Source organism: Canis lupus, chromosome 33 (assembly GCF_011100685.1).
Source record: "Canis lupus familiaris isolate Mischka breed German Shepherd chromosome 33, alternate assembly UU_Cfam_GSD_1.0, whole genome shotgun sequence".
In the NCBI taxonomy this organism is placed as follows: Eukaryota; Metazoa; Chordata; class Mammalia; order Carnivora; family Canidae; genus Canis; species Canis lupus.
The window spans coordinates 15418504-15562682 of NC_049254.1; positions in this window are offsets into that span (position 1 = coordinate 15418504).

Consider the following 144179-nt stretch of genomic DNA (forward strand, 5'->3'; position numbering starts at 1 on the left):
AGGGCTAGTTTCCAAGATCTATAAAGAACTTATTAAACTCAACACCAAAGAAACAAACAATCCAATCATGAAATGGGCAAAAGACATGAACAGAAATCTCACAGAGGAAGACATAGACATGGCCAACATGCATATGAGAAAATGCTCTGCATCACTTGCCATCAGGGAAATACAAATCAAAACTACAATGAGATACCACCTCACACCAGTGAGAATGGGGCAAATTAACAAGGCAGGAAACAACAAATGTTGGAGAGGATGCGGAGAAAAGGGAACCCTCTTACACTGTTGGTGGGAATGTGAACTGGTGCAGCCACTCTGGAAAACTGTGTGGAGGTTCCTCAAACAGTTAAAAATATACCTGCCCTATGACCCAGCAATTGCACTGTTGGGGATTTACCCCAAAGATACAAATGCAATGAAACGCCGGGACACCTGCACCCCGATGTTTCTAGCAGCAATGGCCACTATAGCCAAACTGTGGAAGGAGCCTCGGTGTCCAACGAAAGATGAATGGATAAAGAAGATGTGGTTTATGTATACAATGGAATATTACTCAGCTATTAGAAATGACAAATACCCACCATTTGCTTCAACGTGGATGGAACTGGAGGGTATTATGCTGAGTGAAGTAAGTCAGTCGGAGAAGGACAAACATTATATGTTCTCATTCATTTGGGGAATATAAATAATAGTGAAAGGGAAAATAAGGGAAGGGAGAAGAAATGTGTGGGAAATATCAGAAAGGGAGACAGAACGTAAAGACTGCTAACTCTGGGAAACGAACTAGGGGTGGTAGAAGGGGAGGAGGGCGGGGGGTGGGAGTGAATGGGTGACGGGCACTGGGTATTATTCTGTATGTTAGTAAATTGAACACCAATAAAAAAAAAACAAAAAACAAAAAAAAAACAAAAAAAAAAAATAAAATCAAGAGCAGTGCAGAGATAGGAAGTGGGAGTGTCCAGAATGCCAGAATCAAAGTAGGCATCAACAGAGGTAATTGTATAGGTGATTGGAGAACACACCAGGACTTTAGAAATGATGTTTTATTTAATTAAAGGTTTTTTTTTTTCTTCTTTTTTTTCTTTTTTGAGAGAGAGAAAGAGAAGTGGGGAGGGGCAGAGGAAGAGGCAGAGAGAGAATCTTACACTGGGTGTGGAGACTGATATGGGACTCAATTTTATAACCCTGAGATCATGACCTGAGCCAGAAATCAAGAGCTGGACATTTAACCAACTGAGTCACCCGGGCACTCTAGAAATGGCAATGTCACTTAAAGTAGGTCTTCAGAAAGTTCCAGAACCATGAAATATGAAAATATGAACATTGTTAGTAACAGTTAAAATAAAGAGGATTATTCTTAGTAATGATTATGAACTATATCTGGTGGGAAAGAGAAATAAGAGGTGGGATTGTCTGTAAGTTCCATAGATTCATCTATTAATGTGGAAGGCAATCAAATAAGGGGACCCTCCGTGATTTCCAGTGTGGCTCTGTAACAATGTGTGTTCACACATGCCAGGACACAGTTAATGGTTAAAATTTTGAAAATGTGAAGATTGTAGCTCATAAAAGTGATCACTCACAGTTGGGATGTATGTACTTTTGGCAACATATAACAGGAACATATTTGTTAGAAATTAGATTCAGGTGGGATTGTTGAAAGGTACGCTGTAGGGTGGCACTACCTTATATAAAAGGAGACTACTGCTTTAGCTTATGGCTTTAATGATATGTTTTCTTATGAACAGGTTGCCAGTGATTCTGGACCATGCGAGATGTTCGCAGAAGTCTCTTGGCATTCCTCCTCTCTTTTTCCAGCTTTGAAGCTAAAAACAGTTATGTTAGAATTACAATGGAAAGGCCAAAATAATTTTTGACTTAATCTTGATATTGCTGAACTACTGAGCTAATAAGCAGTGTCTTACTTTCCGGGTTTTTATAATGTGATAAAAACACTCTTTATTGTTTAAATTATTCCTAGTTAGGTATTTTATTATATTGCAACTTACAGCATTTCTAACTGAATCCTGAATTCCTTTCTTGTTTTCTCTCTTTTAGCTTTCTATTGGTCTCTCTGTTGTGGAGATTTTTTAGGTTTTTGGCTGCCTGGTGCTTAAATCCTCATCCTGTGTGAGATGAGTCTTCATGAGAGAGCCAACTCTAAACTACAGAAATTAAAAATGCTAGATACCCACCTTCTGAACCTCATTTGAAGCTAGGGCTTAGGCAAATAAGGCTCTCTCAGTTGGATGTTCCAGGTGTGAGTGTGGACCTAGTGACACAACGATACATGAAAAGGGGATAATTTTCTTTCTTCTTTTCGGTTCTTGTTCTGTGGAGGGAGGGGAGGGGAGGGAGGGGAGGGGGAGGGGAGGGGAGGGGAGGGAGGGGAGGGAGGGAGGGAGGAGGGAGGAGGGAGGAGGGGGAGGAGGGAGGGAGGGAGGGAGGGAGGGAGGGAGGGAGGGAGGGAGGGAGGGAGGGAGGAGGGAGGGAGGGAGGGAGGGAGGGAAGGAAGGAAGGAAGGCAGGAAGGAAGTATTCCTGTCATTCTTAAGTACCGTACTTACATTTTTGTTTATGTCTCGTTCTTTCCTTCTATTCCTTCCTTCCTTCTCTTCCTTCCTTCCTTCCTTCCTTCCTTCCTTCCTTCCTTCCTTCCTTCCTTCCTTCCTTCTTCTTTTTTCAGATTTTGTTTATTTATTTGAGAGAGAGAGAGAATATGAGCAGAGGCAGAGGGAGAAGCAGACTCATAGCTGAGCAGGGAGCCTGACATGGGGCTCGATCCCAGAACCCCAATATCATGACTCAAGCGGAAGGCCAATGCTTAACTGACTGAGCCACCCAGTGCCCCAAGGGGATCATTTTCTGGTAAAGGAAGTGCTTATAGCAAAATTGTACTCTTGGTGAATCAGTGACTACAGTAGCTAAGACATTGGATATTATCACCCTTGCACAGGCAAAAGTTTCCTTGTCAGCCCAGTTCTACAGCCTAATTTGTAGCATTGTTTCAAGATGCGTGGTTCTGTGCAGAATGGTCCAGCCTTCCTGGTGATTTAGAGAGCTATCCAATAGAGTTTTAAAATAAATTGATCCACCCTCAGTTTAATCAGTTATGGCTAGTTTATCTTGCTTGTAACCAAAATCCCTGCGTGGATCTTCTGTCTCCTCAGCCAATAGAGTAGAGGTCAAAGGAGAGACAGCCTAGCTAGGAAAAAATAACTCACCTTTTTTTACTTGAGTACAGCAGTCGCCTTCTACAAATGAATTAGCATGTTAAGTTGGCTATAGGAGAAAGAGAAGAGGAAGGAAAGAAGCCCATACACACTTTTTTTTTTTTAATTAAACATCATGAAATTTGTGACTTTAAGAGTTTGTATTAAATCTTTTGATAATGTTTCCAGGATAACTTTTAAGATATTAATCTGTTTTTCTGATTGTGTCCTCATTCAAATAGGTAGCCAGGCCCTCTGCTTCTTTGTCTCAAGGAAAATCTGGGTATGAAAAAATGAAAGTTTTACATGCACCCGGATTTTCATTTTCTAACAATCTAGGCCTTTTGATGAGATTATGCTAGAGGCCCTTAAGGGAGAGGAAAGAGAGAATGACTCCTGAGAGAGACGAATTAATGTTCCTCATGTTGAAGAGTTTCTTCTTGACAACTCCCCTGTTAAGAGGGGAGTCATTGTAAGATACCTCAGAAGTTAGAGTAGGGACCCTGCTCACTGTCAGTGTTGTGGTGGAGAAGTCAGAATATTGTAGTTCCCAGGCTTGCCCAAGATCTTTACATCTCCAGTGTGCCACACACAAGCAGCAAGCAAGAAGAAGGCTGAATTCTGAGGGTATGTCTAGGTGGTAATAACCACCGGGCAGATGGACAATGACCAGAGAGGTCATCTCTGTCATTGTGCTATGTAACACCCTCACATATCTTCATTACCCTAATAATAATGAGGGGGGGTCACCAGGAATTACCAAGATTGCATTTGGACTATTTTGGCAAGGGGTGAGCAAGAAATCATTAAGTACATTTATATAAAATAAAGAAATGCACTGTTGTGTTAGTATGCTAGGCTGCCATAACAAGGACCTGGCCTGTGTAGCTTAAACAACAGAAATTTATCTCTTTACAGTTCTAGAGTCTGAAGTCTAAGATCAGTGTGTCAGCATGGTTAGTTTTTTCCTGAGGCTTCCCTCCTTATGTTTTAGGTGACTATCTTCTCCATGTCTTCACATGGTCTTCCCTCTGTGTGTGTCTTGTCTTAATCTCCTTTTGTTATAACAATACTAGTCATGGATTAGGGCCCACCCATATGACTTTGCCAAATTACTTTTTTAATGACCCTATCTCTAGATATAGTCACATTTTGAGGTACTGGGAGTTCAGACTTCAGAATAAGAATTTTGGGAAGACACAGTTCAGTCTACAACAACTCTTTTGCCTGAAGTTATGGGAAACAGATTTCCTTATATGATAATGTTACTAACGATGATGTTACTAATAGTGATATTATTACTAGTACTAAATAATAATAGCAAATATTTCCCAGAAATTAGGCATTTTCTAAACACTTCATGTGATCACTCATTTAATCCTTACAGTAGACTAACATAAGAGATATTATTATTCCCATTTTATTAATAAGGAAATTGAAGCATAAGACACTTCTGTAGCACTTATAAGCATTATGTTATGCTGCTTGTCAATAATAAAAATAATATAATAATTATTAAGCATGGAAACCATGGCATAATTGATCCTCCAGTTGAGCCAAGACCAGGATTTTTGCTTACAGTGTTCATCCCCATATTGTCCTTGGTTCATGAAGGGTAGTTCTAACGTTTAACATAGGTAGCAGTCAGAAGTTCCAGAATTGGCTGGAGAGGAACCAGTGGAGGTAAAATGGTAAAACCCTCAGAATTACCTCCATTTTTATTCTAGGGTATAGATATGTGGCTCTCTGCTATCAAGGTTATAGATAAAATAACAATGAAATGCCATGAGTCCATAACATTAGTTTTTATCTAATAGGTCCAGATTGGTTTTGTAATAAAAATGTCCCCTGACTTAGATCAGTAAGATCTAAGATTTCTTTTGAAGTTTTTTTGAGGTCTTATCCCTTGGCTCTAGGATCCCATTTTCCTTGTTCAGTTGGTTTGGTTTGTTCTTGTACTCTCTAGGTGTTAGGATACTTTGCTGGGATTGTGTGAATCAGAGTCTATAAGAGATTGATTTAGGATTAATTTTCTTCTCTAGTCACTACAGGAAAAAGCTCCATCCTTTTTGGCCCCTGCAGAGAAAGTACTGGACTATGTCAGCTTATTTTAGAACTTGGGACAAACCACAGAATTGAGCATAATAGTAAGTCATTTTGATCAGAGACCTAACCAAGGATGAGCTTTCATCAAAGTGCAAAGTAGAAAAGCAATCAAACCTTTCCTAATAGCATTTGTTGTTATATGAAAATAGAGTAAGGTATAAATAATAGGCAAATAGTGTTTATTGTTTCTATTATTATTATTTTATTACTCTGCTTTTTTGGTGTAATCCAGTAGTGGCAGATTAAGAGTCACTGAAACCAAATATAAAACTAAGACTAAAGGGGAAAATTATGTCTTTGCAATAATGATACAAAAACATTTAGCAAAAAAGGTTAGACCAATTCAGCTTTATGTTGGCTAAATGGTAGTATTACCAGGAGGCTTCTAAGAAATAGTGTCTGGCTCTACCAGTATCAATCAAATCAGTAGTTTTGGAGGTAAGACCCAAGTATTAGTAGTTTTTGAAAGCTTTTCAGGTGGTGCTAACAAAATTTAGGGTTGAAAACCAATGAGCTATAGGAAGGGATATCAGGATTAGTCAACTACTAGATTATATAAGTAAAATGTCTGAATAGCAGTGGATTAAATAAGATAGAAGTTTATTTCTCTCGCTTAAAAAAAATTCTATAGGTAGGCAATCCAGGGCAGGTATGGTGGCACTGTGGTATTATCAGGTACCTAGGATCATATCACCTCTTTTTCAGTACATGAATTCCATTCACAATATCACCTAATAGCAAGATATATTATTTATTTATTTATTCACCCAGTATTTATGGGGCATCTACCCTGTGGCAGCAACTGTTAGGTTCTGGTGGCATTTTAGATTGAGTGGCTACAAAAAATTATCTGGCAGAGACGATGATATTTGAGTAAAATTCTGAACATCAAGGGGGTAAGGCATGCAGATATCTGAAGCAAAGGAAAGAAGCAGCAAAATCCCTAAGGTAGGAATGGGCCTGATGTATTTGAAGAAAAGCCAACAGGCAATATGAGTAGAGTTGAATAAGTGCAGGGTTAGGCAGGATATGAGAGGGATTGGAGGTAGGGCTATGAAAACTTCCAGGTTAGACTGTGGGTAGGGTGGGTGAGAGGCATTGAATGGAGAATTAACATGATATGGTTTATACTTTAGTTTCATCAGAATTACTTCTCATTCCTATGTTGGAGAAGAGATTTGCTAATTGGCCAGGTGGAGATAAGGAGACTAGTCAGAAGAGAGGATGTGGCTTGGACCAAGATGGTAGCTGTGAATTTGATAAGGAGTAGACCGATTACAGATTTAGTTTGAAGATAGAGCCAACATTGTTAACATAATGAGGATGGAATGGAAAAAAAATAAAAAAAAATAAATAAATAAAAAAAAAAAAAAAGAAAAGAAAAATGAGGATGGAATGGGAACAAAAGAGAGGAGTCAGGATGGCACCAGAGGCTTTAGACTGATGAACTAGAAGAGTGGGAGTTGTTATTTATTGAGATGGAGAAGACCAAAAAAGGCAAAGGTTGGGTTCAAAATGAAGAGTTTAGTTTGGACATGTCAAATTAAAATGCCCATTAGAAAAAAAAAAATGCCCATTAGATATTTGCATCAGTTATCAATTCACTGCTTTTTAGCTCTAAAAATGCATTGTGATAACAGCAGGATTCCTTTAAGCATTTCTTCTTTAGAGTGAGAATAATGTTAAACTTTTTAAATAAAGAGGGACATTGGAGAAGGGAAGAGTCTTTTCTTCTTGCCATTTCTGGTAGAGACTGGATTACAGAGGCATGAGTATGAGGATATCTAGTGGAGCTCTTTTAGCACTGGAACCAGAATTTGGCCTCTTTATAACATTGCATTTTCAGTCTGCCAGTTAACTATTTTGCAGTCATCTTTGTTGTGGAAACCAGAGCCCCCATACTCTTCTTCTGTTCATGCCCTGACTCTCTGCAAGTCGTTGCCTGCTGATTATCTGCTCCCACCTGTCCTCCAAAGAGTAGCTTATTGCTTGTTTAGCAACTCCAGACTAGTTATGGTCCTCTTTACCATCTGGTAGCCTTAACCACACTTTCTCCAACAAGGTCTGAGAAGGTCTCAGTTTGGTCTCAGTTGGTCTCAGTTCCAAGTTTGCCTTTTGTTGGGTACGCTCTTTAGGACACCAGAGATACCTTGTCCTGAGATACTATATGTGTCTCAGTTGCTCTTTTATAAAAGCTCATGATTCTTTATTTGAAACTTCCCTTTTTAACTTACTGCATGATTTCTGTCTCCTGGTTGGACATAAACTACTATATTCTCCAATTGGAGATGTGTATAAACAATTGGTTATATAAGTTTGGAGTTCACAGGAGAGGTCCAAGATGGGAATACACATTCAGGACCATAAATACATAGATTATGGTGAAAGTCATGAGACTAGATTAGCTGTCAATGGAAATGAATTTAGGAATGACACAAGACTGAACCTTGGCCCAAAATTTAGAGGAAGAAGAAATAAGGAGGGAGTAGCAAAGAAGACTGAGGAGGAGTTCTGAGAGACAGAGAGATTTTTGAGGAGGGGAATGTAATCATCTGTGTTCAGTGCAACTAACTGGTCAGTTAGAAAATTGGTGGGGAATTGGCCATTGAATCAGGCAGTGTGAAAGTCTTTGGTGATAATAGTAGTTTAAGTAGAATGGAAGGAGTTAAATTCTAATTGGAGAAGATTTACCAAGAATGGGGTAATGAAATCATAGAGAATGAGTATAGAAATTCTCTTAATGACTTTTTCTATGAAACAAAAAATAAATGTGGATTAATGGATAGTGGGAGAGGGTGGGGGCAAAGGGGAGGAGGGTCCTCTTCTTTTAAGTGATAAAAGAAAAAAATCAACATTTTTTATGCTAATAGGAAAGTTCTAGTAGAAAGAAAAAAATGATGGTAGAAGAGAGGGGAAAAAAAACTCCTGGATTCCGGGAGCAATGTCTGAAAAGAGGAGGGAGGTGGAATCTCGGGTTGTGAAGTGGTGGGCTCATCTGTAGTCACAGGAGAGAAGACAAAATGTCTTGGCGCAAATGCTTTTGTGTAAGTGGTGAGAGCATGCAGAAATGTTCTTTTGATTAAATCTATTTTGTCAGTCAAAAAATAAGATGACAACCTTATTAAATATGGGGGAGGGGGTGCCATAGGCTTGAGAAGAAAGAACACATAACTTAGTGTATACATGAGTGGAAGAATGCATTAACTAAAGAAATATACAACTCGTGCATAAATTTAAGAATGAGTAGTCATGGAGGAGTCGGATGGAAGCTGGTAGAGTAGGAAGCGCCAGAAATCTATCTCCCTGCATAGACCATTCTGTGCCAGAATCTATTTGATGTAATTATTTTGGAACTCTGGTGTCTACTGAAATCTTGAACTTTGGGGTAATGGCTTAGACAGTAAATTGTGGTTGACTTCAGTCAAATTCAGCTCTTAGTTCAATGGTGGCTACCATCCGTCATCCCCCGCCCCATGGCAGGTGACAGTGCACACATTCCAGAAGCAACTTGCATTCTATTTGCAGGAGCCACTGTGAACAATAAGAATCCTGTCTGTCAAGATACCAAGGGTTTGAGCTCTGACTGCTAATTGCTGCATCTGATTGTAGAGGTGCAGACATAGAGCCAGGTAGCCATTGTTGCACACCTCTCCTCCCATTGTTATAGGTACTACCTCTGACAGCTGAACTGACTTCCACGGGATTTAAGAGAATTCCCTGCCTCATTTTGCTCTCTTTACCCTTTGGGAGCCATATATTTAAGGACCATGATATCAACTTAGAAGCAACTACATATATACAGGAATTTAGAGTCACCATGTCTGCCCCAGAAAAGACTTGAGAAGACCTTCAATTTATACTCCAAACTGATCTCTGTCTTAAGGACACTGTACAACAAGCAAAGCAAAACAAAACAAAACAAAACAAAAAACCTAGCAAGCCCAAGAGGAGAGAGAATCTGTTTTCTACAGTTACCACATAAGATTCAAATGTACAGTTTTCAGCAAAGAACCAAAGGACATACAAAGAAATAGGAAAGTATGACCAATTCAAAGGAGAAATATAAATCAATAGGAACTGCCCTTGAGAAAGAGTAGATGGCAGACTCACTAGGCAAAAAACCAACTGTCTTAAAGCTACTCAAAGAGCTAAACAATGTGAACAAAGTCAAGAAAGCAATATATGAACAAAATCTCAATAAAGAGATAAAAAAGGAACTAAAATTCTGGAGCTGAAAATTATGGTAACTGAAATCAAAACTTCATTAGAAGGATTCAAAAGGAGATTTGAGCATCCAGAAGAATTGGTGAACTTGATGATAAGATGGGCAAGTGAAATAATTAAATCAGGTACAGAAAGTAAAAAGATTGAAGAAAGTGAATAGAACCTAAAAGACTTTTGGGACATCATCAAGTGAGCCAATGTGTACATTGTTGGAATCCCAGAAGGAGAAAGAGAGAGAAAGGAGAAGAGATTGTTTGAAGAAATGATGTCCAGAAACATCCAAAATTTGATGAAAGACATAAATAGAAACATTCAAGAAATTCAGCAACTCTAAACAATAGATTCAGAGATACCGGCAATGAAGCACTTTGTAATAAAAATAGAAAAACATTGAAAGTCAAAGCCAGAGAGAATCTGGAAATCAGTAAGAGAGATGTGACTCATCATATACAAGAGGATCCCCAAGATGATAATCAGCATATTTTTGTTAGAAAACTTGGAGGTCAGATGACAGTGCACTGATATATTCAAATTACTGAAGGATAAAAACTGTTAACCAAGAGTCCTGGCAAAACTGTCCTTTAAAAAGTGAGGGAGAAATTAAGACATTTCTGGATAAACAAAAGTTTATGCTAAAGGGAAGCCTTTAACTGAAATGGAAAGACACTGGATAGTAACTCAAAATCGCGTGAAAAAAATAAAGATCTTTGGTAAAGGTATTACATGAACAATTATATAAGCTGTATTACTGTAACTTCAGTTTGTAACTACACTTTTTGTTTTCTATAATATTTAAGAAACTAATGATAAAATGAATAATTACTATCTATGTTTTCGGACACACAGTGCATCAAGATGTAGTTTATAACACCCGGGAGTAAAAGGTAGTAGGGATGGAGCCGTATAAGAGCAGACTTTTTGTATATTACTGAAGTTAAACTGTTGTAAATTCAAATTATAATATTATGCCTTTAGGATGTTAAATATAATCCCCATTGTAACCACAAAGATAGAAAGTAGAATAGTGGTGGTCAGGCCTGGGGTGAGGAGTGTAGGGAGTTATTGCTTAGTAGGTAGAGAGTTTCAATTTTGCAGGTTAAAAAAAGTTCTGGAGATGGATGGTGGTGATGGTTGTACAACAGTGTGAATGTACTTAGTGCTACTTAACTATACACTGAAAAATGGCAAATTAGTGAATTTAAATTATTAAAAAATTAAATTTAAATTAGTAAAAATGGTAAATTTTGTTACATGTATTCTAGCACAATTTTAAAAATTTATTTATTTTAGGGAGAGAGAGAACATGCACACATGCTCTCTAGCACATGAGCAGGGGGAGGGGCAGAGAGAGAGAATCTTGAAGCAGACTCCTTGCTGAGCATGGAGCCTGACTTGGGGCTCTTTCCTCCAATCCATGAGTTGGATGCTCAACTGACTGAGCCATCCAGGCACCCTGTAGCACAATTTTAAAAAAATAAGTATTTTGAAATAGAGACTGTAGGCATCATTTAAGATGCCTGCATTTTCGTTTTGTATCTTTTCTGCACTTCAGTTTAGTTGTGTGGATGCAAGTGCAGAGCCAGTGAAGATGTGAGTTTCTCAAGGTTATAAGACAATAAGGTGTGTGAGAAAGGGGTCAAGGAATAAGAAGTAAATGAAGGATGATTTTAATGACTGTGGAATAAAAGCTGATGGCTAAAACTTTAGCCATTAAGGTCAGGCTAGTAGCAGAAGTAATAGGAGACAACAAAGTAGCCCCTTCCCTTTTGGCAGCCTTCCTGGAAGTCCCAGACACTTAAGGTTTATTGACCAGACATAATCATGGACTATACATAGCTGTTAAGGGATTCTAGAAAGTCTGTCCTTTAATTCTGAGGAGCAGTGTGCCATGCTAAAAACAAAACAAAAAAACAAATAACCATGCTATTTACTAGGGAAAAAGGGGAGAATGCATGTGGAAAGCAACTACCCTTCTCTATCACAGTATGAAACAATATCCTGTATAATGAGTCTCTTTGGAGAAGGACTATAGATGAAGTTGTTTTAGCTGGGGAAAGGCAGTATTCTGCTTTAATCAGAGCTAGGCACAAGGCCATTTTGGCAAAAAATGCGGGTGAGACAACAGCATTTTTTTTTCTTCTCATCCATTCATCTTCTTTCTCAGGCATGCTTATCTATCAGGTCGTAAGAATCTTCATATATTTCTCATCGCTTTACTTACAGAAGCCTTTTTTGAGGAAAGGACCTGATAACTCAATTTCATTGTGGTTTAAATGACTGATAAAGTTTAGAGTCATTCATTTGAACAGGGTAAACATTTTGGAAGGGGATGAAACCTTAAACTAAAAGGTATGACATCTCATTGGAGTGGATTCCTAGCTAAAGAAGCAGAAATAATTTAAGGGGTATGGGGAGCTTCCTGTAGCCTCTGTTAATAACGCTGTCTTGGCCCTCCCTATCTGAATATTCCTAAGGATATCACTGGCCAGAGCTACATGGGTCAATCTTTCAGACTGTCAGTCTGGCAACAGTTATTAAATTCAGTTTGAGACCAAATAAAAAAGGAGCATTTTGCAATTGGATTGAATAAAGGTTAATAGCGTAAAAGATGCAGAAATCACGATCAGATAGCCATGGGATTCAGACATCTCACAACTCAATCAGAGAATGCTAGGAAGTTGAGTTAACCTCATGGCATCCAGCAGAATTGGCCCAGGACATGGTTTTGCTTATGACAGAGCACATTTCCTTTTATGCTCATTGAATAGCCAAATAGAATTGACTGATGGTTTGCCACATGCCACCAAGAGATATCTTAGCACATCTGATAGACTACAGAATAGGAATGCTGCTTAACATGAATTTTATTGCATCTCAGCACCTGCTCCAGCCAACAGTCATTACTATCTAGGAGAGGCTGTGGTCAGATTATCATTATTCCTGTATCTTTGCATTTGTATTCTATTCTGCCGACTACTGTGCAAGGTAAAATTGATAAATGGAGAGACTGATTGTGAGTGGCAGAAACCTGTGGCTGCATGTCCTTTGCAAGCCTGGAATATTAGGAAAGGTTGAGGAGGGGGTTGTTGATGTAATTGGAATCATTGTCTAAATATACCAGCCTCCCCGTCTCTTTCTTGTTCAGTCTCCTTCCTTCCCACCCTCTCTACCACATCTCTCTTTGTCTCTCTTGCCCATTAATTTTTGTGAGGATTTTAAAAATCTTAATAAGAGGGAATAATGCCATATATAACCAAGATAAAAATTATCAGGCAAAAAAATCCAAATATCTGGTCAATCAGATCAATGATAGAATTGTAGAATCCCAGGTATTCGAGTTAAGGATAATATCCACTCAGGAGAGCCAGACCAGTCACTGAGATATTGAAATATCTCTGTACCAAATGTTATGTATCAACCCATGTCCTCTGGATATATCCTTGCCACAAAGTCCCTTGGTGGGTCCTTAAGGTTAATTGCCTCCCTATTTAGAAACTAAAGAGGTAGACCTTGGAATGGCAGAGGGTAGGAGGAAGCAGCTCCTTGTTTAATCTGATTGTTCTAAACCCCTGTCCCATCAGTTGTTAAGTGCTAGAATTTCTAACTGCTAGAATGCCCTTTAAAGACTCCAATGGAAAAGGTTGCTGTAGGATAGGAAAAATAAAATGAGCTGCTCCTATGTAATGTACCTGCTGTTTGTTCTTAGGTACAAAACTGGGCGCCCAGCCTTCTTGGGCCTTTGGTGAAGAGCCAAATCAGTATTCTTTTGCTTATCAAACTGTCAGTTTTTAGGCATAGTATAGTGACTTTATCGGAGTAGATGAGAAAAAGCAAAAGGACATGTTCAATCCACTGGTCAAGGACCCCTACAGATCTAAGTGATGATTCAACTCATTATATGTGGCCTATTGTAACCCTTGTAGCCTTTGCTCATTAACCTGTAAAATGGATTTACTACTGCATATCATTATTTGTAGGTGTCCTTTTATTGAGAAGGTCTCTGGAACTCCCAGAGGGATTCAAATTTTACCTTTTGGATATTTCTTCCCTCCAGAATTCAATAGGCATAAAAATGTTTCATATCTTTAGCAGGATTCATGTCTTTTCAGTCATAGTTAACAATGGTATTCTTGACAGAAACTGCATCCTCTGCCACTTTATTATGTGCATTTCTTTGAACCATTTGTACGCTGTGTGTGATTGGGTCTGTACAGATTAAAATAGCACCGAGAGAGCCAATTTAAGGCTTGGGATGAGTGAGCCTGAGCATTAGAGACATTCTGGCACACATACACATCGTAAATCCTGTTGTTAAGTTTGCAGTGGGTGTGATGGAATGTGCAGCTCAGGCACTTTACCCTCGTTAGTGCAAAAGTAAATTGTAAGGGCTCTCACAGAGCTCCACGGGGAATAAACGAGGAGAGGGAATGGAAAAGATATTCTGAAGTCTGATAACTTTCCCCCTTGGCATCCCAAGATTCAATACACTAGTCAGAAAGGCTAACATCTTTGCTGATTTTAGCTTTGTATGCTAATTAAATACATGGTATTGTGTAGTAAAAGAAAATCTGAATGGCTTTCAGCACATTCAGAATGGAATAGGAAATGAAAACAGGGCTTCTGTAAGCAGTTCATTGATGAGATATGGTAAATGGTGGGAAATTGCTATACAGATTAGGCTCATGATGGCATGTTTAGGAATTAAATACCTATTTTCCCCTAAAATTCATATTGTTAAATAACAAACTTACTAACCTTATATGCTCATCTGTTACAGCCATATTTCTCAACTTCACAGGGACATTAGACTCTCCTGGGGGAGGCTGAAAAAATACTGATTCCTTGGTCCTACCCAAAGAGGTTCTGATTTATTTGGTCTGAGCATCAGAGTTTAAGTCTCCTTGATGAATTAAAAAAAAGTTTTCCCCCATCTTTATTGAAGTATATTTGGTGAATAAAATTGTAATGTATGTATAGTACACAATGTGATGGTTTGATATGTGTATACATTATGAAAAGGTTCACCCAATCATCATTACTTACTACATCCATTGTCTCATGTAGTTATTTTTTCTGAAGTGGGGAGAACACTTGAAATCCAACTCTCTTAGCAAATTCCAGTTCTACAACACGTCACCATGATATGTGTTAGATCCTTGGAACTAACTCATCCAAAAAAAATATTAAAAAAATAAAAGAACTAAGTCATCTCATGACTGACAGTTTATGTCATTTTACCAGAGGTTTCATCCAACGTCTAGTCCCTGGCAACTACCATCCTTCTACTCTGTTTCTGTGAGTTCAACTTTTATTTTTTTAGATTGCACGTGTGATACCATGCAGTATGTCTTTGTTCTGTCTGGCTCATTTCACATAGCATAGTGCCCTCTAGGTTCATCTGTGTTCTGAAGTTCAGGTTGAGAACCATCAGATGAGAACCACTTTGAACCATTTGGTTTAGAGTAAGGTACCTTACTGACACAAATGCTTTAAGTAAGACATCATTCATTTATAGCCTGTATATTTTTAATATACATACATTCAGGAAATCATTGTTTAAAACTTTTAAGGCCTAGAAACATTTTAATTAATGCATTAAGTTTTTAATGCAATGTATCTAGAAATATTGTTTCATAGTGTAGTTTAAAATTACAGTGCATAGAGTGTATAAAAATTCAGAATTGTTTTTGGATTTTATACTGTCTTTAAGAAAGCAAAACTTCTGAGTACATACAGTTAAGAGTTTTAATAGGAAATATCTTTCTTCAGGTACTTGGCAAGATTAAAGGTATTTCTGTGTAACAAAATAGTATTTGTTTCTTTTTGGGAGAGAGATAAAAAAATCTCTAGCTAGAAGATAATAGCAGTTGAATGCTGATGAAGGTTTGACTGATTTGATTGCAGTTAATTAAGAACCTGGGAGTTTCTCAGAATCAAACCTGCTTTATATCAGAGGTGATGGAGATCATTTTGACACTTCAAACAGTCTCTGAGTTGAGTGAAGTCTTGGATTTTTGAGGTCAGAGAAAGGCTTTAATGCAATTATTTATCATTGCGTGGCTACTAGCATGAAGAATAAATTCAATTCATTAGTAACTTAAAACATTATTAGTGGGGCCTATTTAAGGTGTCCATTAAAAGCATTTTGGGACGTTTTTTTCTTTTTTTTTTTTAAGGGTTTTATTTATTTATTCATAAAAGATATATAGAGAGAGGGAGGCAGAGACACAGGCAGAGGGAGAAACAGGATCCATGCAGGGAGCCTGACATGGGACTCCATCCCAGGTCTCCAGGATCACACCCTGGGCCGAAGGTGGCGCTAAACCGCTGAGCCACCCGGACTGCCCAGGGACATTTTTTCTTCCATAAATACATCAGCTTTCTTCTCTGCTTTGTTAAATCTGAGTAGGAAAAAAAAAATTGTAAATAATTAAACTGATTTCTTCATTCCTTAATAAGATAGTAGTTTCCAAGGCTAGACATTCTGAGGTGGCCTTCATCTGACAGGGATCTACTTCCATTGTAGCATTTTGTGGAAAAAACTCATTAAGAGAAAATTATATACCAGTTTACACTGGGGAATAGCCTGATGGTTGATGGACAACTCTGTTTCCATGTTCCCAGTAATGTTTTTTAGAACTAAAAATAGCAGTGTTTTGTGTTTGTTTTTCGTTGTTTTCCGTTTTTTTTTCTTTTTTAAAATTGAATTAAAATTGACATACAGTTATTGTATTGGTTTCAGGCATACAAGATGGTGATTTGATTCTTTTTTAAAAATATTTTATTTATTTATTCATGAGAGACCAAGAGAGAGGCAGAGACATAGGCAGATGGAGGAGAAGCAGGCTCCAAACAAGGAGCCTGATGTGGGACTCGATCCTGGAACTCCAGGATCGTGCCCTCGCTGAAGGCAGACGCTCAACCACTGAGCCACTCTGGCGTCCCGGTGATTTGATGTTTTTACATATTTGGAAATGATCATTATGATAGGCCTAGTTATCATATGGCACATGTAAAGTTGTTGCAATATTATTGACTATATTGCTTACACTGTACATTTTATTTCTGTGACTTATTTTATGCCTGTAAGTTTGTACTTCTTAATCTTCTTTACCTATTTCACTTGTTCCCTTTCTCTGTTACTCTCAGGCAGCCACTAATTCATTCTTTGTTTCTAGGAGTCTGTTTTGTTTCTTCATTTATTTTGTATTTTTAGATTCCACATATAAATGAAATCATACAATATTTATCCTGATTTATTTCACTTAGAATAATACCTTTCTAGGTCCATACATGTTGTTTCAAATGACAGGATTTCATTCCTTTTTAATGATCTGAGTAATGGTTTCATGGTATGTATGTGTGTATGTATACATACACACACACACACACACACACACACATATGTCCTTTATCCATTCATCGATTGATGGATATTTAGGTTTCTTCTATATCTTTGCTATAGTAAGTAATGCTGCAGTGAGCAAAGTGGTACATATATCTTTTTGAATTGTGTATTTTTTTCTTTGTTTTCTTTGGATGGCTACTCAGAAGTGGAATTGCTGGATTGTATGGGAGTTCTGTTTCTGATTTTTTTGTGGAACTCCATGCAATTTTCCATGGTAGCAGCACAAATTTACCTTCTCACTAAGAGTGCAAGAGTGTTGCCTTTTCCTCACATTCTCACCAACACTTGTTATTTCTTGTCTTCTTGATGCCTCCCATCCTGATGTATTACATAGATGTGATTTTCATTTCCCTGATTATGAGTGATATTGAGCATCTTTTCATATGTCTATTGGCCACCTGTATATCTTCTTGGAAAAATATGTTTTTTGGATTTTTTTGGAGCTCATTTTTAATTGGGTTGTTTTCTTGATATTAAGTTGTATAAGTTCTTTAGATATTAGCCCCTTATTGGATTTATTATTTGCAAATATCTTCTCCCATTCAGTAGGTTGCCTTTTCATTTTGTTGATAGTTTCCTTCATTGTGTAAAAGCTTTTTAATTTGATATTGTCCCATTTGTTTATTTCTGCTTTTGTTGCCCTTGTCTGAAGAGACATATCAAAAAAAATTATTATCAAGACCTATGTCAAAGAGCTTACTGTCTGTGTTTTCTTCTAGGCATTCTGTTTTCAGGTCTTACATTCAAGTATTTTAAACCATTTTGAGTTTATTTTTGTAAGTAGTGTAAGAAAGTGGTCCAGTGTCATTCTTTTGCATGTAGCTGTCCAGTTTTCCTAACACCATTTGTCAAAGAGACTGCCTTTTCCCATTGTACATTCTTGCCTCCTTTGTCAAAGATTAATTGACCATGTAGGTATGGGTTTATTTCTGGACTCTGTATTCAGTCCCTTTGATCTACATGTTTATTTTGTGTCAGTACTGTACTGTTTTGAGTAGTATAGCTTAATAGCATTGTTTGAAACCAGTGAGTGATGAATAGCCACAGATCTTGAGAATGCAGTTCTCTAATACAAGAAGCTTTTGATTTATGAATAGTCATGAAACAAACTCTATTCACTTTACAACAGTCTCAGTAAAAGCTATTGCAAGGCATTTTTTGTACAGCTGATGTTATCGTCCCCAAAGTCAATTTCTAAAGGCAATGATAATTATATGTGTCAGCCTGACTGGGCTAAAGGATAGCTGATAAAACAGGATGTTTTTGAAAGAGATTAGCATTTGGATTGGTAGACTAAGTAAAGAAGATTGCCTGTACTGTTGCAAGTAGGTATTATTTAATCCATTGAGGATCTTAATAGGGAAAAAGGAAAAAAAGGAAGAATAAGGAAAAATTTGCTTGAGGTGGAACATCCATCTTCTCCCACCCATAGACATCAGTGCCATTGATTCAGACTTTAGGACTAGAATTGGGACTTAACAATCTCAGCTTCTCTGGTTCTCAGGTCTTCAAATTCAGCTGAATGACACCACTAGTTTCTTGGTTCTCTGACTTGTAGATGGTAGATTGTGTAACTTCTTGGTCTCCATAATTTGATTACTATATAATGAACTTTCTTTTTGTATATATCTATATATATCCTATCTGTTCTCTTTCTCTGGAGAACCCTTATGAATATAGTTTATATGTCAAAGAGATTAGGAACCTTGAAAATCATCCTGAAGTTTCTTGTTTCTAATCAAATGACATGTAAGGATTGTATGTTGTAGATGCCCAATAGAGAATTTTTTTTTCAGTGAAGAGAAGGAAGAGTAAGCCAGGACTTAGAGAAATAAAGAGGGAAAAATGGTGATTTTCAACAAGGGGCTTTCATCAATTTACTATCATTTCTTTTTTGTCTAGTGAGATCTAGTCTTTCCCATTCTTAACCAGACCATTCCTGATATCTAACATGTGCTAATTCTCTGTTTCCTTGTGCTTGTAAGCACTGTTCAACATTGATTTCTTTTATTCTTTCTTATAGTCTGATATCATGATTTTATTTTATTTTATTTTTTTAATAATTAATTTATTTTTATTGGTGTTCAATTTGCCAACATACAGAATAACACCCAGTGCTCATCCTGTCAAGTGCCCCCCTCAGTGCCCGTCACCCATTCACCCCCACCCCCCGCCCTCCTCCCATTCCAACACCCCTAGTTCGTTTCCCAGACTTAGGAGTCTTTATGTTCTGTCTCCCTTTCTGATATTTCTTACCCATTGCTTCTCCCTTCCCTTCTATTCCCTTTCACTATTATTTATATTCCCCAAATGAATGAGAATATATAATACTTGTCCTTCTCCGATTGACTCATTTCACTTAGCATAATACCCTCCAGTTCCATCCACGTTGAAGCAAATGGTGGGTATTTGTCATTTCTAATGGCTGAGTAATATTCCATTGTATACATAAACCACATCTTCTTTATCCATTCATCTTTCGATGGACACCGAGGCTCCTTCCACAGTTTGACTATTGTGGACATTGCTGCTATAAACATCGGGGTGCAGGTGTCCTGGCGTTTCATTGCATTTGTATCTTTGGGGTAAATCCCCAACAGTGCAATTGCTGGGTCGTAGGACAGGTCTATTTTTAACTCTTTGAGGAACCTCCACACAGTTTTCTAGAGTGGCTGCACCAGTTCACATTCCCACCAACAGTGTAAGAGGGTTCCCTTTTCTCCGCATCCTCTCCAACATTTGTGGTTTCCTGCCTTGTTAATTTTCCCCATTCTCACTGGTGTGAGGTGGGATCTCATTGTGGTTTTGATTTGTATTTCCCTGATGGCAAGTGATGCAGAGCATTTTCTCATGTGCATGTTGGCCATGTCTATGTCTTCCTCTGTGAGATTTCTGTTCATGTCTTTTGCCCATTTCATGACTAGATTGTTTGTTTCTTTGGTGTTGAGTTTAATTAGTTCTTTATAGATCTTGGAAACTAGCCCTTTATCTGATAGATCATTTGCAAATATCTTCTCCCATTCTGTAGGTTGTCTTTTAGTTTTGTGGACTGTATCCTTTGCTGTGCAAAAGCTTCTTATCTTGATGTCAAGATTTTAAATTGCCTTTCCTCCTTAGCATTACAGAATTTTAAAAGTTAAGCTTAGGATGTCATGAGATGAGGATTTAAAGAATGTAGCACAGCACAACGCACCTGGCAAACATTCGGTAAATAGCTATTATTATTGTATACAATACCATAGTGATCAAATCTTACCTATTTCTTGTTTCGCATTCAAGTAAACTGCAGTCCTGTGAGTTAAGAGATTTGGCTAAAATAAAATTAAGAACTATACCACAAGTGGGATCAGACACAGGTTCTTCTGAAACTTGACCTAACACATTATAAAGCATATTTTATGAACTTCTTGCTCACATACTAGTAGCGTATGATGGAGGCAGTGTTATGATTCTTACCAAATTTTGTTTCATTTTCCTCTTCCTGGGCACACAATACTATATTTTCTTGTCTTCTTCTGTTGGGAGCATAGAGATTAACTTCTGGACAATAGGATATGGTTAGAATTGATTTAAGCTGGTTTCAGGACTTGCACTTAAAATACCCTACATGATCCTATCCCCCAGCTTCCTTTTCCCTTCTGTGGTGACCTTGTGTTCTAGATGTATAGGTACATAATGGCAGGAGCACAGATCCTTAAGTCACAACTTGAAGGAGAGCTATTGAGGAGAACAGTCTAGCTTTCACTGATAATAAGAGAAAAATAAGGTTGGTTGTGTTAAGCCACTAAGATTTCAGTATTTCTTTGTTACTGCAGCATAGCCTGTGACAGGTTGTGGGCCTCAATCCAAATCTGTTTTTATCTACTATACAAACCTTATTTGTCCCTTCCATTTTCAGTGGTTAACCAACCCATGACTACTTTTAGTTGGAAAGAACACTGATTAAGTTGCCCCATTTTTAAAAAAATTCTGTTTTCATTTAATTTAGTTGTAGATAAACTCTGACCTTTGACAAATTTCTGTTGGCTTCTTTGCCTCAGTTTCCTCTATATGAAATATAAATGATGTTTCCCTGTTTAATATTCAAGGTTGTCAAAAAGATGAATGAACTGATAATTATTAGAAAAGTAGTACATAAGCACAGAACGTTATATTATTATTAGGTTATTCTCATAAGAGGAGTAAATAGTGTTCCTGTGTTGTAGATCTGGGAAATGTTATGAAGGAAAGATTTATGATTTGTTCAGTGATTTGTGTGGCTTTTTTTTTTTTTTTTTAGAATTAGAATAATTCCTTTAGGTTATATAGATAATCTACTTATCTTAAAACTTGAAGGCATCTTAACATGTCCACATGAATATTTAAAATGCTTCAGGGCACTGATATTAAGAATGTTATATGAGATAAAGTGATTGATATAGCAAAAAAGCATGGATGGTTTTTCATGCAGTTTCATATTGCAGTACAAGTGTGCAGTTGATTCTAGCCTAGACATGAATAAAAAATAGTTACATACCTAGAGGCTTAGTGAACCTTAGTGAAAAAAAATAATATGAATAATGGTTGATCCTACAAGGAGACCAGACTTTAAAAGTTTAATTCTTAATGAGGAATATGTCATATCTTAAAGGAATTTTAATATTTAACCATAATTAGTCTTTAAACTTAGGTGATTTTGTAAAATATTCTTTGTCCTCTTCTTGAACCATTAATTACGCAAGCTATATTTATTTTTAACTTTGAGACAGTTGTAAAGTGTTCTCAAATAGATTTTATCTATAATGTTAACCATATTAGTCAGGGGTTAAAAATAGAGTAATGTGGTTAATCACAAAATAATAGTGCTCTTGCTTCATATATCCACCTGAGTTGTAGATGAACTGACTTCCCTAAAATTCCTTTCAAATGAGTTTGATAATCTGTAGAAAGTGATCAATATATGCTGCACTTGGTGATCCATGACATTGGACTTTTCTCCCCTTTACCATTGGCTCACCGTTGGTGATATGTCCTGTGAGGTTGCCGTACAGAACAGGAGCCAGGGTACCAGTGAGCCTCACAGTACCTCCTGTTTTTGCACCAATGCCTGCAGACATGCTTTGTGGTTGCTAATATCTGAGGTTGCTAATGTCTGGCTTAGGCCACTGATGTTTGCACAGTGCTTTCTTTGTCCAGGGAAGCCTTGGCATGAAAGGGCTTCTGCAGCCAACATTGCTGAAACTCTCATGATGGCAAGAGTTCTATTACTGTTGGTGACAGCCAGAATTTCCACTTAGGCTGATAATGGCTAGTATTGAGGGTGATGCTTTCATGACAGAGTTGTGGCGAAATAGCTTGTTTGGGTTTTCCCCTCTTTTGCTGTAGCTCTTTTTACTGGTAATTCAGGTATGAGTCCTTAGAACAGGGCCTGGGTGAAGACTAAACCTAATCAGTAGTGACCATGCTACCTTCAGAAGCCCCTCTTCAGTCTGACTCTTGAGCCTTTTGTCCTGTTACACACAACCTCAATTCTGTCTTCCTTTTGGGAATTCATAATTTACCACTCAACCTACTTTATCTTTGGAAACCTGAAAATGGTATGGAAATGTAATGATGACTAGACAGTGGGGAAGTTGAATAATCGCTAAATATCATCCTTACCTTCTGGAAAACTATGTTGAAAAATATAAATCAGCTAGAATCTCAAGTGGGGTCTTCTGCCTTCTACCTCTACATGTCTCCTGTATATACTTTCTTGTATCACTAGATTGGGGGCTACTAGAGGAATGCAGGAGTCAGGGAACATTCGTTTGTGTGTGTGTGTGTGTGTGTCTCTGTGTCTATTTTAAAGATGAGTGATACTAGGCCATATTTAATTAGAATTACTTAGTAAAGCAGTTAAGGCTGAAGGCATAGGAGGAGACCATATTCTCAGATGCAGGAGGGGTCCCCACAAGAGCACTGGGCATAACCAGGCTTTGATAGCAGAAATGGACTCTTGAGGACTTTTTCTAATTTGTTTTATTTTTTTATTGTTGTGAAACACATATAACAAATTTAACATTTTAACCATTTTTAAGTGTCCACTTATGTGGTAAGTGCATTCACATTGTTGTGCAGCCATTACCACCAGCCATCTCCAACACTTTTTGTCTTCCCCAGCTGAAAATCTGTGTCCCTTAAACATTAACCCTCCATTCTCCCATCCCCTAGCCCCTGACAAACACCAGTTATTTTGTTTTTATAGTCTCAGGAATGAACATAGTGCCTGTCATATAATAGGTGGGCAATAAGTGTTTATTCAGTAAATGAGTAAAGGTACCCATTAATTTCTGTTATTTATTTATTTATTTATTTATTTATTTATTTATTTATTTTTCATTCATTCATTCATTCATTCATGAGAGAGACAGAGAGAGAGAGAGGCAGAGACACAGGCAGAGACACAGAGGGAGAAGCAGGCTCCATTCAGGGAGCCCGACGTGGGACCCGATCCCGGGTCTCCATGATCACACCCCGGGCTGCAGGTGGCGCTAAACTGCTGCGCCATCCAGGGCTGCCCAGTTTTTGTTAGTTTTTCAATGGAAATGTGGGCCAATGCCTTTAAATTTGGAGTGATTATCTCATCTGTACATTAGTCAAATGGAATTTAATATTTCAAAATTTATTCTAATCACATTGTGCTCTTATTTGATGAAAGAACATCATGGTTAAAGAAAAGACTGAATAAAAGTAGATGACAATCAACCTCAAAAGATGGATACGTGCAAAACAGAGCATTCAGATCATTAAAAAACGTAAACACAAAGGAATTCAATTATCGGTAACCTTTACAAAGTAAGTACAAGAACAAAAATAATCACCAGTTTCAGAAAAATGCCAAATAAATGACACTGTCAGCTATCATAATTATGGAATTAGGGCAAAAGAAAAAGGTTATACAAGTTGAGCTTTTTTTGTTGTTACAGTGACATTGTTATTCAATGATTAGGTTGTAGTTGCTGCTTAGAAGTGGCAGTAAAAAATAAGGAGGTTGAACCCAATCAAATTATTTGGTTTTAATGAATAATTAGATTGTTGTTTGGAAAAGTAAGCAGTATTATTTCACAACTCTGTAGTACTTTCTTTAATTCATTGTTTGAAAAACATACAGAGCTTTAAAGCAGCTAGCTATATTTTTGAACTTGGTGGTGCTTTTGATGGCCTCATATTTACTGGAATTAAAAAAAAAAAAAGTGTGAGCTTTCTAGGTGTCATAGGGGTAGTTGCAATAAAAAATGAATGACAACAGGCAGATCCTTCCAGAACAACAAATTCATGTTGGCATTCGTAGAGGCAGGGTTCCTGTGTTCCTCTATGCTTGAGTTTAATAGGTGCAGATTGACATTAAGGATGCAGTGTCAACTGAGCTTTCTTCAAAATCTAGGTTAATCTCTTGAGTCACACAGAGAAAAAAAAATCTAAAGCAAAGTGTCAGTTTCCAGGGATAAAAGTCAATCATGTGAAATTGACACATGTTCCAAACAATGAAAGGAGAAAAATCTGGTTAAGGTTGGAGTGTTAGTGGGGAAAGAGAACATTTACAACAAAGTTATGCAAATATATGGTTTCAATCAGGTTCCTTTCAGTTTCATAGGAGTGTTTTTATAACGTGAAATAACGCCTTAAAATTTAGAAAGCCATGTAACCTTTAATTTGAGAAATGATTTAGACCATTTAATAGTATTAAATAATAACCTAGAAGTAGCAGGTACTGTTGAGATGCTGGGTTTTAAATGGCTGGTTGGATTTTAGTTTGATTGCTTATCAGCTATGAGGCTTATGCTAAGATCTTTAAGTTTTCTGAGTTTTAATGTCCTTTTCTGTAAAATGAGAAGATTGAGTTAGATAAAGAAACCCCAAAGCTCTATGTAATTTATAAACAGGGACGCCTGGGTGACTCGGTTAAGTGTCTGCCTTTGGCTCAAGGCATGATCCTGGAGTCCCGGGGTTGAGCCCCACATCGGGCTCCCTGCATGGAGCCTGCTTCTCCCTCTGCCTATATGTCTCTGCCTCTTTGTCTCTCAGTGTCTCTCATGAATAAATAAATAAAATCTTTAAAAAACCCCAGAAATTTATAAACAGAACAGACATTAAATTATTATTTCTTTCTTACATCAACTTCATCAAGGTTTGGAAGTGGCATCAGATGTACGATCTTGAATCTACTGAATTGCTTTTGAACTTCCATGTTGCATATGTTACAAATGATTTCAGCTCTGTACATCTGACTTATAAAGTATTGAGTTATCAACTTTGATAGACACCCTTAAATTTTATCAACTTTGATAGACACCTTAAGTTCATTAGAGAGCTCACATACTAAGACACACAGTAGAACTGGGTTCTGGTTTTCTCAGTTTGGAAGGATAATCTATACTGCAAAGATTAAACACTTTTCTTCCTGCAGATAATGATAACTGATTTTTTTACCCCCTGTCAAACTTTCAAGTTCCAGGAGAGGAACTTTAAAAAAAAATGTAGTCTTTCTGAGCCCCCAAGGGTAAAAAGGTATTATGCCACTTAAATGATGGAAAACTGTGTATACCTCATTTTACTCTTCTGTACAAGTAAATACTACTTCAGGGACCTTAAACTTGAACAAAGCAAAAGGTTCATCTCAATCTTTACCTTAGTAAAGTTTATAAAGCTTGACTCTAGGGCTGACTTTGAATCTGAGAAGTCTTGAACAATTTGTACACAGGAGACCAAAGGTTTTTTTAAATTAAAGTGAACATTTTTGTTTTTTAAAATTCCAGTTTTAAATTGTCTTCATTGTGCCACTCTACAATCCTTATTTTTTAGATCTCTGTTTGAGTTAAATGATAGGGAAAAATGTCTGGAGATGAATATGTATGCATTTTGTTTTTAGAAAGTCCTAAAAGACTTCTCATTTGCCATCCCACTATTGAAACATATAAAACCAAATTTAGTGTCCACTTGAGTTGGTTTTCTCATTTCTGATGATTAGTAGCTTTTTTTTCATACCAGTTCTTTAGAATTATCTTCTTCTCAAAGGTAAGCAATGCCTTTCAGTTTTGGTGACCTTTGAAATTGTTGCCTAGACACCAATTTCTTTGATGCCCTGAAAAATGTATACCTTTAATGACCTTCCTCATATAATTTTCTTTTTTTAGTATAAAAGTATAATGAAGATGTCTAGCTTCACTAAACACAAGAACATAATAGTTATGTGTAACCTTGGGTGCCTGGATCTGTGCCTTAAGGGCCTTCTGATTCTAGTTCTGAGTACTCTCATTTATAGAAACATTTAATGCCACAAATATGTTTGCCAATTTTTGGATTATTTCAGCATCAACTACACGAACCAGCCACTGGCTCTGAGCTCCTCCACCATTTCCTTCACACTTTTAGTGCTACCTCCTTTCTTCTCTCTCTCAGACTAATTTTATTAAAAGGGAAATTAAGGAGGTATTTTGGGTGTCGTAAGCAGATGTTGACTGAAATTAGCCCTGGATGACATCTATTGACAAGATTTAAGTAGTTTCCATTTATTACCCTTTCTTTCTAATAGCTTATCGCTTAGCTTTTCTAACAACATATGGGGATTTTTTGCTATAGCAAATGTGAGATTTTCTTTATTTTTGTTTCAAAAATTTAAGTAAATAGTTCCTGCTACTTGAGACTTGTCAATGTGTCCTGGTCTAAATGTTTATATCTTCCTCAAATTCATATGTTGAAGCCCTACCTGCCTCCCCCACCATGTGATGTATCAAGACGTGGGACCTTTGGAAAATACTTAGGATTAGCTGAGATCATGAGGGTGGAAACCTCAGGAAAGTGATTAGTGTAGTTCTAAGAGTCACAAGAGAAATGGCTGCTTCTGCTCAGCTCTCTGCTAAGTGATTGGCAGTCTTCTACCTGGGAGAGGGTTGTCATCAGAACTCAATCATGCTGGCACCCTGATCGCAGCCTTCCAGCCTTTAGAACTGTGAGAAATTAAGTTTCTGTTGTTATAAGCCACCCAATCTATGATACTCTGTTACAGCAGCCTGAACAGACTAAGGCAACACTCAAACCATCTGGAGCCCATCTTGTTTCACCCTTTCACATTTGCCTTCTCCCTCTTGGACTTAACCTATGAACACACATAGATGATTGGTGTAGGCAAAGCCCTGCTGCAGTAGATCCTACTCTCTCAAAGTTCTCATCTGAAAAGGCATAGATGAGTCAAACCACTCACCTCAGCATCTCTGTCTTCAATTCAGAAAGGGAACTATAGCTAGCTCTGTTTCAGCCCTAGGTGTGAGCTATGCTTTCCAAATCTGCTTTATTGTTAACAAGGCTGTACTTTGACCTGCACCAGGCTTTTGGGCTCTGATTTTACAATTCTCAGGATTCTTACAAGGTGATCAGGTAACTGCCACAAATTTGAAGTAGTGTATTTATTTTATATCAATAAATATTTAGTTTTTGTTTTGGTTTATTTATTTATTTACATAAATAAATATTTAGTTTTTGTTTTGGTTTATCCAGAGATATTCTGGGATTGATCACTGATTCACTATGTTTTGGAGTTTGTGTCTTGATCATTGGCTTAAAAGATAGAAGAAATATCAACATGCTTACTTTGTTCTCTCCTATACACAGTGTGGGTCATCTTCTAGGACCACCAGAGGTAGACATCATTCAGTCACTTAGAAATTAGTGTGGAAGGACTAAGACATCACTGTTTTTCAGGGAACATCAGTGAGCTTGGCTAGGTATAGCAAGTGGTGGTCAAGGCATGATGGTCAAGGTTTATCTTGTCTGCTAATCAATCTGTCCATTATCTTTAGCAAACAGGAAGCTTCCAGTTACATAAAGCCTGCAGGAAAGAAGTTGAATCAGCAGGCCATGTTGCAGTAGGGACAAGGATGGTCATAATCAGCAGATGAATGTTGTCCTAACTTTGAGAGGATCATCTCATCTTTGCCTTTCACTTGACCCATGGATCATTTCATCATTGCCTTTCACTTTCCCCATAGCAATAGAGACACATACATGAGGAATCACAGACACAAATACAGAAAAATGCACACGGAGACATAGACATAAACATTCATAGATAAACAGTCACTCACAAATAGAGATACATACAGGGTTGATTTTCTGCTTGGTACTATTGCTTATACCCATTTCCAAATCACATCACTCATTACTCACATCCACCACAGATGAACTGTCTAGGTAAAGCCAAGCTGTCCTTTGAATCTCAGGAAACTAAAACCAAATCTAACACTCTGAGGTCTTTTAATGCCTTAGGTGTTGATCTCTTCTTCCTCTGTACCATAAAATTCTCACTTAATGATTTTTAAAAAATTGTTTCCAAAGTAATAGTTTTCTCTCCACAACTAAATTGCATGCTGCGTGGAAGAGGAGATTTTGTTTTATAGCTAGTATTGTATTGACCATAGAGCTCCAGAAGGCTAAGAATAAAAGATTTGATAGAATTGAGGTGATTTGGGGGGTATGAGGGATGACACAGGAATGCCACAGGGATGCAACAGGTATTCACTTCTAAGTTAATTAGTACCTTCTATGCCCTAGGCTCTGTGCAAGTTCCAGAGTTATCATATATGACAGGTAAGACATATGGTATTTATACTCTCAGAACTTAGTCTAATGAAGAACGAGATAGTTATAATGCATTTAAAAAATGAAGTGGAAACTAATACTGTGAAGTTTCAGCAATTACTATAGAACTTTTTCTAATTACTTTTCCTTTGTCTATTAATCCATTGGTTTTTTAAAATTTATTTGAGTATAATTGACACGTAATTTTACATTAGTTTCAGGTGTACAACTCTACTAAATCTATTTGTATTACACAAAAAGTAAAACTAGCATTAGCATCTCCCTAAATACAACCCTCTTAAACTGCAAAATAACTGGATAATTTGTAATACCACATAGAGCAAAATGTCTTTTGTATTTAACCAAACTTTCTCAAACAAGTAAGATAATATGGCTGCACTATAAACTAATCAGGGTAGAATCTATTGCTTGCTTTTCTAAATCGAGTGATATTTACATTTAGCACAAATTAGCATATTAGCACACAAAACAGTTCTCTAAATGAAAGATTTGCTGCCCAGTTTAATCTGCTAAGTGGTTGTAAAACAAATGTTACCTTTAATGTTATAAATAAAAAAATACAATCACTTGCATTAATCTACCTTATGTTTATGCAAACTGGAGATAATTGACATCTATTTAAAGGATCATAAGGATTACAAAAGATTATACTGACACTTGTAAACTGTAATTATCACCTTCCATTAATGGTAACATGCGTTTACTGCAAATATATTTCCCTGCTAATTACTTGTAATTGAGATAATAATCCATGGGATAAATGGAATTTTCCTTAAATCTTACCTAACTCCTTAGTACATACATTTTAATTTTATAGTATAAGCTCATTGCCTGGTTTATGTGCTAACTACAGCTTGAACAGATTTTTAAAAAAACTGGACACTGCTTCTGGGGCCTTCAAACAGGAAGCAGAGATGAGGATCCCAGCGCTTGGAGAGATCCATCTCTTGAGTCGAAAAGGTGGCCAGTGGCTCTTCAGGAAAAGCCTGTGGATGAACTCACAAGCTAGAGAGCCAGCTAACCTAATAGTGGGTAAACTCATCAGGATTAGCGTTTCCTTTATGACCAGCAGTTTGATTATAGGCATTTACTTTTCCTTCAGTATTCAAGTCACCAGTGTCTGCGAAGTTGTCCCCAGCAGCTGGAGTCTTATTTTTTAAAAGTTTGCTTTCCCCAGAAGAATCTAACCATTCACTGGCCTAGATTAATGAACAAACAAACTAAATATTTATAACGTGAAGGTGATAAGAATTAATGATGTAACAAATTCTCACTTCTTTTAAGACAATAGTTGAAACAATGAATTCATATGGTTTCTCAGTAAGGGGAAAATCTGAGATGATCATAATGGATTATTTGAAACATCAAGGAGATGAATAATGATGAATTTTTCAGAATTAGTTGAGGGGAGAAAATTGGCTGAATAAAGGCCAGTTTGCAGTATTGCCATATTTTCAAAAATCTGGAGAAGCAGGCCAGGTTTTTGTGGCTAGAGAATAGAGTGTCCTCAAGATATTAGTGTAGAGGGGTTTAATGTCAGGGAATGTATGTGTAGTCCTGAAAGCAGATGATGGCAGAGAGGCTTTTGTTATCTCTGTGGATTGTTATCATTTTCTGAGTCTCTGTTGTGTGCTAGGTTGGTTATTGCTGATCCTTGGAATAGCCCTTCTGTTGTAAGTGTTTTAGATGAAGAGACAGGCTCAGAGAGTTTAAGTTCCTTGTACAAAGTCTTGTATTTATGATATGGAGAAGCTAAGATTTGGCTCCAACCAATTTGTTCTAAATGGATGAGTGTTCCTTCTACTAGAATACATAGTATCTTTTGATCAGACCTGCCTAAGGTTCAACCAAATGTTGTCCTTACTTATGTACTGGGCATTTGTAGGTTTTCGATTGCAGAGTAAATATTCAATCACATATTCTTTTTTTTTTTATTTTTTTTATTTATGATAGTCACACAGAGAGAGAGAGAGAGAGAGAGGCAGAGACATAGGCAGAAGGAGAAGCAGGCTCCATGCACCGGGAGCCCGACGTGGGATTCGATCCTGCGTCTCCAGGATCACGCCCTGGGCCAAAGGCAGGCGCCAAACCACTGCGCCACCCAGGGATCCCCTCAATCACATATTCTTAATAGCATAATTATCTCACTTTGGGGTACTCTTTTCTTTTTATATAGTCTTAGAGGGAGCTAAAATTCCTTTCATTCCTTGACCTCACATAGATGGAGGAAGAGGTTATATTAGGTACATACTTAGACCTGACAAATTGAATGCTGCTTTGTAGGATTTTTGAATCATCAGTGATGTTTGGGGCACAATAGGGCACATTGGTCACAGTGGGGTTCAGGATATACTGCTCCTGCTGGTTTGCCTTTGCTCCTCTAGCCTCTAGGGACCCCTTGATTACTGTCATCCAAGACTAGTCCCTTAGCCTCCCTTTGATTCATTTGAGATCCTAGCCTTTTAATAGGGTCTCTATGTGTAGACTAGTCAGAGGCAGTCTAATGTTATGACATGGGGACTTCTTTACTTCTATGTTCAAAGCAAAAGGTAATGGCAAAATGAAAAAAAAAAAAAAAGAAAAGATAAAATCTGAAAAATCAAGGGACCATTTCTTTGAGTAAAAGTCATGTGAATTGCTTTGTCTAAAATCCCTCAGTAATGTTAAATGACAGCCAGAAAATAACTGAATTCAGGGACTATCAGTATTAGTGTGACTGAATTCACCTCTAAGAGTCAGAGCCAAAAGCCACCCAAAGGGAACTTTATAAATGAACTGAATGAGCACTGCAATATCTTTTTTTTTTTCAAACTCTTCAAATATTTTTTTTCTAAAACCCAATTTGGTATTTAATATTTGATTTTCCTATCCTTCCTTTCTTTCCCTTTTTTCTTAGGTCTTTTCCCACTCATTTAAATAGTATTATTGCTTTCTTGATAATACAGTTTTTTTTTTTTTACAGATAATTTGTTTTCAGTGAATAAAAATCTAGACTTATAGAAGTCATATGATTGGACATGTTTCTAATATACATATAATATTCTGATTAAACAGTGGATCAAAGTGATGATTTTGGTTTAAGATAAATGCATTTTAACAAAAGTTCCGAGTGCTATCCAGGAAAAACCTGGAGACATTTTCTTTCATGACTTTTTCATGCATTATTTTTGACCTTTGATTTTTATGTGCAAAGTGATTTCAGTAAATGACTTCATTTGGGAGCAGCTTCACAATTGGTAAAGAATTGTTGAGAATCTTCTAAAACCTTTGGAGGAAAAATTCTGCCAGAATACAGCTTTGGAATGGGAGTAGAGCCTGTGTCTACAGGGCATGAGTGGATGGTTGGAATTAGCTATTTTATTAATGGATTTAAAGTTTAACTATTTTCTTGGTGAAATCGTTCTATAGTTATGGTGTACATTTCTCCAGCTTCTTAGGCAATCTCCCTGCCTAAGAGTACCTTTTTCAACATTCATTGCCAGAAATGTGTTTCTGGAAGCTGTGATTTCATGATAGCTTTAGTAGATCTTCAAGGACTGGATGGCCTAAATGAGATCTCACTATTCTAAGGCTAATTCTCCTTTTGTATTCTTTATAGCCTGTTCTAAAAATATTGACAATAGAGAGGAGAGGATGAGTGTACAAACCCTTGGAATCAAATTAGCTGTGTTAAAAATCAGTTGTATTTTTTAACAGCTATTTGATCTTGTCCGTGTTAGTTATCTTACTACAGATTGGGGATCACAGTACATCTGATTCTTAAGATCATACATTCACTAGATATTTATTGAGCACATACTATGAACTTTTCAATACTGGGGATACAGAAATGAAAAAAATGAGGTAAAAATCACTTTTGTCATGGAGGTCACTTCTCCTGGATAATAGCTAATGCTTATTCAACCCTTACAGAGTTACGCAAGGTTCTAAATACAATATACATATTTACTTAATGTTGACAACCACTTTATGGGACAGATTAAATTGATGTTTTTATGATTTTACTCACAGGATTAGGTAACTTGCTCAGATCATACTGGATTAAAAGAACAAATATAAAGAGGTTAGAGAAGTACCTATCATAAAGGAAGCACAAGATAGATCAGAGAGGTAGGTAGATAAATAGATTAGATATATATTAGTTCTTACTATTTATATGTATATATATTTATATTTTATATGTTTTTATATTTTATAAAAATACATATGTGTATTTTTATATGTATATATATATATTTATTCATCACAAATGTAATAGTATTCAAATAATACAGATATATGTGAAGTAAAAATAAAAGTCTATGTAGTATCTTCCGGTACTGTTAAGAGTTTGGCTCATAATTTATTTGATAGACTTCTCTTCCTGGGGCATATGTGAAATTAAGTTTCAGAATGTAATAGGCCAAAAATTCTGGTTACAATTAATATTCATCTCAGAAACCTCAAGTGATTTCCAGTATCAAAGAAAATCAGTAGGTAAGAAATAGGTTGCAGAAGGGACAGTATAAGGAATGCCTAAACAATTTCATAATTTGCATATTTTCATTTACCTTATAAGCACAATAATATAAAATATCTCATTTCTCTGAATAGAAAAGAAAGCTGTATTTTCACCTAATTGGATCAACTGCCAACTAATTACGAACTTTAAACATAAGTAGTTATTTGGTGTAGCAACATAACTTCAGGACATACGCTCATTTTTATGTATGAGGAATCACAATCATAACTCTCCTGGAACCAAGAGAAGAATTATTTTCTGCATCTTTTTACACATTTTAAACCAAAATTGCTTGAAAACCCAGCTCCAGTCTTTATTTCCTTTCTTTCATTCTGTTTCGGCCCAATTGCAAGGCTCTAAATCTCAGTTTATAGAAACTAGTGTTTTGCTATTATAAGTACCAAGAAAATGCTCTTGGTAACATGATTAATAAAATTTTCCTTAGTCTTCCAAGCACTAATAGAGTATCTCTATGATTTAAGTAAGTAGAAAATTTTTGAAGAGCCATAAATTAAACTAAATTTTAGTCTTTCAAGGTGAGATAATACTTAAGAGGTACCCTATGGACCTAAGCAAACTATATACTATACAAATGTGAACTATAACATTGCAGATGTTACTTAGTCAAAGAGAGGGTATAATCTTGAACAAGATATTATGTGTGTGTGTGTGTGTGTGTGAGAGAGAGAGAGAGAGAGAGAGAGAGATACAAAACAATTGAGGCAAAGAGAAATTTTAAGAACTTCTGTTAGCATTTTTTAGTCTAAAATTGGAAGACATAAGGCTTTGCTAACATTATGTTAATAAAATTAAGAGGTAGCTCAAAAAGATTTCTTTGTGCAGATTTGCATTGAATATAAGCATAAGCAAAGATAAAATAGAGAAAATGATGCCTCTTCTATTTCAATGTCCTCTTCATCAGCTACTTTAAGAGGCAGAACAATGATTACCTAATCATATCTGTCATGAAGCTCTTTAAAAAATAAAATTATGAGGAAGATTATTTGAAGTGTGGATTCACATCCACACCATTAATGATGGACCTCATTCTAAATGCATTGCCTTTAGATATAAACAATATATATAATGTATATTTTGCATATAACATTTATATACACACGCACTAAGAGTACTTCTTCCCTTTTTTTTCCTGAACATAAAAAGAAAGCTTGAAGAACACTGAACCTATGAAGACAATAGCCCTTCTGTCTCTTTATGGAAGGGTGAATTTATCAGAGGGAAGGTACCATATGCAGTAGAGATTGCAGACACATTTTCTGTCAGCCAGTTCTGGTTTGCAGAAATGTTTTATGCTGCTTTCACAGTTTTATTTACTTATTTGATTACTTTTAATTTTTAATTAATTTTTTAGTATATTTGACAATGCTACATTAGTTTCAGGTGTACAGCACAGTGATATGGTAAGTGATTCTGTGCTCACCACAAGTGTAGCTACCATCCGTCACCAAAAAGGCTGTCACAGTAGAATTGACTATATTCTCTGTGCTGTGCCTTTTATTTCCATGTCTTACTCATTCCATAACTGCATTCCCGTTACTCCCACTCCCCTTTACCTGTTTTGCCCACCACCCTTCCCCTTATTAGCCTACTTCTAAAACTCATGAGATTACACATTTTTAGGATACACATTTTTTTTTTTTCTCATATGAAGAAGCTCTGCCAATGATGTGCATGCTTTTCTGTATAGGGAACCATCATCCCTTTTTAGTCCGAGAATATTCTTTAGATTCCCTATAGTTTCCTAAGTTCCAATAGTTCCTAAGTTCCTATAGTTTTACAACTAAACCACTTCATTTATTACTGTCTGTTTGCATTTGAGTCTGTGAACTTTGGTATAAATGTTAGCAGTAGGAAGGACAGCCAGCTGTCCCACAAAGATTTGAGCTCCCTCCTACATACTAAGGGATATACAGTGAGTGCTGGGAAGCAGCTGCTGAACCAGGACTATTCCTTCATTCCTCTCCCATATTGTGGGGCATTGTGACTAGTTCTCTCAATGGAATTTAAATGGAGTGACATATGTCCCAAAGAGTTTTCTTCCCCACACCCCCACTAGGTAACTGCAGACCCTGAAAGAGGTAAGGAATATTAGATGGTGGAAGTTGGATACCTGAATTAACATGTAGAAGACTTCTTGTAGACCAATAACATACTTCTACAGTGATAAGCCAGTAAAATGTGTAGGCTTATTTGTTGCAGCAGTAAGCAACACATTAACAAATACACACTAATATTCATGAAATACTTATTATGTATTCTGTTTAATTTAGAAAATACTGTCATGTTTACTGCTAAATGTCTTGGAAAAATAAATTGAAATTAAAGCTGCAGGTACAGTCTGTCTACAGTTTTAAGATTTGGAAAAAATGTTTGCTGCTAAGTCAGTTACTTTTTAATTATTATTTTTTTTATAAATACTAAATGATGTCTGGGGTGCCTATCAATAATTTGGAAAGTGACATCAAATGTGGCCCTACTTCTTAGTTACATCAGAGTGAAGCATTAAAAAAGAAAATAAAACAAGCTTAAAACCAGGGGTTAAATTACGAAACTCATTACAACTTCTATAAGTGAAGTATCAAAATCATTTAATCTCCTACACTCGGATTTTTACTTTTATTTTTAGCATCCATATATGTTGCACATTATTATTACATAGATGATCAAGTAATAGTTCTTTCTGGACCAAGTTGAAAACATATTTGCTGGAGATAGGTTTAAGAGAAACCCTAAAGCAGCAGATTATTGTCAAATACACTTCACTCCCAAATAAACATGAGGTAATATAGAACAAATATAAGTCCCTGGTGGGTTGACCTGAAAGGGGAATACATAGGTTAGATTGCAGCTGTCTGAACACATATCCTCTGTCTTAGGTAGGAGAGATAGCCTTGATCTTATATGGGGAAATTTGGCTATTGATAGGCTTTTAATTTGTATGACATGTGTGTACTTGTTTGTGCATTTGTGTCCGTGTGCCCTGGGTGCAAGCAAAAGGATGGGTCTGTCAGTTGGTGACTCCAGAGGCCAGAACAGAGTTGGTCAGTCTTATAAACTAGACAGACCAAAGAGAAAAGTCAGATGAGCTGGAAAGAGGGATTGGTATGGGCTCGTAAGGCAGGAAATCTGAAAGGGACTTGCTGCTGATCCATTCATCTAGTCTTAGAGTTGTTTATTAGGGAAGAACCATTCAGAGTCTGAGTTGGCATTGTATCTGCAGGTGGGAGTTAGAGGGCTTTCATCTCCAAGATTGGATGCATAGAGCCACAATAGTTAAAGGAATGCTGTAGTAAATTGGTATTGTTATACTTTTAACTTTGCTCACTGTCTCTCTGAACCACTGCTTTTAGTTGCTTCCTCAAAAGCACCAAGAATTTCCCACCCCCAACAAGAACAAGGTGATTGCCTACTCTAATAGAAAGCCATAGATTGATACAGAAGTATTATTTAACCCAATAACCTATAACTTTTTCCGTTTTGTCTTTCTGAGTTTAAAATTAGAATTTAAAAGTATTGCAAAATCTGCGGTGCTTGGAGTAGTTCCACAAATTGTAGTGGGCTTCCTGCTGGTTGAGCTATACTTTGACTAATTGTACTGATACTCCTTTGTACTCACACAATTCTATATTTCTACATACAAATCTGTTTGGTTGCAGAGGATGGTCTAAATGACTTCATTGTTTTCTTTGCAGCATATAAATTTAATGAGTCTTTAAAGTCAATTTCTGTTTCAAATTTTAACGTTTCCAAAACTTCGGTTTTTATTTATTCCTTTCATTTGTTCATTATTTAACAGATATTTGTTGAACATCTATATTACTTTAGGTTTTGGGGCTTCCAAGATGAGAAGATATAATATCTAACCCCTGAGAACCTACAGGATTAGATCACCTGAGACCCGTGAGTTAGGGTGTACAGATGAAACAAATAATAATGAATTGGCTTAATCAGAGTTTTACTTGGGTTTTAACCTAGGTGATATTCCTTAAAATATTTCCTTTTAAACTAGCATTTTAAATTTATTACTCTTTTCTCTTATTAGTTAAAATAGTCCTTTAAATAGATAGAATCTTGACTGCATGTAGGTTGACTTCATTAGCCAGCATTCCAAAAATTTGAAAATATTTTCAACTATTATTACTATTAGACAAGTGATACTCTGTGTCAAGGGTTGTCAGGAACATTGGAGTGGGAAGGATTGTCAAAATATCTCCAAAATATGGTTTAAAAGTGCTTGTTCCAACTGGTGACTCCTTGCTAATCAGTAATGAGTCATTGATAAAGTTAGCATCTCAAATTGTATCTTGTGATTACAAAAATCATTAACTCTTTAGTCTTAAAATTCTAGAATAGTCTTTAAATGATGTGAGTAATCCTGTTGTATGATCACATAGGGGTTTCATGTAAATTAATCATGTTTTCAACATTGCCTAAAAAAAGATTCTACACCAAATCTCTTTGCTTGCTTGGAAATTTGAATATAATCTAAGGGTAATAAATGGTAATCACTCCTACTAATGTACATTAAGAGTAAGGGCAAAAAAGGAGAGGTTTATATTTAACATTCATCACACTAATAAGTGTAGGAACTTTGAAGGAGAATGTAATTGTATACAACTTAATAAATAGATGATCATAAATGATACTTTAAAAATAGGCTATTTGCATTAAAATAAAATTAGATTTATGTGTGCATATGAAAGTGTGTCTCATAGTAATTTATATTAAAGGAAACAGCATATTGTTAAAGATATTAATCATTCCAAACAAAAATTTTACAGATATTTTTACCCTCTAATTGGATTTTATTTCTATAATGTTATATAATGAAGATAAGGAGAAATAAATGATTGGTTTTACATATTTATTCTAGTAATACAATTTTTTCTTAAGAGAAGCTTTACAAAATTCTTGTTACAGAGTGGGCAGAGGAATAAGAATTTAGATCAGCAGAGTTAATAGAAGGAAGAAAGTAATAAAGCATAGTAGTTAAGGCAGGGGCTCTGGAGTCCTACTGCTTGGATTCAAATCCCAGCTCTGCCACTTCCTACCTGTGGCAATTTGGGCAAGAGACTTACCCTCTCTGTGCCTCAGTTTTGTTGTCTGTACTCTAGAGGACCCTCTTGCAAAATAAAATGAGTTTACTACTTTTACTAATACTACTACCACTACTACTACTACTACTACCACCACCACCACCACCTTTGCCATTGCTGGTTCTGCCACTGCTAGAGGATAAATGGGAATGAGGTAAAATTTGTAGAAGTTGGCTTAGGCAGAAATTGGCACATGGATGCCATATGTTTTAAAGCAGTTGAGTACAGAGCAGTTAAAGATTCAAGAATAGTAAAGATAAGTTAGAGGACTGAGACATACCATACACTTATTTGGATATCCTAGATTACGTTGTAACCAGACTACTTTAGACTCCATGATGTTTTAGTTTTGGTTGGAGGGTAGGTATTTAACTATGACTGGGGCAGAGTGGGAAGTATTGAGGTCGTTGACATGCATTCAATTCTAATCAAATGAAATTCTTTAAGAAGTTAGTTTCTTCATCTTGAAGATTAGGGTGTTGTAGAGGGCTTTAAAATCTGTTTGAGTTTTGATATTCAGAGTTCTTAGGAAGCACAAGACTTGTTCAAGTCTACTTTGTTTGTGAGTGGTAGAGTTAGAACTCAAACCTAGTGCAGGAAAAAGTGATGTTATAATTATGTTGAAAAAATATTAACCATATTTTAACTTAATGTTAAGATGTCTAAAAACCGAAATAAATACATGAAGTTAAAGTCACAAACATGGGATAGTCATGAGATGATCAAGAGTCCAACAGTTTGTATTCAAACATTAGACTGAATTGTGGTTCAGAGTTGGGGCTCTGGATCCAGAAGATTGCCTTGACTTTAAAAAAAAAAAAAAAAAAAAAGGAAGAAAAAACCTGGGACATTGTTTTCTGCTGAGTTTAGTAAATAGCTCTACATAAATAAAGCAAAACACCATTTCTTGAGGTTTCCATATCTGTGTGCCTAGCCTTCTCTAGGGTGCAATACCAGAACTGCATCATAAGAAGAGGTATTCATGTGGATGGAAAATTAGCTTGACATATCCTGAGAAACTTAGAGTTAACAGAACCAAGTTTGGAGTCTAGAAGAACTGAAGGAGGCTTCATATCAGGCATGTTAAGGCTGGCTCAGACCTTAGCCACTGAGGAATGATTAGGTGAAAAATTCCTTTTGGGTAGATTTATTATCATTTCTAATTGGTTGCTGCCTCTCTTTGTGAAATTATTTTTTTCCTAGTCTGTTGACATGTGACTTAACTATTTGTCTTGCTTTGGCCAATGCAATGTGCGTCAAAATGATGCTGTGTCACTTTAGAACAGAAGATTTAAAAGCCCTCACAGGATTTCATTTCTGTCTTTTCTCCCTTTTCCAAGAGAATAGCATGTCTTTCATAGAGATTGTTTCTATAGTGTGAGACTCCAAATGGAGCAAAGGGAAAGCTGACCAGTAGTGTAAATAAACATTAGTAAGATATAAACCTTTTTGTTCTAAAGCCATTGATATTTGGCATTATCTCTTATTATATTGTAAGCTACTAAAGACTGGTTGATTAATTTTTCCTGCAGCAAAGATACTTTTATCTGGTTACATTTGGGCATATTGCTCTTGGTGAAAGTCTTTCAGTGGGCAATGTCTGTGTCAGTTTGAACTCACTGTTAAATTTTGCCTAAGATATCACTGTGTTCTCAATAAAATAATTTTTCTAATAGAATCAGAAATGATACATTTTTCCTAGCACGGCCAAAAGGTTAATTATGAATAGAAGTAATAGTTTTTTTTTTTTTTTTTATTTATGATAGTCATACAGAGAGATAGAGAGAGAGAGAGGCAGAGACACAGGCAGAGGGAGAAGCAGGCTCCATGCACCGGGAGCCCGATGTGGGATTCGATCCTGGGTCTCCAGGATCGCGCCCTGGGCCAAAGGCAGGCGCCAAACCGCTGCGCCACCCAGGGTTCCCCGAGAAGTAATAGTTTTTTTGGCATATTATGGTCTTAGAAATGGAAGAGCATTTTCCTTTTTTTTTTTTTCCTGAGGAGAAATGAAGCCCTTGTTTTAAAATTAAAATGTTTTAAGTTCATTGGAACCATAATGATGCTTAAAATGAATTGACATGTCATTTTTGTTCCATCCACAATGGCTGTTCCATCACTTTTTGAGGAATCAGACTGGCATTCATCATGACCTTTGAACACAAAGGGAAAACATTTTCAGCGTGTTGAATGGCAGCTGGAAATAAAGTGGCTCAGTGAAAGTATATCTAATTTACTTTTATTTTTTCTTTTTAAGGTTAACTTACTTTCTTTGGAAGTTCAAATACTATGAATAACCACAAAGTCTACAATTATGGCTGGCTAATCTATGATTTTGAGCTATGATTCCCGTGTAACATCTTCTTTGAGCCGAGGGCATTATTCCAGAGAAAGTCCAAAGAGTAATGGATTCATTCTAAGCAAGAAAAGTAACTTTAGAAAAAAAATAAGAAAAACTCAGGACTGGAAAACACAAGTAGACAAAGAATTTGCTGTCACAGGTGCTTTTGAAGGTAATTATATACCTTCCTAGCATCCATCAATGGCATCCATTTATACTATTTTTTGGAGGAAGATAAAAAGAAATACTTGGCTGTTGTGTCCACAGATTCAACCCTAGAGTTTAGCCTCTTGGGCTTTTCAGTTCTTCATGGAGGGAGATGAAAACTGTTCACTGAGGAAAGAGTAGTAAAGCTGTGAGTGATCTGGTTTACCACCAACACTGCCTCTCATCCCAAGACATTAAGATTATATCAGTCACGTTAGGTAGGGTAGGCTTGTGTTATGGTAAACAATTCACCTATTTCTATTTCTTATTCCTGCTACTTATCCTGTACAGACAGGGATTTTTGTTTCATATGGACTCAGACTGAGATTGTTGAGGGCTCTACCATCTATCTATTATATAGCTACATTATCTGGAACCTGTGATTCCATAGTTTATCAGCACAAGAGAGAGAAAAAATGCTCAAGAGTTTTTCGTGAGCAGTTAAAATGCTTTAGTCCAGAGCAGATGCATACTACAAACTAATAGCCAGAACTAGTCACATGGCTCTCCCTTTCAGGGAGACAAGGAAGTAAAATCACTCTCCCATTTACCTAGCAGGACAAGAGGTCTAGTTATGAATGAACTCAACCACGGAAGTGCTTGACCACAAATGTGAACAGAGACCAATCTTTAAAATAAAAACAAAAAACAAAAAACTCCCCCAAAACCTGCTGGGGACCTTGAAATGAGAAGACACAGTTATCAGACAAATAATAAAGAAGGGTTCTATCATAAAAAGAATTTGGGAAACTTTATGAGCCAGAATAGAGCTTTTCCTTTGGAGAATTGTGTTTACACCTGTGTCTTAGAAACTTGTCATCCATCCGTTTTGGTCGTAAAATATTTTAAATGGCATTATTAAACTGGGAAACAATTATGATCTTTTCAAAATAAGAGTCTGTGACTGTAGCCAAGCTTTTTAAACTAGAAAGGATTATAATCATAATAATAAAAATGAATAGTTTCTCAATATATGGATTTTGGCAGCGGTAGGGAAAGAAAAAGGAACAAGTTGATGCCAAAGAAATGGTTACTGAATAAAAGACAGTCACTGAATTTGAGAGAGACCAGTTGCATCATGCTGAGTCATTTCTTTTTCCATTTCTGTTGCAAAACCATACAGAGACAGAGAGAGGACCATCTCCCAAAATTTCAAGATCTTCTAGTTGATGAAGAATACTAGTTGTATATGCTACTTAGAATAAAAAAATAGTAGCAGAATGAGTTAGTTTAACTGGCAAAAATTAAATCATGGATTTGAGCATGAGTAAATTTTAAAACCTTCTTCAGGCAAGTCTAAGGTAGAACCTTAGTAGTAGAAGTATTGCTGTAAGTGAAGCAGGGATCATGCCATATTTATGTACCATTCTACCTCCAGAGTCAAGCATAATCTCTAACATACAGTAGGCACTCAGTAAATACTTATTGAATAAATGAATGTTGATGGAATGAGTTTATGTGGAAAAAACTTTGTAAAATGTGAAGCACTGTGTAGACAGAAGCTGGCAAAGACTTGAAATGAGAAGTGTAGTTTTAAAAATGAAAATGAATTAAAGTAAAAGTCAACTTTTGACATCGAATGGATACATAGGGTTGTGAAAGATAGACCTATTAATTTCCTCAGGTAAACATGAGGTAATCAAATGGAGGGTTGTTCGTTCTTTCTTTCTTTCTTTCTTTCTTTCTTTCTTTCTTTCTTTCTTTCTTTCTTTCTTTCTTTCTTCTTCTTTTTCTCTTTCTTTTTTTAAGATTGTATTCATTTATTCATGAGAGACATATAGAGAAAGGCAGAGACACAGGCAGAGAGAGAAGCAGGCTCCATGCAGGGAGCCTGATGAGGGACTCCATCCCCGGCCCCGGGATCACACCCTGAGTAGAAGGCAGATGCTCAACTGCTGAGCCACCCAGGCATCCCTCTCCCTCTCTTTCTGAGAGCCATGATCGAGAAGGCATTAGCACTCATGTAAGGATGAACCATTGTTCATTTAGATGCCTGGATTTTCATAGAACACAGTACATCTGTCTTGAGAGAGCTATAATTAAATGACATTTTATAAGAGTGATTAAATATAATGACCGCTATGACAATATACTCAGCACACCTATGGTTTAACTCTCATAATTTCTTGCCACTTGTCAATTTTATCTCTTTTCAAATACTTCTAACATTTCTGCTGCCTTTGTAAGAGAAAAATAGGGAAAAAAAAAGGTGCTTTTTTGGGTAGATTCTTCATTCAAGACTATTTTAAAACAATCATTTATCTCTACATCTACTTGATTTAAAATTTCTCTCTATACTTATTTTAAAAGATTTCCATTTTCTTGTCTTCATTTCCTTTCTCACATTGTCAGTTCTGTTATTTCTTAAATCAGCCTCAGATCTGTGTCTCAACAGGCTTCATTTAATGCATTGTTTTAGAGTCCATGATTCCATAGAGAGTGAGACAGAGTATTTCTTAACATGGAGAAGGCCCTTCAGGGTTTAGCTTAATCTGTATTCTTCTCTGTCACCATTCATCCTTCCAACTTCTCTCCCTCCAGAATATGTCCCTAGCTACACATGGCATTTGACTGTTTCCCAAATACAACATGCATTTTTATGCTGCATCAATTAGGATGTTTCAGAAAACATGTAAGTGTCTTGGTTAAAAAAAAATATTATTTCATATAAAAAAAGCCCAGTGAGAAGGAGAGAGATTCTCGTGTTAGTTGATTCAGTGGCATAGTGAAGACGGCAGAAACCTAGGTGCATTCCCTTTTCCTTTGTGTTATGTTTAGCATGTTGCTTCTTTTCTCTTCATGGACATACAAGTTGGGTGAACCAGCTCCATAAACAGTGTTTTCAAACAATAGCGTCTGCAAGCAGTAACAAGGAATTTCTCTGTTTTGCATCACTTTCTAGAGTGAGAAGGATTTCCTGAAATTTTTAGGCATCAACTCTTGTCCCATTGGCCAGAATTGTATCTCCTGCCCTTGCCAATCTCTTGCTGAGAGGAAAATGGGCTTAAACTAGTTGCAGTTCACCCAGAGTGGTTAAAGGGAAACCTTATCTTCTTGGAAGGACTCATTGGAGAAGGTTAAATGAAACTGGGGTCTTCTTGATAAGTAAGAAGTTGGGAAATAGCTGTTTAGTGAAAAACTAACTTCTATAAGCACAACTTTACTTTTCTACATGTAATATTTTCTACTTGCCCTCCTCCCCTTAAGGTAAAATTGTATCTTTAACCACCAAGATTCTCTTCAAATGTCATATCCTCTGTGAAGCTTTATTTCTACTCCCTTTCTTTACTTCCCAAACTAGTTGTTCATATTCCTAATAAAACACTTAGAAAACTGTTTTTGCATATATCTGTATCTATATGTCTCTTCCATTAGATGACAGATCCTGGAAATTAAGGGTTAATTTGACAATGAAATCCTTGACACTTTACCTCACTCAGAATAGTTAGAGTGAATGTTTGAAAGTTTGAATGATCATAATCAAACTATTAGAATATCTCAGTGTGTCTTGTAAACAATCATTTATATAATCTAACCCATAAGAAGTACTATTATTCTAAGGATGGCTTTTCTCTTGTAATATATGGCTGGACTAGAAATATGTTAATATATAGCTGGATTAGAAATAATGATTTTCCTATCTTTTGAAGACTTCTTTGGAAAAGACCTTTAGATGCCAAGCTTATCTGGACATATAAATCCAAAATATCTGATGCTGTCTTAGGCTCTTAGCTTACAAAATAACATAGGGATAGGCCTGGCTGTTACAAAGTTCAGAATCTGGTGGAGCAGATAGACTTTTTAAATAAGTAATTAAAATCTAGTATGTACATCCCAACCTAAAGCAGGAACTCCAAAGGAGGAAAGTGGTAAAATAGTACATTTTCTTGGATATCCCTTTGGATAATCCCTATCCATGGTGGAAGTGGGAAGTGATATCTAGCTTTGGTCAGAGAGGATATTAAGGACTTTTCCAGATGAACCAGGGAGAAAGGAATGCCAGGATGAGGCGGAAGCGTATATAAAGATACAGCAACATATAATTGGAAAGTGCAAGTAGTTCTACAATCTTGGAAGACATTTTGTGAAGAATAATAGCAGGAGAGGTAACTTTACAGGGAAGTAAGGAGTTCCATTATGAAGTGTGTTTTGTGTCACAGGAAGGATCTAGAACTATTCTGAGGCCTTTAACTAGGGTTGGTTAGCTAACTTTGCATTATGACAAGGGGAACATACTCTTCAACTAGCAAATGGATTGTGAGTTCTCAATGGGTAGATGATGGTAAACTCTTTCATTGTCAAATTAGAGAACCTCAGCAGACTAAATTGATATAAAATGACCAACTTTCTGTTTTACTTTTAAAAAAATAGGAAATATGAAATGGACCCTTGATATAAAATGACCAACTTTCTGTTTTACTTTTAAAAAAATAGGAAATATGAAATGGACCCTCTCCCCATGAGCATTTTTCATTCTCTTATTGTCACCTGGGGGGATGTTAATGCTTTTGGACTGCTGCCTACAGCCTTGGCCTTGCCCCCTAAGTGGATATTCAGTGATGGCAGCACACCCTCATAAAGATGGACTGCTGATTACATTTCCATTAAAGACCAGACCCATATCTGTCTGCTAATCTCCCTGCCAATAAGAGTTATATTTTTTATAATGGCCAGTTTACTGTGGAAGAGAACCACTTTTCTTGTCAGAGTGCAAAGAGATAACGTACGAAATGTAAGATTGTAGCCTTCATCAACAAATATCCCAAATGGAGTTTCTACAATAGTTTTTACATATCATTTTTCTGAAAAATTTTTTGTCATATACCTTTCTTTGTGGTAAGTTATATTACTGTCTACCTTTTTTGATTTTATTTGTCTACTTTGGGTATAAAAATGAAAATGGATGAAGAGAGCATAATTCCAATTACTCATAATCAGATATCTATGAAACACTTGTTATATCTCAGGCATTAGTTTAACTACCATGGCTTAAAAAATGAGTGTGGCCACAACTGTTGCCCTCAAAAAGCTTAAAATCCAACCTTGCCTACCTTTTGAGTGTAAGGCACTGTGATAGTAAATACAAAAATAAAACTCTTGTTAAGGAAAGAAAACCATTACAGCACTGTGATTAGGTAGGGAAACTAGGATTCAAATTATCATTAGTAGTAGGTTTAATTATAATAGAGTCTGTAACAGTAATTTTTACAGTTTCATCTTTTCTTTTTTTGGTGTTTACCCATTGTTATGGAAAAATGTCTATGTCCCTTTCAAAATTCATGCTGAAGCCCATAAACTTCAATGTGATGTATTTGGAGGTAGGGACTTCGGGAGATAATTAGGGTCAAATGAAAGTCATGAGGGTGGGTTATGAGATGTTATAAGAACAAACATCAGAGACCTAACCTTTCTTCCCCCTCTTGATTACTCACTCTCTTGTTCTTTCTAAGTGTACATACAGAGGAAAGGCTGTGTGAGCACATGGCAAACAGGCAGCTACTTGCAAGCCTGGAAGAGCGCTTTGGCCAGAGTCTGACCGTGCTGGCACCTTGATCTCAGACTTCTAGCTTCCAGAACTGTGAGAAAATAAATTTGTTACTTAATTCCCCCAGTCTGTAGTGCTTTGTTATGGCAGCCCCAGCTGACTAGTATACCCATTCTATAGTAGGTACTTTCCTTTTATATTTCTTTTCTTTTTTAAAGATTTATTTTATTTATTTATTCATGAGAGACAGAGAGAGAGAGAGAGGCAGAGGCACAGGCAGGCTCCATGCAGGGAGCCTGATGTGGGACTCGATCCCAGGTCTCCAGGATCACACCTTGGGCTGCAGGCAGCCCTAAATCGCTGGGCCACTGGGGCTGCCCTCCTTTTATATTTCTTAATGCTCACTATGACCCTTAGGCAGCTGTAATTGTCCTTATTTTATAGGCATGTAAACTGAGTCTGGGAGCCTTAAATAATTTGCCTGAGATCATAGAGCTAGTAAAATGGCAAGTCAGGATTTGAGCCTGTATCTATGTTATGCTTACTACTAAATTACACCACCTCATGGCATAGATTCATTAATCTTTGTTCTCATATATGGCAAAGTATGCTACTCAGATATTTATATTCTAACTCCCAAATCTCCATTTTTTTGTCTCATAATTTATTAATAATCAGACAAATTTGTTCCTCTTTCTAATAAGCATTTAAAATGTTTGACAATAGTCTATCATTTCTGTAATGATTTCAGGAGACAGAAACTGGAGAATATTTTTTTTTCCCCTGAGATCTGAGTATTCTCTTCTTTAGTAACTATTTAATTTAGTAATGATAAGGGTAAGCAGTGTAACAGTTGTCTGACACAATATGATAGCACATTCGTCATATGATCACTGAGATTCTTTGGGTCTGTTTTTATTGATTGTGAATAATATGTGATGCGAATCAGTGGTGGGTGGGACTAACAGGTACATCATTTAGGAAGTCATATGGGCGTTCTACTGTTTTTGATAGGTTTTCTTTTTGTCACTTCAGGCCCAGCTTTTCACATATGGAGTACTTATTAACACATTTGGTAATATTTTCTTTTTCGAGTATGTTTTGAACTTGTGTATTTCTTTGGGTGGCTGGAATAATGCACATTTACTCTTGATATCTTTTGAAGGAGGTCTGAATGTATTCATGTTACTGCCTCATTGCTGTCTTTCCCCTTAGAGCAAAACTCCTTCAAAGAGTAGTCTGTACCCACTGATTCTAATTTCTCTCCTCCCAAACTATTTAAAGCTAACTTAAGGCAGATTCACTTCAGACTGCCCTGATCAAGGTAACTAGTGACCTTCACATTGCTAAATCTAAGACTTAATTCTCATCATTAGTAGTATTTGACACCATTGATCTTGTCTTGCTCCCTTATTTCTTTAAGTAGTTTTTAATGGTTTGATTTATGTATAGATATAGTGAAATGATCACCACAATAAGTTGAGCTAGCATCCATCTTCTCATATAGATACAAAGAAAAAAAAGGAAGAAGAAAAGAGTAAAGGAAAAAAGATTTCTCCTTGTGACATGAACACTTAGGATTTTACTTTCTTAATGACATTTCTGTATCATAAACAGTGTGAGTTGGCATTATGTTCTACCTTACATCCCTACTACTTACTTATCTTATAACTGGAACTTTGTACCTTTTGTCCACCTTCCTCTAACTTCTCCATCCCCAAACCCCTGGCTCTGGTAACCACAAATCTTCTGATCTCCTTTTCTATGAATTTGTTTTTGTTTAGATTCCACATATAATTGAGATCATACAGTATTTTTCTTTATCTGACTAATTTCTTTCAGCCATCAAGGTCCAAATGTTGTTGCAAATGGCAAAGTTTCCTCATTTTTATGGCTGCATAATATTCCTGTGTGTGTGTGTGTGTGTGTGTGTGTGTGTGTGTGTGACACACACGTTACAACTTCTTTATTCATTGAGAGACACTTAAGTTGTGTCTATGTTTTGGCTCTTGTAAATAATGTTACTGTGAGCTTGGGGGGTTGCAGAATCATTTGAGTTAGTGTTTTAATTTCCTTTGGATATATTCCCAGAAGTGGAATTGCTGGATCAAATCGTAGTTCTATTTTTAACTTTTTAAGGATCCTTTGTATTGTTTTCCATAAGGGCTGTACCAATTTAGAGATTGTAGGCCGTACCTACAATCTCACCAACAGTAAGCAGAGTTCCTTTTTGTCCACATCCACATAAGCATTTTTTTCTTGTCTCTTTGGTGATGATCATTTTAACTGGTAGGCAGTATCTCATTGTAGTTTTAATTTCCATTTTCCTAATGACTAGTGCTATTGAATGTCTTTTTATGTACCTGTTGGCCTTTTATATATGTTCTCTGGAGAAATATCTGTTCAAGTTCTTTGTCCTTTTCTAAATTAGGTCATTTGTGTTTTTTTTTTTTTTTTTTTGCTTTGTTTTGTTTTGTTTGTTTTTTTTCCAGTTGAGTTGTATGAATTCTTTTCATGTTTTGGATGTTAACTTCTTATCTGATATAGAGTTTGCAGTTTTTCCCCCATTCCTCAGGCTGTCTGTTCACTTTGTTGGTGGTTTGTTTTGCTGTGTGGAAGCTTTATAGTTTGATGTAGTCCTTGTGTTTATTTTTTATTTTATTGCTTGTGCTTTAGATGTCATATTCATAATATTATTACTAAGTCCCATGTCAAAGAACTTTGTTACTTTCTTTTTCTCTAGGAGTTTTGTGGTTTCAGGTCTTACATTTAAGTGTTTAATTCATTTCAGTTAGTTTTTTGTTAGTTGTGTAAGGTAATGAGTTTAGTTTCATTATTTTAAATGTGAATATTCAAATATCCCAGCACCATTGAAGACATTGTCTTCTCTTTACTTGTCAAATATTAGTTGACTGTGTATGTTTGTGTTTCTTTCTGGTTATTACGCTGTTGATTCTGTTCTATTGGTCGATTTGTTTTTATGCCAATACTGTACTGTTTTTTGATGACTGTAGCTTTATAGTATAGACTGAAAACAAGAAGTGTGGTATCTCCTGCTGTTCTTCTTTTTCAGGATTTCTTTTGCTCTTTGGCTTTGTGGTCTTCTGTTGTTTCTTATGAACTTACAGGAGTGTTTTTTCTATCGCTGTGAAACTTCCATTATTATCTTTATAGAGATTGCATTGAATCTTAGTGTCTTTTGGTAGTATTGACATTTTAATAATATTAATTTTTCCAGTTCATGATCATGGGATACTTTTCCATTTATTTGTGTCTTTCTCAATGTCTTTCATGAGTGTTTTGTTTTCGATAGAACTCTTTCACCTCCTGAGTTAAATTTATTTTTAAGTATTTTATTGTTTTTGATGCTATTTTCAATGGGATAGATTTTTTCCATTTTTAGATTTTTGTTGTTGTTGTTAGTATATACAAACACTACTGATTCTTGTATGTTATTAATTTGTATCCTGAAACTTTATTGAATTAATTGATTAGGTATAACAAGTTTTTTGGTTGAATCTTCAGGATTTTCTACATGTAAAATCCTATTGTCTTGAAAACAAAGACAGTTTTGCTTCTTTCTTTCCAATAATAATACCTTTTATTTCTTGTTCTTGCCTTATTGTTCTGTCTTGGACTTAAGTACTTTTGAATAATTGTGGTGAGAGTGCGCACCTTTGTCCTATTTCTGATTTTAGGGAAATAGCTTTCAGCTTCTCACCATTGAATATGATATTGATTGAGAGCTTGTCATATATGGCTTTTATTATGTTGATGTTTCTTCTATGCCTAATTTGTTGAGTTTTATCATGAGTGGATGTTGAATTCTGTTGAATGCATTTTCTGCATTTGTTGAGATGATCATTTGCTTCTTTCTGATTATTCTATTATTATGATGTATCACTTTGATTTGTGTATGTTGAACAATCCTTATATCTCAAGGATAAATTACATTTGATCATGATGAATGATCCTTTTAATATGCTACTGAATTTGGTTCGCAGTATGTTATTGACAATTTTTGCATCCATTTATATTCATCAGGGATATTGGTGTGTAGTTTCCTTTTCTAATAGTGTCTTTCTGGTTTTGGTATTGGGAGAATGCTGGCCTTGTGAAATGAGTTTGGGAGTTTTTTTATTTTTTGGAAGAGTTTGAGACAATTTGATGTTAATTCTTATTTAAATATTTGGTAAAATTCCCCAGTGAAGCCATCTGGTCCTGGGCTTTTTGATATTGTTGGAAGATTTTCTGATTACTGATCCAATATTCTTACTCATAATTGATCTATTCATATTTTCTATTTCTTCCTGATTTAGTCTTTGTAAGTTGAATGTTTCTAAGAATTTTCCATTTCTTCTAGACTGTCCAGTTTGTTGTTCAAGGTAGTTATTCATAATAACCTCTTAGAATCTGGAATTTCTGTGGTATCAGTTGTAAGGTTTCCTTTTTCACTGATAATTTTGCTGACTTGAATCATTCCTCTTTTTTTCTTGGTTAGTGTAGTTAAGTGTTTGCCAATTTTGTATCTTTTTGAAGAACCAACTCAGCTTTGGTTATTCTTTTCTCTTGTTTTCCTGTTATTTATTTCATTTATTTCTGCTCTATCTTTACTCTTTTCCTTTCTTCTAACTTTGGTCTTGGTTGTTGTTTTTCTAGTGTCTTAAGATGTAGAGTTAGGTTTTTTTAATTTGGGGTCTTCATTGTCACTTAATGTAGGAATTTATTGCTATGAACTTTCCTATTAAGACTCCTTTTCTACGTCACATAAGTTCTGGTATGTTTTATTTTCATTTTGTCTCAAGAAACATTTTTTTAAATTTCCTTTTTAATTTCTATGATCCATTGATTGTTTATGAGAATATTGTTTAATTCTCATGTGTTTGTGAATTTTCCAGTTTTCCTCTTGTTATTGATTTCTAGTTTTATGCCTTGCTGGTCAAAGATACTTGGTATAATTCCAGTCTTCTACAATTTGGTAAGATATGTTTTGTGATATATTGCCAATCCTAGAAAATATTCCATGTTCACTTGAGAAGAATGTGTAATCTGTTGTTTTGGATAGAATGTTCTATATATGTCTTTTAGGTCCATTTGGTCTATAGTGTTCAAATATTCTGTTTTCTTATTGGTTCTCTGTCTGGGTGATATATCCACTAATGTCCCTACCTATTATTGTACCATGTGTGTTTTTCCTTTTTGCTCCATTAGTTTTTGCTTTATATACTGAGGTGCTCGATATTGACACCGTAAATATTTACAGTTGTTATAACTTTTTGATGAATTGATCCCTTCATCAGTATATAATGACCTTTTAGTTTCTTTTTAACATTTTTTAAAGATTATTTTGTCTGATATATGTATAGCCACTCCTGTTTTTTTTCTCCCATTTGTTTGAAATGTCTTTCCATTCTTTCACTCTTAGCCTATGTGTGTCTTCACAGCTAAAGTGAGTCTCTTGAGAGCAGTATATTGTTGGATCTTGATTTTTATCCATTTGGCCATTCTTTGTTTTTTGATTGAGGAAGTTGATCTGTTTGTGTTTAAAGTAATTATTGATAGGTAAGAATTTTTACTATTGTCATTTTGTTAATTGTTCTGTTTTGTAGGTTTATTATTCCTTGGTCCTTTACCAGCTGTCTTTTTTTGTGTGTGTGCATTTGTGTGTGTGTGTGTGTGTGTGTTGATGCCTTTTAGTATCTGTATGCTTTGACTTCTTTGTCATGTTCTTTTGTGTAATAACTACCAGATATACCCTTGTGGTTTCCATGAGGCTTACATAAAATCTCTGATAACACTCTGTTTTTAAATGATTATAACTTAACTTCAATAGAATTTGTATATTTTACATTTTTGCTTTTTCTTTCCCATACTTTTTAGGTTATTACTTATATAATTTTCATTTGTTATTGCATAATTAATAACAGATTATTGTTTTATGGGTTATTTTTGCTTTTTTTTTTTTTTTTTTTTACAACTTCTAAACTGGAGACGGGAGTTACGTAGCACTACAATACTACACTACAGTATTAACTCTGACTGTGTTTACGATTACCAGTGAGATTTATGCTATCTTTTTGTGTTTTTATGTTAATTATTGTTCTTTTACTTCCATTGAAAGAATTCTCTTAAGCAATTTTTATAAGGCACGTCTGGTGATAATGAACTTCCTCAGCTCTTGTTTGTGTGAGAAAGTCCTTATCTCTCCTTTGTTTCTGAAGGACAGTGAAGAACTACCGTCAGCCTTGACTATGAATTTATCTCTTTTCCTTTGTGTATCATGAGAAGCCTCCACAACTGGTATTGGCTTTGCTCTGAGGGCAGTCTACTTTGCCTGCCTCCCTCTTGGCTTGAGTGCCACTGAGCTGTGTAGCTTTTAGTAATTGTCACAAGCCCTTTGGTCAGGTGGCGTTAGAAGGCATTCTCCACAACAGGCAGGGCTGTGAATTAATACCTTGCCTGAGTATGGGCAAACCAGGATCTAGGATGACCAAACTGTTCATTTCAGGCACTCAGTCAGACAGATCTGTATCTTATAAGGTTCCATGGTCAGTGTATGCCCTCTAAGTTGGTTCTGCAGATGAGCAGAGCTGCTAGTTGAGATTACTCCTTGGGCACTGCATGTGTGAATTTGGTCTACCAAGATCTATGTTCTGGTTGTTGCAAGTCCTTCCCCACTTCTTCATCACAGTGAGATTCCAAGTGACTATACCCTGCAGATTTCCCTGCAATCTCTGTGATGTGTGATCAGAGTAGAGTCTCCTGCAATGTGACCCACACTGCTGAGGTGGGGGGCTAGTTTTATCCTCTAGGCTTTATTTTCCCACTGGAGGATCCAGAAGCTTAGGGGAGATCTTTATTCATGGTGCTGTGCTTTCCTGGGAGATGGTCAATGGGGTCAATGTGTAGATGCTTCTCCTGCCCTTCTAATGCAGCCTATCTTGGCCTCTGAGGTGCAGGATATTACTTCAGCCTCACCTCATGTTCTAGGATTCTCTCAGTGGCATCTTGTTCTTGAATAAATGTTCAAGATGAGGAGTGAAGCCAGAATGGCCTGTGTTGCCATCTGGTGATGTTGGTGATCTCATTAAATCTTTATTCAAATAAGACACCTCCTTATAGTCTTCCCAGGAACTGTATTAAATATTAGAGCCTTCATTACCCAAAAAATAAAAAATAGAACTACCCTGTGATTCAGTAATTGCACTACTTGGTATCACCCAGAGAATATAAAAACGTAATGCAAAAAGATATATGCATTTCTCTGTTTATTGTAGTATTATTTACAATAGTCAAATTATGGAAGCAGTCCAAGTGTCTATCGCTAGATGAATGGATAAAGAAGATGTGAGATACACACACACACACACACGCACACACACGTACACACACACACAGGAATATTATTCAGCCTTTAAAAAGAATGAAATATTGCCAATTGCAACAGTGGGGTTGGAGCTATAGAGTATAATGCTAAATGAAATGTCAGAGAAAGACAAATACCACATGATTTCACTTATATGTGGAATTTAAGAAACAAATGAGCAAAGGAAAAAGACGAACCAAGAAATAGTTCTTAACTACAGAGAACAAACAGATGGTTGCCAAAGGGGGCGGGGTGGGAGAATAGGTGAAATAGGAGGGGAGATCAAGGGTACTTTTATCATGATGAACATTGAGTAATCTATAGAATTGTTGAATAATCATTATATTGTATACCTGAAACTAATATGACAGTGTATTATTACCTATACTGGAATTAAAATTTAAAAACTTAAAATATTAAAGCTCTCATACATAGTCACTATAACTTTTACTGTAATACTTAGCACTATCTAACTTATGTGTTTTAATTTATTTATATGTATTTTTCTGTATTGCTAATTAAACTGTAAGCTCACAGAAGGCAAGGATTTCTTTACTTTTGCATCTCCAGTATCTAAAAAGCAAGACCTGACATATGGTTAAATTAAGATGGCCCCCATTTTTTTCTCACTGTACATCAAGTGACGGAGTTTAAAACCCCCATCCCTTAAATCTATGTGGGTTTTGTGACTGCTTTAACCAATATAAGATGGCAGAAGTGACTTTCTCCCACTTCTGTGGCTAGTCTCTAAGAGTGCTGGCAGCTTTTGCTTCTTGCCCAGTTTAAACATCTTAGAATATTTCCTCTTGGAATATAGCTAATGTGCTGTGAGAGAATCAAGGAAAAGGAGAGACAATATGTAGGCATTCTGGTTGACAGTCCAAGATGAACTTTTGGCCAATAGCCAGCATAAACTACCAGCTATGTGAATAAACTGTCTTGGGTATTTGTGCCCAGTCAAGCCTCTGGATGATTCAACTTACCTAAAATTAGTGGAGCAGACTTGTCTGGTTGAATCAAATCAGTCTATACAACGTAAGAGATGAAAAATTACTGTTGTTTTTTTTTTCCTACTTTTATTGAGATATAATTGGCATAAATGATATTTTAAACCACTGAGTTTTGAGGTGCATTTTATGCCTCAGTAGCTAAACAGAGTAGAATTTGATACTAAAGTAGGCTGATGTGTTAAAGAAAAGCTAAAATATGTGATGTTGGCTCTGAATTTGGTAAGGCTGAATCTGTAGTGGCCTCAAGGAGGTTACTAATGACAGCTGGAAGGACAGGAAAGAAGACTTATCAGAGGCTGAAGAAAACGTGAACTGTGTCTTGTGTAGTGAAAGAAAGTGTGACAATAACTTTAGACTACAATTTGTGATAATGTGGAAGATAGGAAAAATACATGTGGATTTGAGCAATGAAATTTTCAGAGGGGATTTTTAGAAAGAATGTTGAAAGTACCACCTTGTTATTTAAGCTGCATGTGATTAATGATCAATAAATATAAAGAAATTGATTAGTTTTCAAATAGAATTTGAGTAGAGAAACATTTTTGAGTCAAGTTTTGCTGGGTTCAAAAATGACACTGTTTCTTGTCACTAGACTCTCATAGAAGAAGATTTTCAAAGAATGAGATAGCCTCAGGGAAAATGTCAAGTCCAGGATTTTGCCAGTAAAACATGATTTTAAGGTCAAGATCTCAAGGGTGCTTCTAAAAGATCCTTTGTTAGGATCTCAAAAATATTTGAGAAAGTTCCATATAGGTTCTCAGTCAGGCAAAGAGGCTTCTAAGAAGCCATCTTTTTATTCGGGGTTATACAAATAAAATGTGAAGAATTAATTCACAAGTTTTATTCTAAGTCAAGGATGGGATAACCCAGACATTCACCTCAAGCACTACAGAGCTATGAGAGACAGAGAGAGATAGAGACAGAGAGTGTGGGGTAGGAGTATGGAGAAAGAAATCTCTTTCTTTATTGAAATGTCAGTGACACAGAGTAAATATCCCATTAGTTGCAGATATATATCCTACTGATTCAGTATTTTTATATATCATGAAATGATCCCCATGATAAGTCTAGTTACTATCTGTCACCATACCAAGTTATTATTTTATTGACTACATTCTTTATGCCGTATGTTATATCCCTGTGACTTACTTATTTTGTAACTGAAGTTTGTACCTCTTAATCCCCTTCACCTATTTCATTCACCCCTGCCCTCTCTGGTGGTCAAAAGTTTTTTTTCCTGTATCTGTGAGTCTGTTTCAGTTTTTGTTTTCCTTTATACAATGTGTGTAGAACTGAAATCATGCAGTATTTATCTTTCTCTGCCTTATTTCACTTAGCATGATATGCTCTAGATCCATGCATGTTGTCATAAAAGGCAAGGTTTTATTCATTTTTACAGCTGAGTAATATTCCCTTGTGTGTGTTTGTATACCTCATTTTTGAGAAGGAAACCTTTGAAGTTAAGTACTCCTCCCCAAGTTTAGAATATATTTTATATATTGGGATATTGTTCCTTTTTTCTTTCAATTTTATTTCCTGCTCTGCCCTTATACTTAATCATAACTACCTTAGCTTCTTGGGGATTTTTTTGAGATTGATACTTCAAAGTAAGTTTGTCTCCACATTCTTCAAAAACCAAGTATGTATTTAAAAAATTAAAGCAATGGTCATGCTTGGTTGTATATTTTAGAATGGGGATTGGTAAACTAGAGAAATGGGCCAGCTGCTTGCCACTTGTTTCTGCAAGTGAAGTTTTATTGAAACACAGGCACGTTCATTGGTTTATGTATTAGTAATGGTTGCTGTTACACTGTGATAGCAGAGCTTTGTAGTTGCCACAGGGACTGTGTGGTCCACAGGCCTAAACTGTTTACTGGATAGCCCTTTTAGAAATAGTTTGCTGACTCTTGTACTGGAGCATAAATTCCTTGAGCACAAGGACCATAGTCTGTTCCATTTTGAATGTTCATCAGTGCCTAAAATGGGACCGTAGTTAGAATTCAGTGCCAAAGAAGTCTCAGAATGATGAGATGATTGTATAAACTAAATCATCCTAGTAGGAAAGAAATCAATATTCATACTAAAAGTACACAGAAAAATTTTGTACAGATAAACTGTATACAGAAAACATCATTCTTTCAACAAATTTTAGAAATGTGCTTCTTAGACTCTTAGAAAAGAAGGCTTTTTAGGAAACTTAGTTCTGTTGTTCCAGAACACACCAATCCTTAGTCCAATGGAAAGAGGGTGTAAGCTCAAAGGAATTTGGAAGTGTGATGGTCTTCTAGTGAAATGGATTATAACTTATGCCCATATTTTTTTAATGGAGTTGTTATAACTTAGACTCAAGAGACAAATACTCAGCATGAAAGGAGGCATAGTGCTGGTACAAAGTATTCACTGGATATTTACTTTATTCTGGGCAAATTGCAAGGATTTTTAAAATATTCTCATATGTCTTCAGCCATATGAAATAAATATTGTCCCAGATTTAGAAGTGAGAAAACAGAGACTTAAAAATTAAATAATTTTAGAATTTTTTTTATCATTAGCAAGTGGCAGAGTTAAGAGTTAAACCGAAGCATTCTGAACCAAGTTTAACGTTTTTTGATGATGTGTACCAGCTCTTTTACATATTGAGGTATGTGAATAAAGACAAGTAAACACAGTTTTGTCTCATTGAAACACAGTTTAACATAACATGGCACACTTCTCAGAAAGCAGTGGACAATGGAGCACAAATTATATTAGGAAGATGGGGAAAGAGAATGGTCTTGGGATGTAGAGGAATGATAGGGATAATATGATGTCAATATAGAAAGACTTATTTGGTGGGAGACAAGGACTATTGACTTCGGCTCAGATTATGATCTCAGAGTCATGAGATAGAGCCTCACGTCAGGCTCCATGTTGGGCTTGGAGCCTGCCTAAAATTATCTCTCCTTCTGCCCCTGCCTCCGGAAGGAAGGAAGGAGAGAAGGAGAGAAGGAAGGAAGGAAGGAAGGAAGGAAGGAAGGAAGGAAGGAAGGAAGGAAGGAAGGAAACGAAAGAAAACGAAAGAAAAGAAAAGAAAGAGAAAGAAAGAAAGAAAGAAAGAAAGAAAGAAAGAAAGAAAGAAAGAAAGAAAGAAAGAAAGAAAGAAAGAAAGAAAGAAAGAAAGAAAGAAAGAAAGAAAGAAAGAAGAAAGACAAGAAAGACTTATTTGGTGGAATCAGGGTAGGGTTGGTTGGCAGAGGAAAGAGTGCAATATGGGAAGAGAACAATGTGGGGAAAGGAGCAGAAGCAGAATGACTTTCCAAGCCTTTGTTCTAGCTCAAGGGGAGGGTTTCAACAGAACTTTTAGGTCTTGATTTAAAGCTGAAGAAAGTAGAACATTGGGAATAGGAAGGGAGGCTTTATTTTTTGACATTTGTTAAATTCTTTATATTTTAGCATTTCTAAAAAAATGTATGAAGAAAGTGTGAAATGCAATTAAGACAGCTTGTCCACATGCCACATTGAATAGACAATCATTTTGTCCATTTTGGAAAGAGCATGCAGAATGCAAAAAAGGTACACAAGATTGAAAGATGATGAGCTCATTGTACAGAAGGTCTGTTTTTTCCAGTAGATTGGCTGCCTCAATTGAGGGCTCCTCAGAATCCCTTCCAACAAGTCAATCAAGTAGTAAAGAAGAGTGCGTTTCAGCAACATTAAGAAAAGCTCATATCCTCATTACCCAACATAAACAAGAAAAAAAGATAATAGCAAAAAGTTGAGGAGCCAAGTATAGTTAACTACAGATACTTTTATGGTCTGTAAAAGCTAAGTACAATGTGTAAGGAGGAGAGTTTCCTTGGGGAGCTAGGGAATTGACTCAGTGCTAGTACATTAATCCTACTCAGAAACACTTATCACTGTAAATAATTAAAAACTTTGAGTCAGAGAGACAGTCTGTGCTAAAGGAAGTTCCAGGAAGCAAAACCAAATAAAATAATAGTCTCTCTGAAATAATCTGAGAAATCATTCTGATATTATTGCTCTTGGAAAAACAATGCCCCAATCTCTCTGACTTAGACTTTCAGAAAAATTAATGAGGACATGTTCTTCATCAGACACTCAATGAATTAGACAGGGTGGACTTTGAACAGACTTGAATGGATACTGAATTACAACAGAGGTGGAGCAGCAGGGCAAGAATGTAGTTGCAGATGAGCCTCTCAAGTAAAAGTGACCCTTCAGTAAGCACAGAGGCTGTAAACAACATGGAATAAAAGAAAGCTAGGATGTGTTTAATTGTGCATAACCTTTAGCACCTCTACCACAAATCGCTCAGGTAATAATTGGGAAAACCAGTTAATGAAACTAGATGTCAACATGCATATTACTCTGTTCACTGAAAATGTGAAAACTAGTTAAAGTTTATGAATAGCCCAGTTTTTTATTGGGGGAGATACTGAATCCTGTCTTCTCCTTAAGTATAGTCTTTTTCCTAGAGCCAGATCACTAGTGGAACAGATTTGTGCACTGGTTGATGCATGTGGTCAAAAAAGGAATTGAGTTATAATAATAAAGGAATTTAAGAGAGAAGAAAGAACTCGGTTTGGATACCACACCTTTTTTATACCAAGGCATTTTTTTTTTAAAGATATTTTATTTACTTATGAGAAACACACAGAGAGAGGCAGAGACATAGGCCAAGGGAGAAGCAGGCTCCCTGCGGGGAGCCTGATGGGGGACTTGATCCCGGGACTCCAGGATCACAACCTGAGACAAAGGCAGATGCTCAGCCACTGAGCCACCCAGGCGTCCCCCCTAAAGTGCCAAATAAAAGATATTTTTAAGAATCATTTTATAGGGCGTCTGGGTGGTTCTGTTGGTTAAGCCTTTAGCTCAGGTCATGATCCCAGCATCCTGGGATCAAGCTGCATTGGGCTCCCTACTCAGCAGGGAGTCTGTGTCTTCTATACCAAGGCATTTGTAAAGTTTGACTCTCTATGGGAAATTACCTATTTTTTTTAAATATAGTTTTAATTGAAGTTGATATATGTTACATCAGTTTCAGGTTCATAGTGATTCAACATCTCTATATATTATGCTTTGTCACCCTGGGGCTACTGGGTGGCTCATTCAATTAAGCGTCAGACTCTTGATTTCAGCTCCGGTCATAATCTCAGGGTCCTGAGATGGAACACTGCATCAGGCAACATGCTCAGCTTGGACTGTGCTTGTCCCTCTCCCTCCTCCCGCTTGTGCTCTCATGCGTGCATGCGCTCTCTCACTCAAATAAATAAATGAAATCTTGAAAAAAAATGAGCAGGTATTCTATATCTTCATTCTATATAATAATCTCTGTGGGTAGAGGGAGAGACCCCTGTTGGCACCTCAGAGTAAGCTAACGGGGTGGGCATTTCTGGGCTTACTCAGGCTCTATGTTTGGTCAAAGACCAGTTTCTGGTTTTACTAAGTACCCCTCCTCTGAACGTGACCCAGGTAATTAATAACAATGATGAAAATGAAGCATGACAACATCTAGACTCCCAGTAACCTTAGTGTTTTTGACCCGTGAATTTAAAATGGTTTTGTTCATTCAAAGCTAGCATTCAACACATTGATCTTAAGGCATTTCTGAGGTTTTGACTTTTGTGATGCTTAAGCAAAATTATGCTTTAATCTTACTTGTAAGATTACTGGTTGTAATCTTAAGAGACATCAGAGATTATTTTTATATGTTTCTTTATTAAACTTAATTATAGAATTGATTCATTTGCTTGGTTAAAAATTTCACACTATATAGTGGATTAAATAAAATATAAAATGTAGTTGACTTCTTTGCTCCCCAATATCCATCCCTAGTCAACTCACTATCCAGAGGAAACCACTGTTAACTGATTGTCTTTAAATTGCACCTCAAATTTCAAGCAATATATTCGCTATATGATTTACATGCTAATCAGATTAATTTAGTGCCTTATGAATCTCCATCATAAAAAATAAGAAATTGTACATATTCAGTTATTTCAATTCTTAATTCTTCGTCAGTTTTTGTTAGTCATATTACTATTTTTATGCTGTCAAACTTTACAGCATTTTATTCTCTTCTTTAACACTAAATCTTACATGCTATGTCTAGACTGATTTCAAAGAAATGAAATGCTAGGGCGCAGCATTTACAATATAGTTTTCTAAATGTTTTGTGCTTTAATCCTAAGGAATTAAAAAATCACATTGGGGGAAAGACCCTTCCTGATGTTAATATCGAATGAACCCTCTCATTTTCTGCCTAGTTTCCTGCAAGGTCTCTGGATCATTTATGGTGCATGGATGATAATTTTCTGAATTCTGGCATAAAACTAGAATCTACAACTAATTCTATATCATCCTCACATTTTCTTGGCAGTTTGGTAGAGAATAATATTCCAGACATTTTTCCACCAAGAATTTGAAGATGTTCTTTCACCCTCTATTTGTTTAGAAAATCTTTGTCAGTATATGATTTTTTCACTCAAGTGGTTTAGATATATTTGGTGAATACCTCCTTTAATGTAGGGAATTTTCATTTCTTGGTAAAAGCTCTCAGAACTTTCTATTTTCCTTAGAATTTACAATTTTGTGTCTAGGAGTTAGTTTTTTTTCTTACAAATCCACCAGATCTTTTCGATCTGAAATTTCTCCAAATTAAGGGAATATTTTGTTGTATTCTGATTGGCCCCTTCATTGTTTCTACTTTTTTCTTTGAAAATATTTTTAGGTGACTCTCAGACTTTCTGGATCCTTCATAATTTTTTTCTCAATTTTTCTATGTCTGTTTTTACTTTATCATCTTCTCATTTATCTTTAAAATCAGACACCTGATTTTCAGCCCTGTTCCCTTTCTACCACTAATCCATATTTGTAAATGATTGCAAGTAATTGTGTAATTATTCTTTTTCTTTGTCACTTGTGATAATTTAAGATATTATTCAAAGTGATTAAAATTTTTCTCTTATAATCCATTATTTTATATGTTCTTTGGGACTATTGATATCCTTTAAATATCTTATAAATTTTTATTGTTTATATGTTTGTATGTATTCATGATTGAAGAAACCGTGATGTGTAAGTGAGTGTTTTCTCTAACTTTGTGTAAATCTTTTCTCAACAGATTTTTCCTTTAAAAATTTTTTTTATTGGAGTTCCATTTGCCAACATATAGCATAACACCCAGTGCTCATCCCGTCAAGTGCCCCTTCAGTGCCCATCACCCAGTCACCCCAACCCCCCTGTCCACCTCCCCTTCCACTACCCCTATTCATTTCCCAGAGTTAGGAGTCTCTTATGTTTTGTCACCCTCACTGATATTTCCCACTCATTTTCTCTCCTTTCCCCTTTATTCCCTTTCACTAATTTGTATATTCCCCAAATGAATGAGACCATATAATGATTGTCCTTCTCCGATAGACTTAATTCACTCAGTATGATACCCTCCAGTTCCATCGACGTCGAAGCAAAGGTGGGTATTTGTCATTTCTAATGGCTGAGGAATATTCCATTGTATACATAAACCACATCTTCTTTATCCATTCATCTTTCGATGGTCACCGAGGCTCCTTCCACAGTTTCGTTATTGTGGACATTGCTGCTATAAACATTGGGGTGCAGGTGTTCTGGCATTTCACTGCATGTGTTGGGGTAAATCCCCAGCAGTGCAATTGCTGGGTCGTAGGACAGGTCTATTTTTAACTCTTTGGGGAACCTCCACACAGTTTTCCAGAGTGGCTGTACCAGTTCCCATTCCCACCAACAGTGCAAGAGGGTTCCCCTTTCTCCACATCCTCTCCAACATTTATTGTTTCCTGTCTTGTTAATTTTCCCCATTCTCACTGGTGTGAGGTGGTATCTCATTGTGATTTTGATTTTTATTTCCCTGATGGCAAGTGATGCGGAACATTTTCTCATGTGCTTGTTGGCCATGTCTCTGTCTTCCTCTGTGAAATTTCTGTTCATGTCTTTTGTCCATTTCATGATTGGATTGTTTCTTTGGTGTTGAGTTTAATAAGTTCTTTATAGATAGGTCATTTGCAAATATCTTCTTCCATTCTGTAGGTTGTCTTTGAATTTTGTTGACTATTTTGCTGTGCAAAAGCTTTTTATCTTGATTGAGACCCAATAATTCATTTTGTTTTTGTTTCCCCTGCCTTCATAGATCTATCTTGCAAGAAGTTGCTGTGGCCAAGTTCAAAAAAGGTGTTGCCTGTATTCTCCTCTAGGATTTTAGTGGATTCTTCTCTCACATTAATCTTTGATCCATTTTGAGTTTATCTTTGTGTATGGTGTAAGAGAATGGTCTAGTTCATTCTTCTGCACGTGACTGTCCAATTTTCCCAGCACCCTTTATTGAAGAGACTGTCCTTTTTCCAGTGGATAGTCTTTTCCTGGAAAAAGCAGGAAAGACTATCCACTGGACACATTGATCTGGACACAATGATCTATGGGTCTGTTTTTTTGTGCCAGTACCACACTGTCTTGACGATCACAGCTTTGTAGTACAACCTGAAATCTCCCAACTTTGGCTTGCCCCCAACTCTGGTTTTCTTTTTTAATATTTCCCTGGCTATGTGGGGTCTTTTCTGATTCCACACAAATATTAAGATGATTTGTTCCAACTCTCTGAAGAAAGTCCATGGTATTTTGATACGGATTGCATTAAATCTGTAAATTGCCCTGGGTAGCATTGACATTTTCACAATATTAATTCTTCCAATCCATGAGCATGGAATATTTTTCCATCTCTTTGTGTCTTCCTCAATTTTTTTCAGAAGTGTTCTGTAGTTTTTAGGGTATAGATCCTTTACCTCTTTGGTTAGGTTTATTCCTAGGTATCTTATGTTTTTGGGTGCAATTGTAAATGGGATTGACTCCTTAATTTCTCTTTCTTCAGTCTCATTGTTAGTGTATAGAAATGACAATGACTTATGGGCATTGATTTTTGTATCCTGCCACACTGCTGAATTGCTGTATGAGTTCTAGCAATCTTGGGGTGGAGTCTTTTGGGTTTTCTATGTACAGTATCATGTCATCTGCAAAGAGGGAGAGTTAGACTTCTTCTTTGCCAATTTGAATGCCTTTTATTTCTTTTTGTTGTCTGATTGCTGGGCTAGGACTTCTAGTACTGTGTTGAATAGCAGTGGTGAGGGTGGACATCCCTGTCTTGTTCCTGATCTTAGGGGAAAGGCTCCCAGTGTTTCCCCATTGAGAATGATATTTGCTGTGAGCTTTTCGTAGATGGCTTTTAAGATGATGAGGAATGTTCCCTCTATCCCTACACTCTGAAGAGTTTTGACCAGGAATGGATACTGTCTTTTATCAAATGCTTTCTCTGCATCTATGAGAGGATCCTATGGTTCTTGTTTTTTCCCTTGTTGATATGATCTATCACATTGATTGCTTTACGAGTGTTGAACCAGCCTTGCATCCCACTTGGTCATGGTGAATAATCTTAATAGACTGTTGGATCCTATTGGCTAGTATTTCGTTGAGAATTTTTGCATCTGTGTTCACCAAGGATATTGGTCTATAATTCTCCTTTTTGGTGGGGTCTTTGTCTGGTTTTGGAATTAAGGTGATGCTGGCCTCATAGAATGAGTTTGGAAGTATTCCAGCTATGTTTTGGAACAGCTTTAGTATAATAGGTATTGTTTCTTCTTTAAATGTTTGATAGAATTCCCTTGGGAAGCCATCTGGCCCTGGACTTTTGTGTCTTGGGAGGTTTTTGATGACTGTTTCAGTTTCCTCCCTGGTTGTCGACCTGTTCAAGTTTTCTGTTTTTTTCTTATTCCAGTTTTTGGTAGTTTGTGGTTTTCCAGAAATGTGTCCATTTCTTCTAGATTGCCTAATGTATTGGCGTATAGCTGCTCATAATATATTTTTAAAATTAGTTTGTATTTCCTTGATATTCGTTGTGATCTCTCCTTTTTTCATTTGTGTTTTTATTAGAGTCTTTTTTGTTTTTAATAAGGCTAATGGTTTATCTATCTTATTAATTCTTTCAAAGAACCAACTCCTGGTTTTGTTGATCTGTTCTACAGTTCTTCTGGTCTCTATTTCATTGAGTTCTGCGTGAATCTTTATTAACTCTCTTCTTCTTCTGGGTGTAGGTTTTATTTGCTCTTCTTTCTCCAGTCCCTTTAGGTGCAATGTTAGCTTGTATATTTGAGTTTTTTCCAGTTTTTTGAGGGATGCTTGTATTGTGATGTATTTCCCCCTCAGGACTGCTGCTTTTGCTGTATCCCAAAGATTTTGAATGGTTGTGTCTTCATTCTCATTAGTTTCCATGAATCTTTTCAATTCTTCTCTAATTCCCTGGTTGACCCTTTCATCTTTTAGCAGGATGTTCTTTAACCTTGAAGTGTTTGAATTTCTTCCAAATTTCATCTTGTGATTGAGTTCTGGTTTCAAAGCATTATGGTCTGAAAATATGCAGAGGACAATCCCAATCTTTTGGTATTGGTTAAGACCTGATTTATGACCCAGTATGTGGTCAATTCTGGAGAAAGTTCCATGTGCACTTGAGAAGAATGTGTATTCAGTTGCATTTGTATGTAAAATTCTGTAAATATCTGTGAAATCTATCTAGTCCAGTCATTTAAAGCTCTTGTTTCTTTGGAGATGCTATGCTTAGAATATTGTCATTGTCAGAAAGGGCCGTGTTGAAGTCTCCCAGTATTAGTGTATTATTATCTAAGTGTGTCTTATTTTGGTTATTAATTGAATGATATTCCCTGGCAACTCCCACATTAGGGGCATAAATATTCATGATTGTTAGGTCCTCTTGTTGAATAGATCCTTTAAGTATGATATAGTGTCCCTCTTCATCTCTTACTACAGTCTTTGGGATAAACTTTAATTTATCTGATTTGAGGATTGCTACCCCTGCTTTCTTTTTGAGGATGTTTTGAATGGTAAATGGTTCTCCAACCTTTTATTTTAAGGCTGTAGGTGTCCTTAGGCCTAGAATGAGTCTCTCGTAGACAGCAAATAGATGGGTCTTGCTTTTTTTTACCAGTCTGACACCCTGTGTCTTATGATGAGATCATTAAGCCCATTCACATTCAGAGTTACTATATTGAAAGATATGAATTTAGTGTCATCATAATACCTATTCAGTCCCTGTTTTTGTGGATTGTTTCTTTGGACTTCCTCTTTGTTTTACAGAGTCCCCATAATAATTCTTGCAGAGCTTGTTTGGTGGTCACATATTCTTTCAGTCTGCCCATCTTGGAATCTCTTTATCTCTCCTTCTATTCTGAATGTGAGCCTTGCTGGATAAAGTATTCTTGGCTCCATGGTCTTCTCATTTAGTACTCTGAATATATCCTGCTAGCCCTTTCTGGCCTGAGAGGTCTCTGTGGAGAGGTCTGCTATTAATCTGATATTTCTCCCCATATAAGTTAGGGGTCTCTTGTCTCTTGCTGCTTTAAGGATTTTCTCTTTATCTTTGGAATTTGCAAGTTTCACTATGAAATATTTAGGTGTTGAATGGTTTTTATTGATTTTAGGGGGTGATCTATCTCCTGGATATGAATGCCTGTTTCCCTCCCGAAGTTAAGGAAGTTCTCAGCTATGATTTGTTCAAATACACTTTGTGGTACTCTGTCCCTTTTGGCGCCCTCTGGAACCCCAATTAAACGTGTATCTTTCCTTCTGAGGCTGTCATTTGTTTCCCTTAACGTTTCCTCATGGTCTTTTAATTGTATTTCGCTTTTTTCTTCAGCTTCCTTGCCATCAACTTGTCTTCTCTGTCACTCACTCTTTCTTCTACCCTATTAACCCTCCTTGTTAGGACCTCCAGTTTGGATTGCATCTCATTTAATTGATTTTTAATTTCGGCCTGATTAGATCTAAATTCTACAGTCATGAAGTCTCTTGAATCCTTTATGGTGAGTTCTTTTGTGGTGAGTTCTTCTTTCTAGTCATTTTGTTCAGTGCAGAGTAGCTAAGAATGGAGTTGTACTGGAAAAAGGAAGAAAAAAAGGAAAAAAAAAAGAAAACAATAACAACAACAACAACAACAAAACAAGGAGGGATACCCTCTGATTCTATATACTGTAAATCCCTTGACTTCCCCTGAAGCTTTCCAGCGCTGCCGGTTCAAGAACTTGCTCTTCCCCTGTCCTTCCAGCTGGTCTTCTGTGGGAGGGGCCTGCTGTACTGATTCTCAGGTGTGTGCGCCTGGGGAGATGAGCCCCCCCCCCCCCCAGTCAGGTGCCCGGTGCAGTGGGAGCTGTTGACCCCGTGAGGCCCCTGTTCCCTGGGGCCCCGCCCCTTCCAGGCACAGGGTGACACCAGGAGGAACAACCCCACTGGCTGTGGCCAGCTCTCCAGCCCTAGAGTCAGCTCCCGCAGTAACCACCGCAGCTCCCAGTCTGCAGGGGCCTGGATGCTCCCGGGAGCAGAGGGGCGCTGACCTGCACAGCTGGGGGTGCCGGGGGGGCAGGAGCGTCCTTGCTGTCTGGCGCCCTCTCTGCCTCCTCCAGGAGCCCCAGGGCAGTAGCGTCCTCGCCGTCCTGTGCCCGCACCGCCTCCGCCTGTTGGGGGGGGCGGGGGGATGGGGCATGAGGGGGAGGAGCGCAGGATCCTCGGCTCTGTCCCCCGGCGCCCAGGGCTCCGGGGCCTGCGCCGCTGGAATCACGCTCCCGGGCAGTGCCCCCCGAAGGCAGCAGGTGCAGCCCCCTCGGCCTGGAGCCCCCGCCTGAGCCACTCCGAGGCCCCGGGATGTGCTCTAGCCCTTTACCGAGCTCGGCCCACGTGTGCGGCGCGCTCCCCCCCAGGGCGCCCCTCCTCTGTTAGTGACCCCGGGAACTGGAGGCCCCACTGCCCCTCCTGGGATCCTGCCCGAGTTCCCTGAGAGCGCCTTTCCCTCCAGGAAGAATCCAGTGCAGATTTTTAAAGTTCCTGCTTCCCCGGGACTGGGCTTCCCTGTCCTGGAGGCTCCCGCCGCCCCCCTTAGCCAGGCTCCTCGTGGGGACCCTCCCCCACTGGATTCTTTTTTATTTAGTTAGTGAGTTTGTTTGTTTGTTTATTTATTTATTCCCGTCTTCCTACCATGTTAGAAGTACAAACTCTTCTCTCTGTAGCGTTCCAGCTGTTCTCTCTTTAAATCTCAGGCCAAATTCGTAGGTTTTCAGGATAATTTGAAAGTTATCTAGGTAGGTTGGTGGGGACAGATGACTTGGGGACCCTGCCCTTCTGCTATCTTGACCACTCCTCAGATTTTTCTTTTAAATAAAAGTTGGGGAAAGGTATCCTGTTTAAGTTACGGGAGCACATTGGCAAGCCAGCTTCCCTATTGGATGTGTGGATGGAATTTATTTGATGAACTTGCAGATCACTGTAATTTAAGAGAAAAATGGTCTAAGGTAATTATTCATTGGTGATCCAGTTGGGACCTAATGGTAAGTAAAACTCAGCTTGTCCATGTTCTCTAACAGAATCACTCTTTGGTGAGTATTGCTAAACTCTTAAGTCCTTGTGTCTCATCCTCAAACTTTTTTTCCATAGGCATTCTGGATAAAATTCTGATAACAAACCTTTATTGAGAAGGCTCTTTGTTTTCCTGCTCCTTTAATAAACATCCTGTTGTTAATAGATATTTCATACGCTACATGAAGCTCTTAGTGATATTTCAAAGATTCACCATGGGAAAGAGGCAGACCAAGAATATAACAAATGTTAAAGAAGTGATACATCTCAGAAGGGACTATCATCTCACAGTGAAATGTTTTGGAGTCTGTTGAAAGGCATTTGAGAAAACTAAAGGAAGTTTATAAGCCTATGAAATATAGATGAGATAGAATAATGCTTCCTGGATGGATAGATGGAGAAGTTCTTAACAGCAAATTTTAAAGAACATTTAAAAATTCTCAACACTTGGTTTTATACTTTCCAGATCTCTTGTGGATAATATGCAAATAAATGAGAGAAAGTGATTTTTTTTCCTTCACAAGGAAAGTCTGAAGAGAAATCCTGATGAACTCTTTGGAAATACACCCCATAGCCATCTAGTGCACACTGATTTGAAAGCTAATCTTGCTTCAACTTAATGTTACAATGTCAGTACTTAAGTATAAGGGGATTTCCATTTATTTTCCTTTTATTCTTATTTAAAAACCAAATCATATACTTTCCCAGCTTGCATTAATGTATGCTTAGGAAAATTAATTTTCCTGTTAAAAAACAAAACCTGAGCTCCAATATATGGGATATTTGGGATGGGATTAATATGAACAATATTTTATAGATTCTAAATTAACTCAAATATTATTTTATTACAATTGTATTATTTTCCCTTTTTTATAATTGTGTTTGACTACAAAAGCAATAGTTGGCCTATATACTACATCAAAATCATTTCACTATTAGGAAAACTAGTTGACACATTCTTAGAGCTTGTGCTTTTTTTTAAATTAATTTTTTAAAGATTTTATTTATTCACTTGAGAGAAAGAGCAAGCAAGCAAGCATGAGTGAATGAGCAGGGTGGGGGCATAGTGGCAGAGGGAAAGAAAGAAGCAGACTCCTTCCTGAGCAGGGAGCCTGTCATAGGGTAAATCCCAGGACCTGGAGATCATGACCTGAGCTGAAGGCAGACACTTAATTGACTAAGCCACCTATGCACCCTAGAACTTCTGTTTTTAATAACAAATAGAAGGTACAACCTAAGGTAAAAATGTCAGCACAACTGAGCTGGATTTAATTCACTTTATCTTCAAAGCTCTGACATGTTTTGATGTTCTCTAGCTCCTGTTGCCCAAATATATAGATTTTCATTGGTTTAAGGTCAATGATTTTTTATAGACATAGAGTCAGAAAAAACTAAAAACTACTGACCTACTATTACAGTGTGTGTGTGGAGTGAAGATGTGTGTTTATGTGAAATGTTTTGGGGAGAGATCTGTCAACCTTTGCTAGATTGGTCTATGTTGTCATTGATGCTTTATCTTATAAAATGCATCCTGCTATGCAAGAATCCAAAACTTAGCCAATATAGGGCTGTGGTCTTCTACAGTCCTTATTACCACTGTGCTGATTAACTGAGTGAATTTGCCACAGACAGAAAACCATGACTACAATGCTTGTTTTTGTTGGACTGTGCTAAATATATATAAAAATATATAACTATACACATACAAAATAAATACATATATATGTTATATATACATATAAAGCGGTACTATATATCTTTCTAGATGATGCCTTTTGGCCTAAGGATCCAGTTATTTTATGATGTTTACTGTATAGCTGTAAGAAAAACAATATCAAAAGTGCCATTAAAAGGAAAAAAATGAGGGAGATTTCATGGTATTTGCTTGGTTGATGTCAGTTGCAGTTAGTTGTGCCTGAGAAAGATGATGTTTGCTCAAAATGCAATATTAACAACTGAAATGACCCTGAGGACATTTTATGATTGTAAGTAATGCTGATATTTTTGTTATTGATATAGGAGTTTTGAGTCATTTTTAAAAAAATCAGTAAACCCTGTTATTCTCAGTGGTCCTGTGTCCAGGGAATATATCTGATCCACTAATAGTTTATTTTGTGTGTAGTACAGAAATTCAAGGAGACCATGGCTCCCTGACCTTTTTCTTGGCCTAAAACTCTATGTTTGGACCTAGAGCCTCTTTCTGGTGTCCAGTGAAGCCTCTGAAGATGACCTTTTTTAAAAGTACAATAAATGTTAATGACTTTGGAATTAAAGTTTTGTCTTATGTAAATTGGTTCCTCTGTCTTTGAAATCCACCATTTTGTTCTTGAACTGGCATATTCAAAATATATCATGATTTTAGGTTAACCTCAAATATGAAATGCAGTAGAACATTAATTCAACAAGAACTTAGGAAACATGGGTCATGGATTACTGCCAGCCTCCATGAAGTTATGGCACACAGATACAGCTTGTGTCTGTTATTCCAATCTGTAAGTCCAATCAAGATTCTACTCAGCCCTAGTCTTGGGTTTTTAAAGTTCCTGTTCAAACCAGTGACTATAAACATGATTGGAAGATCTATCACATAAATATAAAGCATTGCTTATCTGGTAATAATAATTAGAGATGGCCTGCGTATTCATTTTGAACCAAGTGTTTATGAAATACATATGTCTAATATGTATATATATAACATTACAAAATGAATTTGGTTCACTTTAGCATGGGAATATAGAGACCTTTGGCTTTCCTTGTAACAAAAGGGACATATTCATGGCAAAACTATAGTTTTTAAGCTATAGCTGAGTGAAAACCCTTTTCATAAATTCTATTCATACTATAGTCACCAGTGTCCTTAACTCAGTTGCACTGAATTTTAGTTCCTTTAAGGAAGTTCATTCAGTTGCCCTGAAATTGAAAAAGACGCCCACACATAAATATCATTAATATAGACATTTAAATGAAAGTTTTCAAAGAGACTGAGAGAGATTGTAGAATTGGAAAGCATATAAGCCTTCTGCTGAGTACCTTATTTCAAGGTGTTTTACCTCCTTGATGTGTATAGTTACTGAAGGTGATAAGAAAAGAGTTCATATGGAGAGACAAAAGAATTTTCCTGGTGTGATAAGCACAATCAGCAACAAGGTTAGCTATGAAACAAAGATGATGTTTTTGAAAAGCATATTGTATATATTGAATACACAATCACATACATTGTGATAAATGTTTTTAAATGTATTTTCAAAACCAACAGAATAAATTAAATGGATACCATGAGTCTTTTTTAACAGAACTCAGCATGTGTCTATGTTATTATTTTGAAACTTTAAAAAAAAGAAAAATTGCATAGAACATAGCTCCTTCCTTGAATATCTTTATAGGAAAAAAACAATATATTTCTCAAAAATAATTTCACATTTCAAATTCAGGAAGTTCAATTAAACGCTAAATTTTGCCTTCCCTTTAACTGTTAGCACATCATGAATCTATAGGTAAAATAAGAAAAATTAAGTTCTCATGAAAGGAGTGAAATAAAGAAATAAATAAAAACCCCACAAAGTGCTTTGCACTTGAGAGGAATTTTAATAAATGCTTTGATAAGAGACTCTAGGGATTTTTGTAGGTACAATCTCTAAAGCATCACATAGGTAGTAGGCTTTGCTTATGTATGAATCAAAGAAAAACACTGAAATTGAAAGCAGTATAGAAACTGAAAAGAACGAATAGGAATTTTATAGAATGTGTTTATAGAAAAACAAAAACTAAAAAAGAAATTAGATTTTCTGTTTTGCTCAGAGAATGTGACCAAGAGAGTCGTGGATTTAAAGGAAAGAAATGAACTGAAAGGATAATTACTTCAAATGATATATCAGAATAGAACATATGCACTAAAGGCCATGCATTTATACTCTTGTTATACTTACATAATAAAAAATATGTTTAACTTTTGTATATTTGTTTTGGAGGAAAAGAGTCAGCTGCTAGTGGATGCATTCTGTGTTCTAGGAGCTTTGCCTGATGCTTCTAGTACTTCTCATTTAATCATAGTGGAACCCTAAGAGGAAACCATTTAAGTCCACTCTTTTGAAGGATGAGGCTCACATGGCTTGGAAACTTGCCCCAGTTTCAGTTCCATCCTCCTAAACTGGGACAGAGTATCACTATAAACCTTAGTCTTTTGGACTTGAAGATTGATGATCCTCCCTCTTTACTATGCTGACATCTTAAGTTTTCAAGTCTTATTATTTTTTATGTTACTTCATTAGTTATCATGAGAACTCCATAAAATTGATCCAAAAGAAATGAATATTCTTAATTTAAAGATAAAGAAATGAAGAGCACAATAGAAAAATGGACTTATCCTATTTCTAATTTGTGATGAAGATGATTTTTTAAATCTATGTTTCAAAGACCAGATGAGTATTTTCTGCCTGCATAATCTGCTTCTAATTGAAATAGAAGACAAAAATACTTCTGTAGAGAACTTAAAATCTAAACTGTATACCCATTCAGAATTTGCTCATATCCAGGATTGTCTGGGCAATGTTGACTCTAGTGTCATTTACTAGAGGGCTCCTGGTGGTTCAGGACAGACCCTGATAACATGGCCTCTGCCAGTAAGGTGGGCTGTGGGCTGAGACAGTCTAATACTTCAAGACAAGGCCTCCCCCTTTTCCCAGGCAAGATTGAAGAAGAGTTCAGGGAAATAAGTTAGCTGTGTGGAATCCAATTTGGGAATGAGGGAAGGACTAATATTTGAGGGCAGAGTCACCAGTCTAAATTATGTTTTGACCAAATTCCCTGTATGTGTTACCCCCTCTCAGAGTTGATAGAAGGTCAATAGGGGCAAAAATATATGAAGATATATGTAAAATAAAAAAGCAGTATCACTAAAGGCACAGCAAATATTGGGAAGTGTAAAACCACTGTTTTGTGGCCTAAAGGACAAAGTTTAACTCAGATTAGAGGAAGGTATGTCTTCACACTTTAGTATTGTAATTTACAGAGCAGGATCAAGAAATAGAGATCATGTGGATGATGGTCAAAGGTGAGCACAGGAACAGTTGTAAGAGCCCTGAGGAGGAGGTATTAATTTTTTATGACTATATATAAGGGCATTAAAAGAAATAGCTGATTTTAAAGCTAATTACTAGATATTAAAATATTAAAAGATTTTTTAACTTAAGCTCTAACATAAATAAAGTGAATTTTGAGAAGGTTTGGAAATGACAGTTTATTTAAAATTTGCTTAGTAGTTTAAGATATTTTGAAATAAGTGAGATAAAGAAAAGAAAAAGTAATTCCAGCTGCCTAGGTAAAAATTAAAGTTTTGAGCTTTGGTTTCTTTGACTGAATTCTGTTTTAAAAGCTAGTGCAGTTTGCACATATTCCAAAATCTAACTTTGATTCTAGTAATGATTGTATTGTTCATTCATTCATTCATTCAATTTCTCCTCATTTATTAAATTCCTACCAAGATCCTTAACTCTGTGTCGATTGCTACATGTGCAAAATGTGAAAGGTGATAGACTCTGTCTTCAAGTACTTACCAGTCTAATGAGAAAATAAATGATATGTTAAGTGCTGTGGCCAAGGGGAAGAAACTTCTCAGAGAGCAGCGAGCTGCTGAGCTCACCCCTGCTGAGAGGTCAGCACCTAAGTCCAGAGATCCTGGCCCACTGGGTGCCTGGGAAGAAACAGTATTTCAGGTAGAGGAAATAATGATGGTGAGATTTGTCCTCAGTGGTCCTCATAAAGAGGCTTTCAGTTATACAGAACATTATAAAAAATCTTGATCCTCATTGAGAGGGTTTTTTATTTTTTAAGATTTTATTTATTTTTTTGAGAGAGAATGAGAAAGAAAGCACGAGAGGGGAGAGGGTCAGAGGGAGAATGAGCAGGGAGTCCACTGTAGGGCTTGATCCTGGGACTCCAGGATCATGACCTGAGCTGAAGGCAGATGCTTAACTGACTGAGCCACGCAGGCATCCCTCACTGAAAGGTTTTCTAGAAGTTATACTTTATTTTTAGACTTCCAGTGTTTTTTCTTGACCTGTTCCTTGATCAGGTTTCAGATTACATGCTTTATTATGGTTTTTTCTTCTTGTTATTAGGCTCTAGTTTGCTAATGACTTTTGTTGCTCACTCCACTTGTGTCAAATTTAAGTGATTCGGTCATCCAGAACTGATGTTATTTGCAAATATGGTCCACGGACACGTGGGCTTAAACTATCTATTCCCCATAGTCATACCTCTCAACATTTTCTTTAGCTTGATCATTAAAATGGAGAGAAACTTACACCAGTGTTCCTCATTTTATTATTCCTTGTAGAATGGTCAAAATAATCTTGGCAAAGAATTCTTATACCATGTTGTAAACTCTTTCTACTATCCCTTTGCCACACACACATTTTTCTTTAATTTACTGATCTCCAAGGTTCTCCTGACATTTGAAATGTAACATCTTGCTCAATTTCTATTCATTGTATTAATTTTCAATTTCTCAATTTGAAACACATTTTAAAGTCCTCTTTAGACTCTCTGGTAGAGCCTTCCTGTCTTTTATAATTTTGTCTCACTTTTTCATTTTGTATTATTTTAAGGCATATTACATTTATTTAAGAACTGATGTAAAGAGAATTGGATTCTTAGAGTAAAGGCCATTCTGATTCCCACACACTTCAAGAGGTTCTGGCAAAGTCAAAATTTGGGGATCATTGGCTAAGATGCTGAGTTAAAGTGTAAGTTGGAGAGTAAAGGAAGAGTAAAGCAGTTAGCATTTATGTACCCCTTCTCCACACTTAAGCCAAACCTAAACAGCAAAGCAGGAAAGCATCATCTCTTAAGGTGTTTATATATTTCAAGCTGGTATTTCCAGAGAAGACTTAAAAAGCCTAATAATTTGGTAGGGAATCTCTCAGAACTTCCTTCCACTTATATCCCAAGGAGGTTGATCTATTTTATTATTCTGCTAAACAATATGTTCCTATTGAATAGTCCCTTAAGTAAATTCTCCAAAACACTTTTCCTAGTTTATTATGAAAAAATAACTGGTATTTAAATAAATTTGGAAAATACCTTGCATATTTACTGTAGATATTCCTATAATGAAAGATGGGAAAAATTCCAGCCTAACAGTTTCTTTTCAACTCTTTTTTAAGTCAAGATGTCTAAAATATATTTGATTAAAGAACATTTCTGATGTGGTACAGCTACTGTCGTCTTGTGCAGAATCATCCAGAAAATAGAATTCAGGTGAGTCACTAGTTCCTTTAGATCTAACTCATTGAATTTTTTACCTGTTACAGGTAGAATACAGGAGGTTAAGTATTTATAGACAGATGATCCTAAAGATAAGCTGATATTCCATATCCCATTTCTTTTCTTTTTAAATATCCCATTTATTTGAGAGAGAGAGAGAGAATGAATGGAGGAGAGGCAGAGGGAGAAGCAGCCTCTGATAAGCAGGGAGCCTGATGCAGGCTTGATCCCAAGACCCTGAGCTAAAGGCAGATGCTTAACAGACTGAGCCACCCAGGCACCCCTCCATATCCATTTCTTTTGAAACCCTGAAACCTGTCCTTTGGCCCAGTGCTCACATCAGCTCTGGCTCTTGTGGACAGCTCTTTTGCACGTTGGCAACTTCCCATTCCAAGTTTCTGCCTGCCTTCTCGACTTCTCTACCTCAGGAATTTTTGTGAAGTGCAGTAAGTCACTTACCTCAAACAGAAGGCATTCTAAAAGTGCTGAGGCAGAGGGTCTGGAAGGGACATTAACCTCTGAGGGACAACTCACAATCAGTAAGGAAACAGATGAATGTCCCAGATCCTGTCCTTTGGATGGATAATCCTGAGGTATAGTCTACAGGTTCCTCAGAAGGTCCTCAGTGGGATTGAGTTCATTTGCTCCCAGTGGTAACCAGCTCAACTTTATACTTTATATTTTATTAGGATTCTTCCCATACCTTTCTGCTTTCATCTCTTGCCTGAGATCATTCCTCCCAAAGTCTGAGTTCTCATCTTAGGGTCTTCTTTTATGGAAAGCCAGCCACATAACGGTATTCTTTTTTCTTTATCAAGTGGCAAAATAGGAAAGGGTTAAGTGGAGAGCTGGAATATAATCCATGGGTTCCCTGATTCCCACATGTAGTCCATGTTATGTTTTGAGCTGATTCTTGTCTATGGCTCAGGGTTATTTTAAGGTGATATAGTTTGATAGCCTCTTAAACTTGCCATTTTAGCCAAATCTTATCACTGAGCTTCTGCTTGGTTATTAGAGGCATCTCCAGCTTATAAAACAACGACAATACAGTTAGTATTTATAAAGGAATTTTGGCAAGTACTGTATGATATGTTTAAAATTATTTCATTCTCACAATTACTTATGTAGCTATCTTTGTTCTCATTTTTCATGTACTAGAAAACTGAGACCCAGAAAAGTTCAGTAATTTGCAGAAGATCATACTACTGATAATCTGCAGAGCCAGGATTGAAATTCATGTCTCTGTGACTGTGATTCAAACTATTAGCCACTGTGCTCCACTGATTATAAACTCCATGTCTAACAATTACCAGAGATATCTCCAATTTCAGTTGGAGATAATTGTATCTATAGAATGGAGATGATGATGCACTTTCTCATAGCACCCTCAGAAGTATCAAATGACTTAATATATGTGAACATAAAACAATGCCTGGCAGTTTTTTGAAAAAAATATTTACTGTATTATCATTATTATTACTTACAGAATTAGAGTCCATCTCGTTCTCTGAGAGGCCTTCAGTCAATCCTTTGCAACCCCTAGGAGATGAGGAAAGATCGCCAGTCCATAGAAGACCACATGGGGGCTGTTTTAGGAGCTTAGGCTAGAATACTGTGTTTTAGTTCTATCTTTATTCCATTGGCCATTATCCAGTCACATGCAAGTCACACTGGGGAATGTAGTCTAGCTGCGTGCTCAGCAAGAGAAAGAAATGAAGTAAAGTGATTGTATAGCGATAATTCACATGTTATAATCATCATAATCTCTTTCTCAGAGGGAGAAAGAGAATCTCAAGCGGACTCCACACTGAATACAGAGCTCAGTGTGGGACCTGATCTCATGACCCTGAGATCCTGACCTTTGCTGAAACCAAGAGTAGGTTAACCAAGAGTGTTAACCAAGAGTGGTTAACTGAGTGAGCCATTCAGGTGTCCCAAAGTAACTAATAACATATTGTATATTTGCTTATTGACCTGGGTTATGTTGGGCTTTCCCCATTAGATTAAATTTCTGAGAACAATGACTTTTTATGGTTGATTTCTGTATTCCTAATATTATAATAATCTCTGATATGTAGGAAGTGTTTAATACATATTTATTAAAGAGATGAATGGCTGCTTGACTCCCTGTGATGACAATTTTAGCTCTTGTTAGTTCCCATAGGGCTCATTTTTTCCTTCCAGAGGTAACTGTTTTCTCCCTACCTCATACTTTGTATTTATTTTTCATTTCTGGGGCTCTATAAACTCGGTGACAATTTCCATGATCCTCTCACAGCCCAACTATCTATATGTCTGAATATGTTTGTTTTGCCCATACTAGGTTTAAAGAGAAATGTCACCCAGGAATTCTATTCTGATTTCTTCATAATAATCCAATTCTGCGTATTTCTTATGATACCAGTTTAAAATATTGATGCAGTTTTACAAGGTTGGCCCTCTTTCTTTCTTTCTTTCCTTCCTCCCTCCCTTCCCCTCTTCCTTCCTCTTTTCTTTTCTTTTGGAATAACCATTCACTCAGAAAATACAATCTGAAACAATCTATAAGAAATAGCCAGTTGGGATGCCTAGGTGGCTCAGTGGTTGAGCATCTGCCTTTGACTCAGGGCATGATCCCGGGATCCCAGGATCGAGTCCCTCATTGGGCTTGCTACATGGAGCCTGCTTCTCCCTCTGCCTATGTCTTTGCCTCTCTCTCTCTGTGTGTGTCTCATGAATAAATAAATAAAAAGAAAAAGAAATAGTAAAATGAGTACTTAACATATTTGAATTTTTACAGTGTGTTCCCTATCATAATTTTCATGTAAGAAGGATACACAGTAGGTGACATTGTTCGAGTAGGCATTACTAATATTATTGCTGTTATGCACACCTATAACAACAGCACCTGTTGTCTAGAGGACTTTGTCACTCTTCCACTTAGATTCCAGAATACCATAAAGAATCATCTACTACCTGTCACCTTCTTACACCTCCACACCAAACATGCTCTTTAGAAACATCTCTACTTGGAGAAGACATGACCATTATTCTAAAGATATTTATTTTAACAATGTCTTTTGCTTCTGTAGAAGCACATTCCCACTGAATTTCCCTAGAGGAAGAAAAAAATAAAAGTTTGATGCATTATGTAATTTAACTCAGTTAAATTGATGCTACTGTAATTTAACTCAGTTTTGGTTTTACTATATATAAAATATAAAAATGGAATTTTTTTCTTATTTGTATTTTAGTTCTTGGCCATAAATAATCCAGATACTCCTAAACAATACTTGAAAAAATAACATCTATAAAGGACTATATGTTTCAGCTAAATTTTTATATTCATTTTTGGCTAATTTTTAAAAAGAAACATTGGGCCAGTGTTGTGATATGGCCTACAGTAGAAGATTCTGAAACAGGAATCAGAATTTACAGTTTCATATTTGTTTTAGTTCATAACAACTGATACTCCTTCCCAAATTCAGAAAACTTCCTCCACATACTCCAGAGTATTTCTTGCATTATCTCATAAGGAAAAGTTTTAGTATTCTGTTTCAATAAACATCAGTAGAGATTGCCTTAGCTTAAAATAAGTCTATGCCAATTTGAAAAATAAGACTTTGATTGCCATGCCGAAGTGATTCCAAATAATGTTATTTGCTTTGTGCTGTCTCTGTGTTACTCGGTTCCTCATGCAAACAAAGATCTGTATACTACAAACAAAATTAATATTAACATTTTTCTAAGTGCCATCATGGAAATATTTCAAAACTTATACCTGTTTTATGTCTTCAACAAAAAGTGATTTGCATCATAGTCAATGACAGCCAGTTGTCTACCAGGTTGGATCTAGGTGTACACCCTTTTATTTTAGAGCTGGAACTTAAGCCAAGAGTAGATTTTTAACTCCTCAAACCAAGAAAAAATTATTTTTATATGTAAAGAAACTTTATTGGGAAAAAATAACAAATCAGCAGGTATTTATATCAGTACCATATTATTCTATTTTATGCAGCATTGGACTTTTAGGAGCCAAAAAGAGAAAATGTCCATTAAGAAGTCCTGAAAGTTGCAAAACATTGTTTAAATGTAAAGTATCAAGCAATTCTAAAGCACATATAGGAAAGATAGCATGTAGGCTCATTTTCAGTAGCTCTTGGGTTCTTTATCTCCTCTGAAGATCTCACATCATATTTCTCCCTTCTTGCATCTCCACTCGGCTCACGAGAGTTAACAGTCTCTTTTTACTAACCTCTATACTCTTTTTCAATCTATCAGGAAATACTAGAACAGAAAAACAGTAGCAGTACATTTCCTCCACCCTAAAATATAGGATGTTGGTCACCAAGTGCAAGTTATTTTAAGAATTACTATCACTTAGAAAATATTTATGAAGTCTTTATGGAAGAATACAATGTCAAAAAGTCAGCATTAGAAAATTGATAGGATGCAGAGACTGATCATTGGAGGAGTAAGAATGTTGATGAACAAGGAAAACAATACAGAAGAAGAAAGAGTTTTTACAGAGATTGAGAGAAAATAAACTAAATATTTCCCTTTCCCTAATAAAATTGGTTCAGATTATTGTGTATATTTCTGAGACCAGAGAAGACAGAACTGTGTAACTCTATAACCAACAAAATTCTGGAGTATAGCAAGAGAGCCTCCGTCAAGTCTTTTTCAGTAAGTGCTTCCCCAGGTTATGAAGCATACTTAACTAACCAAGAATGATCAATATTAGAATTAATATAACAGCTAATTTGAGGAATAAAAATACTATAAATATGGTGAAAAAATTATAAAACTTGAAACCTTGGATCTTATAAGCCAGAAGTAAGATAGAGGAAACACTGTGCCTGAAAATAATTTAGTAACTTCAGCATATACAGCTAGTGGAGTGTCTGTCATTTACACAACACTGTGTCAGATGCTAAATGGGGGTGACAAACATGAATGACATATGAACTTGGAAGTAGAAAATCTTCTAAATTAGCAAAGTTTGGAATCCACGTACTAAAAGTCATCATAAATTTTTAACAAATTCTCTTTCCTTCTAACACTTATGTTCAAATATCCAAATAAATATTGATGAAAATGTTTATAAAAATACGAATGTTTTGTCTGCAAATCATTGCCAGTAAAAAAATTCTGTGACCTTGTATTAAGTTTCCAGAGCTCACCTAGGAGATGGCAAACACATCTCCTTTAGACTAATTTTCTGTAGAAGCAGACTGTGCCATGGTTAGATTGGATCAGCACTTAGTAAATATTTAATAACTTACACTTAGCCGTGAAAGAGCCATCCACACACTTTGCATAATGGCTGTAATGCCTGAGAAAGATGTTGAGTTCATTGGAGAGAAAGCAGCAAAAATCACAGAATCTGTGCTTGAAGAATAGCTACTGGATTCTTCATGGAGAAATACCATGGGGATCAGCTTAACACAGATAAATCTCCATCGTTTAACTTGTGTTTCCTATGGTTTCTTGTATCTAAGCATTACAGCACACAGTATATTGACTTGCATTTAAAAATATATTGTTGTGAGGGTGAAGAATATAATAAGCAAGGCAAGGAAAGTATCATTGATCATCTTGTGAATGTAAAAATAAAGTTAAAAATCACTTCCTTTTCCCTAACAGTTGCTCTTTTGCCTCTTTCTAGTCTGTTCTTTCTCTAGATGCTCTATAAATTTTGGTGTCCCATGTTTCTGTCTTCATACTTCTCATACGATATACTTACTCCGTAGAATTTCATTTATTCTTCTGTTATTCCCCCCAAAATGAAAATAAATATGATGTTTCCCCTTTGAGGCCCAAAGCAACCGGGATCATGAATAAAAAGAAACAATGCAGATCTCACCTGTAATGTAGAGAATTAAATTCTTTCTGAAATTCTATCCCTTGAATTTTATGTTTATCCATCGTTTGTTTACTGATGATTTATATAGGCAGCACTGACTCTTGCCTGAATCTTAACCATGCATTAAAATGTGGAACTAGACTTGTGACAGGTTGCATGAAAGTCAAAATATCCAAGACTAAACTTGGCATGTTTTGCCTTCATCGTCCTAATAAACACCAGTATACCTGCTTCTTCTCCTGGGTTCTTTGTCTCAGTTAATTATGTGGATGTTAAATAGTCATTTAACCTGGAAATCTGTAGCACTCCTTAACTTTTTCAAGTTTCCATGTCCTACTATTAGTAAAATACTTGGATTTTACTTCTTAAAAATGTCCTGGATGCATTCCTTATCTCAGTCTTCACTGCCATTACTACTTCTTTAGTGTCAGCTCTCATCTTTTACCTAATTTCTTTGCTCTTATTTTGCCCCCTCTAATTCATCTTGTACCTTGGACAAAGTGATATATTTATCTCAGAGTTTACAATTTTGAGTTTTTTTAACCTGGCATATGAAAGTCGTCATAAATACGACGATGATTATATGCTTTCACTTCCTCACTCAAAACTTCAATAATATTAAACTACTTAAAATTCTCCTGGCTCTATGCATCCATCCTACCCTATATAAACCCTTGATATTTTATACCTTGTGTTTCATTATATTGCTTCCTCTTCCCGGACAGCCCTGCTCCAATCCATTCCATAACCTCATTCCTCTTCTTCGAGATTCTTATCCCCCCCCCCCCCCCCCCCCCCCCCCCCCGTAGGGCTCAATTTGCCTTTACTTCCTCCAGAAAGCCCTTCCTGAGCCTTTTCTGGTGTTGTGCTTCTGGGGATCCATTAACAATGACCTGCTTATGCTTATGTTTATCTTCCTCACTCTACTGGAAATTCCATGAAGTCTAAGACCATTCCTATTTCACCAGTGATTTTCCAGTGCTCCATAGAATCTAACTGATCAGTCAGTGTTTGAACAGTGAATAACAAAGAGGGTAAATAGGAAGTGACCAAGAAAGGAACAAAACTAGTCAATTATGGAATATACCTCATAATCTCTGCTATTCTCTTTATATTCACCGTCTTAATGAGTGTGGATTCTCATTTCTCACTGGTAGGCAGGTAACCTCCCATTGTAGATATGGCTGTCATATTTCTTTAACATCTACTTGACTGCTGGACAACTCCCACTTGGATTTTGGACTTTTATCTTCCTTGTAGTGGCATCATTCTTCTGTCTTGACACATTACTCTGACTTTTCCATGTTATCATCTGTCCTTTCAGCAATGCAATCCATTAAAAATCTGATATATTCTTTTCTTGTAGTATTTTTCTTTCTGAAATTATTCCTTCCTTTTAAATTCCTCTATCATCATTCCACTTTAAATCCTTATAGCCTTATTCTTAAATAGTAGTATACAACTAGATATCCTTCCTGTCTGATCTGGCTCCAATATGCTTCTGCTGCTGCTGCTGCTGCTGCTGCTGCTTCTTCTTCTTCTTCTTCTTCTTCTTCTTCTTCTTCTTCTTCTACCTTCTTCCTTCCTTCTTCTTTCTTCTTTCTTGTTTCTTCTTTCTTCTTCTTTCTTTTCTTCTTCTTCTTCTCTAATAATTAAACTCTTTGTTTTCCCTTGGACAGGATGGTCTTTTCACTAAGACCATCTGTCTAAAACTGTCTTTTCTAAACTTTCACTACATAATGAGGCTATATAACTCATTTCTCTCTCTCTTCCTCCCATTCTTCTTCTATCAAGAATGGCTACTTGAACTTCACACACAGCTGTAAAAGCAATTTGAGAGTAGATAATCATTAATGAATTGATGGGGGGAAAAAAGTATATTCTTGATTCTCTCTTGGGGTCATTACACCTTGGCTCTCTGATCTGTATCATATTCAGTCATGCCCCTGTACGTCTGCTCTGTACCTTAGCACATCACAATACTTGCTAATTTACCAAAAGGTTAATTTGTGCTCTATTACATTTAACCTGTAGGGTCAGGTAACTGAGTGGTGAATAGTAGAGGACTGCCATTAAACAAGTTGAAATACATTTTTAGAAAGCCTAAGATGCCTGAAAAATCTATCCAGAATAACCCTGGTATTTTTCTATATAACAAACCATAACTATTCCCAGTGTACTCTTTTGTATATATCATTAACATTCAATATCAGGGGAGAAGTTTTGACCTTGCTTTAGTAGAAGGACTTATTATAAATTTTATGGAAATAATTTAATGCCCATCAAGTTAAAGTAGTACTTGGGGTAGCTTCACAGGAGAGAGAAAAATCCACATTTGAAAGTATTAAAACTCCTCTAAGAGCTTTAGTTAAATTCAAGACTAAGCCAGAAGTCCAAAATAGAAGGTTTCTCAGCCCAGTTACTACCTTCAGCTGATGCTTTCTCTGTGGTTACTCTAATTGAGGAGTTTCTAAAGCTAGGAAGACTATTTGTTTTTTAATAGCTTGTTGGCCAGACCACCAATTGTTTTACGATACTGTGTCTCTGAATACAGTGCAGAATATTAGATTAATGGCTTTTTCTTTGACCAGCAAGAACAGGAGAGTTAGGGAATAAAAAGCAGAACCCCTGTTTTCCCTACTGCAGAATTCTTTGTTCCATGAACCACAGGGAGGATTAGTTTGAATAGCGGTGTATAAAATGGATTCAGTCTTAGAGATCCTGTCACTCTTTATCACTCTGGTAAGGGAGGGTTCAATTTAATAATACATAGTATTAACTGTATTTGGTTTATTTAGGACTTTTATATAGATTAGCAACCCTAGACTCTTTCTTATTTTCTTTTTTTCTTTTTTTTGACCGATGATAGTATGATTAGCAGTAACAGGACGTAATGGCGGCAGGAGTGGGGAGAATTTTTAAGGTGCAGCTTTGATAAATATCAGGGATTTGTGACTCAGAGGAAGACACTGCACCCCACATCCTTTGTTTGGGACTGTCTCTGATCAGGATATGTCAGGAAAGTCTCAGTGGTTTTTAATTTCTGCCTAATGGAGTAAGCAAAAAAGATCTCTCTTTGGTTGCACTCTGCTACAAAGATGTTGATCAGTTGATCTTTGGTCTCACAAATAGAAACTCAATGAACACAAAGACAGTTTTCCCAGTTAGGATTCTGGGCCCCATCCTCAGTTCCAACAACTGCCATGTCTCCTCTTCATACTCACAATCTCAATCTCTGTTTAGTATTTAATTTCCTTTCAACAAACATTTGTTGAATGGCAGGCATTGTATTAGGTGTTGAAGGGGGATAGGAGATGAATGCAAAACCTGGCCTTTGCTCTTGTTTTCACCATCTTGAAAACTCAATTGTGTCTCATAGAGAGACTTGTATAGTAATCTAGATTAGAAACTAGCCACACAAAATACACCAGAGGTATAACTAAGTTCAGATATTAAATACACGGATACAGGGTCAGGTTACAGCAGAAGGTAGGTAGGTAGTATCCTGAACAGCACCTGGGTTTCAAATAATTCTAGTGGAGATGCTATCATGTGGATCCTCCCAGATGACTTTATTTCTTTGTGCCATTTGAAGTGCATGCATGTGCGTGTGTGCGCGCACACACACACACACAGAAACTGCTTCTGTCTGCAACCAGATATACATGCACAAAAGATATACAAATGAATTGATTGGCACCTGACATTTAAAAATTAATGGGTTTAGTATGTCTTTTCTTTTTAATTTAAAATTAGATAAACTGAATATCAAAATGCAAATGAATTGAACCTGTTTTATTCTTTTGTCTAATAATAATGTTGATGATGATTTGCATAAGTCATTCTTTTCTCCTAAAAAGATTTAGAAAATACATTATACAGATATTTTCTTTTCTGCTTCTATGTAAGTTATAGAATACACAAATACTACCATATTTATTTTAGAGATAGAGAAACCGAGGCACTGAACCGTGTAATGACTTAAAAAAGGCAGAAAAGCAGGATTAGGGTTCCTAATTTTAGAACCAGATTTTGCATTTGAGGTAGAAGTAGATTGCCCAAAAGAAACTTTTCTACTGTTCTTTGGTCTTAATCAGCTTACTTGCTTTCCAGCTAGATTTTAACACACTCAAGAAATCACAAGAAAAAAGGGATTATACTGAGCCAGGAAGGGAAGGGGATAGTGCCCTCCCTCTTTGGCAGAGCTGGTTTGATAAGAAGAAAGTTTGGGAGAGGTGCCTGGCATGGTTTTCAAGCCCCAATATGGGGCTTGAAGCCTACTTAAAAAAAAAAAAAAAAAAAAAAAAAAAAAAAAACCAAAAAAGGGGCGGGGCGGGGGAATGGTTTGAAAATAAGAGGAAAATTTTTTTTTTTTAAGATTTTATTTATTTGAGAGAGAGCAAGAGAGAGCATGAGCAAGGGTGTGAGGCAGAGGGAGAAGCTGTCTCCCTGCTGAGCCTTGGGGCTTGATCCCAGGACCCTGAGATCAGGACCTGAGCTGAAGGCAGATGCTTAACGTACTGAACCACCCAAGTGACCAAGAGGAAATGTTTTTGAATGTAAACTGATTTTTTTTGTGGGCTGAGCTAAAAAATAAATTGTTCTGAGGAAGCAAAGTTTCTAAATGGAAGAATGATATTTCATGATCTTTGTTTTCTTCCAAATTCATTGCAATGGAGAGACAACATGAAATAGTTACCCCTGACTTCAAGCCCAACTTTAACCTTCTGATGATTTGGTATTTTAAATTAAGCAATTATTTTTGTGCTTTAATTTTAAAAGACTCATGAGTTTAAAAATAGCTGTATTTCCAAGATGCTGAAACAGTTTTGTAAATTTCATGAATTGTTTACACTTTTTCCTTTCATACTTCCAAACAGTTTGCAAATAGCTAAGAAATTCTTTGTGACAGTTAAGCAGCCTGGTGTTGATGCAGTGTCTAACATGTTTTGACAGACGTAGGAGCTTTCCAACACATAAATTGCTATTGTATTCCAGCATAACTCAAGTTTCAACCACCTGCATTAGAAACAAATGCAAGATATTTTTTTGGCAACCGGTACTGCTTTTGTCTTTTTAGAAGGAACTTTGCAGGGGTAAAGTTGGGTGGCTCAGTTGGTTAAGCATCCGCCTTTAGCTCAGGTCAAGATCCCAGGGTTCTGGGACTGAATCCCACGTTGGGCTTCCTGCTCAGTGGTGAGCCTGCTTCTCCCTCTCCCTCTACTCATGTTCTCTATCTCTGTTTCTCAAATAACTAAATATATTTTTTAAAAGGAACTTTGCAGTAGATGAGAGGTTGTTTTATAGATATAAATATATTTAAAAAATAAATATATAACCATACAGACTATATATAGAGTCTTAGATCTGAGGAGGATTTAAAATAAATATCCAGTGGTTCCTCTCTTCCCAAGCAGTTTCTACCTACAGGTAGACGTTCATTTGCATGTCATGACCTCAACAATTCTACCAATAGAGCCTCATCTCTTGGATTATGTATTGTCTATAAAGATATTCTTTTAAAATCTCAATACCCATGAGATAAAGGTTTAATGGAAAGAGTATAGGATCTGGGATCAGAAGGACTTATTTTCATGTCCCAACTTCATCTCTGACTCTCTGTACCACTTGTAATTTTTTTCAAAATCATTGCAGACCTCGTTTTCCTCATCTGCAAAATGTAAAAATTAATTAGCTGCAAAACAGCTTCATAAATTATTTTAAGAAATAAATGATATAACCCATATGAAGTTTCTACCATTGTATTTGCTACCAGATATGGATATTTTATTTAGTCCTCATATTGGCAGTATGAGAAAGATATAACCTGTGCTTTATAGGAGAAGAATCTGAAGTTCAGAGTGGTGATAGGGTTTCTGTGAATTTTTAGGTTAAGTAAAAAATAATCACCAGGACAGCCAAAATACCTCTTACTTACCAGAGCCAGTGAACTTTGGAATCTTCACACATTTTCCAAGATTTCAGATCCATCTCTGAGTTACTCCCAAGGGTAGATGTGGTACTCATTTTTTCATAGTCCATACACCAGAGGTAAATAAATTAAATAAAAATAGAATCAGGAGTGCCACCTTAACAAATTGTTCTTTATCACTGAACACACAGACATTAATGGCAAGTATTGATTGAATTTTAAACTTTGATTAACAGTTTTCATAAGTATGTATTAAACATGTGTCTCTCCCGCCAGACTGACATTTTCAGGAAAGCAGGGGACACATATGTATGCTGTAATCCCCAGTGCCTAGCACATAGTAGTTACCTAAAATATTTAAGTGGATACTATTAATTGAGAAATAATATTTTTACAGTGGTATAACATTCCACTTTTTTTCAGTATATACTTTTTTCTATTTCTGGAATTTTTCTTCCTAACCTACATTTTTTTTTTTCTCTTCAACACATTCTCATTGTTAAGGAAGATTTAGAAAATGTAGACAAGATAAAGGAAAAAAAATAACCATATCATAGTTTGCTGTTTTGCTTTTTTAAAGAATTGAAAATCAATTTTAGTTGGATTTCAGAAAGTATAGGCGTTTCCCTGGGGTTTTTTTGGTCTAACCACAGTGCTCTTCCCATTACAAGAGATAAAGCTTAATAATGGCATTATTTGCTTTTAAGTTTCAGGGAAAGATGACAGAAACTCCTGCGCATTGTTTGTTTTGTTATCATTTTGGTAAAATTTGTTTAGGGAGCAACTTCCCTCAAGAATCTTAAAATCAATCTTTTATTGTGCCTATTGATTTTCCCACAGTGAGGCAGGACTATTTTTTTATTAATATATGTTATAATTCCTTTGTTCTTTTCAGGTTAATTTTGACTTATCTTTGGATTTTCTGAATGGCAATTTCTTTTAAGAATGCCTACAGGGGTAGCTAATATTTCAAATCAGAACACTCTAAAGTTTGACTAAAAGATGTGATCAGTTGCTTTCATAAATGGAACAAGAATTTGTCTCAATACTAAATTATTGTATCAGACCCTTTAACTTCAAAGCTCCATAAGGGCTCCATAAGGGTGCCTAGAAACTTGGGAATTTTTAAAACTTGCTAATTAAAAAAAATTTTCCATGATGTATTTAAGGGTGAACTTGCTTTAATTTTGCTTTGCTCTCTTTACCTCCTTTATTTTTTAAGCATAAAACTTTTTTTCCAATTATGTTGATTATATCTTTTGATTCACTTCTATTATTTTCAGTTTTTTATTAGAACATTTAAACATCTTTTTATAATGTTGGTTTTTAAAAAATGAAGTGGTACAAGTATACAATTAAATATTCAAATAGAACCAAAGGGCATTAAAAAATCAGCAGTTCCTTGCCCCTCACCCATCTCCATCCCTTTCTGTACACAGTTCTACTCTCATTTAACCCTTTTTGCTATAAATCCTATTAGTTACCTCCATGTGTTAAAGTAATATTTTTTTACTTTATTTATTGATGTATCCATTTTAAACTTTACCTATTGAGGAGCTGAATTTGAGGCTCTTAGCATCATCCTTTCCAACTATCTTTTAAAAACTTTTGGTTATATCAATAATGTTCACATCATTATGATTATATAAATATTAGTCATTCGTGAGCCAGAGAATATACTGTCATTTCAATAGTATACCATCTATAGTTTGTCTTGGAGTTAATTGCTTTTAGTTTTGCTTGGTTTTCTATGTGCCTATAAAGCAATCATTTACTAAATGGTTCAACAGAGCTGAGAAAGGCCTAGTAATAATTTTCCCCAAACATTCAAAGATATCATATAGTCTATAGTTTGACTTATTCTTCCTGGAAACCGCCGACTCCCAACTCTTTAACCTCATGCTCTGCTATGGGCTCTTGCTCTCCAGGCCTCTCTACAGCTACTACCCAGGAGCTTCTTGGCAAGTCTGTGTTGAACCCACAGTTTCCTATACCATGTCCACCTCTCTCTTTCATTTATTCTGCTGAAATGTGCCCTCCAGTAACCTCCCAAGAAGGGGAAAGGGAAATAGGTAGTAAACTTTTGAATTATTAGCTGTCTGAAAATATCTTTATTTTACCCTTCCCACTTGACTGGTAGCTTAGGTAAGAATAGAGTACAAGGCTAAAAATCATTTTCCTGGGAAGTTGGAAGACAATCTGTGATTGTAGTAGATCCCAACACCTGGCCTCCATATCCTTAAAGCTATAAAGAAGCCCTAACTGGACTCCATCATGTATACTGTGCAGGTGTTTTCAACATCACATCACCATCTCAAGGTTATGTCCTTGGAGCAGGGGGAAAGGCAAACAGAACCCACATTCTGAAGATAGGGTGGACAGAGTGAGGAGTCTCTTAGTGTTGAGGTCCAGCTTACAGGTCAATTTGCAGTCATGTCTTTTTTTTTTTTTAAGATTTTATCTATTTATTTATGTGAGAGACGGAGAGAGACAGAGACAGAGACACAGGCAGAGGGAGAAACAGGCTTCATGCAGGGAGCCTGATGTGGGACTTGATCCCGGGACTCCAAGATCACACCCTGGGCTGATGAAGGCAGGCACTAAACCACTGAGCCACCCAGGGATCCCGGGTCATGTCTTTTTGATCACGTTCCCCAATGCTATGTTTCAAGAAGGACAAAAACAATTACTTCCTGACATTTGGTCTTCTGAATTTTTAATGTCATGCAAAAGTCCTACAGCAAAATATCAGTTGCAATGTTTTGCAAGAAGAAAACTCAGTATCTATGAAATTAGGTGGTTAGAAGGAGAAAAGGGACAGATATGGAGAAAACACATTAAAGTTTTATTTTTAAGTTCCACTAGGGTCTATTTGAGTATACTTTTTAGCTAGCTAAGGTTGTAACTGCTATTATAGGCAAAAAAGAAAATTAAAATGGAGAACAGATTATGCCTCATAAAGATGTAAACAAGAAATACCTAATAGGAAGCTTTAGCAGATAAAGTACCTCTGAATGTTGTTTTCATTGACTCTGTTAGAATAATAGTATTACTCTTATGGTGCATTACCTAAGAGCAGACAACACCTTAGTGTAATATTGGGTAAGTTATTTAGCATATCTGATTCTCAGTTTTCTCCTTTACAAAACTCACAATCATAGATTTGTTTTAAGGATTAAATAAGGCAATGTTACAGCATGTGGTAGCCCTTGGTGCATAGTAAATGCTTAGAAAATGGTATAGGTTTTTGTAAAAAATAAATAAATTCTGTGTGTTAGTGTTCTGAGAAATTTTTCTTTTCATGGATTTCAGTTTGCATATTTAATAAATGCGCCGTCTTTTCTTTAGTTTGGTAGCCCATACTATGTGAATTCTTTTTCTTACTTGCTTATCAGAACAATAAAAGAAGTGATATTGTGTTGATTAGACATCAATGAGCTTTATATACATAATTCCAAAAATGATGTAAGTATATCATAAATATTTGTTGAATTGATTAATACCAAAAATTAAGCTAGCTCTTCTTTATTTATTAAAACCACATGAGTTTATCTTGTGGGATGTCTAGAAAATGCTTAAGGACTACCAGTTATCTCTAAACCTCATTCTTCAATATTAAATATAGATGAAGGACATTGATGTAGATAATTTATCCATGTAATTATGAGTTGGGAACATTTTCCCTGTTTTTTAAGTAGGACACAATTTAGACATTCTTCATGAAAGGATCACCTCCATTTTCCTTTAAACATCTGCAGTGGCAAATATTATACACCTTGTACCTCTGTCCAGTAGGTGATGTTCAAGGCTTAGGGCTCATTGGGAGGTTTAAAGAATTACAACACATACTGCCTATCTCTAAAAGCTTATGAAACATATGGAGGTACAAACTATAGGACTCAAAAACTTTCAGTGCATTAATTGAATAGTATACCCAAACTCTACAGATGGAAGAGATAAGGTAAACAAAGAAGATTTTATAATAAAATTGACATGAGTTGGGGTTTGAGGGAAGGGTAGCTGTCGGCTGTAAAGATAAATGGGAAGAAGACAATGAGTGAACAAAATAGGGGAGGTAGGAATAGGAATGGTACATTCAGAGTTCTTAAAGTCATTGTAAATCTCTTTTCTGTTTAAAATGATCATTGGTTTATTCTTATATGATACTTGTTAGCAGTTAGCATATTTTAATTTTAATTTAATTTCTGGGAGTGATATGAATACATTGCCACTAAAAAAAAATGTATGGAGGAAAATCATGATAATACATGTGAAATAACCAAAACTAGAATTCATGCATATCCAGAGGCTCAGTATATTTTTTTCTCCCTTCAGGTTTTCCTTTTCATCCTTGGTTTAGGCTGTATTTGTGGCTTTCATCCTTCCTGTATTCTTTCAGTGAAAATCCACTTATTTAAACCATACCAGAAAAATAAAACTAGACGTGAGTCCAGTTGAGGGGGTTATTGGTTGGGTTCTCTTGGAAGCAGATTCTGATGTGAAAGGAAGCCTGGAAAAAGTTTGTTAAGTAGTGCTCTTGGAATCAACATCTGTGGAAGAGAAGGCAAAGAAGCAGGGTTCACCTGAAGGAGAACTTCAGTCTTGATTCAGCCTTCCTGAATGTCCCAGCTAACTGCAGGTTGTTCTGAAGCAGGAATAACATTTATCAGTTAGCATGTTGTGGTAAGGGGCCAGGAAGAAGGTGAGATTGGAATTAAGGGAGCTTTCTATAGCTGAAGGCAATTTTTTGAGAGGGCTGAGACCTCCGAGCTGTTAGCACACTTCGCATTTTTGGAGGAGTAAGTCATTAGTCCTGAGGAGGGTCTGGCCAGCACATCGAAGCATCTCTCCTGCAGGAGGCAGAGCCATTTGGTGGAGATCTGGATGCCAAAAGCATTGTTTTGCCTGCATGTAGATTGAGATGGTGGTGTGGATCATCCAGGTGAAGTTGCCAATGCCAGTCTCCAAGGCCATTACCACTTCATTGTATTGAAGGGGAGCTGTGGAGCTGTTGTTAGTTTGCTTGAGCTGCCACAACAAAATATTTGAGACCACGTGGCTAAAACAACAGAATTTTATTTTCTTACTCTTGAGCAAGATGAGGGTTTCAGCAAATTCAGTTTCTGGTGAGAGTTGTCTTTCTGGCTTGCAGATGTTGGCCACTCTCTGTGTCCTCAGGTGGCCTTTCCTTATGATCTTGCTTAAACTTCATCACTCCCTTATAGGCCCCATCTGCAAATAGAACCACACTAGGGGTTAGGCTTTCAACATAGAAACTTGATAATGATGGGGAGGGGGCACAAACATCCGCAACAGGGCAAGTCCACTCAGATTTGCACATATATTTCCTTATGAAACTGAAGAAATATAAATTATAAATGATTTTTGCTCCCCTAAAGAAGTGGAGGTTTTTTGTTATTTTTTAAAATCTTGAGTGTAAAACAGATAGTTGAGCAGTAAAAAATAACACTACTCCCTGGCTTCCATCAATCTCTTGTAAGTTTTTCCTGTATTGCCCTTTTGCAAATTGCCTAGAGTGGCTTGTTATTAAAAATAATACTCATCATTCATTTACTCAATAAATATGTTTTAAGTGAGTACTGTGGACCCCATGCATTTCAATTTATATTTAATTTACCACCCATCCTCATTCAAAATTACTGACATACCTTATGAAAATTAGAATAGTCTCAAATAGTTATTGTGTTTAATTTTTAATTTAAAATGAACTTTTATTAGTGCCAGCATTAAAAAGCTTTTTAGTTATGTATAACATGAAGAGAAAGAGGGATTGAAAATCTTATCCTGTAAATAGTAAAGAAATATTTTATAGTTTTTTGCGGGGGAAGTGGTGGGGAGTGTTTAGATAGTGGATGGGGAATTGAAATGAGGAAGTAGAAAATTCTTACACTACGGAAGTCTGAGTATGTATTGAGCCTTCCATGTCCTATTTGACTTTATTTCCTTTTCTGTGTTTAGCAGTTTATGGATAATGATAGATAAGGTTTTGCAACTCTCCTCTAAATCTGATCCTACTGGCGAGTTGTTCATAAAAGCCACAGCACACTTTCTTTCAGACGTTGCATTGGGGATCAAATCACATTTTAATCTTTTGTTTCTGGAATATTTCAGCTGGAGGGTAGAGAACAATGAAATTGTTCTCTTTTGTGACAGCTTTATGTGTTCTGTAGAGGCTGATGAGTAGTAGACTTTCTTTTTTTCTCTTTTCTCCATTTCTTCATATGCCAACTTTTAAAAACTCTTGGTTGAAATATGTGACTTGTCATGTCCAGACACTAACATTATCCTCCTACTGAATGTGGGACACATCTAGTCATACTTCTTAAATGGATTCTGACCCGAAGGATAAAACAATCATTTAAGTTCATCTTTTGTGAAGTTCATATGAACTAGTTGGAATTCAGTCCTGCTGAGGGCGTTTTACATACATCATCAATTATAAACACTCATCTTTGTGGTGCAAGTGGATATTTGGAAAACTATGGTATGCTGTGGTACCTATATATCAATATATTTATATCTATATATATTCTTTCAAGTAACATGTCAGATAATGGCACACTGTATGGTCAAGGGCTAAAATTTGTGAAACAGCTATAAAATAAAGAAATTACTTGGAGATAGAACCATAAGGAAGATGCACAGAAGACACAGTTTATGAGTAAATCCTTAAATGATAGAAATATTTTTCTGAAAGTGAGCCACAAACAAGTGTGGGAGTAGGACTAAGTAGACTACTTTTTTTTTGAAACCACAGGAAGATGAGTCTAATTTGGAATTGCCCAGAGGCAATGCGTTGAAAGCAAGGCTGGTCTTTGTCGAGTTCACTATTTAATTCTAATAGCCAGTATAAAATAGGTTCCCAAAAGTCATTTGTTGAATGAATAAATGGTTATAAATTCAAGTAAGTGAAATAGCCAGAGGTAAGGCAGGGTGGGTCAGGATTATCTTCTGACCACCTGTAGATAAATATTTGACTTTGTAAGGGAGACTTGTAAGTCATTTCATTCAACTGACCACTTGCCCTTTTCTGCCTGACAGTCAGATATACTAGTGACTTGATGTTCAATCCCCTTTTCATCTACTATCTTACAGCCTCAAGCAGATAATGCCATTTTGCCATGATGAGAATCATGTACAAACTAGTGTTTTCTTCGATTGAACTTTTGAGTCTGAGAGGTTACTGATAATCCAGAGCTCAGAGCAAAATCCAAAAATAAGCTGAAAAGACATGTGGGAGGAAAAAAAAGGTCCTACTAAATAAGACATTTTCTACTAGGGCTGTACTTTACACATCTCACTGCAAAGACGTGCTTAGAAGGCAAGTTGTTGCTTCATCAGGAGAGAGTTTTGTTAGCTAGGAAAGCACCTGCGCAAGGCAATAGAAATATACTGTGAGCTGACTGCTACTTTGACCCCTGTCTAACTTTCATACTCAAAATAAGTGTGGAAGTAGGTTTGACATTGTCTGATTCAGGTGAGACAGTCAGAGAATATTACGCCTGCCTTAATCTCTGTAAAAGTTTAGCAACACACCAGAGGAAGATTACTGTAATAGATTTCTAACTGCTCCCTACCTATATGTGTGATCTACTCTAATTCTTTCCCCACAGTGTTGTCAGATACATGGCTAGAAAAGAGGAACCTCGATCACATTGGCCCTACTGGAAATCCTTCCACATACCCTATAGCCTTCAGCATAACATTCAGTCATTAGGATTGAGTACGAAATTCATCAGGCACCCCCACACTGTCCTACCCTCCTTTCCTTTAATGAGCAGTTATTGAGTATCTACTGTGTGTTTGGAACTGGGCTTATTTCCAGGATCTGACCACAAATAAGGAATATAAACCTGCGGGGTCATTTTTTTCTCACGTCTTCGCCCTAATCTCAAGGATATTAAAATGAACTCTTTTGTGTTTTTGAATCATAATCTTCAAGCTCCCTTCTCCTCTTCCCTATTTTTTGCTTGGTTCATACTCTTTCTTAAAAATCTATTCAGGCCCCTGCTCACCTGTCCTTCTCTGGGACCTGTAGGCCAGATGCACACACTCTGTATTGCCACAGACATTGTGTTTTGCTCTTTTATAGCTCTTGTGTGATGTGCTTTTCTCTGAGAGGAAAGCCTGTTTTTCATCTTTCTTCAACTTGCACAGTGCCTGCCACATAGTAGGTACTTAATAAACTTTACTTTCTCTCGTCTGTTATCTTAGAACCTATCCCCTTTTTTTATCATATCTTTTGTTTCAGATTATTTTGATGATGTGAATTTTATTCATTCCTGCGGCAAACATTTCTTGAGAATCCGCTATGTGTCAGTCATTACATTAAGGTGAATTTCACTCTCCATTTCTTCAGCGACAATGGTGTTGAAGAAACACAAGCTCAGATGTGATACTGTCAGTCTTACATCTTGGCAGAAATGCTTCTCAGACTCAGATGCACGTGACTCTAAATCTCATGCTTTTTTTTTATATCCTGTGTTTTCATCTGGGATACAGCATCATATCCTGTACATTTTATGTTTTAAGTAAGAATTTCCTACAGTTTACATTCTGTCATAATAAACTCCATAAGACTCCAAGCTCACTTGTCACTTGATTATAATGAACATTAACAATCTTTTTACAGTCAGGATCTGAATATAGGAAAACAGGTACTTCTAGAACTTTTTTTACCCCTGTTTGTTAATAAGTATCGGGTGGAAAAACAAAATCAGGCTTTGCACCCAATGAAGGAAGGAGAAAGGTACAGTGCAAGCTGTACTCTCAGTCCTTCTTTAAGCTCCTGGATTGAATGTACCAGGACCTGGTTTGTTGGGAGAAGCTGTTTCATTTCTCTTTTCAGTCATCTACTCAGGAGGTCTATGGGAAAAGATTTTTTTCCTTGTTTCATGTCCTTGTTATAAATTTTATATAAATGCAGGAGTTTATTTGGTCTGTATATATTGTGAAAACAAGAATGGATGAGGACGGGCTGAGGCAAACGTACAACAGAGTTAAGCTATAACTGATTTTTACCAGTGTTGGTGCAGCAGATTAAAGATGTTATAAATTCTTTGACATTCTTTCCATAGAGAAATGAGGTTTATTTCTCCTTCCCCTGAATTTGAGCACACTCTGATTTCTTTGACCAATATGATATAGTGGAAAGGATACATTGCTAACTTCAGGCTCTTAATACATTGATAGTTGCTACTTTCTGGATCTTCACTCTTGGAGCTCTGATCTATCATGTGAGAAACACAGCGTTTAGATCACATAAAGAGTGTGTCAACGTGGTGGGGGAAGGGGTCCACCGAGCTTTGTCTTTTGGAGTTTCTTTCAAGGAGCCACCCCCAAGACCAGACCAGCCACCAGCTGAATACCACTGGGTGACAGCAATTGATGCTACATTCTTCTAGGAGCAGAAGAATCTTCCAGATGAAAATTTCCTCATTTCTTTAACTTTATTAACCCACTGAAGTTTTAGGGAATTTGTTGGCAGTAATAGGTTACTGGAACAGTTTGTACATAGTCATCAGTTAACAATTACTTCAAGTGATTCCACATCAACTGCAGGACTCATTGAGGCTGACTGGATGTATTGTGCTTTCCTTTTCTTTGATGGTCACCATGCTAGCTAAAGGGAAAGATATGGGGGACTCATGTGTTTAAAAAAATACCTCTCTAACTGAGGTAATGATCCATATTTATTTACCACATGGGATTTTCCAAACCATTATTTATATGTATTGTCTCTAGGTATTCTTAGCAGATGTCTGTCATGGCCGCTTGTCAAGTCTGGTTTATGCCATCTTGCATGGTGAAGGTGAGGCATGGAGGTCTGGTTACTTCTCTGTGGTCACACAGTTAAGATTCTCAGAGCACACTGGATTTTCCCTTTGCATAATTCTCAAATTTAATTATTGTTAGGATTATTATCTGTTACGATCAATGGATCGTACCAACTAGACTGTAAGCTCCAAGCCATCAGTGAACTTTTCTTGATCACCACTCTGTTCTTAGAACTTAGCCCAGTGCCGACAGAGAAAATGCTCACTTAGTATTAATTGAGTGAATAAATTAATGAAAAATGACAGAGCTTTGACTAGAACCTAGGTTTCTCGATTCAGAAGTGCAGTCTCTTTCATTATACCAATGACTGCTGAGAGGGTATGTCCCATGTCCCCTTTTACTGCAGAGCATGTCTTTGTGCAGGAAATACAGTTTTTGAAAAATTTTCCTAGTAATTCTGATATGCCTCCTGTTGAGAACTAAAACACAACCCTATTATTCTTCCTCTTAATCACATGTTTGTTATATATGAAGGAAATGCTCTGAGGAAAAGCAATGATTTTATCCTTGGAAAGAAAACACATGAAAGCCAATGGCTCTACCTTCATGATTAGATGAATGGAAGATTGAGGGCATAGAGAGAATCTGAGTTAGCCAGTCATCAATGACATGAGAAAATAGTTAACTTTTAGGAATTTCAGCACTGCTTAGCTAGTGGGTACTGGGACTCTCATAAAGGCAATAACTCAGTAAAGTGCTTCCACCATTGCTTTTCTAAATGTTTCTGAACTGGGGATCCCTGGGTGGCTTAGCGGTTTAGTGCCTGCCTTTGGCCCAGGGTGCTATCCTGGAGTCCTGGAATCGAGTCCCATGTCAGGCTCCCGGCATGGAGCCTGCTTCTCCTTCTGCCTCTGTCTCTCTCTCTCTCTCTCTCTCTGTCTATATCATAAATAAATAAAATCTTTTAAAAAAATAAAATAAATGCTTCTGAACTCTAAAAGGACTTCAACTAAATATCATATCCTAATAATTGATAGTGATCCTTAGGAGTTGCCTGCAGGCTGGTACCCTAAGGGAGTAAGGAGCTGCCCCCTAAGATCCCTTTTCTGGCCTTTTGTGCTTCTCCGGGTTCCCAGCCAATTGAGCAATGGGAGCAGCTGGCCAACAATTCAGGGACAGAGTGCTCTGAACCTCGTGTTTCTGGCTAGCCTCACTTGCACGTGGGTTTCTGAATTTGAGTGTTTGGGGTAGATATGGTTCCATATGTCTGTATCCTATAGATTTGGTTCATTAGTCATACTGATACTTTAACATAATTGGAATAATTTTTCTCTGATGTTTTACACTAGCAGCAACTCCTACTTAACCTACTTACTGGAGTAAAAGCTAGCTTCTCCAATGAAAAGGAGAGAAAGGACAAGGGATGGGGGGAGGGAGGAAGTGGAGGGAAAAACTAGAAAAGAGGGGAAAAAAGGAAAAATAAGAGAAATAAGAGAGGAGAGAGAGAGAGACCTCAAGAGAGAGACTGACCTTAGCTCTAAGAAAAATAACTTCCTGATAATATGTGTATATATTCACATACCTCAGTGAAAACTAAAAATACTCAAAAACTTATTTTTCAGTGACAAATTCTATTAACATTTTGGACTATCTCCTATTTTTGTTGTATTGAACAAAAATAAGTCTTACTAAGGCAACATCCCATAATAGTTACGGCTTTATCTGTTTTATCCCATTCTAGGCAAAATGCTCTTGTTCGCAGTAATTCTATGGAGTCGAGTAAGCCAATAACTCTCTATACCAATTTTAAAGGCTACTTCAGTGTGGGACTTTAAAAAAAGAACAAAAGAATCCATTACAAATGATTGGACACAGACCCTATAATGGTCCGCATATGATTTATTATGAAGATGACATTGATACAAATGTATTGTAATAGTTTCTTGCCCCACTCCATCCCATCCTGTCCCAGTCTATAGCAGTTTACTGAAGTGATACTCCTTTATTTTTTACAAAGCATAATTTTTCAAGGATTGCTTTGTATTTTGAACATCATAATGTAATTATGACCATATAACGTATTTTATTCTTCCTCTTTACACTTAACATTTTATTATACCCTAAACATTTTTATACTTCCCATAAACTTAGAATGTACCAAAGGTATATTATATTAACTTTCTTCCTTATAAAATTAATATAAATCCATTAAAAGATTGCAAAGCAGAAGAAAGAAAACAAAATTCCAACACTTTTAAAAATATTTATTTATTAGAGAGATTGAGGGTTAGAGCAGGGGCAGCGGTAGAGGGAGAAAATCCTGAGTCAAGTCCACGCTGAATGTGGAGTCTTATCAGGGGCTTGATCCCATGACCCCAAGATCATGACCTGAGCCAAAATCAAGAGTTGGATGCCTAACCAACTGAGCCACCTAGGCATCCCCAAACAAATCATATGTGGATAAATATCAATGTTTTTTCTTATTCAGATATTTTAAAAGGTGGTTTTTGTTTAGAGAAAAACTAATAACAATGTCTTACGTACTTCAAGCCATATGCAGAAGCAAAATATATGACAACATTAGTACTAGAGCAAGGAGATGGGAAACTACTGTTGTAAACCTGTTACACTAGACTAATGGGGCATTATATCATCTGAAGTCAGACTGCTAAAGATAAGTTAAAGATGTATATAATATATATAATATACATAATGTATATAATATGTGATACATACCTGAAAGCAAGCATTAAAATCGCACAAGTTGTACAGCTAATAACCCAACTGAAAGTTGATTAAATATAATCAGTTAATCCAAAAGGCAGAAGAAGAGGGAAAAAGGAACAAAGTATAAATGAGTCAAATAGAAAACAAATGAGGAGCTCATAGATTTAAATCTAACAATATAAATAATTACATTACATATAGGTGGTTTAAACATCCCAACTTAAAAGGGATAGTCATATTGGATACAGAAGAAAGATGTATGCGCGCGTGTGCACACACACACACACACAGAGGAATATTATGCAGCCATAGAAAAAGATGAAGTTATGCTCTATGCCATTTGAGACAATATGGATAGATCTAGAGGGTACTGAGTGAAATAAGTCAGACTGAGACAATTATCACATTATTTTACTTATATGTGGAATTAATAAAAACCAAATGAATAAACAAACCAACAAAAAGCAGAATTAGACCTATGAATACAGAGAACAAACTGATGGTTGCCACAGGGGAGGGAGGGGGGGATGGGCAAAATGAGTGAAGGGAAGTGAGAGATAAAAGTTTCCAGTTATGGAATGAATAAGTCATGGTAATAAGAGACACAGCCAAAGGAATATAGTCAATAGTATTGTAATAGTGTTGTATGGTAATGATGGTAGCTTTTGTGGTGAGCATAGCACGACTTACAAACTTGTTCAATCACTGTTGTACACCTGAAATTAATGTAACAAGGTATATCGATTATCTTCAAATAAAAAATTTTAAGTAAAGGAAGACCCAACTCTACATTGCTTACAATAAAGTTTCACAAAATAGAAGAAAAATCACTCACTTGTAATGCCAGTACTCCATCATTGCTGTTTTCTAGTTTGTATTTATTCCTTTCTAGTCTTCTTTCATAGGTATTTTTTACTTTGTTGCTATTGTGGTATGAATGCAGCTTTCTTTCTTTCTTTCTTTTTTTTTTTTTTTTGCACTTTTAGGTATGTGGTTATATGGAAATGGGTTAAAGTTCACTGTTTCACCATAGTCCATTCTCTAGGAGGTATGAATTCAGAACCAAGTTTCAAAGTTGGCCTACGGATCAGCAATAAGGTGGATACAAAATGAGAGGGGATTCTTGTTCTCAAGAAATTAAAAATGTCATTTCTTACAAGGACCTGTCCTTGGGTAAATGACCCATAATAGTATTCAGCAATAAATGTTGATGATTCAGTGGTCCAGTTAGATCATAGAGTCTTACATCTGTAACTATTTCAAACTAACTGTAATCTTTCTTTGATGACGAAGAAAGTTCTTTTGAAATGTGTTCATCATGTTTAGGATTATCCTACAGCATTATTTGTCTCTGAACTATGAAAACACAAAATTGTCTAGTAATAAAACTTCCAGTTCATAGACTATTGGATCAACTACATTTGGATGAGCATCTATATGGATAGCTTCTAGGCCAGCACTTAACATCTAGTATTCACCTGTAAAAAACTTTTTTTTTTTTAATTCATTGTACTGTATATTTTGATTTCAGTATAAATATAAAACATAATAAATATCTAGAGGTTTAACTACACATTCTTAAAAACTCACTTGCAAGGGATCCCTGGGTGGTTCGGTGGTTTGGCGCCTGCCTTTGCCCCAGGGCGCGATCCTGGGGTCCCGGGATGAGTCCCACATCGGGCTCCCAGCATGGAGCCTGCTTCTCCCTCCTCCTGTGTCTCTGCCTCTCTCTCTCTCTCTTTCTCTCTCTGTCTATCATAAATAAATAAATAAATCTTTAAAAAAAGCTCACTTGCACAGCTGAAGTGGAAATATTTATTTATAATTTCAAAAGAGAAATTTCTAGAATTGAGGTTAGTAAGTCTAAGGCTATGAATGGTTTTATAGCTTTTGATGCATTTTACTAATTTTATTTTTCAAATGATTGAACCAACTTGCCCTGCCACCAATATATGAGTATAGAGGTTTAATTTAAACTTTGTCAGCATTTGATACTGCCATCGGTTTCAGTTTCTTATCTTGCTGTCAGGTTTCTTCTTTATCTAATTTGAAATCATTTGTAAAGAGTTGGATATTTGCAGGCCTTATACCTTTGATCACTTTGTTAGAAGGTTATATTAGTGATGTTCTGAGATCTTTTTTTTTTTTTAAGATTTTATTTATTTATTGAGAGAGCAGAGAGAGAGAGAGAGAGAGAGAGAGAGCATATAAGCAGAAGGGAGGGGCAGAGGGAGAGGGAGACTCGGACTTCCCACTTGAGCAGGGAGCCTGACATGGGGCTTTATCCCAGTACCCTGGGATCATGACCTGAGCTGAAGGCAAGTGCTTAATGGACTGAACTATACCCAGGGACCCCTGAGATCCGTTTTTTTTTTTTTTTTTTTTTTTTTTAATAACACACTCCTGTTTAGCTTAGTTCTCATGATTATAATATAATATTTTCCCTTTTTAATGAAAAATCACCAAAGATATTACCTCCAATATAAAATTAAAAAGTAATCCAAGATTTTAGCAGAAAGAAATTCAGAAGGAAATTGTCCAGGCTGGAAGATGAGACTAGGTGCTGATATTTTCTTCTTTACATTCATTGCTGCAGGAGGTGCTGATATTTTCTTCTTTACACTCATTGCTGCAGGAGTGTTCAAACTTATTCTTGCATGAGCTCTGCCTTCATCATGTCAAGCCACCAACATATCAACACAACCCTAAAGTTTAGGTGAGCATGTACCCAAAATCCCTTCCCTTGGATTGTTTTAGCATAATTAGGCATAGAAAGGAATGAATTTGAGAGGCAGTTTGCATTTGAGCTAAAAAAATTTTAAGAATTGTACACGAAAAGGTCATAGCATTCAAATATACAGAAAAGTATAAAATATAAAGTAAAGCTTGCCCCCACCCCAGTTTTCCTTCTCAGAAATAGGCAGTGTTACTTTATGCATTCACAAGTAGTTTCTGCTCCCTCTTCTCTCGCTCTACACAGATGATGGCATTCTCTCTGGCTACTTGGAAATGATCAAAAGCTTTGGCCTTAGCAGGGACTTAGTAAATGGCAGAGCCAGACTCAAAACTATGTGACCTTCAGAAAAAACTGCTCATCTTGTGAAAATAGAGGAAATGATGATTACTTCAGAGGATTGATTACCTAAAAAAAAAAAAAAAAAAAAAAATCAGTACAATCACTGGAACATAGATGGTTCAATAAATGATAATTATATGTTTCATTATTAAATATATTATTGCTATTTTTAATTTTATTATTGAGAGACTGAAAACAGAAATGATTAGAGAAAATTCTAAAGCATAAGCAAAGAGATACATCCTCAGTGAGGGATCTGGTTCTAAATCTAGGAAGAGCTTTAGTTAACTCCTGATCCTTGTAGATATTGGGAACGTCTCTCTGGTTCTTATCCAGATCTCTTTCCTCTCGTAATAAGGTCATTCCACAGCATCTCCTCTTAGGATGAAAATTTTAAAACCCTTGGTTTAAAATCCCCAATCTCTTAGCTTCTTTTCTTGCAGGTTATGTCAGATAAACTTACTGGATTTATTGGACTTAATTGAACTCCTTCGTCTTTCTGATATTAGCTTTACTTATCACTCTGGGCATCACTCTTACCATGAGTTATGAAAAATTACTAATGAGAAACCCCCCAGGAAGAGAAGTGATTATAAGAATGATAACCATACTTTGTTCATGCAAGACCCATGAAATAAAGCTCCATGAGGTTAGAAAATTTGGTTTGTGTCACCAAGCCATGTCTAGTGATTAGCAAAGTGCTTACATAGAATATACACTTCATAAGTGATTACTTCGTAATGCATTTCTAGGTCACAAAGCAACAGACACCTTCACTACAGCATGTCTCATATCCTAATTCTTTTGCCTACTAAACACCCACAGTCCTTTAGGTGTCCTTAGGACATGGTTATCTCCCACCTATTTAGTCCCTCTTCTAGAAGTTTGTCACGCAGACTCATTAAGGGACAAGGATAGAGAGCATCACACCCAACAACAACGACAACAACAACAAAAAGTCAAATGAAACTCTGATAGTCCAGACAGGATGCATCAAACAGTTTTCTCCCTTGTCTCCTTGCATTCACTTTGCATTAGCTTTTTTCAGGTGTAGGACACTTTCTTCAGATAGAGAAATCAGATCTAGAAATCTTCTTTGTTAATATTGACCCATTTAAAATTTTCAACATCAATGATTGCCCTCCCTGCCACCCCCTTACCCTCCCCCCCCCCAAAAAAAAACCCAGAGACAAAACTGAAGATTGTTCATTTTTCTCTGGAAATCTCACTTATTTTTGTTTTGTTTTATTTTGTTTTCTCAGCAGGGGAAAAATTGGGTGCAAACAAATACATCATCTTTAAGAAGTTAAACTTCTTTTACAAAAGTAATATATATAAGCTGTAACAACAGAGTGATGAATCTTTGCATATTAAGCTGATAAAATCCCTTTCTCTCCTCACTTCTTCGGAGTTACTTCTTATTGTGCATTCTCTTGTTTTTAAATCCTATCCATAGGCAGAATATTCTTCAGTTGCTGACCACATCACTAGTCTTTCTACATTTTCTGCATAAAAATGTAATTGCCATTTGTAAGGACATATCAGAAGAAAACATTTAATATGTATTTTATAGGTAAGACTAAACTTGGAATACTATTCATAAATAGGAAGTAACTCTCATCAAGTTAATCAGTTTGGAGCATCCTAATGTTTCTATTGTGATGGATAATGGAGGATAACAATTTAGCTTTTGTTTTTACCCTGTGTCTTTACCCTTTGTCTTAGCTTCTGTTTTTACCCTGATTGTCATTAATGGAGTGATTGATACGCAGTGATACCAGGAAAGTTGTAGTCGATTTTTATTTACATTTTTTTCAAGAATATTGTCTCAAGATAGTAATTATTGGAATAAAGACACTCCTTTTTGCAAGAAGCTAAATGATATTGTTGCTAATGGGAAGATGCTTCCAATTAATGCACTAATTTCTCTCTTTTCCAAACTAAAACTCAGCTCCTCTCATTTTTTAACACTGCCACTTTTTTCACATTAAAAATAAAAGTAACTCTATTGTATGAAAATAAATGTGTATATTACAGAATATTTAAATACAAGGATATCCCTCTTGTGGAGTGAGTCTCCATTCTGTAAACAATGTTCTGGAACATGCTGAAGCCTCCTTTGCCACCTTTCCACACTGTGAGCGCAGAGGTGAGGGGAAGGAAGAGGAGAAGGAAGCAGTGGTAAGGAAGCCATAGAGCACCAATTATTGTAGCATCCACTTGTGAGCACCTATCTTCCAATGAGTAAACATGAATTTACATAGGACAGAATATTTGAAATGATGACTGTGATTGAATATTTGAAACCTAAGTCATGTAAGCGTTCTTCTTTGCATTTATGATTTTCTGTAGCAAATTTGAAACCATTAAGGTAAAAAAATACTACAATTAAGTCTCTCTTGCTTAAATAATTATTTTAATGGTAAACAAGTCTGCTTAATGAGTATCCCTTTACTAATCAAAATGTTACATATGGTAAAGAAGAAAAGATATTTGTATGCTAGCTGGCAGAGAGGAATATTGCTCATTTTTATGTATTGTTTATTCATAATTAAACCTCAAAACCTTATCTATTTTAAATGTTCTTTGGAATGAGGTGGGACATACAAATAAATATAGCTCAGGCCATATATTGGGCTACTGGGAAAAATAAGACCAATTAATAGAAGGAATTATTAGTAGAAGGAATTGAGTCACTGACTCAAAGTCAGTGACTTCGAGTATATTTTATAGCAATAAGGATTATTTAAATTAAAAAGAAAGGTTCACTTTTACCTACCTATCCATCTGTTTTATTAAAAGAGGCAAAATATGGAATATGCTGGCACTGACAGGTAGTATTTAGGGACAGAATGAAACAGCCATGTTTGTTTCATTCAAATTTTGTGGTCTTGAATAACTGTGAAGACTGATGATTTTAAAACTTAGTCTGATGTTCAGCATATAGCGGTGAATCACTGTCCCATAATGGAGTGGAGTTGTGCGCGGCTGACAAAATGAGGAAGGAGATTTGCGTGAGTCATTGGAGAGCAGTGCTTGATGTTAGGGAGAAAGTGCTGTGATTCTTCTTTGATACTTGTGAACCCATTCTGCCTCTTAAGTTTCTGGATAGTTGCAGATAATCATGAAGAACCTCAATCACATTTATTTTTTGCCTTCATTCAGATTTTATGTAATAGCTGATGCATTTAGAAAATGGTGCAGGAGGGACGCCTGGGTGGCTCAGCAGTTGGGCGTCTGTCTTTGGCTCAGGGCGTGATCCCGGGATTCTGGGATTGAGTCCCTCATGGGCTCCCTGTGAGGAGACTGCTCCTCCCTCTGCCTTTGTCTCTGCCTCTCTCTCTGTCTCTTATGAATAAAGAAAATGGTGCAGGAAAATAAAATAAGTGCTCATGAACCCAAGAACCTAAGGACAAGAATTTGACCTCTAAATGTTGACGCTACTTTTGTTTGTTGTTCCTTAATCCCATCCTTCTGCCATTTTCATATGAGTAACTATTTTGTCTTTTTCTCACACATTTTTACCAGATGTTTATAGTTTTACCACATACTTATGTTTTTTGTTTATTTGATCTCTTGAGTTTTATAAAAATTCTGTTATACTACTATCAGTATTTTTGAGTTAAATTGTTGCCTATTTCTGAATATATTTGTTTTTAGCACTGTACAGTATTTATAGTGATGACCTATTCTCTCTTTGTGGACATTTGAGATGGCTATGGTTATTTTCATTTATTGATTGATTGCTATTATCGTGATGCTATAAATATGCTCCTAAAGTGTAAACTCTACCCAAGCAGGGATGTTTGTCTATTGATTTTTTTAACCTAAAAAGGTGTCTGGTTTATAATGAGTGCTCAATAAATGCTTGTTATTGTTGGGCGGGGAAAAAGAGAACAAAAAATATTGTACATGATGTTTATGGTGCCTGTGCAAGAGGCTTCCTGTTTGAAATTTTGCTCACATATCCCTCAATAGAATTTTGAAAACCTGTGTCTCTTTATACATTTTTAGGTTGATATCTAATTTTTTAAACAACTGTTGAAGTGACAAGTTACAAATTATAAATTATAAGTGCTATAATTTTGGTATAGTTGTATATTGGCGTTTTAAATTTATATTGTATCATTGTTTTAAATAGATCCAATGGAATTCAAATGCCGTTGTGATTTTTTTACCCACCATCAGTTACTTGTAAATGAATATAAAAGTTTAAAGTTTAAAAAAATAAAGTTTATAAAAAAATTTATATTTTTTTATCCCAAGCTCGTCTTTCCATTTCACTCTTCCCATAGAATTTTATCATATTGCTATATATATTTGTACTTAGATATTTTTATTGGCTACCCTATTATACTTTGCAACAAAGGTTGTGTATATACCTAATTTTTAGCAAATTTTATGTTCTTTTAAGACCTTTTCAAGTGTGAATTTTTTCCTGAACTTAGTCTTTTGTTTTTTTTTTTTTAAGATTTATTTATTCATGAGAGACACACAGAGAGAGAGAGAGAGGCAGGGACATCGGCAGAGGGAGAAAGAAGCAGGCTCCATGCAGGAAGCCTGATGTGGAACTTGATCCTGGGACTCCAAGATCACATCTTGGGCTGAAGGCAGGTGCTAAACCACTGAGCCACCCAGGTGTCATCTGAAATTAGTTTTCATAACAATTGTTATTAGTATGTAGTTGTATTTCCAAAAATAGTTATTGAACATAAAGCAAAATTTGATAATGCATCTCTTTAGGTGAATAGGACTATCATTTTTCTGTTTGTTCTGGATTCTTGGATGACTATCACTGACTACTAAAATGAGCCAGGATTCAGTGGAAATTCACAGTAAGAAAATATATTTATTAGGCCACCAGTATGTGCAGTGTTTACAGAAAGTGTTGCGGGGATCACTGCTAAGTACACATTGTGTATAGTAGAATCTGCTTTCTGCTCTCATAGGAAGGAATCAACAAGTACAGAAGTTGTTGACAAGTGCCAGAAAGGATATTTATTACTAAGTTAAAAAAAATTATCATTTGTAAGTGTCCAATGATTTTTTTTGTAAAATGTAAGGAAATGCTTTTCCTATGAATAATAAGTGTTCCAGAAAATATAAAACATTTTTTACCTCCTCTTTATGTTCCATTTTTTCAAAGGTGGAATTCTGAGATGTTAGAAAAAACAAACATTTTCATTTTTAAGTCTTTTAATTCATGTAACATATCCAGTTGAAACACAATCCTAGACAAGTTAGGGCATGAGATTTGGAGCACATTGTTTTATTTCTAGGGTGTTTTTAAAAATATTCTGAACATATTAATTTTATGATAAGACTGATAAAGCACGTAGCCTCATTTCACTCTTGTTGCTATCATTTATATTTCTTACCCTCACCCTGTTTTGTTTTCCTGTCATGGACAAGGGGTCTCTCCCTCAGGTACAGTGCCTTCTTACACAATTGCAAGGTATAGGACAGTGAGGCTATTAAATGACAGTTGTCATTCCCTGTAATCCCACTCTACAATATATAAGTATTCACTGCACCCTAATGTGTGTGTGTGTGTGTGTGTGTGTGTGTGTGTGTGTAGGGGGATTTCTAATGCCTGCTTTGTCCTTAATAGACACACATTTCTACAGAAGACTAGAAAAGATACAAAGCCATACAATACACAGAGCATTACTGATGATGAAAATTGAAGATGAGTGAGGGGTGTTTTTTTTAATAAAATGAAAGAAAGGATTATTTTGTGAAAGTGATTGTCATGACATGTTTAGCCTCTACTAAAGATATATTCTCAGACAGATAGCTTCAGAATATATACATTGCAATATGGAAGCTGGGAGTCTGTAGTTTATTCCCTTAAATGTATCTGTGCCTATGAGAAACTCCTCATGTACTCTGGAGTACATATATGCCAAATTTGAAGGTTTTTTGAAATACCTAGAAATAGATTGCTCAGTCATGGAATATACTCTTTCCCCCTTGACTGGGTAACTGCCAAATTGTTTGCTTAAATAATTGTCCAAATTAACACCAACTAGATGGTATAAGAATTCTCATTTTCTGCATATATTTGCCAAAACTATTATTAGATTGATTAACTTTAGGCAATCTAGTATATATAAAATATTATACCTTGGTATTAAATATCATTTCTGTGATTACTGATTTACTAAAGAGATTGAACATTTTCCCTTATGTTTATTTGCCATTCATTATTCCTCTTCTGTACAAAGCCAATATATACCTTTTTGCCTGTTTTTCTAGTGGAATATTTGTCTTTTATTATTTCATAGAATTTATTTATATATTCTGGATTTTAATAATGTATTTGTTAAATATGTTGCAGATATCTTCCCCTAGTTTTTGGCTAGTTTTTTCATCTTCTTTATGCAATCTTTTGATGAATTGAAGTTCTCAAATGCAGTCTAATCTTTTTTTTTATGATTAAAGCTTTTTGTATTTGTTGAAAAATTCTTTTCTACCTAAAGATTATAATGATATCTTCCTCTTGCAATATTTGTAAAAATTTAAAATTTTCTTATTTCATTTTTAAATCTTTAATCCATCTAAATTTGGTTTTTGTATGTGGTTTGACCTAGAGGGTCGAGTTCAGTTTTTCCCATCGATAACCAGAACTGTTTATTGTTTAGTGCACTTCTTGCACACTGATATGTATTGTCTGTGTTACATATCATATCTCAGGTGTGTGCAAATCTGTGTCTGGACTTTCTTGTTTTGTTTTTGTTTTGCCCACTTGGCAGGTTAGAGATGGCAGCGTACTTTTGACACATTTCCCATCAGATAATAGAGTCCATTCTCCTCCACTAAGAAATTGTTCTGCTCTTTGCTTTGACCAGTGGAATCTATATTCCAGAACTAGAAAGATAACTGACAGTTTCAGTGTGGTTCAAGGGATTGTCGTGCTGTCAAGAAAGAAGTCTTAACTGCCCTGCTGGAGATGCCAGATGGAGAGAACTTAATGAGCACAGGGAGAAGGGAGGGAGAGGGGAACAGCTAAATCTACTCGGCTGGCTGTTTCTGACAAGGTCCCAGGCATTTGAGTGAAGCTGTTCTGGACCTTCCAGACCAATTAGCATCCAGATGAGTACCACTGAATGATCCCAAAAGACACCACATGAAGTAAAAATAAATAAATAAAATAATAACCTAGCTCTGATAGCTTCCTGATATGTCCAACTGGGCTGGGCTACCCTCTCCCTTTTATTCAGTCAAGTACTAATTTATTTATTTTTTTTTTTTTAAATTTTTATTTATTTATGATAGTCACACAGAGAGAGAGAGAGAGAGAGAGAGAGGCAGAGATATAGGCAGAGGGAGAAGCAGGCTCCATGCACCGGGAGCCTGACGTGGGATTCGATCCCGGGTCTCCAGGATCGCGCCCTGGGCCAAAGGCAGGCGCCAAACCGCTGCGCCACCCAGGGATCCCTCAAGTACTAATTTAGGTGCTGCTGTGAAAGGATTTTACAGATGCAGTTAAAGCCACTAATCAGTTGACTTTAAGTAAGGGTAGCTATCCGGGTAGGCCTAACTCAATTAGGTGGATTGCCTTAAATGCACACCTGGATGTTTCTTGAGGAAGAGAAGAAATGCTGCCTTCAGACAGCAGCTTCTGCCTATGTCCATAGTATTCAGACCTCAATATCATCTCTCCTCCCTGCTTTTCTCCCATCCAGACTTACTTAGCACTCAGAATTAAGTAGGTCAATTCCTTGAAATAAATAAATCTTTGTAATAAATTTTACTGGTTTTACTTCTTTTTTAAAGATTTTATTTATTCATGAGAAATACAGGAAGAGAGGCAGAGACATAGGCAGAGGGAGAAGCAGGCTCCCTGAGGGGAGCCTGATGTAGGACTTGATCCCAGGACCCCGGGATCATGACCTGAGCTGAAGGCAGACACTAGACCACTGAGCCACCCAAGTGCCCCTTACTGGTTTTACTTCTTGATTGAACTTTTACTGATATACTACTAGTCAAGCCTTGCCCAAATTCCTAATCCATAAAGTCATGAGATTTTAAATAGTTGTTTTAAGCCACTAAAATTTGGGATAGTTTGCTACAAAGCAGTAGATAGCCAAAACAACATTAAACAGGGCAACTAAATTCCTCCCTCCCTCCCTTCCTCTTTCTCTTCTTTCTTCCCTCCCTCCCTTTCTTTCTCTCTTTCTCTCTTTCTTTCTCTCTTTCTTTCCTTCTTTCCTTCTTCCTTCTTTCTTTTAGCTATTCTTGGTCTTTGCTTTTCCATACAAATTTTAAAATCAACTTTTGCAAAAGTCTTTAAACTCTATTGATATCTTGATGGGATATCTGTATTACATCTAAAGATCAATTGTAAGACCATTATTATGGCATTGTATCTTCCTATCCATTTATTTATTTTCCATTTATTTCTTTAGTGTTTTTCAATAGTGTTTTAAATTTCCTCCAATAGGTCTTATATGTCTTTTCAAATTTTTCTATGTACTTTATGTTTCTAATGTTGTTATGTGTATTTTTTGAAATGAAGATTTTGTTGTGAGTGGGGAATGGTTTTTATATAGTAATCTTATATTTTTGCAGTCATGTTAAACTCTCTAATTTGAATACTTTGCCTAAAGAATCTTTTAAGTTTCCATTTTCTGTCTTACCCCTTCTCTTAACCCGGATCTTTAGAAGCTATTAAGTTTCTAAGGTAGATGGAGACAAAAAGCTGATTCTAAGTTTACCCATGGCCTAATTTGTACATATTGCAGTTAATGATGTGTACTTTTGGAATACTGATGTATGTTCTGTTGGTTCTTTGCAACTTAATCATGTGCAAGAATTCATTTTGGAAAAGTTACAGTATACTCAGAGGTTAGGATCCCAGCTTTGCCACTGATGAGTTATATTACCTTGGATAAAATATTTAGCTTTTATAGACTTGCTTTACTTCCCTCTAAGATGGGGATTAAAATAAACCTATGTCATGGGGTTATATTAAGGACAAAATTTAGTGAGTGTGTACATTCAGAATTTTCATCACTTTGAAAGCACTCAATAGTGATTATTGTGATTGTAGGCAAATAACCATTTGTATTTAATTAAAAGTGTTTATTAAATATGACTTTTATATGATTGAGATCATTTTATTGTGAGATTCTTAACTTTTGAAGAGCATATTCTTACCCACATGCTTTGGGAGGGCTGGCAAAAAGCAGGTGAAATTTGTCTTTCATATTGCCCTTCCCTTTTGGATGCCCTGTACTTCTGTTCAGTCATTTTCTTTTTATGTATTCAGTGTTCTCATCTGGTGACAGTCTTAGGGGAATGAAACTCATAAAATTGATACTAAGGAATTTGTGATTTATGGGATGTCCATGGCAGATTTTTTCTTCAGAGATTACTCTGCGTGTGTGTGTGTACGTGTATGTGTGTATCCCATCCAATGTGCTTTTCTTACAATTTGATGTTGATGTACCGTCATCAAGAGATGAAGAGTCTTTATTACCTCCCCTTGAAATTGGGTGGGCTTTTTTGTAAATACATTGACCAATCGAATATGGTGAAGAGATGCAGTGTGACTTTTGCAGCTAGATCAGAAAGGCATTCTTTATGACTTTTGCTTGGCTATTCTCTGGACACTTGCCCTTGGAATCCTGTTGTGAGGAAGTTCGGGTCACATAGAAAAAGTTTAACAGTTTCTTCAAGTCTTCATTTCCTTACAGAAATCCTGTCCTGTAAAACTTAAATAAATTTGTAGGCTTTTCTGTTATTAATCTGTCTTCTGTTACAAGTATCTCAGCAGAGAACTTAAAAGGGTAGAAAAATGCTATTTTTCTTTCTCTACATCTTTTTATGTCTTGGTGTTGTTTTTTTGGTGAGCAGACTCTTTAATTTTGATTAAGACCAATTCATTACTCAATTTTATAATGATAATAAGCAGTAGGAAAGAAGGAGGCTAGGTAAATTTGTCAGCTTACTTTACAAAGATCATTGCATGAAAGATCGTAGATAAGATCTTTGTTTTTGCTTTCTATTATTTAACGTTTCCAAGAATAACACATATATAACGTAATTAATTTTTCAAAAACTGTGTTTACAGCAACAATACAACTCCGTTTTGGTGCTTAGCTCTGATGAAACTTTTTGTAAATTAAGCTAGTATTTCTTTTCAAATGTAGATTTTCCAAATTATACCCTTAATGACTTTTTAAAAAATAAGAATATGTCAGCTAAGAGAACAAAACCACCTCAAGAAAAAAAACATTTGGAATTGAACTAAAAATATATTAGGATTAAGGGTGCTTGATTGACTCAGTTGGTTAAGTGTCTGCCTCTGGCTTAGGTCATGATCACAGGGTCCTGAGATGGAGCCTGCTTGGCAGGGAGCCTACTTCTTCCTCTCTCTCTGACTGCCACTCCCCCTGCTTGTGTGGGTGCTCTCTCTCTCTCTCTCTCAAATAAATAAAATCTTAAAAAGAAAAAAAAAAAGAAAATCTAGGAATATAAGAGATTTTTCCATAGGGGAATGTGTGTTTGTGTGTGTAAGAAAAAAAGAGGGAAAGAGAGAGAGACAGAGAGAGAGTGCTTTGTACGTGTGTGTTTGCATTTAAACAGGAATTATCCAGTTACTGTCCTTCCTTTGAAATTGTCCTGACCCTTAGACAACAGAGAACAAATGAGTTCCACATCAGGCTCCCTGCATGGAGCCTGCTTCTCCCTCTGCCTGTGTGTCAGCCTCTCTCTCTCTCTCTTTCTCTCTCATGAATAAATAAATAAAATATTTCTAAAAAAATGAATATTTAAATGATACTTTGGATGTTTTCTCTCTTGATTGCTTTATAGGATTAAAAACCTGAAACCAATATCTGTATTCTAGTAATAAGGTTTGGCCAAAGGTGAGGTAAAAAAAAAAAAAAAAAAAAAAAAAAAGACCCAAGCAAGAGCTAATAGCAGCTACTACGGTCATATTTAGTTGGAATATTCAAATTTGATCTTACTTATAAATGTATTAAATAGTTCATCTGCATTTTCTATTAAGTGACAAAGCAACATATAATTAAGAGAAATTGTTTGTAATTGTAGAGTACCCTATCATAGCTTAATAATCTTCTTACGCTTTGTTTAATGTTGTTTAAAATGTTTCATTTTGTGGAAAGGTCATGCTCCCTTTCAGGGGGCTAGCTGTGTCTAAGGACAGATTTCAAAATTAAAAGGGGCAGTTTTATGTAGATGCTATAAATTAGCAAGTAACCACTAGCTGGTTATCTAATAGAGAGTAAATTACAATAATTTATGCAGTTGAAGAAAGAAAAAACTGCTGAGAGAAAAAAAAATCTTAGAAGAATTTTTTTCATCTCTACCACTGGTATCTATTACTATGGGTAGTTTTCCGTTTGTATTTGGCTCTAAAATTAGACAAAAATCATGAAACAGTTATAAAGGAGACTTAAAGAGAAAGACAAGAGGATTTCTGTAATGGACTGAATTGTGTCCCTCCAAAAATCCATATGTTTAATCCTTAATACCCAGTGTAACTGTATTGGACATAGAGCTTATAAGGGAGTAATTAAGGTTAAATGAGGTTGTAAGGGTGGGGCCCTAATCTAAGAGGACTGATGTCCTTAAAAGAAGGGGAAGAGACATCAGAAGTATTTGCACACAGAGGAAGAGTTATAGTAAGACACAATGTAAAGACAACTATCTGGAAACCAGGAAGAAAGGTCTCACCAGAAATCAGCCCTGCCAGCACCTTGAGTCTAGACTTCCAGCCTCCAGAACTAGAAGCAAATTCATTTCTTTTGTTTAACCCATCCAACCTTCAATATTGTAATGACAGCTCAAGCTAGCTGATGCAAGCTAGCTGATGCTCAAGCTAGCTGATGCAAAACCTGTATCAGATAGACATATCCAACCTTGCTTTACCTTTATATTATGACTAAATCTTATGTTACTCAACTATGTATCAACATTTAAAACAATCATATACAATAATAATTTCTGAAATATTTCATATTCATTTGATTGTCAGGGAATGTGATATTCTTGGAAAGTTATATTCCATTCACCCTATTTATCCTAATGAAACCAGTTAATGTAAACACCAAGAGAAATCTATGGATAAAGAGGTAACATGTTAGCATCTTGCTTTGCAGTAAATGGGGTACTAGAAAGAAAGAGGGTTTACAAATAGATTAGAGCCTTGGTGTCCATCGAAAGATGAATGGATAAAGAAGATATGGTTTATGTATACAATGGAATATTACTCAGCCATTAGAAATGACAAATACCCACCATTTGCTTCAACGTGGATGGAACTGGAGGGTATTATGCTGAGTGAAATAAGTCAATCGGAGAAGGACAAACATTATATGGTCTCATTCATTTGGGGAATATAAATAATAGTGAAAGGGAATAGAAGGGAAGGGAGAAGAAATGGGTAGGAAATATCAGAAAGGGAGACAGAACATGAAGACTCCTAACTCTGGGAAACGAACTAGGGGTGGTGGAAGGGGAGGAGGGCGAGGGGTGGGGGTGAATGGGTGACGGGCACTGAGAGGGGCACTTGACGGGATGAGCACTGGGTGTTATTCTGTATGTTGGCAAATTGAACACCAATAAAAAATAAGTTTATTATTAAAAAAAATAGATTAGAGCCTTGCTACTCAGTGTGTGCCCCCACCTATCAGTGACATCAGCATCACCTTGAAGTCAGATAGAGATGCAGAATCTTGGGGCACTTGGATGGCTCAGTCGATTGGGCATCTGACTCTTGATTTTGGCTTAGATCATGATCTTAGGGTTGTAAGATAGATCCCCAAATTGTGCTCTGTGCTCAGTGTCAAGTCTGCTGGAGATTTTTTTCTCTCCCTCTCCCTCCCCCAACTCTCTCTGTCTCTAAAATAAATAAATAAATAAATCTTTAAAAAAAAGAAAAAAGAAAAGAAAAGCAGAATCTTAGGGTTATTCCAAACCTACTGAATCATGACTATGAATTATTACTTCACATCTGTTAGTATGGTTATTATGGCTATTATCAAAAAGACAAGAGATAACAAGTGTTGGTGATGATGTGGAGAAAAGGGAACCATTGTGCACTGTTGGTGGGAATGTTAATTGGTACAGCCACTACAGAAAACAATATAGAAGTTCCTCAGAAAATTAAAAATAGAGTTATATGATCAGCAATCCCATTTTGGGGTATATATCTGAAGAAAATGAAATCACAGTAGCCAAAATATGGAAGCAACTTAAGTGTCCATCAATGGACACACTTTATCTATCCACATCAACATATAAAAAAAGATGTGGTATACACATACAAACACTAGGGGGTATCACTTCAGCCATTAAAAAAAATACTGTGATTTGCAACAACTTGGATCTGTGGGCATTATGATAAATGAAATAAATCAGATGAAGTAAAATATTGTATGATTATACTTACATGTGGTATCAAAAAAAAAAACAAACTCATAGAAACAGAATGTAGAATGGTGGTTGTCAGTGACTGGAGGGTGGGATAATGGGAAGATGTTGGTCAAAGGGTACAAACTTCTAGTTATAAGATAAGTAACTTCTGGGGATCAATTATACAACATGGTGACTGAATTAATGATACTATATTATATACTTAAAAGTTGTTAAGATAGTGAATCTTTAATGTTCTCATCACAGAAAAACTGAAATTATGTGAGGTAATCAATTTGTCAACTAGTATATTAACTGTGGTAATTGTTCTGCAGTATATATGTGTATCAAATTATCACATTGTACACCTTAAATGTATGCAATATTGTATGTCAATTATTATCGACATAAATCCTCGATGAATCTGGGGGAAAAGTTTACTGCAAAGCTACCATAATTAAGATAACTGTGACACTGGCCAAGGATAGACATACACTCAATGAAATAGAACTGAAACTCCAAAAGAAACTTTTATATTTATGATCAATTTGGACAGAGGTGCCAAGGCAATTCAATAAAGAAGAAAAAAAGTTTTTTCAGTCAAGGGCCCTGAGATTACTACTATCCACATGCAAAAGAATAAAGTTATATCCCTTCCTCACACCATACCCAAAAACAACTTAAAATGTATTATAGAGGTATGTATGAATTAAAACCATAAAACCTTTAGAAGAAAATATAGGAATAAACCATGTGACTTTGGCTTAGGCAAATCCTTTTTAGATACTGCAAGTGACATTAGAAGAAAATACAAAATAGGACTTCTTCAAATTTAAAGTTTTATGTTTCAAAGGATACCATCAAGAAAGTGAAAATATATACTATATAATGGAGAAAATATTTATAAATAACATCTAATAAGAGATTTGTAGGTGTGAACTATATAATGATCTCTTACAAGTCAAATAGGAAAATAATTCATTGTAAAACTGGGCCAAGGATCTGAATAGATATTTATCCCAAGAAGATATACAGATGCCTAATAGGCACATGAAAAGATGCTCAACATTATTAGCCGTTGGAGAAATGCATGCCAAAGCCATAGTGAGATACCTTCGTCACGCTCATTAGATAGCTATAATAATGGTAATAAATGTTGGCTGGGATGTAGCTAGATAAGCTGGAACTTTTAAACACTGCTCATAGTGATGTAAAATGGTGTAGCCACTTTGGAAAACAATCTTTCAGTTCCTCAAAAGGTTAAACATAGATTTACCATAAACCCAGCAAATTTCATCATACAACCCAGCAATTTCATCTGTAGGGCAAATAACCCAAAGAAATGAAAATCTGTGTTTACTTGCAAATCTGTGTTTACTTCAGAAATGGACTACAGATACTCATTGCAGGGATCCCTGAGTGGCTCAGCGGGTTTAGCCTGCCTTTAGCCCGGGGCGTGATCCTGGAGTCTGAGGATCAAGTCCCACGGCGTGCTCCCTGTATGGAGCCTGCTTCTCCCTCTGCCTGTGTCTCTGCCTCTCTCTCTCTCCCTCTCTTGCTCTCTCTCTGTCTCTGTGTCTCTCGTGAATAAATAAATAAAATCTTAAAAAACAAAACAAAACAAATACTCATAGCATTATTTATAGTAGACAAAAGTAGAACCAACCCACATGTCCAACTGATGAACGGTTAAATAAAATGAGGTATATTCATACAATGAAATATTATTCAGCAGTATAAAGGAATGAAGTACTTATACCTACTGCAAGATAGATGGACCTTGAAGACATTATGCTAAATGAAAGAAGCTACTCACAAAAATACTACTACTGTATATGACATGTCCTTAATAGACAAACCTATAGGGTCAGAAAGATTCATTGTGGCCAAACATTGAGTATTTCTGGGAAAAAAATGGGAAGTGACTATTAACTGGTACAAGATTTTTTTTAGGAGGATAAATACATTCTAAAAATATTTCTGGGAAGAAATGGGAAGTGACTATTAATTGTACAAGGTTTATTTTTAGAGGGATGAAGATATTCTAAAAATAATTGTGGTTTCACAAACGTGTGAATATAATTTAAAAAATTGAAATGCACACTTTAAATGGATGAATTAAATGCTATATTAATCATATTTCCATAAAAGTATTATGTTAAACAAATTCCCAGTATTATATTTCTTCATTTCAGACGAACAAAAAATTCTACTTGGGGATTGTAAAAGCCAGGATTTTATAAATAAAATTTTGTGATCTGTCAAGTGTGTTTTACTTACTTTTATTTTTGTTTTTGCTGTAAGCTATTCAATTGTAGACTAAACATGAAATTGTCCTTGACTTCTTTGTATCTCTAACTTATTACTTACACTATTTATTATTGGTCTAGGGCAGTTACATTAGGGCATTACTCTTGGCTATGAAAAAGGTAGAATTAAGAGCTAAAATACTTTCTAGAACCATCATTAAAATTTTCATTAAAGTAGAAAATGAGAAATACATAATTTGACAAACTCAAAGAGGGAAATATTATGGAATCTATAAATTGGGGTCAAAGAAACCACAGGAGCATCTTGAAATTGAAATAGCAATGTTATGTCTTAAATTTATAGAATTTCATAGAAAACTTTAGCTCTAATTTTGGTGCATCCACGAAGTATAACAACAACAACAAAAATCTATCTATATCTTACAAATTGATTGGCCCCCTGGAAGAAATAACAATGAGGAGGCCACTCAGAGTGCAGGTTTTTTATTTCCTTCTTTAAGTAATGCCTCTGTTATCCTTTAGTATGTCATTGTATCCGAAGAATACAGTTCTTGTCAGGTATGGCAGGCTGAGTCAATTGGAATTTCAAATCCATCAGTGCTGTCTAATTTTAAATAAATTTTTTAAGATTTTATTTATTTATTTATTTATTTATTTATTTATTTATTTGAGAGAGAGAGAACATGAGCAGGGGGAGAGGGAGAAGCAGGCTCACCACTGAGCAGAGAGCCTGATGCAGGGCTCGGTCCCAGGATTCTGGAATTGTGACCTGAGTGAAAGACAGATGCTTAACCGAGCTGCCCAGGCGGCCCTCTTTTTAAATTTTTTAAACAACGCTCTGCCACCTGAAGGACAGGGCTCAAGTTTATGTTTCAGATTTTTCAGTGTGTTGGAGCAGTTCAGAATCCAAAGCAAGACACTAAGAATAAGACTTTAGCCATTTGCCTAGTTCCACATGGCATAAATACATTATTTGAATTAGCCAAAAGAAATAAGCAATCTGACAAATCAGTAAAGAAATAAATAAGACATACTGTGCTAACAAACACAGTACCCTTGTCCAAAATGCTGGAGCTTTGGTAGCCTGGAGTTTGTTATATTCCATTTATAGGATGCTATTTTTCTTCAGCAAAAAGGTCTCACACTGTAAGGTTGTTTAGTGAGTACTAATTTCCGCAGGTGGGGGATCAAGCATATCATGACTGATAATCTGAATCCCTGTATACCATTGCTCCATTGTGTTACAATATGCTTATTGATCAGTGGTGTCTAGCTAGCTACTGGATTCCTTTTCTGTTGTTATCAGGTAGCAAATTTCAGGTATCTCACTAATAAGATGTGTGTGTCTGTTTACATCAATGTTCAACATCTAGTTATCCTTAGCTTTATGAATACAAAATTCAGTTCTGAGTTTTTAATTCACCTGGGGAGAATTCTAAATTATAAAATGTCATTTGGATATGTGTTGCTCCTTTATCCTAGAATAACCAAGGCATTATCTAGGTTTCACCCTGTTTCCTTTCAGTTATCTTTATATGCAAGCAGTTCTAGACTGCTAGCATATTAGAACCCTTCCACCCCCAAGTAAAGATAGTGTTTTCTCACCTCCGGCCTCATAGGAGTGCATGAACTTTCACATGTATGCACCTATTCTAGCTTATATTTAGGAAAGATAATTTTATCTCAGAGAGGGTATTTTATAAGGATTTTTTAAATGAAAGAAAGTAAAAAAAGTCAGTGACACTTATTAACTTATAAGGTTAATCAAGTGTTAGACTGGGTCTGGGGAAGGGGATAGGCAAACACTGCAGTTTACACATGGATAACCCTTCATTGCTATTTCTTTTAGTTTCTACCTGGAAAGGGCTCTGGAATTCATGTCATTGTGGTAAGACTGTGAAGAGAAGGACATTTAATGGGACAAAGACTTGGGTTTGAATTACAGCTCTGTCTTTAACTGGTTTTGTTGGTCATTTCGTAGAACCTCTCTAAACTCAATTTCCTCTTCTCATCCTAGTTACTGCACAGTATGGGATTGAAGATGAAATGGCACAGCCCAGGTTTAGGTTTTTACATTTACGTTTACACAGCAAATGTAAAAAGTGCTCCATAGTGTGTTTCTTCCCTCTGTGTTTCTGTGCAGTCTTCAAGGCATCCTCTCACGTCACTTTTCCCTCCATAGACAAAAGTAGAGGCAGTGACAGGTGTTTTCACTCTTGCTACAGGGAAGAGTGTCCAGGGCAGTTCACAGAACAAATGTGAGTGCCATGGTTGAAGAACACTTACGTTCCTGGCTCCTACTAGCAGCAGTTTCTTCTTACTCTTCTCCAAGTAACATTTTAGCTGAGTCATAGTGAGCTATTTCTCTGATCAATTTATGCAGTAAATGTTTGTATTGAAGTTAGAGGGATGTGGCTGGCACACTGAGCTCTGAAACGTTGTTAGCAAGTAAGGTGCACAACATTTTTGTTGTGGTGTTTTATTTTCTTTGCTTTCCCTTAAGATTCCTAGAAAGACAATGTAATGCCCATACATAAGAATACGCATATTCACATGTATATATGCCATTTTATTTTAGTTAAACGCATAGAGACTGACATAAGCTGCTGTAAATTATCATGGTTTTGCACACCATTTTGTGTCCATCAGAAGCTGACTTAAACCAACTGAGAATTCTCTGGGGTCTTTAATCCTGTTGCTAACCCATTGCCATCTACCTCCTCCCATCCTAATGATTGCTCTACAGTTCCCTGAGAAACTAACACACTAGCCCTCCTTCCCTCTGACATCTTTCTGTAACACTTGCTGGCTCTTTCTACTCTTGGTCCCTGAATGTAGGCATCCTATTACAGACTTTTAGCATACTCCTAAAAAGTCTTGTCTTGGGACGCCTGGGTGGCTCAGTGGTTGAGCATCTGCCTTTGGATCAGGGCGTGATCCCAGGATCCGGGATCAAGTCCCACATCGAACTCCTTTGCAGGGAGCCTGCTTCTCCCTCTGCCTGTGTCTCTAGCTTTCTCTCTGTCATGAATGAATAAATAAAATCTCAAAAAAAATGACTATAAAAATAAAAAGTCTTACAAATTTCTAATGCCTCGCCCACTTATTTGAGTCTTAAGTTATACCCATACTCCTAATTGTTATACCTATATCCTTCCTGCTTGCAGGGCATTTCACATTTTTTAAATATAAAACCAAGCTCATCTCATTGCAATGCCCTCCTAATTTCTAGTCTATTTCTTTCCTGTAACAAGCACTCACAAAAATGTCTGTTTTTTTTTTTCTTTTTTTAACAGCACTAGTCCGTTCCTGAAAACCTTGGAGGCTTGTGTTAGAGTGATTCTGTCTGTCATAACCAATTTTTAAGTCTTACTTCAAATACCTTCCTAGGATTAAAAGTTCAGTACCTGAATTTTTAAGACTAAATTACCATATTTACCTCTTCTTGGACTTTCTGTTCATTCTAATCTATTTAGCAATTAGCCACAGAACTCATTCTGTTTTTTTTTTTTTTTTAATATGCTGTTTAAAGGGGTGGTGGAAAGGGAGGTGGACGGGAGGTTGGGGTGACTGGGTGACGGGTACTGAGGGGGGCACTTGACAGGATGAGCACTGGGTTTTATGCTATATGTTGGCAAATTGAATTCCAATAAAAAAAAAAATAAAATGTTGGATGTCAACTAGCATCCATGGCAAAGTGCAAGAATGAAGCTCCATTAATTTCTGCTGCTGAGAAGTTAACAATGTTGCCTGCCCTTTTACAATCCCAGACAACCTTCCATTTCCTAAACTATGCTCCAGGTTCTTGAAGTTTACCTGTGAGAATATTCCAGAGACTCATTTCTCTCTTATTGCAACACTTACCATTACAATGGACCACCACTACTTGATGTAACCTGTATTCTCTTTCTTCCAACGGAAGAGCCTTGAACACACACACACACACACACACACACAAATAAATAAGCTGCTTGATATTGTCACACTTTTTACATACCTGTTCTCCAGAACTGAAGGACTCCAAACTACTATATGGCATTGTTAATAATCTAATGCACCAAGGTTCCTGAAATCTGATGACACCCTGCTTCCAGAACAGGGCATTTACAGCTATTTCTCACACATTGAAGATAGACATCACCTTTCTTTATTTTCTTGAGTTAGATTAGTCTCAAGGTATAATTAATTAAATAATAAGCTTCATTGATGCTGGGTGATTTAGTGACTAAATTTAATGTGGTGATTAGTTAGATATTTTATGCATTTTACATTCTAGTAACTTTGAAACATTTTCTCGGATTTTGTATATCTTACGTACTAATCAGTAAGTATCAACGGTTATACCTAGTTTATCTTATTTATCCTGTGTAGTTTATCCTTTTGACATGTCTAACAGAGAATTGGTCCTGCAACTTGAGATAAAAGTATCAAAGCAATAGTTTGCCAGTTTGTCTTTTTGAGAGTTGGGTTTTTGCTCAATTCCTAATGAGAATTAACACAACCTGCTGCTGCTTTTTTTAAATCACTAGCATTTTTCTCAGTGCCTGACATACAATAGGAACTCCATCAAAATTTGTTGAATAAGTGAATAAATGAATGAAGAAACTCAAATTCAATTAAAATATTCAGAGTAAGCATAACTGATGTTATTCAACAAATTACTTTAACAATATGGTAATTTTCTCACTTCAGGTTGAGTTTCTGGGGTTTAATTCAGTTGGAAAGAGAGAAATTATATTTACTTGAGAATAAATGTTAGTAGGAACTTGCTGTCATTAGTTTCACAAAAACATCTAAGGGTAATGTCCCTAGTATTTTAAGGATTGTGTCTTCATAGCACTGGCCATTAGAATTAACTACACAGCCTCTAAGTGGTGGGTATCATGTTGGCTTTTAAAGTTAAAATAGTCATCTTTATGGAGGAATTTTCTTCTAACTTGCAGTGGTATTCCTCACTGTTTTGTTTTGTTTTGTTTTTAAAGATTTTATGTATTCATGAGAGTCACAGAGAGGCAGAGACATAGAGAAGTAAGCTTCCTGTGGGGAGCCCAATGTGGGACCCCATTCCAGGACCCCGGGATCATGAGCTGAGCAGAAGGCAGACTTTCAACCACCAAGCCACCCAGGTACCCCTGTTCCTCACTGTTATTAATTCCAATGCTGAGAATTACACCCAGTTTAGTTCTGAGCCACTGGTTGTACTATATGCAATATTCTCTCCTAATTGTCCCACTGAATTGCAAAGCATATCTTGATCAAGACAGCAGTTACTTCAAGTAGTACTCGTATCTATAGATTTCATTTTGTACATATCCCTAGCATTTGAAGTGTGTCAATTCAAATCTCACATACTGATATCTACATTAGTCACACTCCTCTTTTTACTCCAATTTATTAAACACCTATCTGAAAATAAAAAAAACACTAGTGAAAATGAGTGGGGAATATCAGAGAGGGTGACAGAACATGAGAGACTCCTAACTCTGGGAAACAAACAAGGGGTAGTGGAAGAGGAGGTGGGCAGGGGGATGGGGTAACTGGGTGATGGGCACTGAGGGAGGCACTGACGGGATGAGCACTGGGTGTTATGCTATATGTGGGCAAATCAAACTCCAATAAAAAAAAAAAAACACTAGTGAGAAGAAATGAGGTACCATTTTACATATAACTATAGAATTAATTTCATTTCCTCAATATTTGGAACCAATACATGAGGTAAAGTTATGGAAACTATGTAACCACCTGTGCCTATATTTGGGAAGTTAATTTGAATTGGAGTTGTCCAATTTTTCTGGGAAAGTAAGTTGTTCTGAATTCTATTTTCTCTTCAAATCTTGTTCCTTTTGTCCCCTACATGGACCTGATGTGTGTCATTTTTATTTTATTTTTATTCTCACCTAATATATACAGTAATTATGGTCTTCCTCTGTAAGTGGTTTTGTTTTTTTGTGGGGTTTTTGTGTGTGTGTGTGTGTGTGTGTGTGTGTGTGTGTGTTTTCCAGTTTAGGATTTTTTTTTTTTGGAGGTAGGTGCTCTTCTCTGGTAATGATATCAAAAGGGCTTCTAAATTTAAGATTCTCCAATACTTTATTATCCTATTTCACCCATTCTTAAGAGAACAAATTCTTCATCTTTGTAGTCAATAATTAGGTTCCATTTTGTCAAGGGCCTACCATTTGCCCTTTGATTCATATGCACTCTTTCATTTAATCTGAGGTTGCCTAATTTAATAAATGAGTAAAAAGCAAGGCTCAGGAAAACTGTAAAACTTGTCTTGGGTAAGACAGCCAGATTCTCCCAGGTCTGATTCCAAAATCTCCTGCCTTTTATATTATCGCAAGCATCTCATAATGCTTACAGATATATACAGTTCTTAAATGTTTGACAAGACTCTGCCAAGTTTAATAAGTTTGACTTATTAACTCTTGGGAAAGATAAATATTTAAAATATATATTGAGTTTATTTAGTATTTTTGATCTTTTGATGTGTTTTACCATGTAGTTGAAATATGGTGGCCATTACCCATGAATAGTTGGCCTTGGTCATGCAGAATGTCTGGGAAATGAACAGAATTAACTATCAGAATGTCATCAGTAAATACAGCTCTTAGGAAATGGCAGTACTGTTAGGAGCATCCAAGGACTATTTAGTAATCCTGACCCGCCCCCCCCCCCCCCCCACTCCCCGGCCCCAAAGGAAATTGAGTGTAATTGTCTTAGTCTAAGTAAAGAATCTTCATTATTTAGAGGATGTTTTGGCCCATCAGGATTCTTGGAAGATTCTGTTGCTGGTGAGAAAGTTTGTGAACTCATTCTGTCCTGTTACTCAGTAAGTAAATACAAAGCAATTATTTTCATCTCAAGTGAGATTGATTTGTACTATGTGATCATGAATCTTTCTCAGACAATAAAATAAGAACCCTATTAACTTTCACACTTTTGTCTGGAAACTCAGTTGAGTTCTAGAGATCCCTTTTCAGACTTAGTAAGCTGTTGAACCTTATACTTCTGTGAATAAAAATGACAAGACTGATGTGTTTCAAAGAATGTTGTCAGAGCGTGAAGATATATGAGTCTCTGCACGTTTGCATGTAGGGGTGTGTGTGTGTGTGTGCGCACGCGTGCACATATAATGTGCCCTCTCTTCTTTAAAACATGTCAGGAAATATTAGTCATTTTTAATATATGCAAGAACAAGAAAATCCTAGCTGAAAGGAATATTTTTATTTTAATTTTTCAGAAAGGTAAAGCAAGTGTCTGAAAATTGAGCCTGTAATACAATTGCTTTTTCCAACAGAATTACAGCATAATTACTGAAGGGCCTTAATATATTTTATACTGTTCTGTTAGGACTTTATAATATTTTTTATTCTTTAGAGGATTTTACTACAATGAACTCAGAACAGGGGTCATAGTTCACACATTTGATAAAAAAAGTACAGAATATTAAATGGAAAATGCTTGCAACTAACTACATGCCACAGAATATTGCAGTACTACCCTAAACCCTTACTTTGGTTATGCTAATTCATCACCTAGGCCATCCAAGATTCGATTAGATAAATAATTCAGTAATGTACACCACAAAACTACCTACTCCCATGAGAAAGTGTTTATTTTTAGTTACAGGTTCATAGAATCTTTTTGATCTTTTTATTCCCTAGCCTTTTTAGTAGAAGCAAAATGAATAACATATCTATCCTGTCTAAAAATATGTAGTTGAATAGAGGTGTAGTTAGTATTAAAATACAGTTGATTATGTATATCAAGTAAAACGTACTTCAAAGAGCTTTTTGCCATCCACCAAAAGAGAAAATGTCATTATAAGGAATTAGTTATATTTAAGTAAAAGCTTTCCAGAAAAATTTAAAATACTAATGATGAAAAAATTAAATACCTGTATTTCAACACTCGGTTTCTTTTCTAAAAAGTCAATCTCTGCTTGCTGTCCTATATATCTAAATTGGACTGGTTCAATTTGGACTGTTTATGGTGGAATTTTTAAACTTAAGCATGAGTAAAAGGCTGTATCAACATTTGTCATGCCAGAAAATTTATGACTCAGACTTGTGGAGATTATTAAGCTTTGGGCTGACATTTTCTGCTTTTGGAAATCTACATCTCCTTTGTTTTGTAGTGAGTACAACTATGTGACATAAATTCCAGTTTATTCTCACATTCTAGAAGCTTTCTGTTCATTAACTCTTTAATAATGGAGACATCTCTCATCTATATTCCCATATCTAGTGCTCAGCTTATATTGTTTCGATAATTTCTATGGAATCCGAAGTAGGTTGAGATTATTTTCAGTTATATGTACAAACATTCTACCATTTTGACACAACTCATTTTATACTGTTAAAACTATATGTAACTATTGCTCATATCTTCAAATTTGTCCAAAAAATGATTCCTTTACTGTTTTTATGAAATAACACAACACAAATTGTATGTTCAGCTTTTAAGGGATAATAAATAACGTATGAGGTGTCACTACTTACCTTCAATATCCATTGGTGATGCCCACCTTTCATTCTAGAGTTGGTTACTGTGCGGACATTTCTAATTATCCTTCCCTCATATTTCTTTATAATTTTACTTACATAGATGTATTAGGTATTTACAAATTTAGAACAGTGTATTTTTTTATACGGTGACCATTTATTTATCTCCAGTTGTGTTTTTATTTTTTTGTAAAGCTCATCTTTAAGGTTTTTATTTAGCTATACCAACTTAAGCTTGCTCTAGGGATTTTCCTTTGTGTATGTTTACCTTTTTTCTTCATCTCTCTTTGCTCTTGTTGTAGGTGTACCTCTTATGTATGGCATGTGACTGGATTTTGTTATTTATTTATTTATGAATTTATTAATTCATGAGAGACAGAGAGAGAGAGAGGCAGAGACACAGGCAGAAGGAGAAGAAGGCTCCATGCAGGGAGCCCAATGTGGGACTCAATCCTGAGATTCCAGGATCACGCCCTGGACTGAAGGCAGACGCTCAATCGCTGAGCCATGCAGGCATCCCAAAATTTAAGTTTATTTAGTTTGATACTGATACACTTGGATTGTTCTGCTATCATATCATCCTGTTTTGTTCTGCTCATTCATTCTTTCCTCTGTCCCTTCCTCCCTCCTTTCTTTGTCTTTTCTTCTTTTGCCAAGCTTTTTCAATATTCATTAACCCCTTACTGTCTTGCCTTCTTTTGGATTGACTTCTGAATTATATTTAATTTTGCTTCTTTGTTCCTCCAATGCTTTGGAAGTTATGTAGTTGATTTCTATTCTCTTAGTGATTACTTTAGAAATTTCAACAGGTTTATTTAACTTAACATTAGACATAGTTAATCTATATTTATAAAATAAGATTCTCGTTAAGATTCTGGAATCAAATGGTGTGGCTGATTTCATGACTTTAAAAAATATACTGCTAAATTGTCATCACAAAAGTTGTATGCCTGTATTCTGCTATTGGCAGTCCATAAATGTACTTTTTTCATGTCTGAGACTAATGTTGAGTATTGTGATTATTTATTTATTTATTTATTTATTTATTTATGTATGTTTATGCTAATTTGGTTGTATGAAGTTGTTCTTTACTGTTGATACCTTTTATACATTGCCTAAGATCTTGCTGAGTGAGTTCTTTTTTTCCAATTTAGCTATTCAATTATCAAATATTATGTGCTCATTTTAAAGTGAATCATTTATTTGAGGCTAGTAGTTTTTAGTGTCTATGCAGCAGTCTCAAGTTTGTTGGTTAATTTATCTCAAAAATTTTCTACGTCACCATGATGACACTTTTATTACAGAATCTACTAAACATGTATTTGTTTATGTGTCTTTCTCTTCCCTAGACTGGGCAATATTCTATTCAAATCTCTACTGACAATACCGAAAAGGATGTTCTTAAGCATGGTCCTAAATGTCAGATATAGTAGTCCTTTTCTTTGAACTGCCAACACTATTTTTGAGTGCTAGAAATTTTGCCATATTACATTTCAGAGATGGTTTCGAAGATGGCAAAAGTGGATATGTTTAGTCAATTTACCCTATTTAACTTGAAGTTGACTGCTTCAATTTAAATGTTTGTTACATATTACTTTATTGAATCAATTTGAGTGAAGATGGGAGAACATTCATTGTTCATATTCCTCCCATCCCCTGATTTTTTCTATAATAGTTTCTTTTTAAATGTTCATTTCTATTAAATTAAATCATATATAAAAGGAATTCATACCAAATAGCAGCTACTATACTAAATATTAGGAATTAAAGTTTAATTAAGATATTGTCCTATATGTCATCATAATTTTTGTAGTTCTTTTTGGAAATGTCTATTTCCATCTAGTTGCTTCATTGATTTATTAGTATGTGACTATATAGTGGTACTGGGATGGGTCCACTTTTGATATTATGTATATATATTTGTACATAGGTATTTTTTCTTTCCATTTATTTTATTTTATTTTATTTTATTTGAGTTTTATTGAGGATTCATTGATATATACAGCTGTAAAATATGTAAAGTGTAGATCATAGTGATTTGATTACATATACAGTATGAAAAAATTTCCCCCATTTAGGTAATGAACACATCCATCACCTCACATATTTATCTTTTTGTTGAGAATATTTAAGGTCTGTCTCAGCGAATTTAATGATATAGTGTTATCAACTATAGTCACCATGTTTTTACATAGATCAAAAGCTGAAAGCTTTACTCTTACTCTTTGTCACCTTCTTCCTATTTCCCCCTACATCTCCAGCTTCTGAAAATAACTACTATCAACTCTCTGTTTCTATAGATGTGGCTTTTTTTAAGACTCCACATACAAGTAATACTGTACAGTATTTTTCTTGAATTTGTTTGTTTAATTTCACTTGTATAATGTCCTCAGGGTCCATCCACGTTGTCGCAAATGCCAGTATTTCTTCTTTTTCATAGTTGGATAAGATTCTATTGTATACATAGCACATCATCTTTATCCATTCATCTGTTTCCAGACACTTAGGTTGTGTCCATATCCTGATTATTGTAAGCAATATTGAAACAAACATGGGTGTACAGGTATCTCTTTGAGACCTTGTTTTCATTTTCTTTGGATATATAGCCAGGAGTGAGAATGCTGGATTATATGATAGTTTTAGTTTTAGTTTTTTGAGGAATGTGCATACTGTTTCTTGCTGTGGGCTGCATCAATTTACATTCTCACCAAAGTGCACAAGAGCTCCCTTTTCTCTAAATTCTTGCCAGTATTTGTCCCATCTTTTTGATGATAGCCATTCTAATAAGTGATACCTCATTGTGCTTTTTTTTTTTTTCTCTCATTGTGCTTTTATTTTTGCTAATGTAGCAAGCATCCAGGAAATAACACTCCAAAGAAAAACTAAGATACTGACACTAATCTCCTTCTAAACACCTGGTTTTGCCCTCCTATTAACCCATCCCTGTACCTCCTCTTACCCAAGTTAACCATCATTCTGAATTCTCTATTTTTATTCTTTAAGTTTTATAGTTTTATTTCATCACTGTATATTACTAAAATATGTACGTGTGTGTGTGTGTGTGTGTGTGTGTGTGTGTTTGGATGTTAAATTAAAAGTGCTCAGAGGTTGGGCAGCCCGGGTGGCTCAGCAGTTTAGTGCCGCCTTTGGCCTAGGGCATGATCCTGGAGACCCAGGTTCGAGTCCCACGTCAGGCTCCCTGGATGGAGCCTACTTCTCCCTCTGCCTGTGTCTCTGCTTCTCTCTCTATCTCTCTGTTTCTCATGAGTAAATAAATAAAATATTAAAAACAAAAGGGCTCAGAGGTAAAATAAAGGACCAGATTGTCAAGTCAAACTCAAAGAAATCTGAAAACTTACTAAGTATCAAACTTTACTAATAATTTCAATACTACAAGCAATCAAATGGAATGGAAACAATAAGAAAAAAAAAAACTGGTATACTTAGCAGGATTCTCCAGTTTTTGTTTTCTGCATTGGACACACAGATTATAGCTCGGAATAGATAAGAGGAATATAATGAGATTTAAGGCTCACATCAGTATATATGTGATGTTGTCCAGAGAGACATGGCTCATAGATCTATAGATTTTAGGTTGTGTTTAGACATTCTCAAATCATGGGCATTCTACTCAAAGCATTTCAAAGGTAAAGATTCTTTTCCTAAAATACACTATTAGTCAGCAGTTGCCTGAAATCCATTTTTGTTTACAAGGAAATTATACTGGATTCACTGGCCTTATTTTCCCAGGAAATATCCCTCCTGACCCTACAGGTAATTAGGGAAGTATATCATAGTTGCTTACCTCTTCACTTCATGTGATGAAAAAACAGCTATTTTGAGTTGCTGCCTAGGTATTTTACTGTCTGACAATGCTGATCACACTGAGTCTGGACATTTGGTTAAGAACTTGAGCTTGTGATTCCTGCCACAAGTGGCTGCTTTGCTTTTTGTGGGTCATCTTTAAAATAACCACTTAGGGTTGAATCCATGTAAAATTAGTGGCCTCTGCCCCAGCCAGCTTATAAGTAATGGGGGCTTGCTACCCTTCTCTATCTCGTACTCCCTCATTACCTGGGATGGAGGACTGGCCCTCAAGTCCTCCTTGAGCCTCATACCTCCCCATTTCAAGTCTAGGATTTGTAAGTAATAAATCTTTCAACTTTATTTCCTTTGTGTGAGTGTATTGGAAACTGTGCCTTCAATCAAATCAACCTTGAGGTTCATTTCCCTTAAAATGAATTCAGAAGCTGAGGGAGCTACTGCTGATTCTATATGGGTGACTTGTGCCTTCTCATTTCAGCAGGTAAGAATCTGCATGTTCTTCATTAAATATACAAGTTACAGGCCTCCCAACACACTTTTCAGACACTTTTCTATGGTTTATCCAGCTAAACTTGACCAAAGAAGACACTTCCAAAGAAATGACAAGAGAATGAGCGATCCATGCATTTTGTAGCTCTTAGGTGTATAAGCTGCTTCAAATGGTATTTGCTTGATGTATTCTTAGTGGTCAGTGTGTCAGTGTCCCATTGCCACAACTTGATGGACATTTATGCTGTCCATTTATACTGGAATAGTTACTTTTGTAGATTAATTTGTTGGTTTACTGACTAACTGGCTGCCTGATGAAAATGATCACATAAATATTACAACTCGGAATAATATAAAAGGTGAGGGTGTTTGGTGTTCCAGTGTATCCAGTGTAAATACAGAAGATGAATTTTTATGTGCGGGGAAAATTGTAAGCATTGTGTAAAAGGAAAGTGGAGATAGGAAAACCTTATGATAACTGAAAACTAAAATTTATTTGGCCTTCAAAAACTTTTGTTCTTGTTCATCAGTATATTTACTATCTAATATACAATGCTGTCAATTAGTGGCATGTTTCTTAAAAATGAAGCAGAGTAACCTTGTTGGCAAAATAATCAAGTTTTTCCAAAAACAATGGAAATTAATTATTCGATGCAAAGGCAGAGAAAAGATCAGAAATATAAATGTCGGGCAGGCCCTTGGTGGCTTAGCAGTTTAGCACCACCTTCGGCCCAGGGCATAATCCTGGAGACCTGGGATCGAGTCCCATGTCCGGCTCCCCGCATGGAGCCTGCTTTCTCCCTCTGCCTGTGTCTCTGCCTCTCTCTCTCTCTCTCTCTGTGTGTGTCTCTCATGAATAAGTAAATAAAATCGTAAAAAAATAAATGTGTCATTCTAAATAAGATATGCTCCTAAGGGCAGAGAGATTGTCACGAGTCACATAACTGCTCTGAATATTAAAAGATGGAATACACAGTTAATTACTATGATAAAAAGTTGTCCTTTTTCAGATGGTAATGTTGGAAATCACATAATATCAATATGTGATATTAAACATAAAAAGATAATTGCTATCACATATTACTTAAATTGAATAGAACTATTGACTGACTAAAATGAATCAGTTCATTGTATTTGTCTACAGGAGTGAGAATTGCTTGACCACTTTTTTTCTGTTTATTATTGAAAATATATAATACAAGAAAAGGATTTTCTCTTAGTTATCTATTTAGTGATTATTTTGTGAGCCATCAAATGGATTAGTACAGGTGCAGTAGCATCAAACTAATAGAGTACAAGCTATATATGCAACAAGAATCAAGAGTAATGGCTCATTTTTGAAAGTTCAAGAGCTAAATGATAATTCACATATTCCCTTTATTTATGGAGAAGGCTGGCAATCATCAATAGATCTTGGTTCATGGTTGTCCTTCATGGTTGAAGGGCACAGTGAACAACGTGAATACTTTTTCCATCACAGATATTTTAGTGTGCACATTTTAAAGTATACTCTATGAACTTTGCATGAGCAGGTGACCAAGACTTGGTAACTCAGACCCACTGATTCTAGAGTAATAGCAATTGATTAAATGTGAGCATGTGATTTAATATATCCTTGGAACTATTGCAAGAAAAAGCATCCCTCCTCCGCAATTTATGAGGAGTATTTTGAGAGGGTAAAATCAGAGACATTACCAGCTCAAGAGGAGAGTTTGCTCAAGAGTGGAGTCAAAACAGAAATAGGAATGAGAAATGGAGAAGGCTTTATCAAGTCTCAAGGATATTGTGTGAACCAATGGATTTATTTGTGTTTGAAGCCACATTTGCCACAAATTCTTAGTTTTTATTCTTTAGCTATTTGAATGTGATGTTTTTGCCACCTGAAAAGGAAGGAATCCTAAGCACAAAATATAATGTGGCAATTAAGACCTAGATTTTCAAGTCATGCTAAATAGACTTAAATCTTGACCCCAACACTTAACTTACTGTGTGGCCTACTAGTCTTTTAGCTTCTTTGTGCCTCTGTTACATTATTTATATATAAAAAAATGAGAATAATAGTACTTACTTCAAAGAGTGCTTGTGATGGCAAAAAGAGACAAAATATGTACATTACAATATTGTAAATTAAGCATGTGTAAAAGAACTCAATTTCTGGCATATTTTAAAGACTTACTGTTAATTGTCATTTTAAAATCTTTATTACCACTTATAAAATTGTCAGCTATTGAAAACTTCATCCAAATCTGTGTAAGAATCCACAAACACAGAAATACTTTAGAGCTGAATAAAACAAAAAGAGTGGAATGGGAATTCATTATTTAGAATTCTAAATCTAAACTTTAAGGAAACATTTCAGGGGGATGTAGGAGGACAAACAGGTCTGACAAAGTAGATGGAAAGTGTCAGAACTGGTGCCTACCAGCATCAAGCCAGCTAGCCTGAAGGGACACAAATAAAATGGCACTGCTTCCATTCCAGAGAAAGTTTCTACAGATCCTTGCCCTTGCCCCTCTAGCACAGGCTCTAAAACTAGTCAGTAAACCATGTATGGTCTAGGCACTTTTTAAACTGCTGCATCTGCACCGAGTCTTGGGATGAGTGATATTGTACACAGGCTCTCCTGGACTTAAGCCCTGCTGAATTTCAAATCTCCTGGAGTTAAGTCTTGCTGATTTTCAAAGCCGGACATTATGGAGTTTTGTCTTCCAGGTGCAGGTCCCGAAGGCAGGAGGGGCTGATGTGGGGCTTGAACTTTTCACTATTCAGGGAGGACCTCTGTCACTGCAAGACCCCTCCAGCATGTGGGTTGTTGTGCTGCAGGGTTGATTCCTGTTTCTCTGTTGCTACTATACTGTTCTGCTAGTCTTCAGGTTGTTCTCAGAGCGAGTTGTACTATATATGTAATTGCATCCTTTCTGTATCCAGTATCCTCCTACTTTGTCATCTCCCCCTGTCTTCAGCCAGGCCTTTATTAAAAAAAACATAGTTTCACAATATCCATCTCCAAAGTGAATCATCCAGCAACATGTGTGTACTTTCTACTATTTGAAAATATTTTCACTTTTTTTTTTAAGAGTATTTCTTTTTTTTTTTTAATTTATTTATGATAGTCACACAGAGAGAGAGAGAGAGAGAGGCAGAGACACAGGCAGAGGGAGAAGCAGGCTCCATGCACCGGGAGCCCGACGTGGGATTCGATCCAGGGTCTCCCGGATCGCGCCCTGGGCCAAAGGCAGGCGCCAAACCGCTGCGCCACCCAGGGATCCCTATTTTCACTTTTAAAAATATTTCTAAAATGTCTCAAGAAGAGAAATACAGCTTTGATTTACAAATTAGATGGGAAATAATATCTACCAGTTTGTTCACATGCATGTATTGATTTGTTCAGGGGCTATATCCAATTTTAAAATTTCATATAGTGAGTCCTTTATGTGTAAAAGTATATCCATTCTCCACTTATGAGTACTTAAGATGGAATTATTATTAGCTCAACAAGTATTTCAAAGTGGGAAAAGCACCACAAAGACATAGATTTCCCAGGAGAGACATAGAAACTCTCTCTTTGTTTGCTAACCCAGGGGACTGTAGGATATAAGATAACTTTCTGACCTTTGTTCGATTTGTTTTTCTTTATCTTAAAATTCTTTCAGGTAAAATATCCTTCATCCCAGGATAATTGAACTCACAGATCATCAAAATGAGAGGTGGATAAAAATAATATAGCAGTATATAACAATTGTATCTCATTATTAAAAAAGATGAAAAAGGTACATTCATAAATCAAACATATGTAGTGATAAAATAGAATGAATTACTTCTACATGGAAAGAAAGAAAGTGCTATACTAACACACACACACACACACACAATGGGGGTGGAAATTTTCTTGGGAGATTCTTTAGAAGCCCAAAACATAGGGAGAATAAAAGTCTTGCCCCCAAGTCATACAGCTAGTTAGTTAATGGAGGTATGATTATAAAATTTACCTAGGAAATAGCATTTGATAACAACATGCAGATTTTGTAAAAATGAGGTCTGAGGAAAAGTCTCTTATTTTTATGTTTCTTTTTCCTTTACTACTTGGGATGCATTATTAGTGACATTAATAGCCATCACTGTTTTAATAACATTGTAAAAGCATTATTTATTCAATCCTGATTTTTGTGATAAAATAAGATTGTATTTAAGTAATCATGTGTATTTTGCCCAAATAACTATAAGACTAAATTAAAATTCTAACTTGAATATTTAAATCAGAAAATAAGAATGGACTAAGACACCACCCAGGACTATCTTTGAGCCCCTTTTTCATATGGAAAAAAAAATAGTGTTCAATTTCATAATGAATGAGTTTTTCATTTATCATTTAATTTCAGTACTGCTTTGATTTCATAGAAAATATCCCATGTCCCTTCAAATCCATTAGAATTGTTATATAGAAAAAACAACAAGTGTTGGAGAGGATTTAAGGACGAAATTGGAATACTTGTGCACTGTTGGGGGAGATGTAAAACCAGTACAGAAAACCCTATGGAAAACAAATAGTGGTTTCTCAAAAAATTAAAACTAGAATTACCATACCACTAGTTTTTTTTTCCATTTCAAAAGAGTTGGAAGGAAGATCTCAAATGTAATTTTACACCCGTGTTCTTATGTTAGTCACAATAGCCGAAAGTAGAAGCAACTTTTGTGGTCTATCAGTGGCTAAGTGGATAAAGAGTGTGTTATATGTACAGTAGCATATTATTACATAGCTTTAATAAGGAAGAAAATCCTGACACATGCCACAACATGTATGAACCTAGAGAACATTATGCTAAGTGAAAGAAGCCAGTCACAAAAGACAAATATTATTGTATAATTCTATTGTATGAAGTATACAGAGTAGTTACATTCATAGAGACTATAAGTAGAATAGTAATTACCAGGGGCTGGGGATAGGGGAGAATGGGGAATTGTTTATTGTGTACAGAGTTTCAGTTTTGCAAGATGCCAAAAATACCTTCTGGAGATTAGCAGAATAATGTAAATATACTTAACACTACTGAACTGCACACTTAAAATGGTTAAGATGATAAATTTTATGTTATGTACATTTTGCCACAATTATAAATAAATACAAATACAAGGAAAAAAGTCATCCCCAATGATTGTAGTGTTGCAACCAGAGTTTAGAAGAATTGTGCCTATCTAATAAACCAATGGTTTTCAAGATGTGTCCCTGAATTAGCAGTATCATCATAGCTTTTATAACTTCAAAAATTCATTTAGTGTTTTATTCACCCTACTTAATAGAAAAAACAGAATCTGGATTAATATTGGGTAATATCTGGTCCTCACTAATGATAAAATTCATAGTGTAGTGATTTTTTTTGTAAAATGAATAAAATTAGTATAATGTAGGAATTCAGAAAGTGTTCAATACTGTTTTACATTTACCTTATAAGGTATTTATCTATAAAGTAAATAATTTCACTTTAAAAATTTTGTTCAAGCCAATAGTAATGCAAATAAAATTAGAAAATAGTGATCAGTGTAAATAATGTCAAAAGTTATACAGGTTGTTTTTTGTGAACAAGTGGACATTACCATAGGGTACTATTCAAAATATTTTTCCTCCTAATGTTATTGAGATACAGTTGATATTCAGCATTGTATGACATAATGATTTGGTATATGTATATATTGTGAAATGATTTCCAAACAGATAAAAACTCCTAAAATCCACTCTCTCAGCAGCTTTCACATATACAATATGGTATTGTTACACATGGGCAAGTCTTTGGAGACACTGGCCATGGTACTGAACCTAAAGCATTTAGAAATGCTCTGTAGTGTTCCAGGTATTGCCTCTTTGGTTTCTAGATGATGAGAGACAAGAGGAGGGACAGTATTGTGGTTGCATTGGGTGGCAAAGACAATGATGAGTTACATAAAGGGTTCAGAGCACCCAGTGAGTATCATTTGGAATGGAAATATTTCAGTATTTCAACAGCTGGCCTGGTTGTGCTGTGTACTGATGAAGATCAGTCCTGGCTCTATTTTATTGGCTTTGAAAAGTTCATGATCGCATGCATCTGCCAACTTTAATTAGTTTTAATATATTACATTGAAAATATAAAAATGTCGTAAAATGGGATGTCTGGATTTGAAATAGATCAAAGCTCTGGGAAGTTGGAGGTATTAATACAGTAGTAGATACTGAATTGTAAAATTTCAGAATAAAAACCAAAGTTGAGTGATCCAAGATAAGTATGTAATCTCACAAGATAGTAATAATTCAGTGGTTTTCACTGTTTAAACTGTGTTCAATTGGTCTGGAAGAGGGGGTGAAAACTGCTTAAATACTTTGTGGAAGTGGCTAAATTTAAAAAAAATGCCAAAATGTAACCTAAGAAAATAATAATTCACAATGATTACTTTCAGTTATGAATTTTGAACATTCTGGTGAATAATGTTTCAATAATTATTTCTGTATAGTATATATGTCATACTATCTTTCCAATCATGGTTGGTAATTACTATTAATTTCACAATGACACACATAACTTACCTTCCTGTGCATTTGGAAGGATAACTCTATGATATATCTAGTAAAAATAGAAATATATTTCTTGTATATAGTAAAAATAGAAATTTTTTTCACAGTGTGGAAAATATTAGTTTCTTTATTTTATGGTTCTAATAAACCCCTTAGGAAGCTAGTAAAATATAACCAAAATAGTACTGAGAATTTTTTCCTTTTATCTTGAATCATTTCAGGGTAAGTTACTGACACAGTATCTCAACATTTCAGAATACTCTAGAATATTTCCTATAAATAAGATCTCTTACATAACTAGACTATAGCCATCAGAATCAGGAAATTAACAGTGTACTTGATAGCATCTAATGAGTAGCCTCAAGTTTTGCCAGTGTTCTCAATAATATCCTTTTTAGCAAAGTATACAATTCAATCACGTTGCATTTATTTGCCATGTTCCTTTAAATTCACTCCTCTAGTTATTTTGTAAAATTCACATTTGTTTTATGTTTTCTCATAATTAGATTCACAGTATGCACTTTTGCCAGGAATATCCCAGAAGTGGTGCTTTGGTTTTTATTGTATCTTATCAGGTAGTACACAATTTGTTAGCCTTAATCACTTTATTAAGGTAGTATTTGTCATATTTCTGCATTTTAAATCACTCTTTCTTTCCTATGTATTCAATACATATTTTATTTTGAGGTATTTGAAACCATGTAAATATCACATTGCTCAGCAAATTTTTACCTACTAATCTTAAGATCTATTGATATTTTTTGGCTGAATTAATTATTTCTTTTTTTAAATAAATTTTATTTATTTATTCATGAGACACAGAGAGAGAGAGAGAGAAAGGCACAGAAACACAGGCAGAGGGAGAAGCAGGCTCTATGCAGGGAGCCCGATGTGGGACTCGATCCTGGAACCCCAGGATCACGCCCTGGGCTGAAGGCAGCACTAAACCGCTAAGCCACCCGGGCTACCCTATATGCCATTCTTTCTTTTGTGCAAGTTGTTATGGTTAGAACTGCCAGGTCTTATGCTTCTATATAATTTTGTTTATATATATGTATTTAACTTTATAATAAACTGCTCAACTATTTTCCAAAGTGGATATACCATTTAATATTTCTACTCAAAAACTTTGAGAGTTCTGGATGTTTAAAATCCTCATCAATAGTTGATAATTTCAAACTTCCTAATTTTTGCCACTCTAGATTGTGCGCAGTGATATCTCATTATGGTTTTAATTTGTATTTCTCTGGTGACTCAAGCATACTTCTATGTGTTTATTAGCTATATATATCATCTTTTGTGATATGTTCATTCAAATATTTTCTTCAGTTTGTATCATTTTCATTTTCTTCTTACTGAGTTGTAAGTAATATTTGGAGTATTATTCCTTCATCATGTATAAATATTATAAATGTTTTCTCATTTCTTCATTTAAGGTGTTTTTTGAAAAGCAAAAGTTTTAATTTGCCGAAGTCCAAGTTTTTTAAATGTTTTTTCTCTTCTTTTCTTTCTTTTTTCTTTTTCTTTTCTTTCTTTTTTCTTTTTTCTTTTTCTTTTTTCTTTCTTTTCTTTTTTTCTTTTCTTTCTTTCCTTTTCTTTTCTTTCTCTTTTCTTTTTTCTTTATTCCGTGTGGTGTGTGTTTTCTTACTTAAAGGTCCTTGCATAATCAACACCAGCCTTAGTGAGAATCCTAAGCAGAATTCTGGAGCTTTTTCTCTGTGATGTCTGTGCTCTGTAGTGCTCTGCCTTATCTGCTTCTTCCTTCCAGAACTCCAATTTTATCTCTTTAAGAATTTTTCTTTTATTTAAGTTCCCAAATAAGTTGAGATAAGTTACTGACATGGTGCCTCTACCACTTCTGAACACTAGTGTATTCACTATGAATCGTTAATGCTCTGCTTAGAGTCCAGTCCAGGAAGTGTCTCCACACAGAAAGTCTGAGTGAGTTTTGAGCCTATCTAATTGATTTCCCTTCTCTCAGGAATCACAGCTGTATGCTGCGTGTTGCTCAGTGTATCAGAATGATGGCTGTATATATTTTGTCCAGTTTGTGGTTATGGTGAGAAGTCAAGTCTTGTACCAATTACTGTACCAAGGTTCAGGTGGAAGTCCTATGATAGACTCTCAATTCAATTTGAAATAGATATTTAGAAAGTGAAATGTAAGCTGCAACACCATTCTTTTAGTGATCACATCTTAGAAAATTACATCCTTGCGGGCTCCTGGATGGCTCAGTTGATTAAGTGTCCGCCTTCATCTCAGTTCATGATCTCAGGGTCCTGAGATTGAGCCCTGTAGTGGACTCTGCTCAGTAGGGAGCCTGCTTCCCCCTCTCTCTTGCCCCAGCCATGCTCTCTCTTGCTGTTTCTTTCTCTCAAATACATAAATCTTTTTAAAAAATTAAATTCCTCTCAAATAAATCTTAAAAAAAATCCTGAAGCTCTAAAGTATACTCTTAAAAGTCCTACCAAGAACTGCCCAGCTCTAGTTAGAGCTCTATGTCAGGTCTTTCTCCAGTCAAAATAAAGTCTCTCAGCTTATGGTATCCGGAATACAAGCAAATGGAATAATTACTTTAATATACCTTCAAACATCATGGTATTACATACATACATTTGAAATATGTGGGAGGGCCTCCATGACGTATAGAAGTACATACACACCCTTAAAAGATCTAATAAATGACTGAATGCCTTAGCCTATAATGCTGAGCAAATCTCATGTTAATAAAAATTTGAAGATGTGTTGAAGTGTAATAATTAAGTGCAAGGAATAAGCTAATCTTCAGAAGATGAACTTTTGCTTCTATGAAACTTTTGCCTTATATGTATTCTGTTTTTCCCTACATTCTTTTAAACAGCTTTTAAAAAGGTTATAAAAAATAAATAAAAAGGTTATAAGTCACACTATTTTTGAATCATAAAAATTTCATTGTGGATTTTTTACCTCTTTATCTAGTAGAAGTACCATACATTATTGAACTGTGTGGTGATGAAGGTTTTTTTTTTTTTTGTCATATACCATGTAATCATTATTACAAAAATTGGTAAGAGTTTTGAATGAGAAATTTAACTGTCATACAGAAATTGATGTCACTTCTAGATTCTCTTACTAGACCTTCCCACATGATTATTGATCAAATTGTTCCTGTCCGGCATTATTACAGCCAGACATACAAGAAAGTGTTTGAAGGAAGTTTAAGATTACTTAACTTTCACTTTATATAGCAGAATAATAAATCTAGATGGACTTCAGTTCACTGCTATCTTTGTTCTCTTTCCTTTCTCTTTTCCCCGGCCAGTTTAATGGAGTTTAAGCAATAAAGGAGGGAGTGTGGGATATTGGCTGCAAAAAGGCTAATGCCCAGTACGTAGAAGTTATCTGCACATATTTTATTTCACTGAACTGTTGACTCTTGCTTAGCAATTGAAAGCTTCTCAATCATCTGATGACTTAGTTTATGCAATAATAAAATATAATAATCTTAAAAAGTATCTTTATTTGTCTAACAATCCCAGAATAACTTTTTGAGGGTTCTTCAGAAATGATAGAATAATTTCTATTTAGAAATGATAAGTGTGAAATCCAGTATGTAGTGGTTTTGTGATGACAGAATAGAGTTACTTTCCAATTTCTCTACTGTATTTGAGAAGCTAGTGCTTCTCAAATTTCCATGTGCATGAGAATCACCTAGAAGGTGAATTTCTCTCAGATTTTCTGATTCAGTTAGTCTGAATTAGGGCCTGAGAATTTGCATTTCTAAGACGTTCCCAGGTGGTGATGATGGTGCTTGGAGCAGCACTGCTTCAGGAAACCATATTATCAGAACAAAATTGGTTCTTTAGGCAGATTGTTTCATAAGTGGTAAATATATTTGCCTACTTGGCTAACTGCCTGCCCTTGAAAATGAACTATAAATATTGCTTTTTCTATTATGTATAAGTGTTTTAATTTCTGTACTTGTAACAATGATATTGGTTGGGATGATGCAGTTTACATCTATTATAATTCTTTCCACAAGAGTTTCTTTATTCTAGGAAAGCCCAGGCTTTGTATTCGAATACAAGTTTTATGTCTGTTTATTTTCCTTGTCAGACCAAGTCTGATTTATAAATGTGCCCTGAATACATGCCTGCACTGTGATATGTAAATTAGAGTGCAATAAAGTCAGTGATTCAGTTCAACGTACTTGTACCAATAACTTCTTTTTCCCCTTTTTTCTGCAATATATTCTAATTTTCGCACCATGTGCTTTTCTTTCACACATAGATCATGGCATACTCTTTTCTACTGGATACATAGAAGTACATTAAAGCGATATTAATTAAAGATTTCCATCAAAAATACAATTTTTAAAAGATCACTTTAACACATTAACTTACAACTATATGCTACTTTCAAATTCTAAGCCTGCCTTCCTTCCTTCCTTCCTTCCTTCCTTCCTTCCTTCCTTCCTTCCTTCTTCCTTCTCTTTCCTCTTCTCTTCTTTCTCTTTCTTTTCTTTTCTCTTTTCTTCTCTTCTTTCTCTTCTCTCTCTCTCTCTCTTCTTTCTTTCTTTCTTCTTCTTTCTTTCTTCTTTTTCTTTCTTTCTTTTTCTTTCTCTCCTTCGTAATATGCATACACATGCATGTGAGCATACACACAATATACATACGTGTACATACACAATTATTTAATCATTATAATAATATCAGTTTGTGTAGTACTTACAGTTATAATACTGTAAAATGCCCCAACATTCACATAAAGTAGAGTGATAAAGCATGCAATTTCCTCTATATCACATACAGGAAATAAGCATAGCTTAGTTTTATGGGAAATTTGATGTTTCTGTGGGTTCAACTGTTGGGCATGAAGAATATCAATCACACAAGACAGTCCCTTTTACATCCTCTAAATACACAATGACATATACTCTACCCTTTACTTTCCAAAGGCAATTTTATTAATGGTGATATTATGACTTTTTTACCTTTCCAAAAATGACTTTTAATATCCATTATCAATAAAGTTAATTTTAGAATTATTGAGATAGCAAGTTAGAGTCAACTATCACATACTAAATATTAGTTATAAAATGATTTTTCATTTTGGTTCATAGGAACCTAGGTTCAAGACTTTGGAGAAGGGATTTAAACTAATTATAGAATAATAAATGAAATTTAAAAATTATAGAATGAATCATCTAATTAACAGGAGAGGAAATTGAATTTTAGAGGCTCTAAATGACATGTTCCACACATCCCATTTGGCAGAAAGCCTGAATTAGAACTGGGTGTTCTGATTTCTAGAACTTTTCACTCACTCCCATTTCAGAGGCATAAATTCAAAAAGAATGATGACCAGTAAAAATATGACTCATATTAGAAAACAACATTGAAGATGTTCTCCTATTCCTTTTTTTTTTTTTTTAATTTTATTTATTTATGATAGTCACAGAGAGAGAGAGAGGCAGAGACACAGGCAGAGGGAGAAGCAGGCTCCATGCACGGGAGCCCGACGTGGGATTCGATCCGGGTCTCCAGGATCGCGCCCTGGGGCAAAGGCAGGCGCTAAACCGCTGCACCACCCAGGGATCCCTGTTCTCCTATTCTTATCTGTAGCCTCCACTCTTTGATCTTCTCATCTTTATGCTTAGACTATGAATAATTAGAAGCCTGAAAGGAGCTATTAGCATTGCTGACTTTCAGGAGGATGGTAACAGTATGTATCAATGGTTTATTAAGTTATCATAGTGTGTTCAACATGAATAATAACCAAATCATAGTAATAAATAAATACCGGCACCCATATATTATAGTTCTCCTCATTGCAAGAAATCACATATCATATCATTTACTTTGTCAGTATTTTTAGTGCATTCATCATATTATACTAAGTACTGAACCCCCCAAAAATATATTATTCTTGTAGAATAAATCATGTATGGAATTTCTGTGTTATTTTAAAAATCAGCCCATGAAATTGCACCAATATACACATTCCTAAGAGTAGAAAGTGAAACCAGAAACCAGACAATCAAATCAGGCTACATGAGTAGCATGATTTGAGGCAGCATCACAAACATTTAATCAAAGTAAAATTATGTCTAGAGTCTGACAAATATCCTCTTATTAGCAACACCAGCCTACTAAGGGGGAAAATAAATTTTTAAAGGACTTCACATCTGAGGTTGAATGCTTCCAGCCTCCATGGTATTTGTTTTTTCTATCTTTTTAATCACTACTGAGATCTTCTTAAATCATTCTCTTCATAAGCATTTGGGATCTTAGAATATTAACATTGCGAAGAATCCTTTGAATACATATGGATCAACTTTCACTTCATCGATGAGGGAAGCCAATGCCCCAAGGAAAACATGACTTTGAGAAGGTTGCACAGTGATTTTTGGGAAAACTGACAGTAGAACCTCTGCAGATGACTTCCAGACTATTATGTACCAATTACTTGGTTAAGACAAATGGAATTGCTGGTGTTCTGGGCTCCAT